Here is a 122,770-nt window from a genome sequence, read left to right as displayed (position 1 = left end):
GTCACTGTAGAGAGCGTCTACACTGAAGTGCTACAGCAGTGCAGCCGTAGCCCTGCCGCCGGAGTGTTTTAAGTGTAGCCATAGCCTCAGAGACTGAAAGAGAACCTGGATGGCCAGGAGCGATCTCAGCCCGGATTCACCAAAGCCCTATGCCTTGGGATGGATTTAAACACTGTGCTTAAGTGAGTAACGAGCAGTGGCTGCCAGGTGTCAGGCTGAATTTAATCCCTTTCTAGCAATGTTAAAGTTTAATTCTTGGGAGACTGAGGCTCTGTATTTACCTACACTTGTAAAGCACTTTTTGCCTTAGTATCTAAGTGTTGCGTCTGACTTTAAGACACACTGTGGTATGCAGTGTCGTGGTAGCCATGTTGGTCCCAGGATATTAGAGAGACCAGGCGGGTGAGGTCAAATCTTTTATCAGACCAACTTCTGTTGGGAAGAGAGATGAGTTTTCCAGCGTGAGCGCTGTGTAAGCTCGAAAGCTCATTTATCTCACCAATAAAAGATATTGCCTCCCCCGCCTCGTCTCTTTAAAACACATTGAGCATTCAGCATTGGTTTGTCTGGCAATTTGGAAGTTGCTAGTGCTCTGAAGGGTTAAACCCTTTCATTCCCCGTCCCCACTTTCACATACTGCTCTTAAGCTTTTGTGAGAGAAATGCATGACCTCCCCCTTTGTATAGGTCACGGGGGAAATGTCTCCTGCTCTAGGTTTCTTTGCCTTCCTCTCTCTGCTGCACACCGGGGCCATGCACATGGCACACACACAGCAGCGAGAACTCAGCTCTTCCTGCTCCCACAGGACAGGCCCCTATGTAAAAGGAGAACCTCCGGTAGCTGTTAGCAGAGCAGGGCCTATGACACACAGCTGAGCAGCGCTGATCCCAATCAAGACAAAGCTGTGCTTGGCTGCAGGCTCCCCATTGACAAGGGAAAGTCTCTCTGTTTGCCACCTGTAAAATCAAGAGAACAGCGCATCCCTCCCTCACCAGCACAGTGTAAGCTTAAATGCATCAGGTACTCTGGTAATGGAGCCGTTCGCCTCCATTTTTTATTAACATCTGTGGTGCTTCCCGCCTGAGGCTCTCAAAATACTTTGCAAACACAAATGAATTAAGTCTCCCAACATGGCTGTGAGATCGTTAACACCTCCACTTGACAGACGGGGAAACTGAGGCACAGAGGGATTAAGTGATTGACCCAGCATCACACAGCAAGTATCTGAACCACGATTAGATCCCAGGGGTAAAATCCTGGCCCCACTGGCAAAATTCCTATTGACTTCCCCGGGGCTGGGATTTCAACCCTGGTCTTCTAATGCCATTATGCTCTTTGTTAATATGGCCGTTATTATTGTATGTCGGTGTGTAGAGAGCATCGTAAGTGTTCCTAGTGTTTTACAGACGCATAAAATACGAAGAGATGTGCTGCCCACCCCAGAGTCTAGCTTTGGCAGATCTGACATGGGGTGAAGGTTCAAAGGCGGGCGCTTGCGAGCACGCCTGCTAGCAGCAGCTCCTCACTGGCAGGCTTCATGGAAAAATACCCTTTAAGAAGGGATTGGAAGGAAATACTGATCCCTGGTATACATAATAAATAATACTAATACCTAGGCCTTGTAGAGCACTTTATGTCTGTAGATCTCAATGCGCTTTGCAAAGGAGGTCAGTACCATTATCCTCCTTTTACAGTTGGGGAAACTGAGGCAAAAGCCAGGAAGGGATTTTCCCAAGATTACCTAGCAAAGCAGGAAATTGAACCCCACTTTTCAGAAGCCCAGCCACTGGGCCACACTGGCTCCCCTCCACCGGCTGCTCCAAGCATAGGGTAACATTCAACAAGGCACAAGGGCCAGAGTGGGAAAGGAAGACATCCCTTTCCAGCTGTACAGGGAGGGTTGTAATGAGCAAGCAGAGGTGTAGGCGGAGCAAAATGAGAGTGAGGTGGGGAGGTGGAGTCATGCAAAGCGAGGTCAGCTCTTTCTCTCCTGCATGGCTTTGTTTACACTAAAGTTTCTCTGAACCCAAGTGAATTGGATGCTGGTTAGTTCAATTTAGCTAACACCTTTCTAGTCATTAGCCTGGACTTTCACCAATTTCTGCCAGGTTTTTGGCTTCCCAGACACGTGACCTGGACTAAAGAATTGGGGAAGAGGCAGGCCCTGCTCACCAATGTGTTCGCTAAGTCAGTTGACAGTAAGTAACTTGAGCTAAAAACCATGCCCTGTAACTTAACACTATACTGTAGTAAAGGTGTGAGCTGGGAAGCTGTAGTGATCACAGCCTGTGGAACAGCATGGGGAGATTAGAGTTATATTGCTGGGGGGAGCGGGGCGTGAGAGTGGATAAAGGGCATGGGTACGAATTACAACCCCACCCCACCCCACCCCATATAGGCACAAGATTGGCTCATTATTGCCCCCTCCCATTCTCCGTGCCTCAGTTTCCCCCTCTGTGAAAGGAGGCTGACAATACTTTGCTTCACAAGGGCGCTGCGAGGATAAATTCAGTACTGTTTGTAAAGTGCTTTGACATCCTCTGATCAGGTGTAAAATATAATCATGCCGACACTTCCATGCGGGTGTTGCCCTTCGAGGCAACATTATAAAATAATCATTATAAAATTCACATTTAGACCTCAGTCCTGCACTGAGTTCCAGACAGGCGGGCCCAGGAGGAAGACCTGCAAGTTACATAAGAAAAGCACCAGACCCCTGCATGTTTGAATGGCATGCAGCCGATAAATGACTCATTTACTTGCACAATAAAATCAATACACACACAAACAAAGGCTGGAGAACTGCGTTATCACAATAATGGAGCTGGCACTGACCCCCTGTTCATATTCTATTCATATTTGTGTAACTGATTTCAACTCGGCACATTCAAAGTTGCCAGGAATACACAGCATGACCGAGAGCCTGTTCCAAAGCCCATTCAAAGTCACCAGTAGGACTGTCATTGACTTCAATGGGCTTGGGATCAGGCCCTCCATCAGTAACTAAATCGCTTTAGTACAAAAACGAACCACTGATGGCCCAGTCTTGATGCTTATTTATCCGTCAGTCATTGCTTTTGTGGAGCACTTGCCCTACAGAACGCATCTCCGAACAATGTACTGTGCGCCAAATTATGTCTAGTCCAGTGTGAATGTGCAAAAGGAGGAGTGGGCTGGGCATATGCAACATTGGCACTCCCCTCCTGGCATGTCGATACACATCTAGGCCAGGTCTATGCTAAAAAGTTAGGTTGATCCAGTGTCGCTCAGGGGTGTGAAAAATTCGCATGTGTAGTTAAGCCGACCTAACCCCTGTGTAGATGGCCCTAAGGCATAGGCGCCGACTCCGTGGGTGCTCTGGGGCTGGAGCACCCATGGGGAGAAATTAGTGTGTACTCTGCACCCACTGGCAGCCAAGCTCCCCTCAACCCCACGCCCCACCTCCTCCTCCCCTGAGCCACCACGTCCCTGCTCTTCCGCCTACTTCCCAGTGCTTCCTGCCTGGCTGCCACCAAACAGCTGTTTGGCAGCGTTAGCACGCTCCAGGAGGGAGGGGGAGGAGTGGGAATGTGGCACACTCAGGGGAAGAGGCGGGGCTTGGGTGGGGATTTGAGGAAGGAGTTGGAATGGGACAGGGAGGGGATGGAGTTGGGGCAGGGACTTTGGGGAAGGGGTGGAGTGGGGGCGGGGCCAGGGGTAGAGCATGGGTCGAGCACCCGGGGGAAAGTGGGGAAGTTGATGCCTATGCCCTAAGGCGATGGAAGAATTCTTCTGCCAACCTAGCTACCACCTCTAGGGAGAACCTCTCACCAACTTCTGAGAGAGGTTCGCAAGAAGCTACACAAAAGCTCTTCTCCAGGTCTGGGAGAGGTACTCAGAGTGTCACAGCTAAATACAAGGTGGAACAGATAGTTTATCATAAGCAGTTAGCACATATTCTAAGGGACCATTCAAGGTGAAGTGGTCCGTTAACACTCCTGCAGTCATAGGCCAGAAAGGGGGGGTTAGTGGGTTACTTTTTGTAGGATAACAATTAGGCCACCTGATGATCAAACTTGCTTCACCCACAGAGTTTCCTTCATCTGACTTGTTTGTTGGGGAGGGCAAGTCACTAAACTGCTCCATGCTTAGTTTCCCTATCTGTCACACGGAGATGACTGTACTTACCCAGCGCTTGGAAATCTTAGAATAAAAAGTACAGTTCAAGGACAAACTTTTATTAACGATCACAAATCTATTCTTACAGCTGATGCTTCAGAAGACGGTTTAGGTTTCCCATGATGCACCTCACTGTGCCGCAATAGACTTGGGCAATGCCACGCTATTGCTATCCCTGAGCATGTGCCGGTTCGTTTTCTGACAGAGGGGCCCTGACAGTTGTGTTAGGGGATCTGCAATGCGATAGCCTTATGAGCCATAGGCCCGGCCTCACTAATCCTGGAGGGGTCCCTCCTCAGCTCCCATTGTAGTCAGGAGGAGCTGAGAGTTACCCCGCCTGAATACAGTCACCCTCCAGGCAGCATGAGCAGTTAATGGCTCAATCCTGCTAAGGCACTGAGCACCTCTTGTAAATTGCAGGATGTACTCAGCGCCCAGACTGGATCGAGCCCTTATTTGCTAGTGCAGTCTGCTATTCAGGGGCTCACGCTAACTCACTAGCGGAGTGTCATGTTTCGCTAGCCTGCTAAATGACCTCATTACCAAATCATATCTCCAAATACCCTGGGGCATTCATTGACATTTTAAAGTAATAAGAGTGCAATATCCAGTCCATTCTCCGGCAGAATGAAGCCAGGAAGTGTTAGAAATGCCAGCTATATGGGGAAACCTTACCTGCTTATAGAATGATAAAATCACAGAAGTGTAGTAGGACTGGAAGGGACCTCGAGAGGTCATCTAGTCCAGTCCCCTGCACCCAAGGCAGGACTACGTAATAACTAGACTATTCCTGACAGGTGTTTGTCTAACCTGTTCTTAAAATCCTTCACAAGCTCCCTAGGCAATTTGTTCCAGTGCTTAACCCCCCTGACAGTTGGATCTACACGACACACTTACTTTGGTATAATTATGTCACTCACAGGTGTGAAAAATCCACACCCCTGAGCAGTGCAGTTATGCCGACTTTAACCTCCTGTGTAGACAGTGCTATGTCGGCAGGAGCAGGAGCGCCGGAACCTCGGTAGAAGTGTGGGGGGCATGAGGACCCACCCCTCTCTGTGGCCCTGCCCCCTGCTCCTCATCTTCCCCCCAATGCCCCATCCCCTCACCAGGCCTGAAGCTGGAGCCAGGTAATGGTAAGAGACGCCCAGAGAACCCAGTAAGGTGACCAGATGTCCCATTTTATAGGGACAGTCCCGATGTTCGAGTCTTTTACTTATATAGGCTCCTATTACCCCCTACCCCAGTCCCGATTTTTCACATTTGCTGACTGGTCACCTTAGAACCCGGTGAAATTCACTCCTATGCAAAGGACCTGCACAAGGCCTATGTGCCTCTTAAGTCCAAATTTCAGGGGTAAGAGGAAGTATGGGCCTGTGGCTTGAGCACTGGCCTGGGTTCAAGTCCCTGCTCTACTACAGATTCTCTTGAAGACGTCACCCCATCTTTCTGTGCCTTGGTTCCCCATTTGCAAGATGGAGATGAGAGCACTGTCCTACTACCTCACAAGGGTGTTGTGAGAATAAATCCATTAGAGATTGAGAGATGCTATGGTAATGGGATAAGAACATCTGTACAGGAGTGACTTTCATATGGAATAGCAATGGGTCTATTTCAGTGCGTTCATGTAACACTGGCTTCTAGATAAGGTTGAGTTTGAACTTCCGGGGTGCCACCACTGTTCCAGTTGTTCATAGCTCTTCCAATCAAATCCCTTTTGGAGTGAAATTCTCCGTGCTTTGTCTCAGCCCCAAGGTGAATTGCTCTGGGAAGTTTGAGCAAACTCAGTTCAGTTATTGTTGAGTTATTTCAGTGTGTGGGTGATGGAAAATCCTCTAGAGTATGTTCTGATTGGGGATTTTAACCCAAGAATGGCCGAACCTAACAAGTTTGGGTAAAATTGTGACTTGGACTGCACACCCATCCATAGGTGCTGACTTCCCTGCTTTCCTGTGGGTGCTCAACACCCCCCTCTGCCCCCGGCCCTGTTCCCACTCCACACCTTCCATGAGGCCCTGCCCCCTCCCTGCCCCCATTCCAACCCCTTTCCCAAAGTCCCTGCCACAACTCCACTCTCGCCCTACCCTTATTTCAACTCCTTCCCCAAATCTGCACTCCGGCCCCGTCTCTTCCCCGCCTCCTTCCCTGAGCGCGCCACATTCCACTCCTCCCCCTCCCTACTGGAGCCTGCTTACGCCACCAAACAGCTGTTTGGCGGCGGCCGGGCAGGACACTCTGGGAGGTAGGCAGAGAAGCAGGGACGCGGCGCGCTCAGGGGCGGAGGAGGAGGTGGGGCAGGAGGTATGGGGAGCTTGGCTGCCAGAAAAACACTAATTTTTCCCTGTGGGTGCTCCATGCACCCATCCAGGGGCATGAGAGGAAGTAAGACTCCCTCATACTGCTGAGTGAGCTCCCTGGATCTTGGATCTGGCAAGTGGCATGTGGGTGACTCATACCCTTGACTCCTCCCCCAGAGCAAGTGGACAGGCCGTAGGTGGAGCCAAGGCTCCCCTTCTCTGGTGTACCGCCTAGTGTGGCTTCTTAGCAGCACTGCGCACTCCGAGCAAGCAGAAAGCAGGGAAGGAGAGGTGCCTGTGTCACCTCAATCTTCCCAGGCATTGGTGTGCAACGGCCACATACAGGCCACTGTGGACCCCACAAGGAGTTGCAGGATCAAAGCGTGGGAAGTGCTTTGAGATCCTGGCATGTGAAGTGTGAAACAGTGTTGCAAGTCACCCAGAAAATATGGCAGAGCCCCAGTAGGGGAAGCAAATCTGTAGCTAATGCAGAGTAGCTGTCACACAGCTAGCGAAGGGAATTTATATATATATCATCTGCCTGTGTCACCTCCCAATAGCTGAGTGCCTGTCCGATACAGCCGAGGCGTCTGTGGAACTGGAATCACTGACAGAGGCCGTAAGGGCTCTGCCATCCCCGGAGAGGCTGGATGGTGGGAGGTTCTAGCAGGAGTCCTACAAAGCAAAGACACTCGCTGGTAACTATAATTCCCTGGGAACAAATCAGGTGAGGGAGATGTGCGATTTCATTCATTCTAAATACAGAGCATCCAGTGGAGAGCTGTAAAGGCATATGAAGCTGGTGTGTCACCTCTCAAATACTCGGAAACCTCAGGGGCTGCCCACGTCTCCACTGGAGTCTGGGGGACTTTTGCTGTTGGGAGCAGGATGAAGCCCTTAGAGAGCTTTGTGAGTTGGATTCAGGATTGCTACAAAGGCCCCCAGCAGAGCCAATTTAGAGATGAACCTAGAGAGATTCCCTCCCAATGCCAGCAGAGGCAGACTAGGCACAGTTCTCCACTGACCCCTGCACCAAACGAATGCAAAGTGAGTGGCTGGGTTGCTTTCCATATCCACTTGGCACTGCAGTGACTGCAGGAGGGGAAGGCAGCGGAGAACCAGGATTCACTGCGTGAGTCTCGGGAGCAATGTACTTAGTTCCCAGGGACAGGGTGGCCTATGTGGCAATAGTGAGTAGGAGGGGTGTGTGTGAACTGTTCTCATTTCTTTACCTTACAGGCTGGCTAGCTGCCTGGTGCTTGAAAAGGCTGAATCTGAGGATCTGTGAATGTTCTGGTTGGGAGTAAAAACTGGTGGTAGCCAAGTATTTCTTGGATGCAACCTTGTGTAGTTACAAAGAATGTACAAAGTCCTGTGTCTCTGACCACAGAAGGAACCAACTTACCAGCTCCATAAACCCATTTAGTCAACACCAGACTTGAAAGCTCTCTCTAGTTTTTTCCAGAGTCACGCCGGGTGTGTGTACACTGCACTAAAACTCCCCTGGCTGGTCTGTGTCAACTGACACAGGCTCCCAGGGATCAGACTGTGGGGCTATAAATCTGCAGTGTAGATGTCCGGGCTCCCTCGCGGGGTCCTAGAGCCTGGGCTCCAGCCTGAGCCCAGATGTACACACTGCAGTTGGATAGCCCTGCAGCCTCAGCCCCGGAAGCCCTCATCAGCTGACGTGGGCCAGCCACTGCAGCGTAGACACAGGGCAGGTCAACACTGCAAATGCTGCATCCTCACGGCTGCACCAATGCAACTGCACCGATATAGCGCTCTGATGAAGATGCTCTAAGCCGACGGGAGAGAACTCTCCCATTGGCTTAGGCAGTAACTATATCGGCAGGAGAAGCTCTCCCTCTTTCTCTACACAAGGAGTTAAGGTCGGTATTACTGCGTTGCTCAGGGGTGTGGATTTTTCCCACCTCTGAGCGACGTAGTTATACCAAGGTAAGTGTGTAGTGTAGACCCGGCCAAGCTCTTTATGGTAACAGGCTCCTGATTGGCTTTTTCTTACCTCTTTTCCACTGCCTCTCTCTGTTCTTGTCTGTCACCTCAGTATGTGGGTTTGCTCACGCTCCCGCACCCAAAACATGGCAGTGCTCAGCCCAGAACCTCCTGGGCCGGTTCACACACACACCTTTTGTTTTAGGTGGGGCTTATGTTTGCAGGAATGTTAACTGAAGGGCGAGTTCTCACCTCTGAATCTAATGGGGTTTTAACCCAGCCCATAAAACCACTCCCTCACCTCAGCTTCATTCATCATCCAGAGGAGGCCTGAAAATGGGGACACTCAGTAACCCATCCCCCATAGAAATAACTTTACAACAGCCCAGATGTCTTCACATCACCAACCCAAGATGGTGGCGCCCAGGTGGTGAGCAGCATCACTGTGGCCCCACTGTGGGGCGCATGATGCGGCCAGCAGGGGTCCGGGGAGGCCGTGGTGGGACCAGGCAGCTGCAGAAGCTGTGGCTGGTGGGGCAGGAGTTCGTGCAGGCGGCTTGGAGCCACCCTCCTCCTCCCCTGGGGGGCCGGGAGCCCAGCCCACAGGGGCCGGGGCAGGAAGAGTCACCGCCAGCTGAGGAAGGAAAAGTGCAGGCACAAGTGGAGCTGCCACTGCTGCCTGCACCGCTAGGAGCTGGGCAAGGCAGGGGCTAGCTGGAGTGAGTAGCCAGAGGGCCCGGATAGGGGCCCAGGGAGATGCCCCTCTCTGCTGCGGTTCTGGCCTCATCGCCCCCTGGACACCAGCACTGGCAGCTCCCCCAGGAGACAGCTAAGCGACTCCTCCAGCAGGGACCCGGCGTCTCTGCCGCGGCCTCTGTACAGAAACAGGCCTTGCTGGTGGCCAACGTGGAGAAGGGGATCTGGCAGCTGGAGCGGTATCTGGGGCTCAGCAAGCACAGGAAGAGGAGGGCATCTTCTCCGTGCTTCACTCAGAATGGGCTGGGCTACATGCTGGAAGCCCTGGGGCCTGAGACCACCCTCTCCAGCCTCTACGAGGAGAACAGCAAGGAGGATCTGGATCCAAAGAGGAAAGGATGCAGATGAGGGGCACCTAGAGCTGAATGAGGGGAAGAAGAGGATAAGGAGGATATTGATATGGAGTCACTAGATGAGGAGGAGGAGGGGGAGCTGAATGGGGAGGAGGAAGATGAGGAGGGGGACTTAGACAGGGATGAGGAGGTGAGGCTAGAAGACACTTTAGAAACCTCAGAGGAGGCAGATGTGGAAAGGAACTGGGAGCATGAGAGGAAAGGAAGCAGAAATCTTTCCATGGTCTCCAGAGGTTGGTGGCACATATAAACCCAACAAAGCCAAGACCTCCAAGAAGGAAACGAGCTTTTGCCATAGGGCTCCAGAGTATGTTCCCCCTCCAGTGAGAACAGCTGATGAGACAGTGGATGAAAAGAAGAAGGAAGAGCTGGGAAGACTGAAGAAAACAGTGAAAGGTCTAATTAGCAGGTTGAGTCAACCAAATTTGACCTCCATAAGTGGACCATTGGAATAGATATACATGACTAACAGTAGCAAGGACAGGAATAAATGCTAACAGATGTTCTTACGAAGGCTTGTGTTACTGCAGTCAAGATGCCTGCTAGCTAGATGGATGATGGCGCGTGTCATTTGGAACAGCATTCTTCATCATCCTGTGGGAACTGAAGCTGGTGCTCAATTTTGGAAGCGGTGGTAAGGAAATCTGATGAATTCTATCAAAGTGATACTGAAAGGAAAGAGCAGGATAACCCATTTGCCTTGATTGGCCGTCTGTATAAGTTTCACTTAGTGCGTTTGCTGTTGATCTCTAATATTCTGAAGACGCTCGTTAGCAGTTTTACAGAACAGGGCTTTGAACTGATTCTGCTCCTCCTGGAAAACGTGAGTTTTTCCTTGAGAAAAGATAATGCGTTGGCCCTGAAGGAGCTGGCCCAGAACAAAGCACATGCTGTGGGGAAGAAATTTCAGGACCAGTGTAGGGTTCACTTTATACTACTGTGCTGGCACTAAAAAACGATATGCAGAAAATCCCAGGTTACGACTCTGAGCCAGTTGAGAAGCTGGGCACGCTGCAGAGAACACGGGTCCACCATAGTGTCATTGGAATCTCCCCTCAATGCTGACTGGGTTGGCCGTTAGTGGATCGTAGGGTCATCCTAGGAGTACCGATGGCTGGTAGTACCAACAGCAAGACTCAGCACACACTGCTTGTAGGAAAGATGAGTTCAAAGATACTGGAGCTTGCTCGTAAGCAGAGAATGAACACGGACATCAGGAGAAATATTTTTTGTGCCTTCATGAGTAGTGAGGACTTCTTGGATGCATTTGAAAAACTTTTGAAGCTTGGACTTAAAGATCAGCCAGAGAGAGAGAGAGAGAGACGGTTCATGTTCTCATAGACTGCTGCCTACAGGAGAAGACATATAACCCCTTTTATGCATATTAGGCTAACGAGTCTTGTGAATATGATAGAAGATTTCAGACGACATTCCAGTTCAATATATGGGACAAAATCCAAGATTTGGGAAACCTGTTGGCTGCCAATTTCTTTAACCTGGTTTCTCTCTTGGCCCACTTGCTAAAGACAAAATCACTCTCCCAATCGGTCTTCAAGGTCCTGGGTGCTAATGCACCGAGCCCAATTGTAGTTGAATTCAGTGAACTAGATAAATCCAAAGTCCGCTTCTTGCAGCAAGTGTTGTATATGCTATTAATAAAAACAGACTTGGAAGAGCTTACTATCATTTTTGGAAGGTTAACTGGCAACCCAAAATTAGGAATGTAGTGTGAAGGTTTGAAGCTTTTCCTTTCCCACTTTTTCCTGAAGAATGTAAAGCATACAAAAGCACTGAACAAGCCAGCTTACTAAAAGAAGAATTGAACTAGTGAGCAGGACTTTGCAAGACAAAGAATACAGATTAAAACTAGAGTTTTAGTCTTCAAATAAACTTGCATGGAAAATAAGGACTTTACGAACGCACAAAAGCTGATCTTGACAATATTTTTCACAGACCAAAGACTTGAGATGCTGAGCAGGACTGTAATGCTGTAAAGGATCCCATGTTTTGAGATTATGTAGCATTGTATACACCCAAAACACAGTTACAAGTTTGGTAGAAAATAGAAACACAGAAAAATAGAACACGGAAGAAGGAAAAAAGTACAGATCTTTATACATTAGTGTTCATTGTTTTAAAAAGTATTGTCTTCCCCATCGACCTTCACTCTGTATACCTCATGTTGCCATTTATCATCAGGGGAGATAGTTGAGTTTTCTTTAAAGTTTAGTTAATTCTACTTATCAGTGAGCAAGCGGTAGATTTCAGCAACCCCAAGCTTCTAGCTGTCCTAATTCCCGCAAGCTCCTGGGTTAAGACTACAAAAAGAACAGGAGTACTTGTGGCACCTTAGAGACTAACAAATTTATTAGAGCATAAGCTTTCGTGGACTACAGCCCACTTCTTCGGATGCATAAGTGGGCTGTAGTCCACGAAAGCTTATGCTCTAATAAATTTGTTAGTCTCTAAGGTGCCACAAGTACTCTTGTTCTTTTTGCGGATACAGACTAACACGGCTTCTACTCTGAAACCTGGGTTAAGACTGAGGTTGATACTCAGAGCTGTTCACTTTTTTACAGGTATTATTTTAAACAAAACACAATTGTGTTTCTCTGCTGTACTCTGACCTATAATAGTCTATGATTTTAACTGGAAAGCTTTTTAATAGCATGAGCGTATTGTTAGCTGTAAAACAGGCCACTAGATGGTGCAGTCACTGATAAGGTTTGTAACTACTCCCCAGTTTTAAATAAAATTCAACTGATTGGCTTAGAAAAAAAGCCCAACCCAAAATCATTTTATTCCCTCCCAATTTTCTTTGAGGCTTGTCTCTGCCGTTTCCTTTTATCTGCAAGAGAAGGGCCCCTTTCAGACAGCCCCTGAGGAATGCCTATTGTTTCTGTGGCATTAGCTGGCTGAGCCAGACACTGCCCATTCTGTTCAAATGGGGATGGGGACGGGAGCGGGGGAAGAAGGGCTCATTGCTGTCACAACTTTCTCAGCCTCAGCTAGGGTGACCAGATGTCCCGATTTTGTAAGGACAGTCCCAATTTTGGGTCTTTTTCTTATATAGGCTTCTATTACCCCCCATCCCCATCCTGATTTTTCACATTTGCTGTCTGATCAACCTAGCCGCAACATCCACACTTACAGTCTCAGCTTTGGGGGGCAGCCAGGCTGCAATCCCATCCCCCTGATATTGTCTTAGAAGGTCTGTCAGATAACTCAGGGTTTACTCCTGTACACCACTTCGTTTAGTTGAGTCACTGCTGAGTAGCGTCCCTCCCAAGGTATATACAACTTAGGGCTCCTTCCCTCCTAGGACTATGGAACCAGACCAGGTCCCCTCTTTTAAACATTTCCTCTCCTGACTGTAGGTCATAGAGCAGGGGTGGCCAAACTGCAGCTCGTGAGCGGCAGGTAACTCTTTTACAGAGAAAGTGCGGCTTGCAGAGCTCCCCCACCTTGACCACTTACCAGACTTGTGGGGGGAGCTCGGGGTTTCTGCCCTGCCGCAGGAGGGTGGGACTGGGGGTATCTGCCAGAGACAACTGGTGCCTGCTGAGAGTGGGGGGGGCCCCACCATTTAAAGGTCCCTCCCCCCCAACAGCTTGAGTCCTGCCCCCTCAGGCACACCTCCTTTACCCTCAGCAGCCCCTTCCTGCATCTCTCAGGTGTTAATGTAACACTGACAGACAGTGGGTGGGATCGAACCTGGGACCTCTGGAGCTTAGTGCATGAGCCGTTAGCTAAGGCTGTAGAGCAGACTCATTTAACTCTCTCTAAGTGGTCTCAGTGCCACTAGCTGGGACAGAACACCACACCCAGGGCCGGCTCCAGGCACCAGCCCATCAAGCATGTGCTTGGAGCGGCGCCTGGAGGGGGGCGGTGCGGCGGGGCGCTCCGGCCCGAGAATGGGGCCGCGACTGGGCTCGCCGCCCTCCCCGCAGCACTCCTGCTGCCGGGGGCTCTCTGCCTTCCCCCCGGCGCTCTGGCCGCCGGGGAGAGCGGAGAGCCCCAGTCGGGCTCTCCGTTTTCCCCCCGGTGCTCTGGCCGCCGGGGAGAGCGGAGAGCCCCGGCCGGGCTCCCCGCCCTCCTCCCGGCGCTCTGGCCGCCGGGGAGAGCAGAGCCGCGGCGGGCTCGCCGCCCTCCCCCCAGCGCTCTGGCCGGTGGGGGATTGCTCGGCACCCTCCCCTGCCGCGCTGGCGGGGGGAGGGAGGGGCAGCAGGTGGCTTTTTTGCCTAGGGCGGCAAAAAAGCCAGAGCCGGCCCTGACCGCACCCAGGAGGTGTGTGGGTTACATTAGCTCTGCATAGAGATGCAGCCGCAAACAGCTGGGAGCTGCAGGGAGGGGCTGCTGCGTTAGCCCCTCCATTATTCGTGGTAATGGACAATAATCATTGAGGTGCCTTCATTTAATGTTCTATAGTTCCCACAGAACCTGAAGCTGCCGTCCCTTCTCTTGGCCAGAGCTCTGGGTGAGAATCAAGGGCTGGTTGAAGGCTGAGTTACGCCTTCCTGATACATTTCCTCAATGGCCGATAGTGCCTCTTCCCTGTTTGCTACTGGCAATTGGTGAGGCGGCTGTTAAATGGGTTGGCTTGCCCCAGGATCAGCCGACAGCTGGACCAGTGCAGTACAGCCTAGGACTCTGTTAGATCAGGAAAACAACCTCTGATTGCTAACCAGAAAGTGTCTCAGGCTGGTCTGCTGTTCCCCATTTAAGAGTACAGCATTGCACCAGAAGACCAATAGAAACTCTGGGAGCTCATCTTCCTCCCGCTCAATCTTTCCTCTTGTAGTTTTCTTCTAGACTGATATTTAACTGATCCGCTAATTCACATTTTGCAACAGCAGCCCTCCCCACACACACCCTGTTTTTTGTCAGAAAGGTTCTGCAAATGAACAGCGATCAGTTCTCCTTTCATATCCACAAGAGCGCTAGCAACTACGATTCCCCTGGGTGCCTGAGTCTCGGACTAGTTTCAACCACTCCCTAGCTGTCCCTTGCTGGAAAGCTACCACAGCATAATGGTTATAATGGTTTCTACCTGCAGGGGCAGGACAATTTCCTCACTGCAAACCAAGTGCCTACAAACCATTCATCTTGCTTGGGCCATGTCTTTAAAGGGAATTTCCACAGACTGATTTTGTCAGACATTTTTCCTGACATTGATTGCACAGTTATTGGCCCTCATGAAATCCAAGCCAATTATTAGTTCATCCACTGTTTCAGCCACCCAGATGTCTTGCTCACATTTCAGAGGTGCAATCTTGAAACTCAGTTGTCCCAGTCTTTGGACAGATGCCCTTCCCCTAGTCACTATTTTCATTTGAGTCAACGAGGTGGCTCAGTTTTGGATTCACTATTCCTTAGCCTTTTTAGCATGTCTGGTCTAATAACTGTCACGTTTGAGCCCATGTCACACAACACAGATCCTGATACACACTCAATAGCCAGACTCCTAGTACGGTTGTGTAATCACCCAGATCTAAACAAAACTGTGGGACTGACACTTGTACATCCAATTTTTTTCCTGCTCAGCTTGGGGTTCCCCCCCCCCCCCATTTTCTGAACTGGGAGAGAAGCTTTCGCTAGGTGCTTGCAACAGTATCTCTTGGCTGCCTTAAATTTATAACAATCATCCATTTTTTTCATAGTACCAGCAGAAAAGGAACTGGGGTTCTAGTGGATCACACATCAACAGTGTAACACTGTTGCAAAAAGACCCCAAACATCCTTTTAAGATGTATTAGCAGGAGTGTTGTAAGCAAAACACAAAACATAATTCTTCCACTCTACTCATCGCTGTTAAGGCCTCAACTTGAGTATGATGTCCAGTTCTGGGCACTACACTTCTGGAAAGATGTGGACAAATTGGAGACAGTCCAGAGAAGAGCGACGGACATGATTAAAGATCTAGAAAACATGACCTATGAGGGAGGATTGAAAAAATTGGGTTTGTTTAGTGTGGAGAACAGAAGGCTGAGGGGTAACTTGACAACAGTCTTCAAGTATGTAAAAGGTTGTTATAAAAAGGAGGGTGATAAATTGTTCTCCTTATTCACTGAGAACATTACAAGAAGCAATGGGCTTAAATTGCAATAAGGGAGATTTAGATTAGACATTAGGAAAAACTTGCTAACTGTAAAGGCCGTTAAGCACTGGAACAAATTCCGTAGGGAGGTTGTGGAATTTCCATCACTGGAGGTTTTAGGAATAGGTTAGACAAACACCTGTCAGGGATGGTCTAGATAATACTTAGTCCTGCCTCAGCGCAGGGGACTGGACTAGATGAGCTATCGAGGTCCCTTCCAGTCCTATATCGCTATGATTTAATTGAACTTTTTCCTTTAATTTTTGCGTTATTGCCAATTTCCCTTGCTGTACAAACCACATTTATCACTGGTGCCAATCGTTCAGTACAGTCACGGACCAGATTAGAATCCATTCTTTCATCACACATATTGGACATGGAGCTGTACTTACAGGACTCGTAGTGATCAGCTTCCACCTTTCTCACTCACAGCTGCTTCCTCTTCTGGTGCACTGCTGCAAGAAAGGATTCAAGTTCTACACCTACAGCAGTGGGAGGAGTTCTCCTGTCAGTGTAGGTAACCTGCCCCGTTGCTGTTGGCTGTGTCTTCACTTAAGTGCTACAGCAGGGCAGCTGTGCCACTGTAGTGTTTTAAGTGTAGACATACCCTTAGCTGGTTACAATTTTGAACTGAGACAAAGGGAGTTTTTCTCTCAATGCTTTTATATTATTTGAGTTGGGACAGCCCGACCTCTTCCCTCTGGGCCCCTAGAAAACTGTTGTAAGTGTCCCGTCTTACCCAAGTATCAGAGGGGTAGCCGTGTTAGTCTGAATCTGTAAAAAGCAACAGAGGGTCCTGTGGCACCTTTGAGACTAACAGAAGTATTGGGAGCATAAGCTTTCGTGGGTAAGAACCTCACTTCTTCAGATGCAAGTCGTCTTACCCAAGTCCTCTGGCTCTCTCTCAATTCCTTATCCAGATGGCTGCTTTCCACCGTGGGCAGTGACCCTTTGATTTCCTTCTGTAGCTGAGGTTTTAGCTCAGGGGTTGGCAACCTTTCAGAAGTGGTGTGCCGAGTCTTCATTTATTCACTCTGATTTAAGGTTTCACGTGCCAGTAATACATTTTAACGTTTTTAGAAGGTCTCTTTCTATAGGTCTATAATATACACCTCTACCTCGATATAATGCTACCCGATATAACACGAATTCGGATATAATGCGGTAAAGCAGTGCTCTGGGAGGGGGGGCTGCACACTCCGGTGGATCAAAGCAAGTTCAATATAACACGGTTTCACCTATAACGCGGTAAGATTTTTTGGCTCCCGAGGACAGCGTTATATCGGGGTAGAGGTGTATAACTAAACTATTGTTGTATGCAAAGTAAATAAGGTTTTTAAAATGTTTAAGAAGTTTCATTTAAAATTAAATTAAAATGCAGATCCCCCCGGACCAGTGGCCAGGACCCGGGCAGTGTGAGTGCCACTAAAAATCAGCACGCATGCCGAAGACATGCCATAGGTTGCCTACCCCTGTTTTAGCTTCATAAGTCCTTGCTGCATCTCGTTGCAGTTGGCAAGTTCCAGATTGGCTAAAATTTGTTTGAACTGCACTATTTGGCGGAAAAACCTCTGGTGTATGGCAGTCTGATTGCTGGTCACCTCATCAGTCCATTTTACCCTTCCAGTCTAGCTGTGCTGCAGTGGGGTTTCCCAGTCTTTCCAGGCACTTTGTAGTTGCTGCTCCAACAGGGATCACATCTCACCCTGGAAGTCCCTGAGGCCTTTCTGGGAAACCTCCAGCTCTTGTTCTAGGTTTGGCTTAAATCCTTTTGCAAAGTCGCCGGCTCCTGCTTTAAAGCCTGCTGGCTACTTTGGGTTTCTTTAGGCACCTCCACTGTTTGTTCCATCTTGGTCCAGCAGGAATCCCCACTCACATGCCCTCTCCTCGGAAACTAAATCCCACGGCAAACACCAATGATACCCCTATTTGACCTAAGTGGCTAGTCAGCATTTGGGGCTGTGTGGGTGTAGAAATTGGTCGGAGCCAGGTATTTCTTTCATATAGTCTTGTTTCCTTTGCAAAGTCCCGTGTCTCTGAATGCAGAAGGAACCAAGAACAAAAAGGAGCAGCCACTCAAATCCTTTTAGCCAACAACAGATCTAAAAGCTCTCTAGGTTTTTCTTCCAGGGTCAGTCACACTGTGGTTACAGGTCCCTGCTTGGCTTTGCTTGCCTTTTTTCGGGCAGGTCTACACTTAAAACCAGGGGCGCCGGAACACTTTTTATAGTGGGGGAGCTACAGCCCCCCTTATTCCTGTCCGCTTCCCTGTTGTCCCCTAGAGCTGGGGCAGGAGCAGGGCCGTGGGTCCGTGGTGGGAGGGGATGTGGATAGGGGTAAGGAGGCCGAGGCTGGAGCCACAGCTGGGGCAGAGCCCCGGGTGCAAGGCCAGAAGTGGAGCCCTGGGCGTGGGGCAGGCAGCCGGGACCCCGGGTGCGGGGCCAGGAGCAGGGCCCCATGTAAAACCTGGGGGTGCTGCAACCCCCCCACCCCCGCACCTCTGGCTCCCACGCCTATGCTTAAAACCCTGCACCGATGCAGCTGCGCTGCTGTAGCGCTCCAGTGAAGACGCTACTATGCCAGTGGGAGAGCTTCTCCCGTCGGTGTAGGTAATCCACCTCCACGAGAGGCAGTCGCTAAGTTGATGGGAGAAGCTGTCCCGTTGACCTAGTGCTGTCTACACTGGAGGTTAGATCAGTGTAACTGTGTGGCTCAGGAAGGAGGATTTTTCCCACCCCTGAATGACGTAGTTAGATCAATGTACGTTTATAGTGTAGACCTGGCCTTCCTCTTTCTCTCTCTCTGTTCTTTCAATGACCTTGGTATCTGTGTGTTCTCTCACAGTCCCACCCAAAACAATACTCAGCTTGAACCCAACCCATTACAGGTTTCATTCAGCTCATATCAATATTTAATAGCTTGTCTAGTTAATGACTCCAGCGAGGGGGCTTCCATCAGATCCCTTGTGAAAATGAGACGAAAGCGGTATGGGAAAATAATTTCAGCCCATCTATGTTATAGGATAGAGAGGGATGGTGGGCAGGGCGAGATGCTGTGATTTAGGCTTTGGAAATTTAAAAAAAAGAGTGGCCAGTCTGATTCCAGACCAAGAAGGATTGTAAGGGCGGGAGCAGTTCAAAGGTTAGAACACAGATCAGGGAGTTAGGAGTTCTGTGTCCCTTGACTGCCACTGACTAGCTGTGTGGCCTTGGGCAAGTCACTTATCCCCTCCATGCCACAGTTTCCCCATTGACAGAGGGATAATAAATTATCATCACAATCCAAAATACAAGGTTGCCGAATGTTCCACGACTGTACTATGCAGGGTCATGTCCCTGGTATAACATCACTGAGCTCAATGGGGTTAGTTACCAGCTGGATTTCATCCATTTAGTTTAGGGCAGGACCATAGTGTCTCTTGCTGAGTTCTTTTATCTCAATCCTCTTCAGCTTCCGTCTGATACTTTATCAGTGGTGTGCGGGTTGCTGAACAGCCTCTCAGACTGGATTGCCTTGTGCTTAAATGTCAATATGCTCCTCCTCTCACAAACCACGTCTAATACAGCAATAAATCTGGGGAGCTGGGGGCCCTCCACCAGGAATGGCCCTAGCCCCCAAAGAGCAGGGAGACCTTCTTGCTTTTAAAGGAACAGATCAAAGAAAACAGAACATCTCCACCACATTTTCATGGCTGCATTCCCCACAATAGCCAGGTTTCAGGGCATATATGGCTTTCTGAATTAACACCAATCCTCTGAATTACAATCAGCAGAGCAGTCTGGAGCACAAGCGTAGCAGGTTCACTCAGGGCTGCCTTGTCCTGGGTGGGAGGGGTCTCCATGGGGAGCCCTAACTGGAGGACAATACAATGATCCAGCATTGAGGTGACCAAAGGAGAGTGTAGTAAGGAGGTCATGTGACACGCACAAGTGCTTCTAAGAGACTGACCTTGGTGTCCTGGCCCCAGTCTCCAGATATGGGTCAGGGTTGTGCCCTGGTGACTTGGTAGATGTCAGCATTCCAGAGAGGCCACGTCTGTTAGTCTATAAGGTGCCACAGGACTCTGTCACTTCTCCCTTCTGTGTTTAGCCAGGAGAAGGCGTGTTCTTAGCCAGCGTTGCTACGTGGGTTTGCAGGGGCAGAAAGAGGCCCAAACCATGCTCCTAGACAGCAAACTCCTTTGACGAAAGGTTGGCACATGCTCCTCTGGAGGGAGCTGAAAGAATTCGTCATGGCCTCCACCGGCATCATCTCTGTCTCGGCTGATGAAGCTCCAGCCAGCTTGCCTTCATCCATGCCCCATTTAAAAGCCATTAAAGTCAGTGGAAAGATTCCCTGGCTTTGCTGGGTTTTGCCTCATGCCCCGGACGAGAGGGGGGAAAGGTACCGTCTAGATCCGATGAAAACTGGGGTCAGCTGTAGAGCTGAGTGAAATTTTTCAACTGCAAATTTTTCCTGTTAGAAATTCAGATTTGGGACGATTGAACTGTTTCACAGATTCATGTCTCTTCTGGCCAAGTGTTTAGGTCCGTAAAAACCAAAACCAAATTCAATGTTTGAAACGATTTCAATGTTTCGTTTTGACATTTTCTAAATAAAACATTTCAAGTTTTCCATTCAAAATGACTCTTGAGTTCGATACTGATTTTATTTAAAAAAACTTGGATAACTTAAGTGACTCAAAATCAGATGTTTCGTTTGACCAGAAATGAATCCCCCTTTCTCCTCCTCCCCCCCACCCCCAATTTTTCAGCATTGCCAGTGAACTGAAAAAATCAATTCTTTGCCCAGCTCTTGTCAATAGAGGTGGGTTTCTGGGTTTGAAACCTCAATGAAGCTGGTTGGGTTGAAGTGTCCAGAAAAATACGCAACTACACAGCCCTAGATATACAATAGTCTCGGCATTCAGCCCCATTCATAGCAATAACACCCACAGAAGTACCACAAACTAAGGGCCCCAGTGCTGCTATGATCTCTGTGTGGACACACTCTTGTACCAGCACAACACTGTTGACTTCCATAGAGCTCCAGGAGGGGACACAGACTCTGCCCATACAAAGCTGATTGCAATATCAGGGCCTAATTGTACAATTAGGAAAGCTCCCGTGACGAATGCAAATCCTCACATGCCCCATCGATAGGGAGAGACCGGGCAGCAGGAATTACCACCTTCTGCACCTTCCATCCCCAACTGCTTTCCTGTCTCTCAGTCTAATCCTTCCCTCATCTCTGATGCAGCCAGCTCTGGCACGGAACATAACTGTTATTTAAGCACGCACGTCAGCTGCACCACAGTCTCAAACAGAAAGTGAACTGGACAACAGTGCAATAACCGAGATGAATACACAGGGGGAATTTTAGTTAGGCAGGATGTATAATCATTTGCACTGGAATCTGGCCAGAGGTAAATCCTCTCTCATGTTCAGTTTACCCAGTACATAGCTCATTCCCCCTCTGGCTGGCCAGAGGGCACTTCCTTGTGAGCCATTATGTAGAATCCTGAAGGCACCAAGCCGAAAAATGTCAAGGCTTGATTCTTCTCTCATTGATACACCTATCTGACACCCTTGAGCGGAGTTACGTTCAAATTGCATCAGTGTGCATTAGAGGGGGAGCACGCACTATCTGCACCCGGGCACTGCTTTTCATATAGCCTGGTGAGTCTTTGCACGAGGGGGGGTGGGGAAGAGCACTAATGAGCTGGTCACTGTTCTAACATTAGCTCGGGGCGTGCGGTGCAGTGGTGCTACCAGCCCCTGATTACTATAAGTGTAACAAACCAGCTAGATTTGTCATTCAGCTGCTCTCGGCAGGAAACCACTAACAGCAGTCAACTGACAGAGCCAAGAAGAATTGGGGTTTCTCTCGGTGTGTGTTTTAAGAATTAAACCTTCTCAAGACGGGCTTATGTTCCTCAACGCACACCCTGCAAAGGACTTTTTCACGCTGGAGGATGACTAGAAGTTAAAGAGCGATGCTGTAGTCCAGTCAAGAGACACACCAAGGTAAGTGCCTGCTTTTCCATTAACCCACTTTTCCATTAGCCCCACTCATTGAATGAGTGCTGTTTATCATGAGGATGATTCTTTCATTGGTTGCATAGTACCCCGACTACCTGCCTTATTGAAAAAATATTATATGGATTAAACAACCTCTTGAGACCTCTTCCAGCTCCACGTTTCTGTGATTCTGTGCTTTGGGGGGGGGGGGGGGGCGGGGGGGTCAGATCCTCCACCTATGTAAACTGGCATATCTCCATTGACTTCAATGGAAGGATGCTAATTCACACCACTTGAGGATCTGGCCCGTTAATATTCATTGCCGAGGGGCCAGGTGGTTAAGGTATTTAGGTGCCTGAAGATGCAGATAGGCCCCTAGTGACACTTTCCAAAGTGCCCAAGGGAATTAGACACTGAACTCCCATTGATTTGAGCAAGGTTGCTCCTTAATTAATGTTGAGTTGGAAATTTGCTGGGTAGCTAACGGCAATCCGATTTATTTATTGTGGTACTATTGCAATTAACTGTCAAAATCCGCTCTGGCAACTTCCTTCTTGGGCATTGGTCACCTTCTTTTTCTTGAAAGAATTACATACATTGAAACATAAATGTACCATTAGCTGCTTCTCCAGGTGTTTTTTGTGAAAGCAGGGCCCAATCCTGAAGTTAATGGGAGTTGCAGGACCGGGTGCTTAATAGATAAATGATGCTTGTTGTATTGACCTCCTGAAGGGACTGTGTGTGGTTTAAATCAAAGCCTTAAACCTCCATCATGGCATGATAGGCAGAGAAGACACTGTAAGAAGAGGGCACCTTCCTCTGCTTTGCCCCACAGTGGGTTATGTGATTCAGTGACGTTTCTCTCCTCTTGGGAAATATTTTCCACTCTCTTTTTTTTTTTAATTTTCCACTTTTTTTCCCCCACTTTCTCTTTTTTTTTTAATGTAAACCCTGACCTTTGTAGCTCGTTATTTAACCTGGGTAAGGCAAACAAAGGGTTCCATTTAATTGTGGTTGGAGCTTCTGGGATGCTGGTGATCTCAAACAGAGTGAGCTGGGGTGTAATGGCTTCACTCCCAGAAGACTTCATCACCCACACACCTGGAATCTTCTGCCTAAACCTCTCTAGCTTTCAGTTGTCTGTACCCCAAATCTTCAAATTCTCTAAAGAAGAGCTCTAACTTGCAGTCCCGTCACCTTACTGGTGTGTTTGATTTCAGTCGGTGTTCTGTGCATTGAGTGCATTGCGTGGTTGCAGTATTGAGCCCTTGTTTGTATCTCAACCATTCATGTCATGGGCGTTGGCCCAGATCCTCAAAGATATTGAGGTTCCTAACTCCCACTGAAATCAACATACCCCTGCCCAAAATACAGAGCAGCTCAGAGAGTTTGGCACCTCAATATCTTTGAGGAGCTGGCTGTGTGCCGTAACACTTACAAACAAAGGGCAAATTTTTCCTATCCAATCTGCACTGGGAGTCAGGACTCCTGGGTTCTTTTACATCCATCTCTGCCACTGACTCTCTGTGCCACCTTGAGCAAGCTGCTTAATCTCTGTGCCTCACCTGTGAAGTGGGACTGTTTATAGCTACCTCCCAGGGTTGCTGTGAGGGTTAATCAATTAAAAATCGTAAAGAGCTTTGAGTTCTTCAGCTCAGAGATGCCGTATACGTGAAAAGTGTTATCCTTATCTGTATGGATTCCTAGCGCATATTCAACACTCATTGTGTGCACTCACCTCTCATAGCCACTGTGTACGTTGGACAGGAGTACGTTGCAATAAATCAGCAAGAAAAATGGACAGTTGCACAGAAGTAAAGGCACCCTGGTTAATACTGGATCCACATTTGCAAATGCTGTGATACCAGCTGAAATAGTTGCATCAGAGTATTGAATGACTTTAACAGAAAGTTTTGCAGGGCTGCAGACCCCAGCTGGAGGGTTTGTGATTGTAGCAATCACATATTTTTAGCAGGATCCTGATGTGATTATTTCATTGCCATGACACAGTTTTCAAAATGGCTTGTTAATGGTGTCAGTTCTAGTTTTATTCTGCAAAAACAAGACTTTGCTGTGCATGGGTTAAGGAAGCTCAAAATCTGACCTCTGAATAGCCTCGAGACTCTAGGGGGCCAAAAAATTGAAAATATTTGGACCAAAAGTCTCAACTTGAGACATCCCTAGTCCTATTATTTTTATCTGCAGCTCCCATTGAGTTCTGCTGGTGTCGGGGGCTGCTCGCCATCTCTGAAAATCAAGCCCACGATGTCGCCAACTGAGCACCCAAAATCACCGGCAGCTTTTTGAAAACTTGAGACATACTGTCCATTTCAGACAGGGATCTGGGCTCCCTTTTTTATTACCGTGGAGCTCTTCCTTCACCCATGAGGTTTTTTTTAAGTCCCCCACGGTGCCCACAAAAATCTTCCTGTTCGTAGGTCCACGGAATTCCTGGGTTTGTGTTTAATAAAGGCTAGTGTAAGAAAGGAGGTTGCCTCCTCCAGCCCGGTACCTCATGACGGCTTTTGAAAGGTGTAGAACTACTGTTAAAAATCACCATGGAGTTAAAAGAAGCCCAAATAGTATAGTGATGAGCAAAGTAGGAATGCATGGACCCTATACTGCCGCACCATTCTTTGCAACTTGTTTAACAAAACTTCCTCGTCTTTTTCTCGTTCCATCTCTCTCTCAAAATTAAAGGACGCTTCAGAAGAACACTTTCCCTTTCCTTTTTTACATCTCATGAGACAGAAGAAAGGCACATTTATTGCTCAAGGATCACTTAGGTCATGATCCTGCAGTTTACTCGGGAGTGAATCCTATTCCCCACTGACACCAATAAGGCTCCGGGCAGCTATCGGTGTCTACTTGCTGGTATAAATGTGCCAGATCCGGGTCCTAGAGCTAAATCCTGCTCCAGTTGATGTCAGTGTCTAAACTCCCATTCATTGACATCAGTGCTGGGTGATCAGCTCTTTATTGAATGCTCCCAGCATTTCTCGTCAATGTCTCAAATCTGTGTAGGAGCAGTAAAAAATAGAGCTAGTTAGAGTGAGATGAAATTAGCATCTAAAGCAGTGGTGGGCAATCTGCGGGCCACATGCAACCCTTCAGAGTAATCCGCTGGCGGGCCGCGAGACAGTTTGTTTGCATTGACTGTCCTCCGGCACAGCCGCCCGCAGCTCCCAGGGGCCAAGGTTCACCATTCCCGGCCAATGGAAGCTGTGGGAAGTGGCATGGGCCTCAGGTTGCCCACCACTAATCTAAAGAGATATATATGTAACTCCCGCTGCCCTTGACAAAAGATTACAGTCTCTGATTATCATTATTAAGTGTGGTGGAGATAGCGACCATCCCTCGACGTGCAGCTCTGAGCCATGGATTAATGAATGTCCCTAAATAGGGTTTGATGGGATATTAGTGGGCCACACAATCATTATTTTTTTTTTTTAAATGAGCAGTAACATCTAACCCCCATAAACAGGAATACCAACCCAATCCTGTACACTTCATTCTCTGCACACAGAGGTGCTGTGCTGGAAACATAGCGCTCAACCTTCCAGCTGGCCCACTGCATTGAATGTAAGATGCAGGAGAGCTGACCAAAGAACAAAAAGCAATGGTTTGGGAATGATTTCTGTGCCGACTGATGTGGGGGGAAAAGAACAGTGAATAATAGATTTGTCCAACATGACCACATCATCTATATGGCTGGTCGACGAATTAAAAGCTTCATTCATGAATAATGTATTTGCTAATTGATTAGGAAGGTTCATGGACTAATCTGTTCGTATCCTTCATCCCGCTGCACTATTCCAGTTAATAGTCCCTGCGGCTCTCCCACTACCGTGTTATTGCAGCTTTCTGAGCATGTGGTTACGGGCCACTCAGCACACAAAAGGTAGTCCTGCAACTTGAGAAAATACCTCTCCGACTGTTGAGACCCAAACTGGGGTAATGGGCAAAATGGGGGACAACAAAATTGTTCTTGCAGGAAAGTTCAAATGCAGTGGGATTCCTTCCAGCAGCACATACAGCGCTCTCTCCAACAATGATTATGGGTGTCTGGTGCAAATAATTTTCAACACTAAAAGTAAGGGACACCTGATTTGTGTGGAAATTTGGAGGTAATCTTGGGAATGATATCCCTCAAAATGGGGTACTCAGGAGGGGGAATGCTTAAGAAATGGGCCATAGTAAAAGCTAGATGAGATGTATGGGAAAATCAAAGACATATGAGATATGTATGAATGGAAGGATTGAGAATAAAGCCATGCTAGATTAACAAAGACACTCGAGTAAAAGATACATCTTGGTTTCTGTCTCGTCTCTTCTCTTTTTTCTATCATATATTTCACTCTCAGTGAATGAGAAGTATTGAAAGAGAAATGTCCGTCTTCCAGTGGGACAACATAATGCAAATCAAACTCATTGGGAAATTGTTTTTTCTTGTCAAACATTTTGAAAAAAAAAACAACACTATTTTTGACAAACACTGTTTTCCATTTTTGAGGATATTTTTAGTTTACATTTTTTGGAGTTATCATTGAAAAATAATTTCAGTTTTTGGTAAACACTGAAAAAAAAATTTTTTTTTTTAAATTGAAAACCAGGGGGAAAAAATCGGTGGAAATGGACATTTTTCACAAAAAGTTTACTTGTAAAAAAAATTTTTTTTATAGATTTTTTTTTTAGTAGCTCTAAATAGTAGATGAGAACTGTACTAGCCAGAGTGTCTTGCATTTACACGATGGGTTTAAGTGAGGCAGAGCTAGAGGCTGGTAATTCTGGGCCTGATCTGAACTGTGCATTACTCCAGTTTTATGCCCATGTAAATCCATTGATACTGCACCACTGAAGTTAATGGAAGGTTTAACATTGACCTCAAAGGGAGAAGGATCCAGACCTAAGAGATGTTTCCATGGTAAATAAGATAAATTTACACTATCATAAAACTGGAATAGCCCCGTGGTGAATTAGGCTTATAGTCTGCATTACTATGCTGTAAATAAGTGAATTTCTATAACACACAACCTTGGCCCTGGTCTCATCCCTTGTACACCCAGACTCCACACTGATTTCAGTAGGGTGTTGCTGGTGTCAAGATTGCAGGGTCTGCCCTTAATTTGGTTCAGTGTCTTTCATGTAAACGGGATCCTGACGAGAGAAATAATGAAATGACATGTAGATGAGGAATAATAGCAGAGGGAGAGAGAAACAAAGAGCTGTGGGCAAGGGAGATACATATGTAGTGGGGAGGGATAGCTCAGTGGTTTGAGCATTGGCCTGTCAAACTCAGGCTTGTGAGATCAATTCTTGAGAGGGCCACTTAGGTGTCTGGGCAAAAATCAGTACTTGGTCCTGCTAGTGAAGGCAGGGGGCTGGACTCAGGGTCCCTTCCAGTTTTATGAGATATGGGTATATCTCCTTATATTTATTTTATGTTCAGGTGAGAATTAGAAAGGTAGTGACTTGCGGGAGCAGACAGAGAAAAGCATTCCAAGGACCTTAGAAATTCCCTTACTCAGATCCTTCCAACTCACTGATCCTAGTTGGGAGGGAAATGTTAATATAATCGAGACTGTGATATAGTTCTTGACCCCATTAAAACCGTTCAGGAAGCAATTTATTTTTTGGAAGTGGGATCCGATTCCATTTAAATGATCATCTCTTGTGTGGGACTAACAGTGAAATGTAGACTTGAAGAGGAAAAACAAATTCTTGATTGGTCTTTTCATACGTGCATAATTGCCTGACTCAGTCAGCCCTGTCTCAGCTGTCTTTCCCTCAGGTATAGCAAAAATACTACCGCTGTAAGGCCACATCCTTGGCTGGCCTAAATCAGCATAGCTCCATTAGCTTCAGTGGAACTGAGTTGATCTATACCAGCTCAGCATCTGGCCTCCTCTATATTCACGCTTACCTTCAGCTGATGGGAACTACAGATGAGCCCAGCCCCAAACCCCGGAACTGAACACAACAAAACTTTGGGGAAGTTTGGATTCAGTTCTGAGTTTCACAAGTCAGGCTCTTCCCTAGATACAGCCCAGCATGACCTGATAAACTTGCATGGTCCTCCTAGAGCGGTGGGAGGGAAAACCGCAATGCTTGTGAGGGAAAAATCATTAGTCAACTCCTCAGCTGGGTCTAAATGGCCCAGCTCACGTAAGGTGGCATCGTTTGGCTGATTACGCCAATTTACATCAGCTGAAAATCCAGCTGCAGTTTTTGTGCAGCCAGAAAAAAGGTGATTTGGGAGGTGGGGGTAAAAAACCCCTCTCACGTCATTTTCACAGAAAAAAATGAAATGTCATTGTCTCCACAGAAAGCATCCCCTCTCCCCTCCCCCGCCCCGTATTTGAGCAAAATTTCCATATACGGTTTCCAAAATGCGCTATACCTCCCATATACCCAAAACTCCCTCCCAGTTCCCATTGGCCAGCCACTGTCCTCTCTTCAGTCAACCCCCTCCTCAGAGCTCCTTTCTTCTGCGACGTCCATGAGAAGGGAGTCGATAATAAGTCATCATCATAAGTCATTAAAAAAAATACTTTGCTGGGCCCTCTAGACGTGTGCCTGCCCGAACGGAACAACTCTGTAACCGTGTTTCTATAGACCTGCAGATGATGACGTGAAGAGGTGGATGGGTAAATAATGACGAGAACAGGACACTCAGTATTGCAATATGGATAGTTTGGTAATCACAGAATCATAGAATGTCAGGGTTGGAAGGGACCTCAGGAGGTCATCTAGTCCAACCCCCTGCTCAAAGCAGGACCAATCCCCAATTAAAGCATCCCAGCCAGGGCTTTGTCAAGCCTGACCTTAAAAACCTCTAAGGAAGGAGATTCCACCACCTCCCTAGATAACCATTCCAGTGCTTCACCACCCTCCTAGTGAAATAGTTTTTCCTAATATCCAACCTAAACCTCCCCCGCTGCAACTTGAGACCATTACTCCTTGTTCTGTCATCTGCTACCACTGAGAACAGTCTAGATCCATCCTCTTTGGAACCCCCTTCAGGTAGTTGAAGGCTGCTATCAACCCCCCCCTCACTCTTCTCTTCTGCAGACTAAGTTGGCAAGCTGGGTCCATTCAAACAAAATGAGTTTTAGTACACTCAGTTAGACATGTAGGAACAAAGAACACTGGGCTAAGCCTCCAGAATGGAGGACAGTATCCTGGAAAGCGCTGACTGTGAAAAGGAGTTAGGGGTCATAGTGGGCAAACAGTTGAGCATGAGCTGTCAGTGCAATGCCGTGACAAAGAGGGATCCTGGGATGTATAAGCAGAGGAGTAGCGAGTAGAGCTGATTTTTTTGGTTTGCTGGCAATGCCAGGAAGAAAAAAAAAATTTGGTTTGGCACACCGTGAAACTGAAATTTTTCTGAATTTTCAGCACATCAGAAAAGTCAACAAACATTTCCTTTTGGATCAACAGAAACGTGGCAGCGCCTTGAAATGAAACGTTTCATTGAATTTCTGTGCAGCTTTTTTTAAAATAAAAGCGAAGGAAATGGCGGGCTAGATTCAAGCAGCTGGAAGGGGAGGTGGTGCCATGGTTGTCCCCTTTTTCAGGCAAGGGCCCTGTGGTTAGGGCAGTCATCTGGCATGAACCCAGGGTTCCCTCTCGAGGGCTGTGGAGTGCCCTCACAACAGGCTATAGCCAGATTTGGCAGAATTCCATTTTTATTCTTTCCTAATTTCGATGGATGTTGATGTTTATTTCTAAGCATTTTTTCTGCTTTGATCTATTTAAATGTTCACAGTCGTAAGAAACTATGGAAGGTCAGACAATGGTGGGGTGTCAGACCGTCATTATTCACCGATAACAGATACTGAGGTTCAAAAAGTTGCAGCTTTATAGCCATGAAAACACAAATTGTCAACATCACACGTCAACATCTACAAAATCAACGTCCTTTGAGCGATCTCTAATAAAAGTCCTCAAGCAGCGTTTTCCTTATTTTGCCTATCTGCACATTTTGGTGATCGACTGGAAATACTTCTGCATCCGTTGGGGTGTGTGTGATGAGATCAACATTTACCGACATCGACTGATAAAAATCTCATCCTTCCAAGCCTCGCTATCGGGTATCGGGTGTGGGACTCTTTCAATTTCTCCTATTGACGCTGTTTCACTTTGTATAAAATACACGAATAGTCACCGGGCCAGAGATGTGAGAGTCCCAAGTCCATGGTCCAACAGTTATTTAATTATTTATGGGACCAGGTAACTAGGTGAAACTTAATGGCTTGTGATACGCAAGAGGTCACATTGGATGATCTAATTGGCTCTTCTGACCTTAAATTCTGCTCATCATCTTCCTACACCCCTACCCACTCCCTCCACATTGCATGGAGTCTGCAGTTGAATTGTCGACCCATCACAGCAGGCCAGGAGATTGCGACCTTTTCTTTCCAACACAGACTTCATTGCTATGATTCATGCCTGTTTCACTACCAAAGATGATTGCTACGTGCTCTGCTTCGGGCTACGTCCCTACATCCATTCGGAAGCTGAAGTTGGGGTGGAATGAGACAGCCTGCTTGTAAATGGGATCTCTTGCCATGAGCTGGGTGCTTCATGACTGTGCTGCCTGCCTGCAGGACTCCAAGTGGCGTTTAAGGGGTTGGTACCAAGTACCAATCCTTAAACCCCTAAATAACGTGGGCCATAACAAGAGAGACTGCCTCTCTCTTTTAGAGTTCTCCCCATACATGAGACCAGTGGAGGCACCCAAGCTGGAGTTCTCCTGGTTATAAGAGAGGGAGCTGCAGGCGGTCATTCTCTGTGAGGGCCCTGGAACTCCCTCCTGCCTGTCCTGAAATAGCCTCAGTCTAGCTTGCTGGGTTTCTTGGGAGGAGGTGTTCCCTGAGGAGCAAGATTTATTATTAATATGACAGCAGCCCCAGAGGCCACAACCGAGATCAGGGCCCCATTATGCTCTGCCATGTACAGACATCAGAAGCGGCACTCCCTACTCTAAACAGACCAAGCGTGGGAGGCAAGACAGAGGCATTGAAACTATGTGACTTGTCCATGATCACCCGGGGACAGTTAGGCAGAGGACCCAGCTCTTCTGAGTCTGACATGAGTGGTCTTGCCACTAGACCATGCTGCATTCCTGCCTGCTGTTCTCTAGCACCCCATGTTCTCACAGCCTTCTAGCAGTGGGAGCGCTTAAAATATTTCTGCTCGCTTGAGAGGTTTTTGCCGCTTCCACTGGGCTTTCTCATTTTAAGTATAGAGAGCTTGTCTCAAAACGGAAGAAAGCTTTTGAGTGGACTCTTGACTCATTTCCCAGACCTACTGAGAGGACTTGGGTTGATACTAGACTATTTATACCTCTCATCTGTATCTAGTCACAGCGACTCCGTCCTACCTAAGCAGTGGAGAATAAGTTCTGAACAAGCAACTTCCCTTTTCATAGGAGTAGGAAGTGAAGCTGTGGTGAGAGCAAAGAACTCAGGTGCTTTCTCTGGCTGTGGAGGAGACCCCCCCCACCCCGGGTGAATCTTGTCTGTGTTCAAGTGAGGCACCTTTTGTTGGTTTATCCTGAAACTGCATCCCCGGCTTCAGCTAAGTGGAACCGATAAAATGAAAGTTCAGGAGGGAGAAGTTCAGCAAATGCCTACCCGCAGGGCTTCCTCATTTAGCTGTTTCCTGGGCATGCAAACATAATGGTGTAAATGTTTAACCGTGAGGGTAATTAACCACTGGGACAATTTACCAAGGGTCGTGGTGGCAGGGCCGGCTCTAGCATTTTTGCCACCCCAAGCAGCAAAGCAACAAAAAAAAAAAGCCGCGATTGCCGGCAGCTCTACCGCCGCTTCATTCTACGGCGGCATTTCGGCGGCAGGTCCTTCCCTCCGAGAGGGAGTCACGGCCCTGCTGTCGAATTGCCGCCAAACGGATGGACGTGCCGCCCCCCTCTTCATTGGCTGCCCCAGGCACCTGCTTGCTATGCTGGTGCCTGGAGCCGGCCCTGCGTGGTGGTCTCCTCTGTTGGAATCCTGTGGCCTGTGCTATACAGGAGGTCAGACTAGATTACTACAATGGTCCCTTCTGGCCATGGGATCTATGACACACAGGGCTTGAGACTGCAAGTGGCTTTGCTTAGGGAGACCTGCCCTACGCTGGGGTCAATGAGGCCCCGCGCAGCCCCCAGGCATCTGCCCACACGTGGTCAGTTGCAGAAACAGGGCCATACCTTCCCTGAGTGTTAGTAAAAGTAGCACATGCGTGGGGGGATTAGCCCACCTAAGCCCCATCCTGCAACTGCATCTGGAGAGCAGACCTTTGTGCCCATGCAGAGCCACATTGACTTCAGCGGGTTTCCCCACAGGAAGGGGTTCACCCACGCAGGGCTCGTTGCAGAATCAGTGCCTCAGTGACTTGCATAGATTGAATCTTCATGAAGGGCCTGATGAAAACTGACACCTCCTTCATTTTATACTGTTTCATAATCCTGGGACCAGGGTCGCTCAGTTAAAAGGAAACAGTTCTTTATGCAGCCTATAGGCAAAGCCCCAGCAGGTTTTATTGAATAATCCTCACAGTTACCTCTTCCAGAGTGCTTTTCATCACTGCACCTCAAAGTGGTAAATTTCATTGTCAAATTTAACAGAAGGGTAAACCGAGGCACAGAGAGGGGGAAATGACTTAGCCGAGGTCACCCAGCTGGCCAATGGCAGAGCCAGGAATAGAACAGAAGTCTTTATCAGCACCACCCCCGTGTGTTATCCCCTAGGATATACTGCCTCCCTGAATACTGTAGCTGAATTAATGTATGGCCAATTAGAGCTGGTTGACATTTTTGGAACCAATTTTCATTGAAAATGGCCTTGTGGCAGGGCTGGGGTATAAACCCCTTAGATGCCCTGGTAGCTTCTCCCCGGCTTCCCGGTAGAACAGCCAAGTGCAGGGGCCCGGACACTCAGCAAAGGGCACAGCTGCAGGCTCTAAGGATGGCAGGCTCAGAGGAATCACCTGAGTTGAGTGGAGCCAGCTGTGCTAGGGGTTGGGAGGAGATATAAATCCAGGCTCACTGGGGGGGAAAGGCGAGCTTGGGGGAAGACAGAGGGACTGCAGCTCTGTCTCTACCAGCTGCAGAAAGCCTCAGGGGCCGGTAGACCCAGAGAAGGGTCAGAGTGGGGATTGGTGTTGTGTGAATCGGGACTCTGTATTAAGCACTGTAAATAAAAAGACACTGGTGAATCACCTGAAGGAGAGGCTGGGACCCTTTCTTTGACCAGCCCGTGCGCAGGGACGAGAGGGCAGTGACCTGTGCAGACCCTGTGACAGGCCTTTTTATTAAAAAGTGAGAATTATTGCAAAACAATGGGGTAAAAATCTGTCTGCGGATTGGTCCTGCTTTGAGCAGGGGGTTGGACTAGATGACTTCCTGAGGTCCCTTCCAACCCTGATATTCTATGATCTAATTTTTTGTTCCCCAAATGGTTTGTTTTTCAATTTTTTTCTATGGAAAGTTTTGACGAAAAGTATTAGCCCGTTTATTTTACTTCCAAATATATTTTCATTGAGTTGTTTGTGGGTTTTCATGTAATGGAAACGCAGTCACTCAACTCTCCACGACAAAGAGGAAGAGTATCTAAAATAGGTATGGTAAGCATCTGATGCACTAAAAAAAGGTGCAACAACCAATCTGAAGTCTCCGTTGACTTCACTGAATCTTTGAGCTTAGTAAGGCCTTCAAGGGTTGGATCAATGGGTGGAGCAGCAGGAGAGGAGCCAGGGTTGTCTGCTCTGCAAATCCACCCTCCATGGCTGCCCTCGGGGGACAAGGTGGGAGGATAGAGGTCGGAGCACAGCAGTCTTTAACCCCCATCGATTCACCCCTTCCCCCAACCTGCAAAAATCCCTCTGCACCAAGCCCGGCCACTAGGGCTTGGTGCATGATTTTGCCAAGGTCTTTAATCCCTGGATAACTGGGCACTTGGTTTTTATTAACCCAGCAGACAGCAGAATCTGAGAAGGGGCAACAGTTTGCGAAGCTGCCTCTCAAACCCTCTTCTCTCCCCTCCTGCTGGATGTACACAGAAGAGGGGGCTGCAGGAAGGGCGTTCTTGGCATTCACGTCCTTCCCCAGGTTTGAGATAACTCAGGCCTTCAGGGCAGGCATCAGGCCCAGCTATTTGATTTGTCTGAGGGAACATGGAGAATATATAGCACCTGTCAGGGAATGGTGGGTGGGTGGGTCTGGTTGTGTTGTCAGAGTCGCTGTTTGGGACTGACGCTGTTGCACAGGATTTGTCAACGCGCTTAGGGCCCAGGATGGGGGATTTCTGCTCACACGACAGGACCAGAAACTTCACTGATGTAAACTGGTGTAGCTCCATGGATGGTGATTTACGCCAGCTGAGAGTCTGGCCCCAAGTGGCCTGGCAGGACATGGCTCTTTGCCAGCTTTGAACTTCTAGGTTCTTTCAAGCCAGTCCTTTTATTGCCACTCTGGGGAGGTGGCGAACGGCATCTGCAGTCCCTTGTCTCCTTATGCTCGGTAGGCACTTTCCACTCCTAAAGAGAACTCCTCCTTGGGACTGGGGAGGTGGGTGTCACACACTCTGGGGTAAATTGTGGCTGTCCCCTGAGTGGACGTGCCAGGGTGGACGGGTACTCTTCCCCATCCCAACACCGCCGTAAAAGAGGCAGCCAGAGACTCACTGCACCCCTGAGCCAGCCGCTACACCTGGGAGTCATCCTCGTCCAAAAGGGGTGTGGCCAGACAATAGGGGGCGTGGCCAAGGCACGTGACCACATAGCCCACCTGCTGGCTTGCAAAGACAGGCATGGACAAGAGCACACACTGTTGATTACCTTAAGCAATGCAAATACTGCCCCCTGGGGCATTCTGCTTGTATGTCCCTCTTTGCTGGGGCACTTCACCCCCCCCACCACCTCCCAGCCGCGTAGAGCAGGGCAAAGGCGCAATCTAGCCCTTTGTTTGGAACGCACAGAGTAAATTCCCAGTGCGGAATGAATTGATGATGTTAATTAGTAATAAATAGATGATAAAAAATAAACCCTACATCCCTGGAGGCACAATCTAGAGTAAATAACGCTCCAAGGACCAGCTGAGCGTGCCTGTGAAAAGCCTTTTACTGCTCAGCAAAGCAGGATTCAGCCGGTTGCCGTTCTCGGTGAAATCCGCATTTTTTTCTGCAAACAGGGATTTTGATCAGCAAACCACCATGCCGACATCATATGGAGATTTTCTACTTCTGGAGAGAGAGAGAGTTTATTTTTTCCCTCCCTTCTCATAAAGCTTTTGTATCTGCTCAGACTGGAGCCCTTAACCCCCCCCCCCCCCCAAACACCATGCGGTCTATCATCCCAGCCGGCTTCCTGCTAGAAGGCACCATCTTTTGGAATAGGCTTGAATGAACCAGTGAATCTGTTTTTTTCCGGCTGGATTCACCTGCTGGAGCAAGAAAGCTGGAAGACTCTGAGAGACAGGTGATTCCGAACCAGCCGTTGTTTGGATGGAAGTAACGAGCCGGCCTGATGTGATTCGAGAGATCCCAAATTAACCCATATCATAGTTACTCCATTCATGCACTTGGAGCACAGGTTAAGGTGGCTTTGAAGCATTATTTTTCTCCCTGGGTTATGGATCCATGCAGGAGCCTGTCCAGCCCCACGTGTAAATCAGAGAAGCCTCTGGGCTGCTCTGACTGACCCACTGCTTCTAGCCCTAGTGTGGTACATTCAGCCACACCTCTGATCTGCCCCCGAGTTGGGAACAAGGGGACCATAGAGCTCTCCTTATGCCAGCTCTACCCTCTGCTCAGTAGGGATTCTCAGGGGGGGGTCAGTTCTACCCTCTGGGGGTATATCTACAGAGTCAAGCCAAAGGTCCCCCCATTCAATGGCTCACTGGGCTGACGCAGTTAAGGCACATCAGTTTTATACGGTGCACAAGGGAGCAATGGTGCACAACGGTGCACAAGGGAGTGATGTGGTCAGCATCACATCTGCCCGTCCTTGACTGCCTGAACCCAGTACCCATTCTGCAGCTGGGGGAACCAGAGCCAGCCTTTCAGTGTGAGATCGTGCCAGACTCAAACCCACGCCCTTTAGGATTGTGATCAAGCACCTCAATGACTCAGCCACCAAGAGGCAGTATAGCTACACTGTAATGTAAACCCAGGTGTGGGAGACCTGGGCTTGTGGACTCGGTGTTTCCAAGCCTACACACTGCACTGCAAAGCTGGGTTTACAACTGCTGGTTCTGCATCTCACAGCCGTGCTAGCGCGTCTGTACCGCACCACACAGACCTTCTGACTCAGGTCTGCAGTTCGACCTGCAGGATCCACACTGCAAAATGACAAGGCTTGGATCAGAGTCACAGCAGGAGTCAGGGTCTGACCCACCCACCTCACCGTCATAGGATCCGGATCCTCATAGACTCATAGACTTTAAGGTCAGAAGGGACCATTATGATCATCTAGTCTGACCTCCCGCATGATGCAGGCCACAAAGTCGTCCCAACCCTTTCCCTTGACTCTGCTGTTGAAGTCCCCAAATCCTGTGGTTTAGAGACTTCAAGTAGCAGAGAATCCTCCAGCTAGCGACCCCCGCCCCATGCTGAGGAGGAAGGCGAAAAACCTCCAGGGCCTCTGCCAATCTACCCTGGAGGAAAATTCCTTCCCGACCCCAAATATGGCGATCAGTAGAACCCCGAGCATGTAGGCAAGATTCCCCAGCCAGACCCTCATCAGCCATTGATACTATTGACCAGCGATGGCACGCTGTTTATTTGACTAAAATCATGTTATCCCATTAAACCATTCCCTCCATAAACTTATCTAGCTTAATCTTAAAACCAGACAGGTCCTTTGCCCCCACCGTTTCCCTCGGAAGGCTGTTCCAATATTTCACCCCTCTGACGGTTAGAAACCTTCGTCTAATTTCAAGCCTAAACTTACCCACGGCCAGTTTATATCCATTTGTTCTCGTGTCCGCATTAGTACTGAGCTGAAATAATTCCTCTCCTTCCCTGGTATTTATTCCTCTGATATATTTAAAGAGAGCAATCATATCCCCCCTCAGCCTTCGTTTGGTTAGACTAAACAACCCGAACTCCTCGAGTCTCCTTTCATACGACAGATTTTCCATTCCTCGGATCATCCTAGTGGCCCTTCTCTGTACCCGTTCCAGTTCCTGAGAGCTCGCTGACCCGCGTCAGACTGATTTGTGTGTGGATGAAAAGGAGGCTTGGTCCCAAAGCTGGTCAGAGCCCGGGCTTAATATGAAATGTAGCCACACACTTTACGAGCCCTTGCACTGCCAGAATGACATAAAGGGGCCTACATGAAACTGCAAATCAGGCCCAATATCTTTGTGTGGCAAAGGGGAGACTGGCTAAGATCAGAGCATCGCTAATAGGATAAGGGCCAGTTCCCAAGCTGGCTAACATGTATGCTCGCATCTGCAGCATATGCTAACTGGGGTCCCACCCTGCTCCTTTGCAAAGGACCGGGCAGTCCTGCTTGTAGGAGGCAGGTGTCTGCTCTGGGCTATCCTGCACCAGCAGGACAGCGCCGCTCCATTTGCCCCACACCCAGACTGGCTCCTACCAGTCGGGGCAGCGATTGGCTTGAGGAGCCGCCATTAACGGTGAAGAACCGGCGGCTTTTTTGGAGACAACCAATAGAGCCGGAGCCCTGTTTAGAACTAATTCCCCATTCCCAAACACCCTAAGGGCTCTTGTAAAACCAGGGATGGATTTCCCCAGGCTACCCCCCCCCCCCGAGCATTTTGCTGGCCAATATCGCAGCATTAGGAAAGCAAATGCCAGATGCCAATGCCTGTGAGGTGGGAAAGTTTAAATTAGGCCCTGACCACATCAGCCACTGCATCCTGCTACAGGAAGATAGTCACACACTCCACCTTCTGTGCCTGAGCTAGACCTTGTATCTGATGGGGACTGTTTATAGTACAGTACGGTTGTGTTATCTTACATCTCTTTCTTGCCTTAACCTAGGTAACTATTCATTTAGCGACCCAAAAAACCAGCAAGGGGATGGAAGCCAGTTACGTTGTATGCGAATATCTGTAAATAAGTAGGGTTTTCTTTTTCAGAGGCAGAAGATTAAAAAATATAGGGCAGGATTCTCCGGTATGCTGCAGCTACTTTGCAGTGCTCTAGTGATGCAATGCATCCCTGGCTTAATGGGCTGTTTTTTCAGCCAGGTTTTTCAGCTGCTTTGTGTTGTCCTACTCGTGCAAAAGAACTGGAGAGGACCAGTGCATCTGGCCCATAAAATGCAACCACACCGACAACTCTGCAAACAACCAAAGAGACTCTGGAGTGTTTAATGCGGCGGGGGTCTGATTTGCCACAGCACAATTTCACGAGAGTGAGGTAGACAGGTGAGCTGAGACGTCTGCTTTTTGGCTAAATCCCAGGCAACCTCCCTTTGTCTCTTTCATCCACATGTTTTGTCCTGGCTGGCACCTGGACTGTAAGCTCCGAGGGGCGAGGATTGTCTCCTTTGTCATTGGCCTGTACAGTGTCTAGTGCAAGGGGGCCCGATTCTTGACCGGGGTTCCAAAGCACAATGGGGACGGGAATAATATAATTGAATCCTAGGGTCAGATTCACCACTACGCTCTGGTTGCACAATGCACTGGTGAGTGTGTGTTACAGGTCCCCTCTGGGCCAACCCACGAGGATATACGTTGGTGCAGCCCCCCAGATACAGAGTTTGGCTCTTTAGCTCAAACCGCTTATGCTTTTAGCCCCCTTTCGGTCCCCAGGGTGTCGGTCCAGAGGGAGGCTGTCCCAGTTGCTTTGTGCTGCTCTGGAAGCTCCAAGCAGCTGGAGTGGATTCGTGAATCTAGCACACAGAAATCAGAGATGGAGAAGACCTATTTGGTTATCCTTCCTGTCCACCTTCATGGTTCTGTTGGAGGCTGAACTTGCTCACATTGAAGTCAATGTCAAAAACTTCAGTGCCCTTCACGGGGAGCAGTAGAGTGTTTGTTCCTCTACAGCAGCTGTTTTCAACCTTTTTTCATTTGTAGCCCCTAAAAAATTGTGAACGGAGGTGCACATCCCTTGGGAAATCTTAGACAATCTGCAGACCTCCACGGGTCCACAGACCACAGGTTGAAAACCACTGTTCTATGGTAATGACAACCTAACACGGACCTCAGACACATAGTATGTGTCTCCAGTCTCCATAGAATCATAGAAGATTAGGGTTGGAAAAGACCTTAGGAGGTCATCTAGTCCAATCTCCTGCTCAAAGCAGGACCAACCCCAACTAAATCATCCCAGCCAGGGTTTTGTCAAGCCGGGCCTTAAAAACCTCTAAGTAGGGAGATTTTACCACCTCCCTCGGTGACCCATTCCAGTGCTTCACCACCCTCCTAGTGAAATAGTGTTTCCTAATATCCAGCCTAGACCTCCCCCACTGCAACTTGAGACCATTGCTTCTTGTTCTGTCATCTGCCACCACTGAGAACAGCTGAGCTCCATCCTCTTTGGAACCCCCCTTCAGGTAGTTGAAGGCTGCTATCAAATCCCCCTTCACTCTTCTCTTCTGCAGACTAAATAACCCCAGTTCCCTCAGCCTCTCCTCATAAGTCATGTGCCTCAGCCCCCTAATCATTTTTGTTGCCCTCGGCTGGACTCTCTCCAATTTGTCCACATCCTTTCTGTAGTGGGGGGACCAAAACTGGACGTAATACTCCAGGTGTGGCCTCACCAGTGCCGAATAGAAGGGAATAATCACTTCCCTCAATCTGCTGGCTATGCTCCTACTAATACAGCCCAATATGCCATTGGCTTTCTTGGCAACAAGGGCACACTGCTGACTCAGTTTCCAGTCTCATTTTAAAGGCATCATATGATTCACGTGATTTAGCCACTTCCTTTCAACTTTCCACTTGAAGATCTTGTACCAAAACACCAGCCTTACCGAAAATCACGTACTGACAAACAAGAAGGTGCAAAAGTCAATGCAGACAGTCCCACGAGCAACGGTCACTGGGGTGAATGGGGGTTACAGGAACATGCCACAGAGGGCAGGCAGATCAGCATGTTCCTGGTTGAGTGGTGGAACAGCCCAAGACTGACCCATTATAAATATTTCTGGTTTTTGCACAAAACTTTTTTGAGGCAAAAAATGCAGCTTTGTCGACACCAAAACATATTGTGAATTCGTGTCAGTTTTGCCAAATCGTTTCAGTCAAAAAAAAAAAAACTAACAAAATTTTCAGAAAAAGTCAAAACATTTTGATTTTTCTGTTTGAAACAAGATTTATTTAAAAAAAAAATCCTTTCATTTTATTTGTAAAAGGTCAAAAATGTTTTAAATGCTCAAAACTGATAAAAAATTTGAACTGTTTTGTTTGACCCAATTTTTTTTTTATTATTATTTTCGATTTACCAAAAATTTTGTTTTTATTTTTTGAAATTGCCAGTGAGCTCGCCTTGTAAGAAGGAGATTAGGTTTCTTTAGTGTGGAAGTCATTGCCTGGCTTTGAAGTCCAAGGCCAGCTCCATTTAACAATGATGGACATCCAGAAACGCAACGGGATGAACCCCACAGTCCTGATTCAGTTGAATCAATGGGAGCTTTGCCTGAATAAAAACTGAGTAAGGACAAGAGTGGGGTATCAAAAGGGTCTAGCAGAGTTAGGTTTCAGTTCTCATTGACGGCTAGTGAAAGTTGGGTACCTAAGTCCCTTGCACTTTGGAAACTCTCACCCTTACGGATATGGTCCCCAAATGGTTTGGGGGCTTTAACTAGTTATAAAAGTGCTTTGTTCAAGCTTGCTGTGCGATACATGGGTCTACAATGAGGGTTGGATCTTCAGCTGGTATAAATCGGTGCGGCTTCATTGACCTTTAAAAAGCAACAGAGGGTCTTGTGGCACCTTTAAGACTAACAGAAGTATTGGGAGCATAAGCTTTTGTGGGTAAGAACCTCACTTCTTCAGATGCAAAGGTTCATTGACCTTTATTTACCCTGTTCCCCACCCCCACCCCCCGATGTTTTTTCTAAAAGAACGGCTCTAGGAATTATTTTAGGGAAGTTCTGCAGCGTGTCTTATACTGGAAGCCAGACCAGCTGATCAGAGTGGTCCCTTTTAGCCATGGAATGTAGAATCGATGTGATCTGGCCCTGAGTATTTAGCCCACACATTAGCCATATCAGTGTAGACACCATTTTACATCAGCGCAGCATGATCAGTGCATGCAGCTCACCCCAGGGTAAGGTAAACTGGTATCAATCATGTCTACACCTATAGGGCTTTGCGCTGGTACCTGAATGTCCAGCAGCGATGAGGCTTAAATGTCTGTCGGCTGGAAGAGGTATTTGAGGGCTAACTTAAATAGTCTTTTGTGTCTCTAAAAGTAAACACAGGCTTCCTTGCTGTGCGCAGAATTACACTGCGTTGAGCTTCACAAGATGTGCCTCTCCTTCTAACCTCACTCTACCGACATGTGCTGTAAAATGGGCCTCAAAAGCTGCGGAGCAGATGATACTTTTTGCAGCAAGAATGGCGCAGATATTTCACTTCATTTGAGCTGGGAATGAGGTGGGATTCAAGGGCGAAAATCTGCACTGGTCAATGCACCAAGAGGTATATGTTCTTGCAGTGGACCTCATCCTTTTGGGTGCGGCTACACTGCGATTAAAAAACCCGCGGAAGCAAGTCTCAGAGCTCGGCTTGCGGGGTGCAGGGTGCAGAGCTATAAAATAACAGTGTAGATGTTAGGGCTAGGGCTGGAGCCTGGGCTCTGAGCCCCATGAACCTGAGTCAGCTACCCCAGCCAGCTGCCATGGGTCTTTCATGGTAGTGTAGACATACCCTTTGTCACTCTGTGAAGCACATGGTATGTTTTGGGGGTGCTGTACAAATAATCAGTGTGTCTGTAGCCTTTGTGTTTTTTCTGACATACAGTATGAGCCTGATCCTTGGGGTGTATTAAAATCTGTGTTAAAATTGTAGACTGTCACTTTAAATTTCAGTGATTTTTGGCTGGGGGCGGCGGGCTAAAGGGAAGTGTGTTATCTGGGTCCCACCTAGTAGCACCAGTCAGTCAGCAGAGAGCCAGCCTAGTGTGAGGCCGGGTGAGTTGCGCCTCTCTGTTTTGCGGAGTAGCCTGCTTTTTCTCTCTCTGTTTTGGGGGTTTTGTGTGTTCTGAATTCTAAAAAAATAAAGTCACACTACATTGCAATCTTCCAGGAAGAGTATTTATGTTTCTATCTAACAGCAATGTGTGTATGCCATGAACATAACAATCCCATGCAGTGCTGATTGCCCTCAACTCCCATGGACCCAAGTGGGTAGAGCGGGTCGAAAAATCTGTTATTTTCCCTGTGAGCAATTTCAAACAAAATGTTTTGGCTCAAAACTGTCTGATGCCAAATTTTGATTCTTTTGTAAAAAGCTTCCAAACTAAATTAAACTTTTCATTTCGGATTGCAATTTGTGTTTCATTTTTGGTTCCAAACACTGAAAGCAGTTCGATTTCCAAAAATTGTTTTTTACTGTTTTTTCACTTATTTACTTTCTGGAATGGGGTGGGGTATGGGGGAAATAAGCCAAAAAGAGAAAGAAAGTAGGGAAAGACATTTATTTGATATTATAGAGGTGGCAGAGTAACATGTGCAGTTAATTAATTAACTAATAACTCAAGCGGTTAACGCAAAACAAATTAGCTAGATTAAAAAAATTGTTGCAATTAATTAGTTTGACTATCAAGCAATTAATTAACAGTTTAATTAATTACTTGTTTAATTAATCATGACTATTTTTAATCTAGTTAATTTGTTTTACGTTAACCGCTTGAGTTATCAGTTAATTAATTAACTGCACTGTTAAATAATAATGGAATACCAATTTAAATTTATTATAAATATTTGTGGATGTTTTTCTACATTTTCAAATATATTGATTTCAATTACAACCCAGAATACAAAGTGCACAGTGCTCACTTTACATTACAACAGTGCCATGTGAACACCTGTTCTCACTTTCAGGTGACATTGTAAATAAGAAGAGGGCAACATTATCTCCTGCAAATGTAAACAAACTTGTTTGTCTTAGCGATTGGCCAAAGAAGTAGGACTGAGTGGACTTGTGGGCTCCATGTTTTACATTCTTTTGTTTTTTGAGTGCAGTTATGTAAAAAATCTACATTTGAAAGTTGCACTTTCACGACAAGGAGATTGCACTACAGTACTTGTATGAGGTGAATTGAAAAATACTATTTCTTCTGTTTATCTTTTTTACAGTGTAAATATTTGTAATAAAAAATAATAATATAAAGTGAGCACTGTACACTTTGTATTCTGTGTTGTAATTGAAATCAATATATTTGAAAATGTAGAAAAACATCCACAAATATTTATAATAAATTTCAGTTGGTATTCTCTTATTAACAGTGTGATTAAAACTGCAATTAATCATATTTTTTTAATCTCATGATTAATTGTGATTATTTTTTAATCACTTGACAGCCCCAAATATTACTTTGGTCACACTTTTCCAGTGGAAGAGAAAAGTAAAAGTATGGGGAAGTGGGTCTCCCCTGCCATTTCTCTCATTTTTTAAAAAAAATTCCAACTTTTTCAAGTGGGAAAAGGTAAATAAGAGGGCTGTCAATTAATCACAGTTAATTCATGCCATTAACTCAAAACAAATTAATTTGATTCAAAATATTAATTGCAATTAATCACAGTTTTAATCGCACTGTTAATAATAGAATATCAATTTAAATGTATTATAAATATTTTGGCTGTTTTTCTACAGCCCTAATAAATAAATCAGAATATTCCCACCACACACACTTTATCTCATTTTTTACCTCCTTCCCCTCTTTTTCAGAGGAAAATAAAGGGGGAGTAAGGGGATAAAAAAATTGAGAGGGGAGCATTTTCCAGTTGTTTTGATACAAAACTTCTCAAACCTCTCGCCAAATTTTTTTTTCAAAATTAAAAAACTCAATTTTGTCAAAAACAATTTTTTGTGAAAACAAATTTCAACTCAACTCTATTGGTTAACCAAAACACTTATTTTTGTCGGAAAAAAAAAAAAAGCAAAGACATTTTGACCATCTTCGGAGGCTTAGCACCTCACAAGAGGCCTGTCAGACTCTCTCTTATCTATCTATCTGAGGCTTTTGCACAACAGTCATCTGCATGTAGGACTGGCATATCCGCAAATGAAGGGTATAAATAGAGTGTTTCCATAATGTATGAATCAGGTCAGAAAGGGGCTAAAGTATATTGTAAATGCCTGCAGTTCTGGACTTCTTACGTCTCTTAAAAAAGTAGGGCGGGATGATGAGCGGGGGATATTATTTGCAAATATTTCACAAATTCCAATTCCTATCTAGGTGGAGCCACATTTGTTCATTTTTTCTGTGTAGTTTCACGAGAACCATTTCTAAATGTGAAACCTTCCTACGCCATCAGACGAACCAGGCGCCGCCATCTCTGTTTATCCTGGGGCGCTCTTTGCAGGTCCTCCATGTTGTTAACACCCATAAACTTTCTGTCTCCGAGTACTGTAGTGTTCAGTGCAGCCATTTCTGTTTGGGGAGGAATTTATATTTGTGCAAATGCACCTGTTTGCCTGCAATTCCACTTACTCTTATCTGGATATCCTCCATGTTGAGTGGAAGGATGGTCTTGCGGTTAGGACACTAAGCAAGGACATGGCAGACCTGGGTTTAATTCTGTACTTTGCCACAGCCTTTGTGTGTGATGTTGGGAGAGTCACTTAGTCTTTCTGTGTCTCAATTCCCCGTCTGTAAAATGGGAATAATAACACTTGCCGTACCTCACAAAGGTGTGTTGAGGAGAAATACATTAAAAGATAGTGAGGTGCTCAGATGCCACGGGGGTGGAGACCATAGCTAGATATACACTTAGAATGAGGCTGACGGTAGCTAGACAATGCGGAAGGAAAGTGAATGGTTTTAAGTAGGGTGACCAGATAGCAACTGTGAAAAAACAGGACAGGGGGTGGAGAGTAATAGGCACCTATATAAGAAAAAATCCCCCGAAATGGGACTGTCTCTTTAAAAACAGGACATCTGGTCACCCTAGTTTTAAGCCAAGCAACTTGTCTATGATCCAATCAAGGATCAGCAGCAATGCCTCAATGGCTTACTGGACCAGTAACGTGACTTGAAGAGCAAATTGTGAATATCAAATACTCAAATGACCACACGTGGCAAGTAGGTCAACACACAGGCTGAAATATATCTGCACAAAGTATTCGACAACTTCAGATAATGAGCAAATTCATTACAGTCCTGATCTGTTCATGGACAATTCACAAGTGGAAAGAATGGGACAAGTTCAATAAATAGATCACATTTGCTCCTAATAATTATCTAGCTCTGCTACGCAGGGCCAGGCCCTGTCAATACTGGGATGAGAGACTGCCAAGGAAAGCCCAAGCTGCCGAAGGAAGTGGAGGAGGTGTCTGAGTAAGTGAGGCTTTCTCTTCTGAGTCAGTGGTGTTAGGGGGCTTTGTACTGTCATATAGATCATCCAAAAACTCAGGTCCTGAGTGCATTGAAAGATTCACTTTTTGCAAGAGCAGGGTATCTTGCCGAAGGGGGGAAGCTGGAAGCAAATTCTGTCTTTTACATTTGATGTGCCTGAAACTCCCCTTCTTGCTGGAAGTCTGTATGCTGAGGCTTCCCCTTCCTGCTCTCAGTTGCCACCAGATTCCACCCCAGAGACAGCTGCATATCAGTGGTGTAGTGATTTCTATATATACACAGCTAGACTGTGCCGCTCTCGCACAAGTTGGTGAGCCATTCCTCACAGCCGGCCCTGTGAAGTCAATGGGAATTCGGTGCCGCCAGCTCTCGCGAGTTCATTGCAAGTAACGCCAATGGTGCCATTCTCTGGGAGTGATGGGAGAAGCTCTCATCCTCTCGGGCATTTCACCTCTGATTGGCTGCCTTCGGCTTCCCCGCCTCCTGGGGGAAAGCAGCCAATCACGGATGCAGCAGGAGGTGGGCAGAACTCTCCCCACTCCCCGTGGGAGTCTAATGGGCTTTTAGGTGGGGGAGGGGGATTAGCCGGCACCATTCCCATGGGTCAGAGCTGGAGGGGAAGCCAAATGAGCCCAGCAGCAAAGCGTGGCTCTGCTCCCCCATTTCCTCCTATGATGAATGGGTCAGTCTGCTCTCTGCTCCTCTCCCCCCATCCCTTCAACACCAGACCTGAGAACGGGGGGAAGGGAGATTTGGTGCAGCAGCTCCCCCAGGCCTGGGAGACTGGGGTGAAGAACCCCTGAAGCAGGGATGTGCTGAGGAGCAAGGGGCAGCGGTGGGCAGTATTGATGTGGGGCTGGGGGTGCATAATTACTGCTGGGATGGGCAGATGTGGGGTTGGGTGGGCACAGAGGTCATTAGACTTTTGGAGGTGAGGGGAAGCTGGTAGCGCGGCAGTCAGCATGTTAGGTAAATCTGTGTGATTTGCTCTCAGCTGGGTCCTGCCACCAGAGCTCCTGAGCAGGGCCCAAATCATCATCCTCTCTGCATTTGAGGAGAGTGGACAGCATGGTATGTCCTGCAGATGCTGGGTGGTGAGGGGAGCTCAAAGAGAGACCAAAACCACAGGAGATGGCTTTTTGATACACATGATTGAGTCGGTCTAGTGATTTTTCAGGGTCTGGCACATGCCATTTGAACTTTGGAAGTTGGCAATACTGGGGCAATTCATGGATAATGTGCTACTCAGTTGGAGTCAGGGTATCAGAATCTGTCCTAAACTGGTGGAGCCCTTTGGGAACCATGTGTATAAAAAGGACTGCATAGGTCAGCTTCTGATATCCTTACTCAGGGAGAGCATAACTTACTCCTCAAGTGTCTCAGCATCTGACCCCAGAAGTACAAGTTAATGACTATCATGTAAATAGAAACACTGCACGCTATCTGTGCACCCTGGAGTACTGTGCCCAGTTTTGGACCCCATATTACAAGAAGGATGTGGAAAAATTGGAAAGAGTTCAGCGGAGGGCAACAAAAATGATTAGGGGGCTGGAGCACATGACTTATGAGGAGAGGCTGAGGGAACTGGAATTATTTAGTCTGCAGAAGACAAGAATGAGGGGATTTGATAGCTGCTTTCAACTACCTGAAAGGGGGTTCCAAAGAGGATGGATCTAGACTGTTCTCAGTGGTACCAGATGACAGAACAAGGAGTAATGGTCTCAAGTTGCAGTGGGGGAGGTTTAGGTTGGATATTTTTCACTAGGAGGGTGGTGAAGCACTGGAATGGGTTACCTAGGGAGGTGGTGGAATCTCCATCCTTAGAGGTTTTTAAGATCAGGCTTGACAAAGCCCTGGCTGGGATGATTTAGTTGGGGATTGGTCCTGCTTTGAGCAGGGGGTTGGACTAGATGACCTCCTGAGGTCCCTTCCAACCCTGAGATTCTATGATGCTGTGATTTCCATAGGTTATTGAGCTCCTTTTCCAATTTCACACAGAGAAGCTTTCATCTTTTTGTTAATCAGATGACTTGTCTTTTTTACCCTCTTCCTGTTGTTTCCATTGAAGAGCTGAATAACAGCTGCCAATGGGGAAATCAAAATCGGCTTATAATTTACAGACGTTTAACCTGCATAGTGTAACCCACTGGGGAGTGTGCGTTCCAGGTCCCCCTCTGTGCCAATCCACAGAGGCAATGAGTAATTATAGCTTCCAGCTAGGGAGCTTTATCTCAAGGGGCATCTCACGCTATTAGCTGGTCAGTCCCCGGTGTGTCAGCCAAGAGGTCGGTCATCACATCAGCGCCATACGTGGGTATAATGCTCCGCAATGGAAATAGAGATGGATTCCCTGAGCGAAAGCTCTTACAACCTAGGAGCCTGATGCTGTCACGCTGAGTAGTCCTGTTGAGCGTGTGGGACTTGACAAGCTGCCCTGAGTTACAGGCAGCAGTAGCTGCCCTACCACTGAAGCAGACTCTCAGAGTCAGAGTTCATTTCCTGGCTTGTCCCCCTGGATCCAGGGTAAGGATTCAGTCTGCTACTGATTTATACAAGGAGCAGAATACTTCCTCTTCCATGCAGGCTCAGCAAGAGGGGAACAAGCAAAGTCAGGCCAGCCCCCGTTTCCCACTCCTGCCCGCCCACCCCTATGGGAGGGGGAGCAGCAGTCCTATGAAAGCTATTCTCCCACCCCTGTCAGGGTGCATAGCCTATGCTGGGTTGTAAAGGCATCTACGCTCCCTTATTCTCCTGCCTAGGCATGTAGGGCGAGAGATGATTTTGCATTAAACTAAAAAATTAGAGCCAGTCGAAAAATGCCAATTTTTGCCGTCTTTCCCTCCCCCCCACCCAATATATATCTAGGGTAGGGGAAGTGTTTAAAAACCTGTCACTGACAAATCTTTGTGGTATCTGAAAAGTGAAACAATTTACTTCTCAGTAGAAACATTTGGGTTTCCTAAACCTGATTTCTTTTCCCCCGGCATCGACAAAGCAGAACATTTTGACCAAAGCAAAGAAGTAGGTTGTGGTCAGAAAGCCATATTTTGACAAAGGTGTTTTGACAAACATTTCAACCATCTCTATTCAAAACCTCTGTTACCTTCCAAACACTCAGACCCAGAGTGCCGGTACAGGCTTGGGACATTGGAAAGCCAGGATGTTCCAGGGGTTAGGGTGTTAGCCTCAGAGATGCACACCCAGTTCCCTGCTCTGCCACAGACTTCCTGTGTGACCTTAGACAAGTCACTCGTCTGTCAGATGCAGAGAACAGTGCTTCTGAATCCTGCAGCCCTGTTGTGAGGCACTCAGGTATTACAATAATGCGGGGCTTTTACGTACCTCTCACTCCTCTCTGTGTTCCCATCTCCTACCATTTGTCCTTACCTTAGTTTAGGACCTTACACCACCCTTACTTGTACTGAATAGCACCTGACTCCGTGCATCGCCCCATCACATATTCATTTGTGTTCTTTCTCACAGGATGGGACTGTATGGGAGCAAACGCCACCAGTCCACACCACAAAAGCAGTGTGAGGCTGCAAATAGGCAAAAACCTCAGATATTCTCCAGGAAGAAACCTCCTCCACCCCCGCCCCCGGTAAGTAAGCAGCTGGTGACTTCCTTCTGTGTCCTGTGGTAGCGTAGTCGCGGCGGCACAGGTAGTTATGAAATCAGTAGGGCAGCACTTGTGTATGCCAGCGGTAACTCAAGCCCTTTAGTTCCCTTCGGGCTGGTCTACACTACGGGGTGGGTGGGGGAATCGATCTAAGATATGCAACTTCAGCTACGCTATTTGCGTAGCTGAAGTCGAAGTATCTTAGTTCGACTTACCTGGCCGTCCTCACGGCGGCAAGTTGACCGCCGCGGCTTCCCCGTCGACTCCACTTACTCCTCCTGCCAAGGTGGAGTATGGGAGTCTAGACGAGAAGTGATAAATCGATCCCCGATAGATCGATTACTACCCACCGATCCGGCGGGTGGTGTCGACATGCCCTTCAACTCGGGCCACCTTTTCTGTAAAGGTGAAGGAGGATGGTCCAGTGGCTAGAGGGCTGCACTGGGCCTCCGGGGACTTTGGTGCTATTTCTGGCTGAGCCTCAGACTTCCTTAGGTTTGATAAGTCGCTGCCTCTACTCTGTGTCTCAGATCCCTATCTGTAAAATGGGGTTAATGCTCCCCTCCCTCACAGGGGTGGTGTGAGGATAAAACGTCTTCAGGACTCTGAGAGCTCAGAGGCCCTGGAAGCATCTATCTGGATAGATTCTGTAGACCAGTGGCCATTACTCGGTCAGTCGAGATTGACTGGCAGATCCTAGAGAATCTCCCAGTCGATCGCGATCTCCGGCGGTGCAGCGGGTCTGCCTCCGAAGCTCCCATTGGCTGGGAACAGGGATCTGTGGCCGATGGGAGCTGCGGGGGCGCTGCCTGCAGAGAGGAGCAGCATGCGGAGCCATGTGCCCCCTGCTCCTCCCTCAGGGGCTGCAGGGCCATGCTGCCCCCTTCCGGGAGCAGTGTGGGTTTGGGGCAGGCAGGGAGCCTGCCTTAGCCTCGCTGCGCTGCCCTGACCCCTCTCCCAGAGCCAGCACCCTGCACCCCCTCCTGCACCCCAACCCCCTGCCCCAGGCTCAGCCCGGAGCCCCCTTCCACACTGCGAACCCCTCGGCCCCAGCCCAGAGCCCTCACTCCCTCCTTCCGAACCCCACCCCCCTACCCCAGCCAGGTGAAAGTGAGTGAGAGTGTGGGAGAGCGAGCGACGGAGAGAGGAGGGGATGGAGTGAGCAGGGCGGGGCCTCGGGGATGGGGCGGGGTAGATCCTGGTTCCCCTTAAATTCAAAACGCGATCTGGGGCGTAAAAAGGTTGGAGATCACTGCTGTAGACAGGAGAGGGGTTGAGACCAGATGGATGTCTGGCACAGTCATTTGCTGACACTGTGCATGGTATCAAGGTGGAGAATGGACTGGATCTGGGAAGAATACAGCTAGCTAGGTGAATAACCACCCAGGCTTTGCTGTTTTCTGTTGTCTGGCTGAGAAAACCTAGAGAGATTCTAAATGACATAAATTTACCACATGGAAAATGGAGGTGCCAAAGGATTAAACCCCTAAATCTTGGGGATTAAATTTAGGCATCTAAAGTTAAATCTGTGTATTTAGCTGTAAATAATTAACCCTGATATTCATGAGCAAGGAACATTCTACGAGCCTCGAGACAATTATGGCAGTTTCCTGGTTTTCTGCCTGAAATAATACTGCTTTGTAAATTTGTTCAGGGGGTTCATTGATTGCATCATACATCATTTAACAGAGATCTTGCAACAAAGAACTGCCTTACATAGTATGGCAGCGTTTGAAATCTAGTTAACTCCACTATGATCATCCAAATCAATTGAGAGGAGACTAGTGAGTATTTAAGGACATGCGCAAGCAAGCTCTGAATGCATCATAGTAAAATATGCTAACACCATGAAAATACATAAAGAGCCCGTTCCTAAGCACATTTAAAGCAATAGGAAAAACTCCCATTGAATTCAATGAGTTTAGGATCAGGCCTCGAGTGACTTTTGTGCCACAAAGCAGGTCCTTCCCCTAATCCAGCAAAGTAACAAATGGACGTTTTTTGTTTCTCCCAAGTTCAGACAACATGTTAGTACCTCGCCTCTAAACCAATCATCAGAGCAAGGTAAGATTTTTACATTTAATCACTTTACTGTTTCCTTCTCCTCCTCTGGGGTTCCTGCAAGACAATGTGCTGTGACTGGGTGAACCAGTTCTAATATCATCAATTCATTTGTGTGGGGTTTTTTTTTACAGTTTTCATGCAGATGCACTGTTAGCTCCTTATTAGTACATCTAGGCCTAGCCTATATCTAAGACTTAGACTGGCTTAGCTGCGTGGCTCAGGGGTGTGAACGTAGACAAGTTGTTAGAAGGATTTGATGTAAATATTGGTAGTCATCAATTTCTTTCTCTGATCAACAACCATAAGGGAAAAAATGTTCTCTGTTAATTGGTCAAGTGGAGCAAGGTCTACACACAGGGGATTGAACCGGGAACCTCCAAAACTAAAATTAGGAGCTGGCACAACTTGAGCTAAAGCGCTAATCTGCATGAACGTTGGCTACAATAGACTCATATCCTCCGTGGACAGAGCAGTGAGTAGGAGATGTAACATACATTCAGTAGTGAGTTACACACACACACACTAATTTCACTAAATCGGCTGAGTTAAATTGATGCCGGCCCTTCTGAAATTGGTTGAAGGGTGCTGTATATTGAGTGCTTACATTTAATAAGGAACAAACTAAATCACCATTAGGCGTTCTGCAGCCAATGTTAGAGGGTCCACACAAAAGTGTTGCATTGATAGAATTAAACTGGCACATGTTTTGTGGGTGAGCAAAGCCTGAGACTCAGAAAGAGCTGTGTTCATTTCCTGGCTCTACTCCAGACTTTCTGGGTAACCCCAAGCAGCCATTTCGTGTCTCTGTGCCTCAGTTCCTCATCTGAAAAATGGGCTAATAATTGTTCTTTTATGCCATCCTTCGCCTGTCCTGTCTATGTAGATTGTAAACTCTTCATGCAGAGGACTGTGTCTTATTCTCATTATTTAATATTCATACTGTGGTAGCGCCTAGCAGCCCTGTACAAACATAGCAAGAAAAAGTTCCTGGCCTGGAAAGCTCACAACGTACAGTGCCTAGCACATTGGGGCCCCAATTTAGGTTGGGGAGGGTCTCATCAGTGTTAATAGTTTACTGTCCCAGGATGATTTTTGTCAATTTAAAGGGAAAATGTTACAATTAATATTAAGGATTATGGAGCTATTATATCAGAAACTGTTCTATGACAAGGTTGCCTGCAAAGGCAGAGGACTGGAGTGGATGGCCCAGGAGTTCTATGTCTTATGAGCTCTGGACCTACCACCATTACATATTGATTAAGTAACAATTATTCAGAAACTGGGGGTTATGTTATTTTTATTTCCCGTTTGTGCAAAAATTTTAGCCAATAAAAATAGTGTAAAAATGCAGGACTATCCATAGAAACCCCTAAAAATAAGCATCAAATTCTTCCTACCCTAATTACTATTAACAAAAGAACCTCAAGGTATGGAACTAAGGGTCTGCCCAGACAAGGAGCCAGTATTTAAATGCTTAAGCTAAAGTTTATTAAAATCTCTTAAGCTGGGCTGGTTGAAAATCGGAATTTCCATCCCCATGGGAAATTCCGATATTTTGCTATATGTTTTTGGATGAAAAGTCGAAATGTCAAAGCTTTTCCCAGACCAGAACATGGCTAAAAATATCCATTCAGAAATGTTGAAATGTTTTGTTTCAGGCTGGTTCATCTTTAATTGGTGTCCCCAAGAGCTCCTGGGGAGCCTCAGGGGAGCTGTAATTTGACTGCCTTGGGAGTCTGAGTGTTTTCCCGTGGAAAGATTTTGCAGAAATTGCATTTTCCAGAAGGGAAAAAGCACTATTTTGACAGAAAATTCCCAACCACCTTTATTCTCAAGACTGCAAAATCAGTCTGGAAATCTCAAATGCGGGCTTTTGAGGGGATTTGTCATCTCCTGTTTCCAGTCTAGCCAGAAACACGAGAACAGCTTCCCTCATAATTGGAGCTTTCACTTCTGCTTCCGGCCAGAAGGCAGAAGTACATAGGTGCTCAGTGAAAATGAAAAATACTTCAACGATATATTACAGGGACTTTTTCCATTCCATCTCAAAACACACACACATGCGCACACAGACACTCACACACACACACGACCAAGAAGGCTCGGTTTGGGGTTGGGATCAGTTCTAGTTTTGGGGGAAGGTTCAAAGAAACAGGGTGGTGAGGTTCTTATTTTTTCCAAACTGCGGAAGGATTTTCAAAAGTGCTCTTTTGCTACAACATAGTTTTATGAACAGTTTTGGAATAATTAATTTATTCTGTTAAGACAAGACGATTCATGTGAATTGACTGAGGAAACTCAAAATCTAGGCAGTTCAGCCATCAAAAAAGCCTAAGAAATAAAAGACCTGAGATGTGTTTTCTTCAGTATTGCCAACCCCACACATTCAAAACCCATGATTGAAGGCACAAAAAAATCATGAGAATTGCTTTAAAAATCACACGGTGGTTTTGTTGTTGTTGAAAGAGTAAATGTTGGGTTCTTTTTCTTCACCTTCTGGCTTGTGAAACTTTAGGGTGAACTTGTTTCACACTTTCAATCTCTTCTCTGCAACTATGGTTGCTATAAACTGACTTTTTTTTTTAATGAAAGCTGAGATTCTTAGGTAGTCACTTGACTCCAGAGGCTGGAGCTTTAAGAAAAATACCAGAAGTCAATAGGATCCAGATAAAATCACAAGAATTGGCAGCACTGTATGGTGTCTATTTCAATTAGGCCTATAGGCCCTATAGTTAGGGGTTTTAAAAATACAAACCTGTCTTCTTGGTGGGTCTTTGCTCATTTCATACCACACGGGTTAAGTCCCCAGTGGTTACCATGAGGATTTGAAAGTTGGCATTCCCGAAAAGGCCTACATCTTCTCTGAGCTCTTAAGGGTGGGGATTGTCTTTTTGTTCTGTTTGTACAGAACCTGGCACAATGGAGTCCTGGTCCTGCATTTAGTAGGGAGAAGATATGGTGGTTTTGTAAAGGTGTTTGGTAAAGGGAATTCCCTCTTCCTCTCTCTTGCTATCCACATCACAGCCTGGATTTTCAGAGAACACCAGTGGTTTTTGAGTGCCTCCATTTTGGGGTCGCCAACCTGGGGCCTGGTTTTTCACAGAGCAGGTGCTGAGTGCTTTCTGAAAATCAGGGACCCCCACATCATTAGTCACTGTTCAAAATATTTGTCCTAATGCTTGTCCCACCAGACACATGGACTAAAGCATGGAGTGGAGAGGAGTTATGTCCACTGGAAATTTTGGAAATATTGAAAAAGTGAAAAGTGAAAATTTTTGACCAATGTCTGAAAAACTTTCATCCTAAAACTAAAACGTTGGTGACCAAAAATGTTCAGTCTTCTGGGGGGAAAAACCCTGCAATACAAACAAAAAAGGCACCCACAAATTTTGACACTTCCCATGAAAATTTCCACCCAAATTTCCACAGAAAAAAATTTTTGATGGAAAATGTTTGTGCAGCCTGAGCCTGAGAGCCCCCCGGCATTACATTACACCCAGTGGTAGCAGCAATGGATGCTGTTGCATAAACAGGCCTCTGGGGTTTTTATGAAAGTGTTGTCTAGCCCTGCTCTGAGCCGCTTCAGGCCATGTCTTAAGGCCATCAGCTCTAGAGAACTGGGCCATTACTAGCAGACCTGGGAGCACAGTACCGGGTCCGGAGAAAGAACAGACGGTTTGGTGTGCCCACAGTAGCACGGCCAACTCACGTTCTGAGCTGTGCTCTTTTTGCCCTACCTCCGCCTAGCACTGTCGTAAACCATTTTGGCCACAACGCCCTCTGAGGAACTATCTCACAGGACCCAGCCCAACTCTCTGAAGCAATGGGTTCTGGGACATCTGTAACCTCCACCAGTGCATGATGGGACAGCAGTGGGAGAACTGTTTGAATTAGTAGGCCCTAAACCTGTGCAGATTAAGCTGGCGTTGATCCCTTCTGAAAGCGAGGCTGACCCAAGCAGTCATTGGGCTGTAATTAAAGTATGCAGGTTGTTGTTTTTATACTACAGCACCACCTAGTGGTCCCTTCCGAGATCAGGGCTTCACTGTGCTAGGTGCTGTACAGAAGAGCTCATAAAGTGGTATTATCCATATTTTACAGTGGGGAAATCCACTAGTTAGTAAGCAAAGTCTGTTCTGTTGCCTGGTCCGAAACAGCCAGTGTGGGGTAAGTCCCACTGTCATCAGTACTCTTGTGACTAAAGCCAGGACTGGGAGTAGGGAGGTGTGGGTTCTGTTTGTACCATAGGGTACTTATGTGGCCTTGGGGTAAGTCACTTAGGGTGCACCTGTGGTGCTGAGTCAGGGTTCAGGCTGTGGAACAGAGCTCAGGCTGTGGGGTGAAAATAGCAGTGCAGATATTCTGGGCTCTGAAACCTGGCAAAGGGGGAGGGTCTCAGAGCCCGTCTCCAGCCCGAGCTGGGACGTCTACACTGCTGTTTTTAGCATCACAGCCCAAACCCCATGAGCCCGAGTCAATTGACCAAGCTCTGAGGCGCGGCGCCATGGATCTTTTATTGCAGTGAAGATTTACCCATAGGGCCTAATCCAAAGGCCATTGCGGTCAGTGGAGAAACTGCCATTGACCAGGGTGGATAAAAATCGATGACTTAAAAAAAAAAATCCAAATGTTCGGATTTTTTTTAATTTAAATTGGATTTTATTGATTTTGTTATTTAAATTACAAGAAGTTTTTCTTCTTAAATGTTTCTTTTCTGTTTATAATGAAATCTAAATTTAATACAAAATATGTTAAGGCCTAAACTTATAATCTCTTAAAACTGAAGGCGGGTGAGGTAATATCTTTTATTGAACGAACTTCTGTAGTGAAAGAGATAAGATTTTGAGTTTATATAGAAGAAGAGTTCTGTGTAAGCTCAAAAGCTTGTCTTTCTCACCAACAGAAAATCATAGAATCATAGAATCATAGAATATCAGAGTTGGAAAGTAGGACAATGGTCCTATAAAAGATATTACTTCACCCACCTTGTCTCTCTAATATCCTGGGACTGACACAACTACAACAACACTGCAAACATAATCTCTTAAAACATTTAAATAAAAAATAATATGCTGGTTTGTGTGTTGAATTAAATTCTACCATCCTAATTCAGCTTGACATAAATCATGAGCAAAAAGTTAATTATCTAGTAAATAAGCAATATGTCATAAATCATTTTCTGACATAAAAATGTACAATTAATATGAGTCTGAAAATATAATATATAATATAATATGAATTGCTTAAATAAATATATATTGTTATAGTGTACTCTCCTAGATAGCAAAAAGATGTAGCAAATCTAGAGTAAAGGCACTATTTAGTTGTAAATCAACATGTTTTAATGATGATATCAGTCAATGAGAATTCACCTTTCTTTAGAAAATATTGGGCATTTGACCTCTCTTCTCCCCCCAATCTCCTTATCACTAAAACAGGGATAAATATTAACTGCCTCAACGGGATGATGTGGGGGGTTAGCACATTAACCTGTGTGACGTGCTCTGAGATCCTCAGATGGAAAGCGCCACAGTAATGAAAAACATTATTATGTTTCCAAGTTTTCTCTCTCACTGGAGCTGCTCCTACCTCATCTCAGGAAGCCTCAGACTGACACACTTGAATCTGCCCAGTTGACCTTCAAGTTCCTCCCTACAAGCTGGAGGAGGCTTTGGTTTCCAGAGCCTCATGATTTCCCCCTTTGATCATGCGACATTGCCAATAAATCCCAAACCAACAGCCAGGCCCGGCACACACAAAACTCGTGTTGTTCTGGAGACGTATTATCTTTCAGTGAAAAGAGGTAGTCTGGGCTGCTTGCTGGTGGCATTATTTGAAAAGGTCAAAGAGAGAATGTGACTTGACTGTCTGTCTTGAGACGTTCTATATATAGAATGTTTATCACCCCTGCTGCATTAATTCGGCTGCGCGCGCACACAAAATCTTTCCACATCACTTGGGGTTTTTACTTAAGCTCCTAGAAGGGTTTGATTTGCCCCAGAATGTCAGGAGAGCAGAGGTCTTTTCTGCTTCAGTGGCTGTAACCACACAGAGCACGTGAATAGTTACATACTTGTTCAGAGAGATGCAGCCCTGCTGTAGGCACGAGGCATGGAAGTGTAGCAATGAAACAACATCACCAAGTAGTTCAGTGACAAAGGGTCCACACTGGAGTGGATTATTATGTTAGTCATACTCTGATAGTGTCCACAATGTGCTGGGTGTGGCCAGCATTTTAGAGTAAGGTGCAGGGCCCGAGGCTACGTTTCATGGCACCTCTTTTACACTGATGCAATGCCGCTGGTGTAAAGGTGGTGTGTGGGGACAGAGAATCGGGCCCGGAGCCTCGGCCCTGAAGTTTTTACAATCTAAGGACCTGGTCCAAAGCCGATGGAAATCGAGAGGAGCCAAGAAGAGGACTGCAGCAGCACCAGTACTTTGAATGGTCTTGAGTGGGGAAAGGCCGGCAAGGAGGAAGCAGTAGTTGAGATATGAAAGGATGGGGGCCTGAAGGAGAAATTTAGCTGAGTGGACTGAGAGGACAGGCTGGGTCTTAGGCTATGTCTACACGTCACAGTGATATGTAGAGTACATACACTGAATGCCCCTCTAGCATGGGTATAAATGGCAGTGTAGACAGTGAGCAGGGCTGGCTTCCGGCACCAGCAAATCAAGCAGGTGCTTGGGGTGGCACATTTCTAGGGGCGGCATTCTGGCGCCGGCTATCCTAGGCGCCGACTCCAGGGCATGGGGAAAAAGTGCCCCCGCCGCCCCAGCTCTCCTCCGCCTGCTCCCCTGAGCACGCAGCCGCCGCTCCGCTTCTTTCCCCTCCCTCCCAGGCTTGCCGTGCGGGAAACAGCTGTTTTGCGCAGCAAGGCTGGGAGGGAGGAGAAGCCGAGCGGCAGGCGCTCAGGGGAGGCGGCGGTGGTGGAGCGGAGGTGAGCTGGAGCGGGGAGCGGTTCCTCTACCCCCCGTTACTTCCTGCGCCCCCCACCCTAGTTCACCTCCACTCCGCTTGCTCCCCTGAACGCACTGCCGCTCCACTTCCCCAACCCCCCAGGCTTGCCGCACACGAAACAGCTGTTTCACGCACCAAGGCTGGGAAGGAGGGAGGGAGGAGAAGCCGAGCGGGGGAGGGGGGCGCTCGGGGGAGGCAGCGGGGGTGGAGCAGAGGTGAGCGGTTCCTCTACCCCCCTTACTTCCTGCGCCCCCCACCCTAGCTCACCTCCGCTCCACCTGCTCCCCTGAATGCGCCGCTGCTCCACTTCTCCCCCCTCCTTCAACCGAGAGGGAGGGGGGAGAAGCGGATCAGCGGCGCGGCCGGGGGAGCAGGTGGAGTGGAGGTGAGCTAGAGCGGGAGGTCATGGGGGGCTTGCAGGAAGCAATGGGGGGGGGGAAATGCGGCATGCCCGGGGGAGGAGGCAGGGCCGGGGATTTGGGGAAGGGGTTCGGAAGGGGTGGAGTTGGGGTGGGGCAGGGGGCAGGGGGGCAGGAAAAAAAAGGGGGGACAGCCCAAAATTTTTTTGCTTGGGGTGGCAAAAATCCTAGAGCCGGCTCTGACAGTGAGGCACTGCTTAGGTGAGTAAAGACACACTAGAACCTTAGGGTATTTACCCTACATAGCTCTCTACGTGCCCAAACAATGCCTCCCCCATCTCCTATTTTTAAGGGTAGTGTCCCGTGTCCTCCCTGTGCAGGAGCCTTTCCCCGACGCAGGGAAAGACTCAGTAGCGGGGAAAGGCTCTGGCAGCGGGAAGCTGCAGGAACCTTTCCTTTCTGCTTCCCCGCTGCCGGAGCCTTTCACTGCTGCATGTAGCGACACGCCACACTGTGGACGCAGTCTGCTTTTCACGGTGGCTACTCGTACCCTACACACTGCTGCCAATGTAGACAAGGCCTCAGAGATGTTGTGTAGAAAGTAGCGACAAGATTTAAATGTGGCCTAGATATGCGGGTCTAGAGAGATATTGAATTAAAAGGGAAGGCCCAGAATACGCACTAGAGAGGATGGTGATGTCGTCCACTATGACCAAGGGAAGAGGGAGGAGGTGGGGTTTGGAGTTCACTAAAATCCATGCACCACATATTTAATTCCCCAATCAATGGCAGACCAGCTAAACCCAATGGTGTCACTTTCTCTTGGTGCAGAAGAGGACTTTGTGATTGTACTGTATGATTTCGCCTCCACGAGTGACCGCGACTTGGAGCTGACCAAGGGAGAGAAGCTTCAAATCCTGTCTAGGTAAGTGATCCGCCTCCACAGCACTTGCCAGCCCCTGCTGGAGAAGTCTTTACAAAATACCGTGGGGCTCTGGAGATCTGGGTTCAGTGCTTGGCTCTTCCAGGCCTACTCTGTGGTCTTGGGAAGTCACTTGGTTCCCTATCTGTAGAACAGGGATGATAACACATCTTTGGTCAATTGAGTTTGTATGGACAGCACCCAGCAATGTGGCTTTGCTGTGAGTTGATGCTCATAGGTGCTGAAGTAGTATAAATAATGACGTGTCAGCACGTAGGCTGATCCTTGCCTTAAAAAGGATGTGGGTTTAGTTTGTTTTAAAAACTTTTGTGTGACCATAGTCCTGGTGAAAGAGAGCCAGCCCTGAAACAGACACCAGGTGTTAATCCAGATGAGAATAACATTGCAGGCTTGCCTCACATCCATAGACTATCAGGGTTGGAAGGGACCTCAGGAGGTCATCTAGTCCAACCCCTTGCTCAAAGCAGGACTGATCCTCAGACAGATTTTTGCTTCAGATCCTTAAATGGCTCCCTTGAGGATTGAACTCACAACCCTGGGTTTAGCAGGCCAATGCTCAAACCACTGAGCTATCCCTCCCCCTACTGTATGATTTTCCACTCTCCCAGCTAGGGATTTGCAGTGAGAGAGCTGTTCATTAAGTGTTAGTCCCTAACCTCTCTGTGAGACTCTCACAAATGGGGTTAGTGATGCTGGTGGATATTTCTGATTCAGACACCTGCCCCCTGGGCTGAGACCACTCAGCTGGTTACATGTTGGCTCCTGAACATCCAGGGGATGAGAACAGCTTTCAGTTACTACCCCAGTAGTGCTGTGGTTTCTGAAGGCACTCGGAGTGACCAAAGCAGAGAGCTGCCTCATGTGATAAAGGAAGCAGCAGTGAGGAGCAGATGGGGAATTGAAGACAGTGCTCGGGTCTCTGTCTGGGAGCTTGGGGCTGAAGGTGGGAAGTGAAAAACACCCACTTGTTCAGGGTTGAATAAACCAGTGTCTTTAAAGGTTGCCTTTCTAGACTGCCTTCAAACTGGGGGTGGCCTATAGGAATGGGCGTCTGTGGGTCTGTCTACACTGCATCTGGGAGGTGTAATTCCCAGCTCGGGTAGACATACCTGCGCCAGTTCTGATCAAGCTAGTGTGCTAAAAAGATCAGGGTGGCCCCACGGCAGCATGTACCTATGATCTCAGACCGGGTTGTACTTGGGCAGCTAGCCCAAGTCACCGCCAGTGCGGCTGCAGGCACACTGCTATATTTAGCATGCTAGCTTGATCACCTCCCAGCTGCAGTGTAGACACACCCTGTGGTGCTACCTGTAGAGTACAGGGCTACCTGCATGAGAGAGGGCTTCAAAACGTGCTTCCTACTTTGCAAGGTTCATGAAGCCTCCAAATCCATGAGTCGTCTTAGGCGGGATCCATGTCGAAGCTCCTTTTGGTGTTCATGCTTCTTGTCCTGTTTGGTTTGTAGAGATGGGGACTGGTGGCTGGCAAAGTCTCTCACCACCGGAAAGAAGGGTTACGTCCCCAGTAACTTCGTCGCACAAATGGATACCTTGGAAGTGGAAAAGTAGGTGCACAAGCTTATATGAAACATTAATGCTAATATCAATGCTTTGTATTTATAATAGCCCCTCCGAGGGTTATTATAAATATAGGAGCAGGAAGAGCTGACAATAGGAATTGTTTCAACCGTCACCGAAATGCAGCCACAGCTGTGCTGGAAGGTGACAGCTGTTTCACAGCCCACAGTAACACTACACACCAATTTAGGAGAGGATGTGGAGTTTAAAATGCAGAGTGTTTTAGGGGATTGGAACTGCCAAGAGGAATTTGGCCAGAAGACTAATAAAAACACTGATACTGTTCCCTATCTTTCTAATGGGAAGATTGAATTCCTAATATCTTCATATCCTTTAAATACCAGTGAATTAAAGGGCTCAGAGAAGGTGCAAATGGAGTTTCTAGTGTGGGAGAAAGGTAAAAGGCAGCATTCAATTTCAATTTGGGAGGAATTCAGTCCCTTAACATATCTGCAAACAGTAACAGCTTAAAAGGGATACACTCTGTAATATAATGCCATATGATTATATAGCAGCTTTGGTCCCAAAGAATTCCAAAGGAGACTATAGTGGGTGCAGTTTAAAAAAAGGTCATTCCAGTTTAGGGTGACTGGATAGCAAGTGTGAAAAATCGGGATGGAGGTGTGGGGGGTAATAGGCACCTCTACACCTCTACCCCGATATAACGCGACCCGATATAACACAAATCCGGATATAACGCGGTAAAGCAGTGCTCTGGGGGGGGGGGGGCTGCGCACTCTGGCGGATCAAAGCAAGTTTGATATAATGCAGTTTCACCTATAACGTGGTAAGATTTTTTTGGCTCCCAAGGACAGCATTATATCGGGGTAGAGGTATATAAGACAGAGCCCCAAATATCGAGATTGTACGTATGAAATCGGGACATCTGGTCACCCTACTTCAGTTTCAGAGATATTCCTGATTCCAGTGATATGCTGTCTATTTGCATATACTTGCATATACAGCCATCACTCTGCTCACCACTGAAAAACCTTTTCCTGGGGCAGAACATGACAGCTCTTTAACAGCCCAGCGCCATGTGACTTACTAAGCTAGAGAAGTGAAGATGTATCCAACTGAACCTGCAAAAGAATATATACAGGCTTATCCCTGGTATATACATTCACACTGATATTTGGACACAAAGTGAACAGAAGTCTGATCCTAATCTCTTGAAAATGTTATATTAGGAGACTCTTCCCAACCTAAAACCATCCTGAAATGTAGTCAGTCTTGGAACAGCCAACCTAGGACTGAAAGCGACTGTTTGGGTTGAGTCCAGTCCCCTGCTATCACAGACAACCACCTCAACTAATCCTGTTCATCAACCTATCAGCTCCCTCTTAAAACTAATGAGGTTGTTTGCCCTCACTACTCCTATAGGAAGGCTATTCCCGAACCTCACTCCTCTGATGGTCAGAGAGCTTCTTCTAATTTCCAGCCTGAATTTAATCATGGCCAGTTTATCCCCATTGTCCTTTCACTTAAATAGCTCTTCTCACTCCCCTAATGTATTTCTAAAGAGCAATCATGTCCCCTCATAGCTTTCATTTTGCTAGGCTAAACACAACACTCAGCATTTTAATGGCACAAAAGTGAACAGCTGGGTAGAATTTGCCTCTTCTTGGAGCTCCTTATAACTATTTCATGACTTTTCTCCCTCAGATGGTTTTTTAAAGCTCTCAGTAGAAAAGATGCCGAACGGTTGTTGATGGCTCCTGGCAACAAAGTCGGGTCTTTCCTTGTAAGAGAGAGTGAAACAAATAAAGGTAAGATTCGGGAGGTGGGTGGCCTCTGATTATTGCCGTTGCTGGACAAACCTCCAAAGATTTCAAATTAGAACCCCCGCAAATGTGGCTGCTTCTCTTATGGTTCTACACTCTTGAAACCTACTGGAGCTGTACCAACCTAGACAGATTAGATTAGATACAAAACGTCTGCAAAACTGGGCCCTAATTTCATGAGATCAGATTTTCTCACAAGATTTCTTGCATTTCCAGTTCCAGTGCCTGGGTGTGGGTGTGGAAATGATGGCTACCCGCAGAACAGCCCCTAGCATATTTTGTGCCAAAGCTGTGGGTAGTGCAAGAGGGAGTGGTGGTCACATTTTTTTCCATAGAATCATTGTTTTTCTCTGATGGAAATGGCTTTTTTGGCAAAATGGACACTTTTGTCAACATTTTTCATAGAGCGTTTGGGTTTTCAACCAAAACTCAACACATTTTGAAGAACATTTTGATGAAAAGAATTTCATTTTTGTGGAAATTTTTCACAGGAGGAAAAAATCTTTTCCCCACTACCTTTAATGGGGGGAATTGATCCAAATGTTTCAGAGCCTCTGAAAGGCTTGATTCTGTGCATGGACATACATTTGGGCCGGGGGAGAAAGGGTAATTCACAAGCTTTCTGAACTGATTCACCCATCCCTAGTTATTAATTTTCACATACGCACCAACGCGCACAGGTGTTGAGGACTCAATCAGATGTAGATGGAAGGGAGGAATCGCTGAAATAAACAATTGAAACCCACACACCTCCTGGATGTGGTGTTCCATCCCCTCTAGTAGCACCGAGACCACTTAGAGATTAATTTCAGGTTTCAGAGTAGCAGCCGTGTTAGTCTGTATCCACAAAAAGAACAGGAGTACTTGTGGCACCTTAGAGACTAACAAATTTATTTGAGCATAAGCTTTCTTGGGCTACAGCCCACTTCTTCGGATGCATAGAATGGAACATATATTGAGGATATATATATATACATACAGAGACCATGAAAAGGTGGGAGTTGTCTTACCAACTCTGAGAGGCCAATTAAGTAAGAGGAAAAAAACTTATACTCAAACAAAATTTGTTAGTCTCTAAGGTGCCACAAGTACTCCTGTTCTTTTTTTAGAGATTAATGAGTGTGCTACAGCCTTAGCTAAGGGTCACATACCTTTTAGCTCACGCAGTAGAGGCTCATGCATTTAGCTCCAGAGGTCCCAGGTTCGATCCCGACCGTGGTCTGTCAGTGTTACATAATCTTTTGCGTGTTTGTAACTGTTAAGATCTTGTTTCTTTGTGCTGCACTGTTAGAGGTTATGTCTCAAGGTTGCCCCTTTGGGATGAAGGCAGACGTTTATACAACATTCCCCGGGTGACAGCATTCCTGTGGGCCAATCCTGGGGTACGGCCCTCCAGCTGTACCTCTTAGCAAGTCCACCCCCTTCCAGGAGAATATAAAACAGTCCAAATAAAAAGGCAACTCGTCCCAAGGCCCACAAGGAGCCAGGCCCCTCCCTCACACAAAGGAGGGGAAGCTCTCTCTCTGGCTCCACAGGAAATCCCAGCTCCCGTTCTCCTCCATGGCTACAGGCCAAGAGATAGTCTTGGGGATGTCAGTAAAAGAAACAAACCAGCCTGCCTTCTTTTCTCAGAGGGCGCAGGCAGGCGGTGCTGCCAAGCTGTTCCTCAGCAAAGAACTCCACGCCCTAACCCTTGTCTACACTACAGAGTAATTCAGTATAATTCTGGACAAATTGGAGAAATGGTCTGAGTTAAACAGGATGAAGTTTAACAAAGACAAATGCAAAGTGCTCCACTTAGGAAGGAAAAATCAATTTCACACATACAGAATGGGAAAAGACTGTCTAGGAAGGAGTACGGCAGAAAGGGATCTAGGGGTTATAGTGGACCACAAGCTAAATATGAGTCAACAGTGTGATGCTGTTGCAAAAAAAGCAAACATGATTCTGGGGTGCATTAACAGGTGTGTTGTGAGCAAGACACGAGAAGTCATTCTTCCGCTCTACTCTGCTCTGGTTAGGCCTCAGCTGGAGTATTGTGTCCAGTTCTGGGCGCCGCATTTTAAAAAAGATGTGGAGAAATTGGAAAGGGTCCAAAGAAGAGCGACAAGAATGATTAAAGGTCTTGAGAACATGACCTATGAAGGAAGGCTGAAAGAACTGGGTTTGTTTAGTTTGGAAAAGAGAAGACTGAGAGGGGACATGATAGCAGTTTTCAGGTATCTAAAAGGGTGTCATAAGAAGGAGGGAGAGAACTTGTTCACCTTAGCCTCTAAGGATAGAACAAGAAGCAATGGGTTTAAACTGCAGCAAGGGAGGTCTAGATTGGACATTAGGAAAAAGTTCCTAACTGTCAGGGTGGTTAAACACTGGAACAAATTGCCTAGGGAGGTTGTGGAATCTCCGTCTCTGGAGATATTTAAGAGTAGGTTAGATAAATGTCTATCAGGGATGGTCTAGACAGTATTTGGTCCTGCCATGCGGGCAGGGGACTGGACTCGATGACCTCTCGAGGTCCCTTCCAGTCCTAGAATCTATGAATCTATGAATCTATGAATCTATAATTTACGTCACTCAGGGATGTGAATAAGCCACACCCTAAGCGGCATAAATTACACTGACCGAAGCGCTAGGTTGGCAGGTGAGCTTCTGCCGCCGACATAGCGACCAACTCTTGCAGAGGCAGGAATTATTAAGCTGATGGGAGAGCTCTCTCCCGTCGACTTACGAGCATCTTCATCACAAGCGCTACAGAAGCACAGCTGCATTGGTGCAGCTGCGCCGTTGGAAAAGATGTAGTGTAGACGTAGCCCTAGTCTGGGAGCTCTAGCTCTGCTTGTTTCAGAGTGTAATCGCAACTGGGCTGTGCACCTCCCCTTTAAGGGCCCACCCCTGGGCCTGACAAGCCATGCAGCTGCGGCAGGTTGGGCTGATTGTGACCACAGAGTTCCTGAAGCCCTTCTTGACTGGTGTGTGTGGGTGGGTGGGGAGAGGTTCTCTGCCCCATCACATACGCCTTTACAAATTTAGGAAGTGTGCTGTCTGCAAAGTCCAGCAGCCATTTTGTGTTCACTTCAGGACAGAGGATTACCAGGAAGTCACAGACTGGGTTCTCCAAAGGGGACTTTGTTTTTGTTCTTTCTTGTTTTATGGTTCTTGCCTCCATCAGCATAGAAGATGGAAGTCTACTTGGTCATAGAGGAAAGGTGGTTCAGTGGTTTAGGCTCTAGCCTAGGACTTGGGAGAGGTGGTTCATGTCTAGGGTGACCAGACAGCAAGTGTGAAAAATCGGAACGGGGGTGGGGGGTAATAGGTATCTATATAAGAAAAAGCCCCAAATATCGGGACTGTCCCTATAAAATCGGGACATCTGGTCACCCTATTCATGTCCTTGATCCACACAGACTGCCGGTGTTACTTTAAACACATCATTTAGTTTCTCTGTGCTCCTCGGTTCCCCATCTGTAAAATGGGGACAGTAGCATTTCCTTACCTCCCAGTATCTTAGATAGACAGATAGAGATTTGGAGTGTCCCCTGCAGTGATATGAAAAACTACTAACCTCTCCTCATTGAAATCCCTCTTGAATGCCCACTTCTACAATGTATTATCCATAAGAAAGGCCACACTGGCTCAGACCAATGGTCCATCAAGCTCGGTATCCTGTCTCTGACAGTGGCCAATGCCAGAGGCTTCAAAGGGAATGAGCAGCACAAGGTAATTATTGGGTGATCCATCCCCTGTTGTCCAGGCCCAGCTTCTGACAGTCAGAGGCTTAGGGGCACCTGGAGTATGGGTTTCCATCCCTGACCATCTTGGCTCAGAGCAGTTGATGGACCTATGCTCTACGAACTTATCTAATTATTTTTTTGAGACAGCTAATAAAAGCTTGGGGGAGGGACAGCTGGCCTAGATGCTTAATTTTTTTTAAAGTGCTTGGATGTGATCGCAGCTTTCACCAACTTTCATGTGTTTCTCTTGTACCTTTAGCAAGGAAGCTCTTCAAACAGGGACTGTCCCTTTCTCTGTGTGGCCAGTCCCTAGACATATTGTGGGCCCCACCATTACATAACAATAGTTTGAGTGACAAGCTCTCTTTCCAGCTCACAAAACACTGAGAGGAGTCGATTAGATGTGCCATTCTCAGGCAAAGATCTTACCTTGCTAAGCAGGGAGAGCAAGTGACTTGAGAAAAGAAGACTGGGTGGGGACTTAATAACAGTTTTCAAATACGTTAAGGGCTGTTATAAAGAGGAATGTGATTAATTGTTCTCCATGTCCACTGAATGTTGGTCAAGAAATAGGCTTAATTTGCAGCAAGAGAGATTTAGGTTAGATATTAAAAAAAAAACTTCCTAACCACAAGGGCAGTTAAGCTCTGGAACAGGCTTCCAAGGGAGGGCTGTGGAATCCCCATCAATGGAGGTTTTTAAGAACAGGTTGGACAAACACCTTTCAGGGGTGGTCTAGGTCAGTGGTTTTCAACCTTTTTTCATATGCGGACCCTTAAAAAAATTTGAATGGAAGTGCGGACCCCTTTGGAAATCTTAGACATAGTCTGTGGACCCCTAGGGGTCTGCGGACCACAGGTTGAACACCACTGCCTTTGTGCGGGGGAGTGGACTAGATGACCTTTTGAGGTCCCTTCCATTTGTATGATTCTATGTATCTATGCCAAAGCCCCTGTGTTTGAAGCAGAGTGACAAACTTTTTTTCTAAACATAAAACGACGCCTTTCCCCACCCAGTGGGGACTTACTAAGTTGGCTCTAGCTAGGTGGTTTCTTTGTACATAGATCGGTGACATCCAGAACTTCAGGCTTATCTAGGGCAAGTTCTGAGACAGGAAAATCTGAAAAAAAGTGCTTAAGAGTTTCACCTCAGAGAGCCACTCGGTAACATTACTATTGATTCTGCGGCTAGCAGGATGTGGTACCTTTAAGCAGGCCAGGAATAGACTAGCGATGTAGCCACATGCCTTGATCACTGTTACTTCCGTCCTCTCTTGCCCACTCTTTCCTTTTGTTTTTTATACACATTATTATAGAATCATAGGACTGGAAGGGACCTTGAAAGGTCACCTAGTCTAGTCCCCTGCCCCCATGGCAGGACTAAGGATTATCTAGACCATCCCTGACAGCTGTTTGTCTAACCTGCTCTTAAAAATCCCCAATGATGGAGATTCCACACAGGGCCGTCCCTAGCTATTCTGGGGCCCTACGCAGCCCCCCGACGTGGGGTAGGGGGCAGGCCTTCATGGGGGGGGCTGGCTTGGGGGATGGGGGAACCACCCCCCAGCACTCACTGGCGGTGCAGCTGGGGCCAGGTTGCTGCACTTCCCGGTGAGTGCAGGCCTGGCCCTGCTACAGGCCTCAGGGGTGGGGCGGGGTGGGGTGGGGGCAGAGCAGGGTGGGGACTTTCAGGAAGGGGTGGAGTAGGGGCATGGCTGGGGCGGAGCAGTGGCAGGAAGGGGTGGGACTGGAGCGGAGCAGGGGCAGGGTCTATGGCGAAGAGGCAGAGCAGGGGCTGGAGCAGCACGCAGCTGCACAGGGGCACCAGGAAATGTGGTGCCCCAAATTTCCTGGTGTCCTACGCACCTGCATACTTTAGTATGGGTAAGGACGGCCCTGATTCCACAATCTCTGTAGGCAATTTATGCCAGTGCTTAATCACCCTGACAGTTAGGAAGTTTTTCCTAATGTCCAACCTAAACCTCCCTTGCTGTAATTTAAGCCCATTGCTTCTTGTCCTATCCACAGAGGTTAAGGAGAACAATTTTTCTTCCTCCTTCTTGTAGCAACCTTTTATGTACTTGAAAACTGTTATCATGTTCCCTCTATCTACTCTTCTCTGAATTAAACAAACCAATTTTTTCAGTCTTCCCTCATAGGTCATGTTTTCTAGAACTTAAAACGTTTTTGTTGCTCTTCTCTGGACTTTCTCCAATTTGTCCACATCTTTCCTGAAATGTGGTGCCCAGAACTGGACACAATACTCCAGTTGAGGCCTAATCAGTGCAGAGTAGAGTGGAAGAATTACTTCTCATGTGTTGCTTACAACTCCTGTTAATACATCCCAGAATGATGTTTGGTTTTTTTGCAGCAGTGTTACACTGTTGACACATTTTTAGCTTGTGACCCACAATGACCCCCAGATCCCTTTCCACAGTACTCCTTCCTAGGCAGTCATTTCCCATTTTGTAGGTGTGCAACTGATTGTTCCTTCCTAAGTGGAGTACTTTGCATTTGTCCTTAGAGAATTTCATCCAATTTACCTCAGACCATTTCTCCGGTTTGTCCAGATCATTTTGAATTTTAATCCTATCTTCCAAAACACTTGCAACCCTTCATGGGTTGGTATCATCCGCAAACTTTAGAAGTGTACGCTCTGTGCCATTATCTAAATCATTAAACAGAACCAGATCCAGAACTGATCCCTGCGGGACCCCACTTGTTATGCCCTTCCAGCTTGACTGTGAACCACTGATAACTACTCTCTGGGAACAGTTGTCCAACCTTATGCCTTGATTTAAGCTGGGCCTTGCCTGGGTAACTGACTTCAGTGGGGCTCTGGAGTGGCTGGGACAGTCACATTCAGTGGGACTCCATGCAGGCCCAGCAGTCCACCCTATGCTGTCAAATGAAGGGCTGGAAAGGGAGTGAGGTAGGGTTGCCAACCCTCCAGGATTGTCCTGGAGTCTCCAGGAATTAAAAATTAATCTTTAATTAAAGATTATGTCATGTGATGAAAGCTCCAGGAATTCATGCAACCAAACTCAGTGAGGCAACTCAGTAATGCAACTCAGTGAGGCCCTTTGCCCACACATATTCCTAGTCTCTATGGTATCTATGGCCTAGATTGTAAATACTTGGTGGCAGGGACTATTTCTGTCCATACACATGTACCGTCTCTGGAACAGTGAGGGTCTGATCCTGATTGGGACCTGTGGCAAATAAATAATAATCATGAATAAACTCTATATTTGTCAGTGCTGTGGAGAATGGGTGAATCTACCCCACATAGTATGTTCTATCCCTGATTAGACTGATACAAGGGGTGGAAGTAGGATCTTGTGAATAAAATATATGACTTGGACTCAGGAGACATATGAATATAAGCATGGCAAGGCTGGATCAGAGCCATCATGTTCAGTATTGTGGTCAGAAGAAGTTGCAGAGGAGCAGAGAAAAGTGTGAGACATCTTGAAGGAGGTAGATGTAGTAGCATAATCTGTGAGGTTAAAAGTTCGGCTGTGTGTGTGTGTGTGTGTGTGTGTGTGTTCTCCCTGTGTGCTGGCCCAGTTCTGCTCAGACAGCCGGCACAGCAGACCTTGAGTGAACCGCCCAATGATCACAAGAACCGTTATGGTACGAAGGCACCAGGACAGGTTTATTGTCGACAAAGCACAGTAATAGCCCCTGGCAGACCCTACGAGGATACTAAGACATGTATGTCCGTGACAATGGTCTGTGTATGGCGGCACTTTCCATTCTCCCCTCGGCTGGACCAAAACACTCTCTCAGAAATACCCCTTTATACCCTGATACGAACAAGTTTCGTACTGCCCCTCTGACATAGTTACTACCCCCAGATGTGGCTAGTTATCACCCATCACCTTGTACATGGTGGTTCAATCCAAACATCTCTATTCATCACACTGTCATCCTGACCTTATCTTTTAGGAGGGGTCAGTGTGTTCCTGTTATCCTTGGGGAATGTTTTTGTACCATCCTTGATATCGGGATGTTCGGGTACCACTCTTCGGGAATGTGTTTGCATGAGTGCTCTGTGCCTAGCACTTCTTAGGAATGTGTGTTTCTGCAATATCAGCCCTGTTCTTGCCAGATTCGGTGAACTTGCAAGCAGACAGAGCCTGATGTTTGCTCACAGCCTGACTTTTGCTAACTTTGCTTTATATCAGCAAACCTTGCCCACTATTTTAGCTCAAGCCTCGTACCAGACCTCTAATACAACGGCTTATATCTCAGGCTCTCTTCCTACTACAATCTACTCCATGACAAATTCCTCCTAACTCGTAGTAGTCAGTGATTATCTTATGCCTGAAAGTGTGAGCTTTTATTTTCAATCTGACACACTCTGTTATTTTGGTATTTGTTATTCTACCTCTGGCTGTTTTTATCCAGATAAGAGGTCAATTGCTCTTTTAATCTTACTAAGTTCTTGACTTCTGTTTGACTGCTGTCTCTGCCACCGGCTTCCCGAATCACCTTGGTCAAGCCACTTAATCTCTCTCAACCTTGGTTTCCCTGTCTGTAAAAGGAGAAAAGCTGTCCTTCAAAGGGTATTGTGAGGCTGAATTCACCAATGTACAGCACCTTGGGATCCACAGACAGAAGTGCGAAATATTATTGTTAAAGCTATAAATTAATACACACTGTGCAGTGTGGTTGAATTCATGTTGCTCTTTGAACCTTAAAGGTTTTTTGTTCTTTAGTTACATATTTATTTACATCCACCTTCCATTGCGTGGTTCATCAGCAAAGTTTATACTCCCGACCTTCAGCACTGGCCTCTACCTTTTGAGCTAAAGGAGTAACTCCATTAACTGGTACCAATAGTAGGCTGTTATCCGCGACTGTTGCAGCCACTAAATGGGGATACAGCACACTTTGCTAGTGTATTGCATGTTCAGAATTCATTCTTACCATTGTAGTGATTCAGGTATTTACAGTTCCAGTAATCTAATCTTGTCTACGATTAATTTTCTAAAGTATTGTAATGCTCGCAGTTTCCCTTTAAATTTAATAGAGCAGTGTTTCCTAAACTTGGGATGCCACTTGTGTAGGGAAAGCCCCTGGCGGGCCGGGCCGGTTTGTTTACCCGCCACGTCCGCAGGTCTGGCCAATTGCAGCCCCCACTGGCCGCGGTTTGCTGCTCCAGGCCAATGGGAGCTGCGGGAAGTGGTGGCCAGTACGTCCCTGGGCCCGCGCCGCTTCCAGCAGCTCCCATTGGCCTGGAGCAGCAAACCGCGGCCAGTGGGGGCTGTGATTGGCTGGACCTGTGGACGTGGCAGGAACACAAACTGGCCCGGCCTGCCAGGGGCTTTCCCTACACAAGCGCCATCCCAAGTTTGAGAAACACTGTTATAGAGGACACTAGGGGTACATTCAAGAGCACGTTAAGATGGGGCATGTGTCAAGACAACCTGATAAGCAGGTCACCAATAAAACAGATACCAGAGAGCAAATCCGCCTAAGCTGGAGGAAATAAACAAACCTTCCAAAAAATAATAATTGTTCTGAAACTTGTGGAAACAGCTGTGCCTCACTAACCTCAGACTAACAGAAAATGAACAGCTCTGGGGTGTGGGGGGAAGGAAGAGTTTACCCACAATATCTAGCTTTTTTCTCAAGATCACTGAAGTTTGAATGTTGGAAGGGCTAAGAAAATATTACCCGTGTGGTTACTGATCCCACTGAAGCTGATTGGGTCTTTCTGAAGGCACCACTTGTAACTTTTGCTAAGGATGAGCAGGCCAGTGCTGTGGGGCTACATTACTGTGATGAGGGCTGTTTTCTTGGCACATTCCAGGCACAATGGAGTAAAAATCCCATAAGGGAATCAGAAGTTTCTAGTCTAATGTTGCAGACTCAGTGGGCCAATTCTGATCTCAGTTACCCTGGTGTAACTCCACAGAGAGGAAGGCTAGACTTGTGGGAGAGGCAGTGGGGTAGGACTTGTGAAATCTGGGTTCAGTTCCTAGGTTCTGCCACAGACTCACTGTGTGCTCTTGGGCATGTCATTTAATCTCCCTCTGCTTGGTTCCCCATCTGTAAAATGGGGATGATGCCTCATAGGGGTGTGTGAGAATAAATTCAATACAGTGTGTGAGGTTCTCAGATACTACAGGAATGGGGGAGTATGAGGGTGGAGAGCCTGAGGCTAAGACAGCCCTGATTACAGAATGAGCCAAAACTAGGCTGAATCAGGTGAACCCGGTATAAAAAAGAGTAGGAAAGTGCAGAGAATGGGGGGAAAGCCCAGGCGATTACAGTAACGTCTGTAGGTACTGCAAGGAGCAAGGAAGTTCCTGCAGGGCCCTGAGTCAACAGGGTAAAAGTTGAAGAAGCAGGAGAGAGGGGGAGCAGGGCTGGATTTCAGGGCAGATGACCCAGAGGCCTGCCTGGGGTGCCAGGCTTGGGGCGATGCCAGGCTTCAGTTCAGTTCATGGTAAGGGGGAAAAAAACGACCTTTTGAACTAAAGAACTTGAGTTAACATTCTAAGGCTGCCACCTACTGATACACGATTTAATACTGGTCCACCCAATGTTGGTGCACAGTTCAATTGCTTGATGTTAGTACATTTTAGTTATTCTTAAAATTTAAAAGCTTCTGTAAGCTTAGCAGAAACTCATTTTTTTTAATTTGCTTGTATATGGCATGAATAAATATGGATTTACAGATCCCAGCGTGCAAATGTACCATCTTATATAACAGGGATAAATCATGCATGCAAATTGTGCATCATAGTCGTGAAATGGCTACAAATGCAATGAAAAATAAAGTATTCAAACATTTAACAAATGGCAGGGGGGGCGGGGTGGAGCTGAAGATGCTCCTTGCCTGGTGTGCCATTTGGTCTAGGGCCAGCAATGAGTGGTAGAAAGCGTCTGTAGGCAGAGAGGCCGGGGAGAGACCCTGTCTAAGCAGGGGAGAGACTGTAAAGGCCAGTTGGGATGAAGTCTGTGTGAGTTTGTGTTCTGTTTTGTGTTATTTTGGATTAATCAGGGGAGGGGCACTGAACTGGGCTTGAGGGTCATTGTGTCCTCGGGGACGCAGTAAAATGGACCCCAAGAAGGGATTTATTTTAACTACCTTTTGAACTGAGTGAGTTCTTAAAGGGCCCTGAACAGGGGGTGAGCAGAGCGGGGCGCTCTAGGGGCAGGAGCCTGATATTACATAGAAGTACCTAGATCAGGGGTGGGCAAACTATGGCCCCTCGGGCCGCGTCCAGTCCATCAGACCTTTTATTCCAGCTCTCGAGCTCCCGCCAGGGAGCGGGGTCGAGGGCTTGTCCCGCTCCGGCGCTCCAGACAGGAAGCAGGGTCGGGAGCTTGCCCCGCTCCAGCACTCCAGCTGGGGAGCGGGGTCGGGGGCTTGCCCCACTCCGGTGCTCCAGCCGGGGAGCGGGGTCGGGAGCTTGCTCTGCTCTGGCACTCGAGCCGGGGAGCGGGGTCAGGGGCTTGCCCTGCTGTGGCACTCAAGCCAGGAAGCGGGGTCGGGGTCTTGCCCCGCTCCAGCGCTCCAGCCGGGGAGCGGGGTCAGGGGCTTGTCCTGCTCCGGGCATGCCGTGGCTCCACGCATAGGGGAAACCTGGAAGCTCCACACGCTGCTCCCGCCCCAAGCGCTGGCTTCGCAGCTCCCATTGGCTGGGAATTGCGGCCAATGGGAGCTGCAGGGACAGTGCCTGCGGACAGGGCAGAGCCTCCTGGCCGCGCCTCTGCTTAGGAGCCAGAGGAGAGACATGCCCACTATGCCACTGCTTCTGGGAGCTACAGAGGTGGTGCCTGTGGACAGGACAGTGAGCAGAGCCTCCTGGCCACGCCTCAACATAGGAGCTGGAGGGGGGACATGCCGTGGCTTCTGGAAACTGCTTGAGGTAAACGCCGCACCCCGGAGCCTCTCCCCACGCCCCAACCCCCTGCCCCAGCCCTCATTCCCCTCCCACACCCCAACCCCCAATTTCATGAGCAATCATGGCCTGCCATACAATTTCCATACCCAGATGTGGCCTCAGGCCAAAAAGTTTGCCCACCCCGACCTAGATAGACGGTTAATACACCGACTTCAGTAGTGTTCGGCTGGATTGGGGTCTGTGTGCATGAGATCTGAATTTTGTACAATACATCTGAATAGTTCAGAGAAGCATCTGCTTATCCTGACAGAATTGCCAGTCCACTCAGACAGGTCCATTGTTTCAAGGTAGTCTTCATGATTTCGTGCCATTTTCTTGCTCATGTTTGCTTGCTCATTATGGTGATGTGTATTTGTCTTCGGGTAGCGCTCAGGGGACTTGAATCAGGGCCTCACCGTGCTGCATGCTGTACATCCACATAACATAAAGACGGTCCCGGAGTTCAAAGTCTTCTCTTATGATGAATGGCAAGAAGTGGATACAACAAACCAATGGCAGGAGGAGTGAGGGAAACAAATAACAGTGAGATGATCATGGCTCAGAGGAGGGATAGCTCAGTGGTTTAAGCATTGGTCTGCTAAACCCAGGGTTATGAGTTCAATTCTTGAGGGGGCCACTTAGGAGTCTGGAGCAAAATCAGTTCTTGGTCCTGCTAGTGAAGGCAGGTGGTTAAACTCAATGACCTTTCAAGGTCCCTTCCTGTTCTATGAAATAGGTACATCTCCATATATTATTACTTCCAACACAGAAATAATAATTAGCCCTTGGAAGAGTAAAATTCACCCCTTCCTTTTGGCCACAGATCTCATGCACATAGTGACTGGAGGGTTGGTCCCCCACTTCCCCCAGATTCTTACTGCAGGGATGCATCTGCATGCTGGGATGTGTACACTGAATTATTATTGTAGGGCCGATTGAGCTGGCTGGCTTATTGTTACAGTGTTCCTTATTAGTACTAAGCTCTGCATGCAGCTTTATTATTGAGGAGGTGACTGGGAGTCACTGAGGCTACTAGTGTTGGGGATTTGGTTTCAATCTTTCGTTATTATTGTTGTTAAGAGAAGAGAGAATTGAAGCCTTCCAGCCTTGACACTTTCCCTTTCCACTAGTAGCAGGCATCCGGCTCTGTTCTGTAATCAACCCTAAATGGGTAAATGACTTTGAAAGGAACCAGACCCTGGCGGTCTTGCATTTCAGATGAACAGCGATGGAAACCACCATGAAAAATCTTTTCTTCCGCTCCCCTGAAATAAACTGGAGCTGCTTAGGAAAAAAGAAGTGTCATGACGAAGTCCAAGAAACAGACTAAACTCCCATGCCAGTTGAAATGCATTCTACACTGCCCAGAACGATACAGCCATTCATTAACATACATGGCAGGGTAAATATTAAGGCTAGCTTTAGACAGCTGATTGATTTGCCTGTAGAACCGCTGGATTCTAATCATCAGGCAGAGCTCTTATTAGAGTGGGTCACTTCATTGAGAAAAGCAAGTTAATCTCAAGCAGACAGAAGTGCTGGAGAAGAGGATACTTGGATAATCAGGATCTGGATTTCCACCAAGTGTCTCCTAGTTTTGCCTGCCTCCATTTTTGGTTGGCCAACTTGAGGCCCCTTGGGGCTGATTTGCAGAGGTGCCGAGCACCATCGCTCCTATTCACATCACTGAGTCATTGATGTTAAGGCTACAAGGGCCCATCAGATCACCTAGTCTGATCTCCTGCATCACAAACATCTCTTCTAGAAAGGCATCCAGTCTTGATCTGAAGATCGCAAGAGATGGAGAATCCACCACTGCCCTTCAGCGTTTGGTCCAGTCGCTAAGGCTCCAGAGGTTTTCAGTTAAAAGACGGATTGCTCGGCACACTCTGAAAATCAGACCCAAACAGTCTCAGGCTGGTACCCAAAAACAGAGGCATCCCAAAATTACTGGCCACTTTTGAAAGCATTGGCCCAAAGACCTCCCGAATCCTGATTCCCCAGAAGCTGAATCTGCGTCAGGGTGAATATATCCAGAAGAATTTTATGTAAAAGACAAGCACAATTGGGCCTGATTGCCAGTCACCGGTTGGGAGAGACTCAGGGCTGCAGCAGGAATGAGTATTGCTGCAGGATGGGAACAAGGTGAGTTGGCAGAACGGTCAGGACTGAACTAGCAGGGAATGCTGTCGGTCAGGCCTCAGGGTTGCATTGCAATACAAGACTAAACTAGTAGGGGGTATTGCAGGCCAGGACTGAAGTGTATTGACAGAGTTATGGGGGCTCAAGACTGGAATAGCAAGGAATATTGCATGGCCACGGGGTGGGGGGGAGGAGGGAGGAAGGGGTGGACCAGGAATACTTATACAGACAAGACAACTAGCATTTAACCATATTCATAATGACCCTCCACATTTTTTACTGACACAATACGAAATACAAAAAAGGCCAGTAGGTCGGTATTACACATTTTTAAAAGTCCTTCCATGTCTGGAATAGTACGATTTCAAAGCAATTTTGGAGGCACATGACTTCTGTTTATGGTCCTATATGACAGATTTTCTTCTATAGAATCCAGTACTTCAAACATAAAAAAAATCACATAAATCCAGATTAATCTGGCGTAGTCCTAGTCCGGAAACATACTGCAGACAAAAGAAATACTGTCTCTACACTGTCTTGCGATTTTTACTGATGTACATTTTAAACGATCACTCCATAAATGTACTGGCTGCTGGCAACCCATATTGGACTGGACTAGCAGAGAGTTGAGAAGAGCAGAATAGAGGTGTATTTTCAGACCTGCATGAAACCCCAGGATTTAAATAATAAGGATGTTGCATTAGTTGGGGATTGGTCCTGCTCTGAGCAGGGGTTGGACTAGATGACCTCCTGAGGTCCCTTCCAACCCTGATATTCTATGATTCTATGATTCTATGTCAGGACTGAGGTGCCTTGCCAGATACTGAGATGGGCATCACCAGTGTGTCAAGTATCAGAGGAGTAGCCGTGTTAGTCTGGATCTGTAAAAAGCAACAAAGAGTCCTGTAGCACCTTATAGACTAACAAATGTATTGGAGCATAAGCTTTCATGGATGAATACCCACTTTGTCAGACGCATCTGTTGAAGTGGGTATTCACCCACGAAAGCTTATGCTCCAATACATTTGTTAGTCTATAAGGTGCCACAGGACTCTTTGTTGCTTATCACCACGGTGATAACACTTCCTTGGCAATGTTTAATCATGTGATATCTTGGCGGGATCATGTTGTATCCTCATTATTATATGTCAACTCTATCGTCCCAGCTCCAAAGGGTATGTCAACACTGCAGCTAGGGGTGTGACGGCAGCACGGGCTAGCCACGCGCATACATACTCAGGGTCCCAGGCAGGCTGCTGGAGTTTCATTGCTATTGTTATTCGAGCGAGCTAGACCAAAGCTAGGTTGAGTGTCTACCCATGTTGCAGTCACACCTCGGCTTGCAGTGAAGACATACTCAAGAAGCATACGGTCTACACAGACAGACAAGGGGTAGGCGAAAGGAAGCATAAGATATACCTGCCTCTGGAGATTTCCATTCCTTGCATCTGAAGAAGTGAGGTTCTTACCCATGAAAGCTTATGCTCCCAGTACTTCTGTTAGTCTCAAAGGTGCCACAGGACCCTCTGTTGCCTTTTACAGATGGGGAACTGAGGCATAGAGAGAGACTCAGTGACTTTTCCAAGATTGCGAAGGGTGCAGGTGGTAGAGCCGGGAGCTGAAACCCATTCTCCTGAGCATCACTCCAGTGCCTTCACGACAAAACAAATCTTCATGGTGGGATTTCAAAGAGAGCTGGGCCATTAGCATTCAGAGCAATGCAAGCCAAGGTTCCTAATGGCCATGAAATATCAGGTTCCTTAGTCTATGCTGATTGCTCGTCAGGGACGGAATAGAGTTCCGTGACATTCGTTGCACCCACAGACACACATGCTTGGAAGCGTCTAGTGTCCTTCATGGGGTTGCTGGACCTCATGGACCAAAAGCTAGATCCAAACTGGTAAATGCTATGTCCCTATGAAATGTGGTATGGCTAAAAGGACAGGTGCCCGGATCTCACCAAGATGGAAGATGGATGGGGGGCAGCAGTGTAGCGTGCCCTGCACCTGAATATTCCCAGCATAGACTCACCTGTCTGTGAGAGGGGCTGAATCCCATGGCAGACACGGGGCTACTGAAGGAAGACGAAAGCCATCAGGTCTGTCTCAGACAGTGCCAACCAGGCCAGTAAGTGTGGTTTCTTCTGCTTGTTCCCCAGATGCCTTTTCACTGTCCGTGAGAGACAGCACCTCTGCTCAAGGCGACATCATCAAACACTACAGGATCCGCTCCTTAGACGGCGGGGGATACTACATCTCCCCCAGGATCACCTTTTCCTCGCTGCACCACCTAGTCCAGCATTACAGCAGTAAGCCACCCATGTTCCCGTACAGGGCCGTCTGTCATAGCATTTGAGATTGCTGGCATGAGGAGTCCACGTGGTCTGGTGCCTCATGGCCAGACGGGGGTTATCCATCAGTCGCACGCCCATTGAGCAGCGACTGCATGTGGAGCAATACCTGTAATAGGTGGCGGTATAGGGAATGGGGAAGTGGACGCAGGATGGGCATGAAACGCCTGTTCTAGGCTAGCACTGGGTTGGGGTGCAGCGGAAATGCAGATATTCGAAGTGAGTCGGGCAGCCCCTGCCGGTAACGCCCCCCACAGCCGTAAGCAAAGTGGCCATCCCAAATTGGACGTGTGCACGAGAAAAACCACCCCTGCTAGGGGCACAGCGAGCTCCACAAGGCACGGCAGGGACCATGGAGGCTCCGCGGGGGAAGGGGTGTGTGGAGAGACTGGATTCTGGAGAGAGGCGTTCGGGGGGAAGGTGCAACCACTGTGATGCACTGGGGCACGAGCCGGCTGGGAAAAGGGCGGCACTAGGGGATCTGCCATTGATGGGTCCTCCAGACCCTGCTCCTGGGGTGCTCAGAGCTCTGGGGCTGAAGCAGCCTGTGTGGAGTGGCCATTCCACATGCTGAGGAGGAGGAGAATTACCCTCTGCACGTCTCCAGCCCGGCAACTCAGGCTGGAGGCTGGGCGGAGGGTTTGGCCCTTTACCGACAAGCTGACAGGTTTTCTCTGAATACGCAGACAAAGGGGATGGTCTGTGCCAGAGGCTGACCACTCCGTGCACATCCCTGGTTCCCCAGAGGCCCTGGGCGCGGGACGAATGGGAAATCCCACGGGAGTCTCTGAAGCTTGTGAAGAAACTTGGTGCGGGACAGTTTGGAGAAGTATGGATGGGTAAGTACAGCGCTCTCCAGGCCCAGCAGGGTCAGCCCTGGTCACTACACATGGCCCATAGGAAAAGGGAAAACCTTGTTTTCTCAGAATTGTCACGAGTGCGGGACCTTGCTAGGACCCAGCCCGCTGCTCGTGGTGGGGGAGGGGTGGGAATTATGCAGCCCATTCAACTGTGCTTCTTTAGGGCTGTATTGGGGCTTTAAAGCACAGCTTTTACCATAGGTGTAAGACAACTGCACCTGTGTCTTCCCTTAGTGTTTCAGCAAGGGCACCCACTCCCAAGCTTCTGGCCCCCTAGCCATTGTCTTTCCCGGGGGGAGACATCTCTGTCCCTCCTAACTGGGAAATGTCCACCCTAAAGAGTTCCCTGCCTTCCCCGTGTTATTCCCAGCAAAAGACAGGCTGCCGAAACAGGCCTGCATGCTTTCTTTTCAGAGACTAATAACAGAGTGATTGTCAACAATTGTAAGTTGCCACCCACCACTTCCTATCCAAGCCTATTTTATTCTTAGGGTAAAACCATTACAGAGAAAACACATTAAAACAATAAAAGCACCTACGTGTATGCTAATAAGCTTACCAGAGATCCCTCTGCCCTGCCCCAGTGGTCTCCAACATGGGTTCTGGCAGGAGAAGCCTTCAAACCACCCAGAAAACGGGTTCCTAATAGCCTCAGCCTAGAACTAGCCCCCTCCTGAAAAGTGTAGTCTGCCCTTGATACAGTTCAGGGGTCTTTGATTGGGAATTTCCAGGAACAGGTCATTTTTCTCCCCCAGGTGTAGCTTCAAAAGGCCTCCCAAGTACCTCCTAGGAATCCCACTTAACACGTACTGTCCCAAACAGTTCTTTGAAGTTCCTAACATTTACATTACAGTCCTACAATAACACACAAACAATTGCATGTTTAATACAATGGACTCCAAAGGTAGGAAACCTAATTCAATAAGGTTAAACCTAATTCAGGAAAGTTCATTCCGGATATTGCAGGAAATTGCCATCTGTTACAGCCCGGCTTGGGGGGCGGGGGGTGAGTAGCGGGAGGCTGTGTGCCTTGAGGGACAGTATACCTACCTAAGACACAGGGACCATGCATCTCCCTTCAAAGGATGCAACTTGTGCTCCTACACATGGCTGGTCAGGGTGGAAAGGAGCTGGAACTTAACTCCTACTCCTCTTCCGCCCCTTTGTGGTTGATTGCTCCCTGGAGAGTGCAGGAATTGCAGTTGTGGCCAGCACAATGCAGAAGACTTGACCGCGTGTGCAAAGTCCCAGCTCCTTTCATTACGGATTCAGATACCACGGTGAGGGGCATAGCTAGATAGCTGAGAAATGGGATGACACGGCAAAGGACATGAAGCCGTATATGAGGAGAACATTTCCTAGCAGTGGGGGTCTGATAAGCTGGGGAGCCGTCTCAAGGGAAGTGGTGGAAGCCACATTGTTCAAGTGACTTAAAACCAGACCGCAGAAAGGTCCTGAGAATATGCCATAGGGCAGAGGTTCTCAACCTTTTTCTTTCTGAGGCCCATCCCAACAGACTATAAAAACTCCTGAGCCCACCTGTGCCACAACAACTGGTTTTCTGCATATAAAAGCCAGGGCTGGTGTTAGCAAGCAAGGCAATCGCCTGGGGCTCCACGCCACAGGAGCCCCCATGACACTACATTGCTCAGGCTTCGGCTTCTTCCCCAGGGGGCGGGGCTCGGGGCCCGAGGCTTCAGCCTCATGCAGTGGGCTTTAGCTTTCTACCCTGGGCCCTAGCGAGTCTAATGCCGGCCCGGCTTGGCAGCCTCCCTGAAACCTGACACCTGGTTGAGAACCGCTGCCACGGGAGTGATCCCGCATTGCCGGGGAAAGGGGAGTAGACTGGAGGCTCTGGTCTGTCTCCTTCCCATGGAACATTCATGATTCCTCTCACCAGGAACTCAATAACCTCACGCCACCCAGTGCTTTACGGCTCAGCTCCTCCAGAGCAGAACCCTCAAGGGCTCCTTCCCTCCCCATCCCCAGCATGGAAAAGGGAGCCACAGAAATGCGGCCTGGATCCCCTGCCTCTTCCATTCTGAGGACACCACCCTCTGGAATAGCCTCCAAACCTCTTCCAAGATTACCTACTCCCCGGAGGCATGAATTCCCCAAGCTCTCTTACAGACTGTCTGAAAACAGTGCTAACATGGGCCATCCTCTCCACCACTCCAGCACCCCCCACCAGTGCGCTGCAGTCTGTTTCCCCAGTTTCTAGTGCGTACCCAGCTGCCTCCATTCTCCACCACACCTTCCTGGAACCTCTACACAGTAGGGTTGCCAATGCCTTCAGGATTGTCCTGGAGACAGTCTCCAGGAATTAAAGACTAATCCTGAATTAAAGATACTGACATGTGATGAAACCTCCAGGAATTCATCCAACCAAAGTTGGCAACCCTACTACACAGAGACCCTCTCAGAGGAGATGGGTCCTCTCCACTTCCTTCTGAGGCTTCCGCCATCTTGGAAGGAGCCCATCCACTGGTCCCATTGAGTTCAGTGTTCCCTCAGGCAGGGTTGTTCCCTGTGGTAGATACCCTAGTGCTTAGCACATGGATTGGTATGTTTAGTTATTTCACACGGTAACAGGAAGACCACACCATCACATCAAAGGGCTTCTTGCTGTTAGTTTTCTGTCTAAGGTAGATGACCCCCCCCCCCACCTTACTGAAGATGGGACACTAGATGGGGAGGGCTCCAAGTAACTAAAGAGAATTATTTCCCAGGTATCTGCCTGGTGGGTCTTGCCCACATGTTCAGGGTCTTACTGATCGGAAAGGAATTTTCTCCCAGGTCAGATTGGCTGAGACCCTGGGGTTTTTTGCCTTCCTCTGCAACATGTCAGCAGCATGGGTCATGGGTCACTTGCAAGTTTAAACTAGTGTAAATGGTGGATTCTCTGTAACTTGAAGTCTTTAAACCATGATTTGAGGACGTCAGTAACTGAGCCAGAGATTACAGGGTGTATTACAGGAGTGGGTGGGCGAGGTTCTGTAGCCTGCAATGTGCAGGAAGTCAGACCAGATGATCATGATGGTCTGTTCTGAACTTAAAGTCTATGAAGTAACTGAGCGTCTCGTAATCTTTAATGTATTTACTCTCATAACACTCCTGTGAGCTCGGGAAGGCCTATTATCCCATTGTACAGATGGGGAAACTGAGCCACGGAGCTTCAGAGGTAGTGAGGCTCCAAACTTCCATTGACTTGCTCCTCACCCAGGAAAGCTGTGGCAGAGAAAGGAATTGAACCTGTTTCTCCTAAATCCCAGGCTAGCACCTTAACTGTTGGACCCTCCTTTCTCTTTTGCTGCAGGCTATTATAAGAACAGTGTGAAGGTGGCTGTGAAGACCCTAAAGGAGGGCTCCATGCCTCCCGATGCCTTCCTGGCTGAGGCAAACTTGATGAAGATGCTCCAGCATGACAAGCTGGTCCGGCTGCATGCAGTCGTCACCAAACAGCCAATCTACATTGTGACAGAGTACATGTCCAACGGTAAAGAGCCTCCCTGGGCTTTATTCTTTAGACATTTTTGGCTGAGTTTCAAAGGTTAGGCCAGTGCTTAGGATTTGTGAAAATCCCATGCCTGCAGCAGGTAACGTAGGGGACGATGCCCCAGGTGCTGACTTTCATTTTTCTGGGTGGGTGCTCCAGCCCTCCTCCGCCCTGAGGCTCCGTCCCCTCCCCATGCCCTGCCCTCGCCCTACCTCTTCCTGCCCTGCTCCTCCCCTGAGCCTACCCCGCTCTCGCTCCACCCCCAGTGCTTCCTGCCTGCCACCAAACAGCTGATCAGTGGGTGGCGTAAAGAATCCTATGGGCTTTGCAAAGAGCTCTGTACAAAATATGGAGGGAAGCGGGTGTTTTCACTCTGACTCTGGTGCACTTGATAGAGGCAGTGAAGTTCCTGAGATCTTCCCAGAAGTAAAAAAGCTGTAGACAGGTTGGATAACAATAGCTAGAGAAGGACATGGACCTAATATGTAACTTTCACTCAAATCACATCATCCAGAGAACACTGTGCATCTCCTCTTTTACAGGGTGCTTGCTGGATTTCTTGAAGACGGATGATGGAAGCCAACTAAATCTCCCAAAACTCATTGACATGTCAGCCCAGGTCTGTAGTCAAAGACACCAGGATGAGTGTTGGGAAGATGGTGCAATGTTATCCAAGATGACATGTTTACAGACGCAAAGGGGATACATATTATTGGAGAGGGTTCAGAGAAGAGCCATGAACATGATTAAAAGATTGGAAAATATTCCTTATAGTGATGGACTCAAAGAGCTCAATCTATTTCGCTTATCCAAGAGAAGGTTGAAGGGCGACTTGATCACAGTCTATACATATTTATACTGGGAATTGAAATGTGATAATAGAGAGCTCTTCAGTCTATCAGATAAAGGTATAACAACAACCAATGGCTGGAAGTTGAGGTTAGACAAATTCAGACTAGAAATAAAGTTCATTTTTTAAAATTGAGGGTAATTGCCCACTGGAGCAACTTACCAAGGGCCGGGGTGGGTGGATTTTCCATGACTCGTCATTTTAAAATCAAGAATGAATATTTTCTAAAAGCCTTGTAACAGTTATTGGACTTGAAGCAGGAATTAATTCAGGAAAGTTCTGTGGTCTGGGCTATGCAGGACATCAGACTAGATGATCAAAATGGTCCCTTCTGGCCTTAGAATCTAGGACTCTGTGAACTTCCAGATGTGATAGCCAGGGGTTCCTCCCTTCACCTGCAGTACTGATGGGAATGCTAGCCCATCATCAGCATCATCACACCTCACATGGGGACCCTTTTCTTAGCACTCTGCGTAATACGGAAGGCAGAGTCTTTCCTGGCTTAGTGAGCAGAAAAGTCTTTTCTCTTTTCTCCAGACAGCCTTAGTAAGAGAAGATCCTGCTCTGGAGTGACAGTGATCTACCATGTGTAGGGACACAGGCAAGAAGAGAATCTGGTTTTCAGGGGTGCTGAGCACCTCCAGTTCTGGTGGACTTGATGGGAGTAATGGGTGCTTAGCCCCTCTGAAGATGAGGCAGCATAATTAGGGGGATTAACATTAGGCAGCGCTTATTGTTGTAATATGACCACTGTGTCCTCCATCTGAGGATCTCCAGGTGTTTTTTTGCAAACATTAACCAATGTAGCTTCACAACCTCTTTGGAGGTACATAAGCATATTAACCACCTTATACCGGTGGGGGAACTGAGCTGCAGGGTCTTGCCCACAGAGCTGGGGATTTTCAGAAGCACTTAACACCGGCCTAACACTGCTCCTGGTGGAATCAATATGATGTCAACAGGAGAAGAGCTAGGCTGGCATTGAGTATTTTAGAAAGCCTGACTGAGGAGCCATCCAAGCTCAGAGCTGAGATTAGAACCCAGTGCTCCTGGCACCCAATGCAAGTCCTTAGCCACATGGCCACCATTCCTCTCTTTAGTGGTGATGGGCTAACTTCACAGTCATTTTCAGTTACTCTTTTCCAAGGTACTAGGGAATCCAGCTACAATTCATATTTGTTTTTAAATGAATGAAATACCTGGAATTGTGCATTTCTGGGGAGGTGCTTTCTGACACGGCAGAAGCATCTGCTTTTCATTTTACCCAAAAGCAAAAATACTGAAATATCTTAAAGAAGCCGCCCTATTCGCTATTTTTATCCCTCCCGTGAATGGTGTAACAGTTCTTTTCCTCTTCACTAGTGATGAAATCTGGTCTGCTGCCTAACTTTGATATCCGTAATAGATTAAGGGGAGCAGCTGCAGACTCCGTGGTTAGAAGTTATTTCTATTTTTTATAACTTGAAGGAAATAATCAGTGGTTAGTTTTAAATTCCTGAAGAGAAACACAACCGACCAAATTTATCCCTCAGGTAACTCCACTCACTTCAGTTGGGGGTTACACCAGGGAATTTGACCCAATGAGTTTGTAGGGAAGAGAGAGAAAAATACCATATCAGGAGCAGAGCTGAGCAAGTAATTGATTTTTTTTTTCAGTTTAGCTACCGAATCAAAATATCGGGGCGGGAGGCGGGGGGGAATTGTTGCTGATAGACCCAAACCCAAAAGAATTTGGTTTTTCTTACTGAAACAAACAAACAAATGACAAAATTTTATTTCAAGTTGAACAAAATGTTTTGTTTGACCAGAAATTTTTTTTTCATTCTATTTTGTTAATTTTCCGATGTTTTTTACCCTTTCGTTTGTTTGTTTTCTTTGTTTTTTACAACTAAAGCTAGCTACATTTCTAAAGGAAATGTTGTTTCAAAACAAAAAGTTGAAATGTTTCATTTAGAAAATGTCTAAACATTCCAACTTTTTCAGAAAAAAAACCCCCACCAAAGCTATCCACCAAATTTAACCCGAATTTACAAATAGTTTTGGTCGACCCAAAACTGCATTTTTCTGCTAATAAACTATTAATCCAAAAAATTTCAGCCAGTTCTAATCTGGAGAGACCAAAGTGCAAACCCAGGTCAAATGTGGGCTAGAGAATTCCACGGTGAAGCCATCAACCACGGTTATCTTCAGTGTGGTGGTGTGGACTGCAGTGACCTCAGGTCCCAGCGTGCATTGTTCCATCCACGCTTGACCTCAGCAGAACACTTGCAAAGCACTGGGATTAAAGGGGCTGTCATGACCTCCAGATAGGCCTACCTTCTGCTAGAGCCCTCCCCAAGCAAGATCCTTCCCTTTTAAGACTCTTGCCAAACCTTGACTTGGAATTCGAAGAAGGAATCTTGAGTCCCTCCCCTTGCAAGCAGCAAGAGGTCCAGCCATCTAAAACTGCCCTCTAGTGAAAGGATTCTTAGTTTAACAAGAGACCATTGGGTCTTTCAGTAGCCCAGCCCAAAGGAATATGACAGTGGCTTGTTCTAGTCAGTCCCCTCCAAAGAAACAAACAAATTGCCTGCAAATCAGCATATTTATGCTGATCACCCTCCTACTCCTGGCCCAGCCACTTAGCATGGGAGTCAGGGGCCCTTTCCTGCAGGTAGAGCATCTGTCCAGCTGCCCTCAGAACTCCAGTGCTCTGGGCTCCAAACCAATTTGCAGCGGAGGTGGCATTCAACCCAGCTGGGCCTGCGTTAACCCTTTCCTTGCTGCCCAAAGGCATGACACTGATACATGCCATTACACAAGCGTGTGTCTCTAAAGCACTGAGGGATGCTTCTGAAGGAATGCTTTGGGATGCTTCTGTGAAAATCCCACCCAAGTGGGCAACTCTGTCTGTTTCTATTCACAGGCCCTGTTCTTTGTTAAGCAGAGGAATCTCAAACTACTGAATCTTTGGTTTAATCTTCAAATAGAGGGAAGTAGGGGGGCATGCGCTGTTAGCCTCATAAATCTACAGTCTGGTCCCTCCTATGGCCCATGTATAAAGCGGAGAATGTCCCTTGCCAGGCACAAGGGCTGACAAAATGAATTCCAATGGCTGGGCTTGCTGTGTGTGTTCCCAGCATAGCAGAGACTGGTAGATTTTAAACCTAGAAGGGACCATTATGATCATCTAGTCTGGCCTCCTGCATAGCACAGGGCAGAGGATTTCAGCACAGGCCACAGAATGCTGGGATCTTGTGGCCTGAAGACAGCGAATCTATCACGTGCCCCTAAAGGAGGCTCCAGCTAGCCAAGCCAGTGCAGGAGCTGCACAGGGATTTTTTGCATCCCTTCACGCGGCGCACGCCTGTGCCATTGCAGACCTGATGCAGATCCTGAGCTGCCCAAACCCCAAGTGCTGGGCTTCAGTTAATCACTAGCTATTTCTGGATGGGGCTGATGTAAAGCCACTCATGCTTTTTCACAACATGTTTACTCGTGGTGTTTTGAATATGTCACGTCCCAAGGTAACTTGACCCTTCAGACGCAATTTGCAGCCAATAGCATCAGCTGTAGTTAAAATTAGAAAGTTTTGGGTGCACCGAATTCATCCTGTGGTCAGTCTCACACACACACTCGGATGCACACACATGCTGAAAGGAAACCATCGAGTCTAGTGCTATCTCATTAACATCAGGACAGGAAGTGACATCAATTCTTCCATTTTCCACTGAGGCAAGCGGCACTCGAGCTTGAAGGGTGTTGATAGAGGGTGAAATACATATTTGGAAAGTACATGTTAGTATCCTGTTTAAAACCACATGTAAGCAAGAAGCTGATGAGAATCTTAGTGGGTGGAAAATTGTAATGCCCTAACCTCAGGGCGTGTGAAAACCCAAATTGGTGCTAGGCCTTCTTGCCATTCTTGCCTTCTCATCCATTCATTGTCCTGATTAGTGTCTGGGCTAAAGCTGAACCTATCACTTTTCAAATCCCCCTTCAAAGCTCCCTGCTTCTGCAAAGCCTAATTTTGGCAATTAATTGGTCTTTGACTATTAGCGGTAAATATACCCAATGGCCTGTGATGGGATGTTAGATGGGGTGAGATCTGAGTTACTACAGAGAATTCTTTTCTGGGTGTCTGGCTGGTGAGTCTTGCCCACATGCTCAGGGTTTAGCTGATCACCATATTTGGGGTCAGGAAGGAATTTTCCTCCAGGGCAGATAGGCAGACGCCCTGGGGGTTTTTCGCCTTCCTCTGCAGCGTGGGGCATGAGTCACTTGCTGGAGGATTCTCTACACCTTGAAATTTTAAACCACGATTTGAGGACTTCAGTAGCTCAGACATAGGTTAGGGAGTTGATACAGGAGTGGGTGGGTGAGATTCTGTGGCCTGCGTTGTGCAGGAGGTCAGACCAGACGATCATAATGGTCCCTTCTGACCTTAAAGTCCATGATTCTATGATTCTATGAAAGCCCCCAAACACAAAAACTTGCTATTATTCTTATTTACAGGAGAGCTTATCATGTGTTAGACGCTTCCCAAACACTGGTCCCTTGCTCTAAGGAGCTTGGTATCTACAGAGACCAGCTGTCAGAAGCTAGGTAACAAAAACAGTAATAAGTAAATTATATACAAGTTAGCTCAATTCAGGGAGTGTTTCTAAGACGGACTTGAGCAGGGTCGGGGGCTGGGCTCAGAATGCTAACACATTCCCAGCATATTAACGCTCTAGGATACAGCTTCCATTGGTCTCTCAGTGAGTTATGGGTTTTATGCTTACCTATACTGCTTGGCTGTCCATGCAGGAGCTTCATTGCCTCCTGAGGCAGATACAGTGTCAGGCACAAGCAAACAAAACACAAGTCCACACTGTACAGAAGAGGTGAATGGATGAGATTATTAATGATCATTTACTGTTGGTCGTCTTAGATTTAAACTACTCTGGCTGTGACTGAAAAACGGGACGAGTTTTTTTATTTAATCTGCAATATTTTCAACTAAAACTCCAAGATGTAGGGGATCAAAGATGGTCTTGTGGCTGAGCCTTGGAATCAGAAGATCTAGGCTTAGTCTCTGCTTCTCCCACAGATGTCCCGTGGCCAAGTCTCGTCATCTGTCTGTGCCTCGTTTCCCCATCTGTAAAATGGCAAGAACAACCCTTCCTTTCTGCCACACATTGTATGTCTTGTCTAAACTGTTTGAGGCAGGGATTGTCTCTTACTACGTACACTGAGCGCAGTCTGACCCTAATCTCAGCTGGAGCCGGTAGGTGCTACCATAATACATGGAATAACAGCACAATCTTATATCAGGGAGGCGACGGACAAGGGCTTTTCCATCTTTCATGTCTAGGGATCAGGAGGCTTATTTGAATATTCTTGTGGTAAACGCTGTGGCCGTTTCTGCTCTCCTAGGTTGCAGAAGGAATGGCATACATCGAGAGAATGAACTCTATCCACCGAGACCTGAGAGCAGCCAACATCCTTGTCTCAGAGACGCTCTGCTGTAAAATTGCGGATTTTGGCCTGGCCAGGATAATAGAAAATGAGTACCTGGCCCAAGAAGGTAGGTTCCACTCATGGTGCTGTACGGAAGAACCTAGCTGAAGAAGTCCAGTTACATTTGCAGCTTGCATTTCTCCTTCACACAATTCCACATCCACACAGCGTGAATTTAACGTTGGAGACTATAACAGGGTTCAAAAAAGAACTAGATAAATTCATGGAGGATAGGTCCATCAATGGCTATTAGCCAGGATGGGCAGGGATGGTGTCCCTAGCCTCTGTTTGCCAGAAGCTGGGAATGGGCGACGGGATGGATCACTTGATGATTACCTGTTCTATTCATTCCCTATGGAGCACCTGGCATTGGCCACTGTTGGAAAAAGGATACTGGGCTAGATGGACCTTTGGTCTGACCCAGTATGACCATTCTTATGGAGTAGAATATCATAGATATAGGGGCATCCTATGGATTCATGCTAAGATCTCTGGCCCTGCTACTGGATAAACTCAACCTCCCTGATGCTAGGGGAAATACTGACCCCTGAACTGAGGTCTTTGCAGGGAAATGAACACTTTGCCTATATCTGCATGCCGTAGTGATGCAATATACAATGAAACAGTAAGAAATGGACTTGAACTGCAAAATTTGGGTGTGGATCCAGATTTCAAACACAGCCTCCATTCTGATCCAGGGTTTTGGTGTGGCCAGGGACCACACCACAAGCCAAGGACAATTGACACAATTTGGATTTTTAACTCCCATCCCCCCAAGTTTGGAGATATATCTGGCTAGCGGCGCTGTGGTTCTGTTAGTGGTTCTTGTGAGTGGGGGAGCATCTCTATAAAAAGATACACAAAGAGCAACTTCTAGCTGGCTCAGCTCATATGAAGCTGCTTTTTGAATCAGCTGATAGAGCCAGTGCCCGGAACAAAGCTCCCAGTTTGGGGCGCTGCTATGGTAATATGTGGGACTAAGAGAATGTGGGCACCAAAGGGGCATAGAGCTTGTTGGTTCAATTCACTCATCTGTCTAGCCACACCTGACTGGCACACAGCAAAATACAGTTTACTCAGCTATAGTATTCTTCAGCTACCGAGATGTTGGTTACGAGAGAGATTCCTTCGGCTTGCTACGAGGCTTTATAAAGTATATGGGAAACAAAACAGACCTTTTTTTTAAGTTTCATTAGGTCTCCCGTAGAGCTGGCTGGAGGATGATGATTCTGTTTGGCAAAGGATTTTGAGATTTTGAGATGTCTTTTGATTCGCAACGAAACAGGAACATTTCAAAAGCCCCCCTCCGCAAAATGTTTCACTTCAACTGAAATGTTTTGTGTTGGGTTTGATGTTTGATACTGTGCCCGTTGTGTTTGGGTTGGTAGGATTTCAGGGAGGTGTTTAAATAAAAATGCTGTCTTCATCAAAATCATTATAATATTTAGTTTATATTAGGGTTGTTTGTCCTTAATAAAACCTGAATTGTGGGTTTATGCTGATCTGATGCTAGGGGAGACACAGAACCCTGAACTTAGGTTTTTCCAGGTAAATAAAGGTGGGACAGATTTTCAAATATATTTTTTAAATTTACATATATTTACATTTCTCCACACCCTCTGTAGCACACTGGCTAAATACTGTGTCCCTCTCTAGTGGCTGATCTGCATAAAAGATAAAATCCTACTACCGCTGGCCTCTAATGGAGTTACTCCTTTACCTTAGGTGGCAGAGGCTTGTGTTTTTGTGATAAAGGTCTTGGATTCTAGCATGGGTGGCGAGTGAAGCTTCCCCTTGGGGAGGCTAGCCCCCTGCCCCGCCTCTTCTGGGAGAGGCCATGCCCCCACTCACTGCTCTCAGCCCCCCCATGGCTTAGCCTCCCCTAGCCTCCATTATGGATTCTTGCTTCACTGACTACTCAGGATAGGAAGATCATTACAAAGATATTAATCACTGTCTGAATGCACCATGCCCTCCATTAATGGTTAGGCCATAGAGAAGGTAAAAACCTACAAATGTTGTCAGCTTATAACATTATTCCTTTAGCACAAGTGGTTGCAGCCTGTGCTTTGGTCCTGAAAATCCTGGATTCTATCTCTAAAATATTATTATAGGAAGTGATACTTATGGCAAGTATTTTGAAAGCCAATATCTATTAAATCCATGGATGATACAAAAAATGGTCTTCTAAGCCTTTTGATCCTTTTAACTTTTCACTTTATTAGTGTAATTACAAGCTGTTCTTTTCTTCTGTTGGCCATTACTCATTTTCTGTAATGTTCATATCATGTATGTGTGGTTTGCATGCTCCACGTGATTTATGATGTAGTTGATGACCTTTTTATCTTAATTTGCACCTGCTTTTTAAGGTTATACGTCATTCATTGTTTTCTAAAGTAGAACCAGAGAGAGCAAAATAAAACTACCCAGGCAAGGATGCCTTATAATGAAGGGAAAAGACTGGAACTGGTCCATCCTATGATGAATCATTTTGTACTTTAAACAAAGACTGTATCAGCCCCAGCATGCAATTGGCAGTACCCAGCATCCAGATAAGACCTTCTGAAGACCAACACACTTGAGCAGCCTGTGCATGGTATGAATCCAGGAAGACGCTCCACATTAATGTTCTTTCTTTAATTTATTTCTTCCTGACAGGTGCCAAATTCCCTATTAAATGGACGGCGCCAGAGGCAATTAACTTTGGGGTTTTCACAATCAAATCTGACGTCTGGTCATTTGGGATTCTTCTAACGGAAATTATAACCTACGGCAGGACCCCTTATCCAGGTACGGTCTCTTGAGAATACAGCCTTCGCTCCCATTTACTGTGGGGTGCATCATGATTCCTGCTGAAACTGCTGCTCCAAAAGTTAGGAGGACTATTGTTCAGGGGATCAGCCATGAGATATGGAGCCTTTTACCTCTCTAGTAGGTTACTCGCTTGACTCCTGCCGAGGCCCCGAGTCAGCAAAGCACTTCAGTAGGTGCTTAAATTTAAGTCCCCATGGATGGAACGACTCAGGTACTTGAGTGCTTTGCTGAATCAGAGCCACAAAGTCATCGCAAAGCGTAGGCTGTTTGGTGGCCTATGTGGAATGTGTTTGGTGGTTGCCATCCAGTTCCCACTGGGCAGCAGTCTATGGCACAAAACCAGCCAGCTTAGCCTAGGTGCGTCCTTGTTGGCAAACTCTGTAGGGAAGCTAAGGGCTGGGACTGGTCCAGGAGCACGGATGGCTGTCTGGCTCCAAGGGATGGTGCTGGAAGCTAAGTGCTGGGAATGGAGGGGGACAGCTGTCTGGCATTGCTCCAAGGGCAGGAACCTGGGTGGGGTTCTCTGTGACCATTCATTGCTCTGTTATGCCTCCAGGCAGAGTTCCTCTGGGTAGCTTCCTCTGCCTCCTTGGAGCAGTGGGCGCTGTCCAGGCTTCTCTGCTCTGCGTCCTCCTCTGGGGCCCTTGTTTTGACCCTTTAACCACCCTCCCCTTCCTGGTTTGATTATTTTGTTGATCCCGGGGTTCTTTTGACTCCGCCCCTCTGTTAAGGGGGAGGTCCTTATTGGTTTTATAGGCAGACCTCCCTCTGGGGCCTCGACCTGGCACACAGGGCTTAAACAGACTCGGGTAAGTCCAGGAGGAGGACGCTGGACAGAGATGCTCGACTCGAGCGAGAGTGAATCCAGCTAGCTCAGATACGGGAGCAGTGAAGTTCCAGCAGCATGGGCGGTACACGCCCGCCTGGAACCCTGGATAATTACTCCGGTGGCCAGCCCACCATTAAGCTCGTGGCATCACTGCTCCAAGACCCGAGCTAATGAGACTGAAGCTAGCTTGGGTGTGTCTAGAGGAGTGACAGTCACACCCGGTGATTGCAGTGTAGATGTACCCTGACGGTGAGTTTACTGGGGCAGCTCCTGTGCCTAATGCCATGTAGTCCTGATCTTGGCTGGGGCTTCTAGGAGCTACCACCATGTCAATAATAACAAGTAGCCGCTGAGCTCTAGCCTGGGGCGTGGGGCGTGGCCTCCGCAGCTGCCATGACGCTCTGCAGCTTTAAAGCTGTCCTCTCCTCTCCTGGCACATAGACGCCCATCCGTGGTGAACTCACGCTCAGGGTGGGGGGGTGTTTTGTTCTAGGCATGACCAACCCCGAGGTCATTCGGAACCTGGAGCGGGGCTATCGCATGCCGTGCCCAGACGGTTGCCCTGGAGAACTCTACACCATCATACTGAGGTGCTGGAGGGGCAAGCCAGAGGACAGGCCCACCTTTGAGTACCTGCAGTCCGTCCTCGAGGATTTTTACACGGCGACGGAAAAGCAGTACGAGCCAGAACCTCTGCCGTAGCCAGGAGCCTCGCCACCCCCCGTGGGACAGCGTTGCAGGAGACAGATGACGGCATGGAGTGCTGGCTGGGGGAGATCCTCCACTGAGCCCTCTTCCGTCACTTTGCTTGGGTATCCTGTGGACATCTAACACAGGACTTCCCCTCCCCCTTGTTTGGCGTATGCGGATCAGCTCTGGATTGTGCTAGGAAATTATGCATTTTGGAGGCTTCTGGGAGGGTGGGGGTGGGACTCTGCAAGCCTATGGAGATGCAAAGAGAAGCGTAATCAGAAGTTAGCAGAGCTCATTCACCCCTTGCATGGGAGTCCCAGCCCAGGGAGCCTGTATCCGCATCACAATCATTGGCGTCACAGTAGGGGCCAGTGGACTCCCTTGTGGGATAAGAGAAGCCAAGGGCTGACCAGCTCCTGGAGACTGACGTACTCCCTGCCCCTGGAGTTGGGTCCTTCCTGTCACGGGGTTGGCAGGGCATCAAGGGAGAAGCTGGCCCCGTCTCTGTCAGTGCTGCATTGGTTTTGCTGGGGTCTTTAATGTCCAGGACTGCCAGTCCATGCAGCACCTATTGCCGGCCAGCAAATAAAGAACTTTGTTATCCGAGCACTCTTCTGCCTTCATTATTAAACTCTCATTTGGCATCATGATAATCATGTGACACAAGAATGTAAGAACGGCCATATTGGCTCAGACCAGTGGTCCAGCTAGCCCAGTATCCTGTCGTCGACAGTGGCCAATGCCAGGTGCTGCAGAGGGAATGAACAGAACAGGGAATTATCATGTGATCCATCCCCTGTCATCCAGTCGCAGGTTCTGGCAGTCAGAAGTTCAGGGACACCCAGAGTATGGAGTTGCGTCCCTGATCATCTTGGCTAATAGCCACTGGTGGACCTATCCTCCAGGAACTTATCTAATTCTTTTTAAAAACCACTTACACTTTTGGCCTTCGCAACATCCCCTGGCAATGAGTTCTACAGGTTGACTGTGTGCTGTGTGAAGAAGTACTGCCTTCTGTTTGTTTTAAACCTGCTGCCTATTAATTTCATTGGGTGAGCCCTGGATTTTGTGTTATGTGAAGGGGTAAAAACACTTCCTTATTCACTTTCTCCACACCAGTCATGATTTTATAGACCTCTATCATATCTCCCCTTAGTTGTTTCTTTCCTAAACTGAACCGTCCCAGTCTTTTAAATCTCTCCTCATACGGAAGCTATTACATTTCCCTAATCATTTTTGTTTTCCTTCTCTGTACTTTTTCCAATTCTAATATATCTTTTTTTAAGACGGGGCAATCAGAACTGCACACAGTATTCAAGGTGTGGGCATACCATGGATTTATATAGAGGTATTATGATATTTTCTGTCCTATTTTCTATCCCTTCCCTAATGGTTCCCAACATTCTGTTCGCTTTTTTGCCTGCCGCTGCACATTGAGTGGATGTTTTCCGAGAACTATCCATGATGACTCCAAGATCTCTTTCTTGAGCGGTAACAACTAATTTAGATCCCATCCTTTTGTATATGTTGTTGGGATTATGTTTTCCGATGTGCATTACTTTGCACTTATCAGTGTTGAAGTTCATCTGCCATTTTGTTGTCTGGTCACCCAGTTTTGTGAGATCTCTTTGTAACTCTTCACAGTCAGCTTTGGACTTACCTATCTTGAGTAATATTTTCTCATCAAGAAATTTGCCACCTCACTGGTCATCCCCTTTTCCAGATCATTTATGAATATCCTGAATAGCACAGGTTCCAGCACAGATCCTTGGGGGACCCCAATATTTATCTCTCTCCATTGAGAAAACTGACTGTGTATTCCTACCCTTTGTTTCCCGTCTTTTAACCAGTTACTGATCCATGAGAGGACCTTCCCTCTTATCCCATGACTGCCTACTTTGCTTAAGAGTCTTTGGTGAGGGACCTTGTTAAAGGCTTTCTGAAAGTTCAAGAACACTATATTGACTGGATCTTCCTTGTTCACATGCTTGTTGACCCCCTCAAAGAATTGTAATAGATTGGTGAGGCATGATTTCCCTTTACAAAAGCCATGTTGACTCTTCCTCAACAAATCGTGTTCATCTCTGTGTCTGATTAATTTGTTCTTTAGTATAGTTTCAACCAGTTTGCTTGGTCCTGAAGTTAAGTTTGTCTGCCTGTAGTTGCTAGGATCACCTCTAGGACCTTTTAAAAAATATATAGGTGTTACATTAGCTACCCTCCAACCATCTGGTACAGAGGCTGATTTAAGCGATGGGTTACATACCACAGTTAGTAGTTCTGCAATTCCATATTTGACTATCACACTTATCCTTAGTTTCGCCACCTGTCAGAATAATGGGACTTACGTTCCTTCCACCCAGGAGTGCCGTGAGGAGTCTGTGCAGGACGGGTGCTGGGGACAAGGACTGTGCAAATCACTGATTTTTGGTTTCGAAGCCAAACCAAAAAAATCAAAGCTCATGTGTGTAAGTGTCCGCCAGCCCAGGTCCTACAATCACACCCCATTGTCGAACAGGTTGACATTTTTCAAAAAATTCAAAACTTTGACTTTTTCATGAAAAACTTTAAAAAGTTGTAAATTATTTGCAGCATTTTTTGACCAGCTCTGCCATCTTTGAAAGGAAAGGGCCCATTTTCATATGAGGTGCATGGGACTTCTGCTGGTGCCTAGGGCCAAATTTGACCCCTCAGGAAATGTGCCCTGCCCTGAAGAGCTCACAGTCTCAAAGGCAGGCCCAGGGAAGCCATGCCGTGGGTAGGAAGGAGGGTTTAGTGCATAAGGCATTAGACTGGGACTCAGCAGACATGGGGTCAGCTCCTGGCTCAGACACAGGCTTCCTGTGTGACCCTGGGCAGGTCACTTTATCTACACTGTGCCTCAGTTCCCCATCTACAAAATGGGGATGATACTAATTCATGAATGACTGTGATGTACTGAGATAATAGGAACTTAAGAATGGCCATACTGGGTCAAACCAAAGGCCCATCTAGCCCAGTATCCTATCTTCCAACAGTGGCCAGTGCCAGGTACTTCAAAAAGAATGAACAGAACAGGTAATCATCAAGTGATCCATTCCCTGTTGCCCAGTCTATGGTGATGAGGCTCATGTAAGATCATAGGTAGGGCCCTCAACAATACTGAGAAAGGAATAATAAAGCTAAGAATTAACGTTTTATTCTTTCTCTTCAAGAGTGGGCTGACCCTCTGTGATCCTTTGGGCTCTGTCTGCTTTGCATATTATCTGCTTGATGGTTTCCAGATCATAGACTTTAAGGCCAGAAAGGATCGCCAGATCACCTCGTATGACCACCTATGCTTAGCATGAACGTATTCACCCTGGATTCCCAATTAGGCAGATGATTCCACATGGCGAGGTGACTCTGCAAACAGAAAGGCACTGCAAATAAATAAATAAAGCGCCCCCAAGCACCACTGCTGGGAGTGCAGTGATGAGCTCATCTCATCAGGAATTCAGAATATGCTAAGGCGATTCCAACAGCTCTGCAAATAAAGACACAAACCTCCATCTAAGATCTGGAAGGCTGAGGGCAAATCACTGTTTTAATTCTCCTGGTTTGGGTTTATGCCCTTGTTCAATGCAAACTACTCCATCGCTGTCATTATTATTACTAGTTTTGGTTTGATGCGAAACCAAAAAGTTTTGAATTTTTTGGAGACCAAAAAAGTTGGGGAGAAATTGTTGGGGTGTCGAATGAAATATTTTGTTTAGTGTTCAAGTGTTTTTGCCTTTCAAAAAAATTGAAGTAAATTTTGAAACAAAAAGTCATTTCCAGTCGAACAGCCCAAATGTTTTGTTTTGAAAACGTCAAAACAAAACCTTTGTACTTGTTTGGAATTTTCTGTTTGTTTGGGAATTTGACACAAGTTCTCAAAATGTTTCGGTCGACATGAACCTGGAGGTTTGGAGAAACAAGTTTCATCCAAAGACACTCACCCAGGCCCACGCTAGGGGTGATGCAGTCACTTGCTGGAGGATTCTCTGCACCTTGATGTCTTTAAACCACGATTTGAGGACTTCAATAGCTCAGACATAGGTTAGGGGGTTGTTACAGGAGTGGGTGGGTGAGATTCTGTGGCCTGCGTTGTGCAGAAGGTCAGACTAGATGATTATAATGGTCCCTTCTGACCTTAAAGTCTATGATTCTATGATGTGTGCTGATAATCCAGTAGAGGGCGCCCTTCCCTTTGTCTGCTTCAAATGTCTAATAAACCAAGATCTTGACCACTTATTTTAACTGAATGTCCCATGATAGTTTGGCATTTTGTGCCCAGGCCAAATTTTCAGATGGGTCAGCATATTCTGCCTTCTTAAATATTCCCCTGAAGTTTCAATCTTCTTTACTTTGTCTCTACCACTTAATTCAAGTTAGCATCCCGATTCAGCAAAGCATATATGTGCATGCTTAACTTTAAGCAAATGCTTAAGTGCTTTTCTAAACTGTGGCCCTACATTGTTGAGTGGGAGTGTTGCATGCTGTTAAATGGCTGTCACGTTCCGCCCCAGAGGTAGCTGCATTGTAGCAGTAGCTGGTGAGCGGAGCAATTCTTGTGAGCAGACACCGTGGTTTGTAAAGAGCTGTGGCATGAAAGAAGCACACGGGCTGTGGAGATGATGTAAATGGTCGTTATTAAGTTGGCCAAGGAGTATTCTAAAGCAGACAGATATTCAAACACAGGCTGTGCCAAAGACGCTGTTCCTCCGTGTTCCCACCAGGTGTCTCTCCCTCCTCACAAATCCCAGGCTGAGTGGCCACCCCTGGAAACAAAGCCAGTCCTAGAGGCAGCGTGTGGAGTGCAGTGGTACCCTGGCAAAGGGCATTCCATCCTTACTTTCTCTGAACGGCTTGCAGCTCCAGTTTGCTGAGTTTACACCGCAAGAGATTCCCCAGCTGCGATTGCTGTGCCCCACCTGGCATCTGCAAATCAAGCCGTTTTCTTTCTGCCTTCAGTGTACACCATCGGCCCTGAGAACAGTCCTGCAGTGTTGTGGGGGATGCATAAGGTTGATCTCCCAAAGCTGCGGTAGCCCTGCAGCGCAGAGAGGGTTAAAAACAATACTTTTGCTGTTAACCTAAGCAGTGACTCACAGACACAGGGGAAGCACCGGGCAAGAAAACAGCCACCGTAAGGGGTTCACATTTAAGGAGACTCATAGTGTTAAAAAACATTGCAGATGTTCTATTCAGGGAGGCGCTGGCTTGGCAAGGCTGAACGCTTTGTGTGCCTGGTCCCCCCCAGCCCAGGCAGCAAAAAAAAGAAAAGAAAGAGGGAAAAAAAACCTCCCTGGGTTTCAAGGAGCCCAAAGGAAAAATGTGTCCTTAAAAAATCCTGATGTCTGTGCTTCTGGTTCAAAATGATCCCACCGCTCTGCCACCATGTCAAGGCCGATTCCCCACGCTGGCACTTCGAGTGCAGAAGCTGGGGGCCCGCAAGGATTCTAAAAATGAATACTGGCCACTCCAGGCTGGTATTAAACTCCCAAGGTTACAGCTGACCTTGGCTTGGTAAACGTTGCCACCACCCAAGTGAAAAACTGCCTCTTGCAAATCCTGGAAAAACTTGCTTGGGAAGTTTTCCCTGAGGCCCTTCGCCTTTTCCACCCCTCCCTCAGGGAAGCCGAGAATCAAAAGGGAAACCCAGCTGTTGCCACCAACTAATTGAAAAACCTGTGCACAGACCTTTAAAGACACAAAAAGGTAACTTTTATTAAAGAAAAGGAAACACATCTGGAAAATCAGGCTATTGCTAGATGTTACAAAGCAACTGAAAAGGGGTTAAACACCAGGAATGGCTCCCTGGAGCCCAGCTTAACGTTACAAAAGAAAATAAAAATGCCTGAGCTTAGCACAGAGGAAATCTACAAGCCAAAATAAAGAAATAAACCTGATCGCATCTATCTAAACATTCCCAATGAATCCTTCTAGGGATGGAAGATGATTTTTCATACCTGGTCCAAACTTTACACAGCATTCCTGCTGCCCCTGTCTTTTCAGCCAAGAGAGAACAACAGAGAGACAAAGGGAAAGCTTTTTTCCCATTTTAAAAAGTTCTAGCCTTCCCATTGGCTCTTTTGTCAGGTGCCCACTCCCTTTCCTTTACCTGGGGGGGACTTTTTTTTAACCCTTTACAAGTAAAGCAAGCAGAGAACAGACACCAACAGGGACTTTATCGCTAACTGGCTGGGTGGGTGTCCATAAAAGGGAGTTACTCTCCCCCCCCCTTCACTTATCACAGGGTTGTTTGAGGGAAGTTTGCATTGGTACTAGGGCTAGATAATACACTTGCGTTGGAGATAGAGAATACACTTCAGCCCCTGGAGCTGTCCACCCCGCAAGGAAAACCCACTTAATAATTACTTAGCTTGTCAGATCCACTTAATTCGACTATAAACTCTTTGTGGCAGCGACTGACTTTTTGTTCTGTGTTTGTACAGTGCCTAGCACAACAGGGTTCTGGTCCGTGACGGGGGCTCCTAAGGTATTTCAGCAATACACATAATAAATCATGAAAAAAAGCTAGCACGTGAAGCCTTGATTCAGAAGTTCAATGTGAGGACGGTCAGAAGACGTGAGATCCTGGAGCTGATTCTCTGTTTTAATTTGGACAAGGTAATCATTGTGCAAGGAAAACAGCTGCAAAGAATGACCAGTGTCCAACATAACGGGCCATCAGTACCTTCCCTGCTATTCGTTTAGTCCCCTAGGTGGCGCTGGTTTGCCTTCCATGAGCTACTGCCATGGCAGTGGTCCAAATGACCTATGCAATACAGGACGTCTCTGAGCTTGATCTACTGTTTCTGAAGCTACTGAACACGGACTAAAAATAAATTCTTGCCCCTCTAAGGGGTTAAGCCCTTCTCTCTCCCCCTCTCCCCCCCGCAGTTCTCACAGGCCAAACTGAGGCAGGGACGTGGTAAAAATAAAAGCCAGAATCTAATATTCAGAGTCGTCCTATTTTGTTTTATAGTCTCAGAGTTCAGACCCAAACAAAGGAAGCTGCAGTAGAAAGGAAGGATGATCCAGTGGTTAGGACACTAGCCTAGGACTTGGGGGCATGTGCTCTGGCTTTGCCACAGGCTTCCTGTGTGACCTTGGGCAAGTCATTTAGGACCAGATCCTCAAAGGCAGTTAGGTGCCTAACTCTCACTGGTTTCAGTGGGATCTGGGTCTTAGTCTCCCTGTGCCTCAGTCATTGTGAACACACGCTAAATAGGAGTCAACAGTGTAACGCTGTTGCGAAAAAAGCAAACATCATTCTGGGATGTATTAGCAGGAGTGTTGTAAACAAGACACGAGAAGTCATTCTTCCACTTTACTCCGCGCTGATTAGGCCTCAGCTGGAGTATTGTGTCCAGTTCTGGGTGCCACATTTCAGGAAAGAGGTGAACAAATTGGAGAAAGTCGAGAGAAGAGCAACAAAAACGATTAAAGATCTAGAAAACATGACCTATGAGGGAAGATTGAAAAAATTGGGTTTGTTTAGTCTGGAGAAGAGGAGACTGGGGGGAGGGGGACATGAGAACAGTTTTCAAGTACATAAAAGGTTCTTACAAGGAGGAGCAAGGAAAATTGTTCTTCTTACCCTCTGAGGACAGGACAAGATGCAATGGGCTTAAATTGCAGTAAGTGAGGTGTAGGTTGGACATTAGGAAAAACTTCCTAACTGTCAGGGTGGTTAAGCCCTGGAATAAATTGCCTGGGGAGGTTGTGGAATCTCCGTCATTGGAGATGTTTAAGAGCAGGTTAGACAAACACCTGTCAGGGACGGTCTAGATAATACTTAGTCCTGCCATGAGTGCAGGGGACTGGACTAGATGACCTCTCGAAGTCCCTTCCAGCCCTCTGATTCTATACAGCACACAGAGACATCTAGTGGCTGGATATTGTACTACACATAAATATACCTAGCAGAGCTGCTCATCATGACGCATTCATTGCACACATTTTGCGTATTATTGAACAGAAACATGTGACTCATTTGTGCTGAAACAAACAGGAGTCAAATGTTGTAGCTAGACATAGGAAGGTGCTGGATAATGTTATGATCAATAAGAACATTTCTAGAGCTGGATGAATGCAATAAAAAGGAGTTGTGAGTGTCCTTCGGACTATACTACACCATCAATTTCCTGCATTGGTATTTGCAGCCTTTTTATTTCCTTTACATAAACGCTTGTGTGAACTGATTGTTTGCTCCCTGAGGGGTTCGTGGAAAATGAGCATGTCACAAGCACGCATCTGACTGCATAGCACACCAGTTTCCACACTGGGAAACCCAAACTAGGTGAAGTCGGAAAAGCTCCCATTGGCTAATGGTGTGCGATTGGACTTTGGAAATGACAGTCGGATCAGCTTGAAATCTCTATGTGGGTTTGAGCGTTGGGGGTCACCCACTCAAGGAACATAAACAATGTCATGTGCCACAGGCCAGGCCTAGCCTAGAAGCGCTCTACCTATGTCGCTATACTGATATGCTGTACTCGCAACATACTGCTTGTATGGATGCAGCTACAACAGCAATTTGTCTATTGGTGTAAACACCAAGCACCTGGTCCTGCTCATACTAAGACTGGCGATAGCCAGGGCCGGCTCCAGGGTTTTGGCCGCCTCAAGCAGCCAAAAAAAAAAAAAGCCGCGATCGCGATTGCAATCTGCGGCGGCAATTCGGCGGGAGGTCCTTTGCTCCCAGCGGGAGTGAGGGACCGTCCGCCGAATTGCCGTCGAATACCTGGACGTGCCGCCCCTCTCCGGAGCGGCCGCCCCAAGCACCTGCTTGGTGCCTGGAGCCGGCCCTGGTGATAGCAGAGCATGCAGGCGATAGTCCAGTGTTTGGCTCTATTTCATACAATTCACACTCAAGTCCTTCCACCCCACCCCATCCCTGGTCCCAGTGCTTAAAGAAATTCCCTCTGCTCAATGCTGGGCCATCAACAGATTCGATGGAATTTCAGACTTTCACCTTGGGAAAAGGTGCCCACTAAATGCCCCCGGTGGCAGGGCTCGGGCTGTCAGCTTAAATATATCAATAAAACATTGATACCTATCTATACTGTGGCTAGGGAAACTATAGTTCAGCATTTCATTTTCATCGCAGAAAAATGGGATTGTTCTGGTTTTTTTATTGGAGAATTTTGGAGTTTTTATCACGGAAAATTAGGATCCCTGGTCATGACGCTCCCTGTTGGCCTGGAAACCCAGGAGTCTATGACTTCTAACCTGCAGCAAGAGTTTTCTCTGGCAGAGAGCCCGTTCCCCATCCTCCTGCAACTAGACTCACCCCTGCCTAGTGACCTTTGACTTGGAGGATCTCAGCGGCATTAATGCTTCCTGAGGCGCCCTGGTGAATCTGAAAGACGACCTGAAACTGCAGAAGGTTTTGTAACTGAATCTTTGGGGGCACATTAGACCAAATTCTGCCCTGGTTGACTTGGACACAAAGTCCCCTAAAGTCAACAGCATCTGTGCTTTCTTACACCAGAGCAGAATTTGGCCCACAAGGGTTCATAGGCTAGCATCAGAGGCTATCAAGCAGCACAGCTCCATGGATGGCCATGTACATATCGACAAAACTCTGTTGTAGTCTATGACACTATGTTGATTGACACCAGCACAGGGTCTATAGATATGTCCCTATGCCGGTCTATATCTTCTTCATCAAGTTGCATTCAATCATTGTGCCCTTCACGTTGCACGCTAGGTGGTCCTCAGCCCCACCGCATGGCCGCTTCCCTCTGATAACTCAGGGGTCTTAAAGGTCAGCTTCAGGTCAGCAGCTGAGCATGTATCAACCAGCCTAGACACGCTCCACTCCAGGAGTAGCTATGTTTAAGGGTAGTTACTCTCTGATCTTCAATAACCTGGCAGTGGCGTGTAAACACTGGGCTTGAAGTGATAGTGTCGTCAGTGCATAGTTCATGACCCCCCTTTAGCATGCCCACGATATTAGATCCTAAGAAGAACCCGCAAGGTGGAGCCGCGGACAAAGCTTTCCAGAGTTACCTATTGATCTGTGGCACTGATCTGTCGCCTTGGAGGTTAAAACCGGGTTGTCAGGACAGTCTGAAATAATTTAAAATACCCTGGGTGCGTTCATCCGTGCACCCGCACGTGCCTGGGACAAGAGATTCCAATTGCACATTTTATACACACAGATGAAAAATAACTCCCTTAAAAAGAACAGGACAACGGCAAAGCCGAGTGCTTCAAGACAGTCTTCAATTGCATGATCACACCTGATCCCAGATGTTCCCTCGGCTGACCCCTGTCCTGGTGGGTGCTCAGTGAATGAGGCAGTTGTTCAAAATTTGTTTTCCTGGTGGCTCAGGGAGTAGAACGCTGCTTCCTTCACTGCCCGGCGCCTCAGGGCCCTGGTCCCAAGCCCATTTGAATCAATGGGAAGCTGCCCAGGACTACATTGAGCTTTGGAATAAGCGCTGAAGAAGGCAGGGCTCTGTTCACCTTTGTCCTCCCGCCCTCTCTCTGTGGGCTGCCTGTCACTGGTCCCTCAGTCTGTCCTGTCAGCCCTTGATCTAAGACTGCAAGCTCCTCACAGAAAGATCTCCCACATTACGCTCACCTGCAGAGTGAGGTGCACACCAGCGGCACCACACCATCTAAGAAAATAACAAGCTGTCTCCTAGTCCCAATCCCGGTTCCCCGGACGTGAGTGAAGGAAACAAAAACCACGCTGGGTGCTATTTGAATGCTCAGGACACCGAACCATTATTGTGTGCTGCCCGCCGCACAGTCTCTCTTTGATGCAATAACTCCAGGCCTGATTCTCAGCACTGCTGACCATCCATTGGCGCAGTGAGGAGCAACAGGTGACAAATGCTACAGTCTTAGCTGCACCTGGTGGTGATTAGGCACGAGAGAGGCCATGTGGTTAGTGGATAAAGCGTTTGAGTGGGACTCAGGTAACCTGGGCTCTCTTCCAAACTCTGCTTTAGGCCCTAGGACAAGTCACTTTGCCTCCTGTTACACAGCAGGTACTATATCTGACCAGTGTCTAGCTCACTAGGGCGCTGATTTTGCTTAGGACATTTAAGTGCTACTGCAATACTGTCGAGAACACAAGGCTCCTGGGTGGAGGCTAATGGCCTGAGGATTCTCCTGTCCCGTCCGCTGGTGTGATCCCATCTCTGGAATCCCTCCTAGTTTACACAACGTGAGTGCAGAATCAGGCCCTAGACGGGGCGTTCGACTCTCCTGGTGCTTTGGTTCAAAAGCTGGTTAGCTTTCACCTGGGAAGAGACTGGAAAATGAATGTAGAAGAAATCCGAGGGATCTTCCCCTAGCCAATGTGCAAGGTGAAGGTCATGGGATGGAGCCATCTGTGCATGGCGTTACCGAAGTATTCTCCCATCCGATCCCTCCCTCCTCCCCCTCCTGCTCTTGGAACACTCCTGTGCGCCTCTGACACAAAACAAGCTGACTCCATCCAAAATATTTTTTTTAAAGTTCCCCAGAGCTCAAGGTAACAGCGGAGAGCAGCTGTGCTGGGTTCCCGTCTCCGCCCTCCCCTCCCCTCTGGCGAGAATGTTCTGTACCCGGCCAGCAGTAATGCCAGGAGGGATACAACCTGCGTCAGACAGCACCAGCTGAGGGGCCTTGACTTCTGCAGGGGAGTGAGAAGGACAGGCAGGGGCTGTGCGTTAAAATTAATATACGAGTCTCAAACAACAACACTTAGTCACAAAACGCTCTGACCTGATTCTCCACTTGCTAACTACAGCTATGTGCTGCTGTAACTCATAGGAACCTAGCAATTGCTGTTCTGGTTTGGGTCTGGCATGTTGTCTCCAGAAGTAACTTGCACCAGCTGCTTCAGAGAAAGGTTCCAGACTCCCTCTAATGGGAAGTTCTGGAATAAATGCTCCTGGGAATGTTTCTTCCTGACCACCATTAGTTAGAGGTTGGAGCATGCCTTGGAGTATGAGGGTTTATATCCCTTCCAAAGCTCTGGCCTATTATTTTTAATCCTTACTATTATCACTCTGGATATTCTTATTCATGGGTGCTGACTCTGTGGGTGCTCCAGGGCTGGAGCACCCATGGGGAAAAATTGGTAATTGGTGGGTGCTCTGCACCCACCAGCAGCTCCCCACCCCGTCCCCCTGTCCCAGCTCAGCTCCACTCTGCCTCTGCCTCTGCCTCCTCCCCTGAGTGCGCCACATCCCCGCTTTCCCCCCTACCTCCCAGCGCTTGCCGCTGCGAAACAGCTGTTTTGCGGTGGCAAGCACTGGGAGGGAGAGGGGAGGAGGGGGAACGTGGCGCGCTCCAGGAAGAGGCAGGGTCGGGGCGGGGATTTGGGGAAGGAGTTCAATAGGGGCAGGGAGGGGGCGGAGTTGGGGTGGGGACTTTGGGGAAAGGGTTAGAATGGGGGCGGGGCAGGGGCGGAGTTGGGGGCCCGGCCGGGGGCAAGCACCCACCGGCGCCAGGAAAAGTTGGTGCCTATGTTCTTATTATCCATATAAAGGTCCAGTCTTTTTTTTAAACCCTCTAAGATCCCGATTCCCATGATATCTTGCGGCAATGAGTTCCATTGGCTAATAGTGCAGGGTGTGAAAAAGTATTTCCTTTTACTTACTCCCACAGGAATTTCATTGACCTGAACTGGTTCTGATTTACAATGGAGTACAGGAGAGTAGGACCAGGCCTGTCCTTTCCATTGTCAGTCCATGAATGTAACACAGAGTTGTTCTCTCCTGCATTGTAAGATAATGAAAAGAAAACACAAATATTTCTGCCTGAAGGCCCATTCCTCTGAACTGCTGAGAGCTCTCTGACATGCAGAGCCCTCCACTGCTATTAAAGTCATCTGGGGCCTTGCCTTAAAGAGTCACAACCGCACAGAAATCCCAGGGAGGTACTCCTAAAATGGCTGCCATTCGAGGAGGCTGCCTGGACCATATGCTCCCCACTGCAGTCTCTGGGAGCTGTAGGTGCTCAACACTTCTGAAAACTCATGCCCAAGATGTCCCAGGTTGGGAACTCCAAAACAGGGGCCCCTTTCTGAAAATTTGGCTGCAGTGTGACTTGGCTTAGGTGACATGGGGAACTAGTGTTAGAAGCAGCCAAGGGTCTCAAAGGGTTGTTTCTCAAAGGAGCAGAACTCCACTTTAACTGGTGTACACCATCCACGGGATGGTCACCGTTCACGCCTTTCACTGTCCGCAGCCCAAATGCCTGGAGCGCGTCTATACTGGTACTTTCACCAGCAGAGCTGCACAGAACCATGCTGGGAGAACGTGTGTCTTTGGCTCCCTCTACTGGCTGGTCCCAGCAGATTAACTCTGCTGCAACGGCCAAGTAGGGGATTTAGGTCTTTGGCTCAAGTGCCGTAAAGATTCATGCTTTCACCGCAGAGAGTTCCAGGTTCAACCCCTATTGTTGGTCAAGTGGGGTAGGCGATATTAGCAGTGGTGGGAAATTCATCAGAAAAAAAGGCTAGTGTAGCGGCAGCCAAGTGGCTGTAATCTGAAGATGAGGAGCGGTGTCCACATCACAAATTAGATGCCATCGCCCTTTGGCACTGAATCCATCCATTCTCCTCTTCTTGACCACACATATTGGAGTGCATCTATTCCCATCACATCCTTGGGAGGCAAGGAAGTTCTTCCTACCCCATTGTAGGGATAGGAAACGGAGGCACAGAGAGATGAAGAGACTTGCCCAGGTCACAGAGAGAGTCTGTGGCAAAAGCAAAGGACCAAATCTATATTTCCAGACTCCCAAGCCAGGATAGCCACAATACCCATCTTTTCCTTCCACGGCACCATCCCCAGCAATCTGAGAGGTCAAGGACTGACCAGGCATGGAAATAGAACTACCTTCTCCCTGCTAGGGCTGGCCTCTCTGGCTCACTTTTCTGGTAGGTCCGTGTGTTGGACCTGTCCCATGTATAGAGGACTGAAGTCCCTAGACTGGCCAGTCTGCCACCTTTAACCAGCACTTGAAAAGAAAGGGCAGGGGCAGGAAGGGAACAATGTTTATCCCATGACTTCTAAGGGACTCCACCACATTCCCCCCTGAAGACAGAGTTTGCTGGGTAAAAAAGTGATCTGTAACATGTGCCAGATGGTAATCAATCACCTCTATCGAGGCCCATGCTCCATGCAGCCATCGACAGAGGAGCTTTCTCAGCCCTTGAACTCCAAGCAGGTGGTGGTGTCCGAAGAGCACTTTGCAGCCAGGGTTCCCTGCAGATCCTCAGCCCCAATGGCTCTGGTTTCTCCACCAAAACACCAGCTCGGCAGGGCCACCCACAAAGGACAGAGCAGATGAGGTGCCATGAGCTTCCCCCCACTTTGCACAGCTCCCACGGTCCTCACACTTCTTGTCCACGACACAGACTATCACGGCCAGACAGCTTGTGTCTGCCAGCATGTGACCGAACACTGGGTTTGGCCAGTTATCAGCTGCCCCACCTGCACGTGACTGTTACATGCCACCCGTTCCATCTTTTGTGGGTTCTCCCATTTGCATAGGGATGATCCCATGTCCTGAAAGCCATTAAAGGAGTCCCAAATAAATCTCCTGGATTGACAGGGCCTGGAGGCAGCCTCGTCTAGTGAACAGGGTTTAATTTGTTATTTATACTGATCTTGGGCAAGTCGCTTCATCACTTTGTGTCTCGTAGGGACAACAGTAATGTTGGCTCAGAGGGATATTGGAAGAAGTCAAGGGAAAGGCAAGGGGAGGACGTAACTACTGTTCTTTCAGTGAAAAATGAAGCAAGGCAAAGGAGCGGAGATGGAAATTTTGATTTGGGGGATTTCTTTTTCATTTGTTTTCCAACAGCAAAATGGAAAGAAAATACTTTGGTTTGTTGGATGGATCCCAGACATTTCATTTTGAGTCATCCAGCTGCATTGTCCTCTTGGAGTGCTTTGCCTCATGGAGCCATGGGAAGACAAAGTGACTTGCCCATTGCCACATAGCAAAGTCAGTAGCAAAGCAGAGACTTGAAACCAGGTCTTCCACATCTTCCAGGGCTAGTGCCCAAACCACTGGCCCATCCTTCTGCTCTTCCACTTTGTCTTCAAAGCAAAGGAAAAAATATGACTCCTGACTCCCTGGCCATCTCCCCACCCCATCTATTGGACCATGGTGTCCCACACTTAACTTATGTCTTTGAAAAATAAACGGAGCACGATATAACAAGAAAAGATGTTAACATATAGAGCAGCAATTCCTAGATTGTGCTTTACAGAGGAGCTTGGGACTTGTCTGTGGAGAGCTGGCTGGTCACATGATAGTGGCTCGTCCCTTTTCTTTCCAGCTGTAAAGCTAAAAATACATCCGTTCTTTCCCAAAGTTCCGGCTCCACATACATAAGGATGATCGCATTTTCAAAATAAAAACCTGGGACTTTTGTGGCAACATTTTTTAGGGATTCAAAATAGTCCGCAAATGGAAAAAGGACCCTTTTTCTTGTGCTTGCTGGTCTCAGTACTGCCAGCTCTTGATTTTACAGCCCTGCTGGCAGATTTCTCGGGGCAGAGGATTTCTTCCAGTACCATAACATCTGAATGAGTTTTCTCGTCGATCAAATGTCATTAACGTTCACTTTGAGCAAAAGAACAGCTTTGCTCGTGTCTGCTGTGATCTGTATCTGAACAGTTCCTAGCACAGCTGACTCCTGGCCCAGGAGTGGGACTTCTAGGGTCTATGCAAATACAAATAATACACTCACATGATTTTTTCTTTTCGCTCTGAATGCAGTTCTGCAGGACACATGCAACGTCTGCTTGATGAGGCAATATGTCCCGAACAGACAGATTGCTTTCGCTTTGTTTTGTTTTTTGATTGATGCAATGAAAAAAACAGGACGTTTCAGATGTCCTGAGAAGTTCCTGGGACATCACAGGAAAAAACAACACACTGTCCAGGTGAAGATAGGCCATATGATCACTTATATGTGCCACATAGCCAATCCCAAGCTTTCAAAAGGCTCCCTCCTCTCCCCCCCCCACCAAAAATTACGATTGTCTTTAAAAATTAGGATATTTTAAAAGGAAATATTTTGGGGTTCTGTTTATTTTCCTTCTGCAATTTGAGCATTGAGAATTCATGTCTCCTCCACAACCACGGAGGAGTGAAAACTTTTATTTCATGATGAAATCTGAGACTTTTGAGCAATCACATCAGTCCAGGAGTTGGGGCTTCAACAACAGCACCCCCAAACTGTGAGATGAAATCATGAGAGTCGGCAGCCGAGCACCTGCTCAGGTTGCCACTGGCATGTTAGTTAATTGTAAGTTGGAGAGGGTACCGTCCATTTGTGAATGCAAACAGAGGTGGGGTCACAAGACCATGTCTCCACGAAGATTCTGATTCATAGAATCATAGAAGATAAGGGTTGGAAGAGACCTCAGGAGGTCATCTAGTCCAATCCCCTGCTCAAAGCAGAACCAACACCAACTAAATCATCCCAGCCAGGGCTTTGTCAAGCCGGGCCTTAAAAACCTCTAAGGATGGAGATTCCACCACGTCCCTAGGTAATGCATTCCAGTGCTTCACCACCTCCTAGTGAAATAGTGTTTCCTAATATCCAACCTAGACCGTCCCCCCTGCAACTTGAGACCATTGCTCCTTGTTCTGTCATACCCCTGTTCATCTCAAAGAGCAGACTATTTGACCTCTTAAAGCCTCTTAAATTCCTATGATGAGTAGCACCTTACTCTACAAGTGGGCCCAATGGAACCATTTCCGTAGTAATGTACCATTTAACTCACCCGTTCCCTGTCCTTTCCCAACTGTACCTTGCAGTGACCAGTAGCTCTGGCCCTACTGACCTCGGGTGCCTCTGATGGGGACCCTGTTTGGACCTCGTTTTCAACTGAGTTTGGTTCCAGAGGGTTAAAGAAGTTCTTGGCTCCCATTATATCCTTGCAGACTAATTTACATTACAGTCCACAGTCAGTCACAGGAAGAGCACTGAACGCTGGAGTAACTGAACAAAATTATATTGGCAAAAATGCAGAGGGGCTGCCAAGGAACAGGCTGGGGGTATCTGAGTCAGAGAAGGGGAAGTCAGATGAAAGCAGGCTCTATGCTAAGGATGGGTTATCTAGTTTGGATACATTATCCTTACCCTTGCGTTCCCTGTGATCCTCTGTCCATTTTTAGATCTGGGACCTTTTATTAGATTCTCACATATTTAAGGTTGTTTTATATTTACCCCAAACACCACGAGGAAAACGATCGCAGGGAATGTACAGCCCTGCCAGAACCCGGAGGCGCATGAAATGATAACGACGACGTTTAGCCCTGACGTAGCACTTCAGATCAATGAGCCTCACGAAACCCCTGTGCAGTAGCTGAGTAGCTCTCCCACCATTTTACAGATGAATCCACCGGGACTTGCCAAAGGCCACAAAGAGCCGGGGCTACCGCTGGGCTTAACGGCCCGGCCCCTGGCTCCCAGTACTGTGCTTAGACCGCTAGGTATCATTGCCTCCTCGTCCAACTCGTTCCCCTGGCATTTCAAGCCTGGTTACTCAAGTGAGGATGCCATTGAAATCATCGCACCCAGCCGGTTTCTCAAAGGGGCTTAAAGATGCAGCTAGGGGCTTGGAAAAATGGCTGAGCGGGTTAGGCACCCAACTTCCAGTGAAATCAGTGGGATTTAGGTGCTTTTGAAAATCCTACTAGGCATTTCCCCCTGGAAATCTGGCACAGAGTAGGAAGGGGAGGAATACTGGCAGGGTTAGAATCATAGAATATCAGGGTTGGAAGGGACCTCAGGAGGTTCTAGTCCAACCCCCTGCTCAAAGCAGAACCAATCCCCAGACAGGTTTTTGTCCCGGATCCCTAAATGGCCCCTTTAAGGAATGAACTCACAACCCTGGGTTTAGCAGGCCAATGCTCAAACCACTGAGCTATCCCTCCCCCCTAGTCTGGTGGAGGTCATTAAAAAGTGCCCTTTTCCTTTGGTAAATCCTCACCTGCTGTGACCGTGGCACTAATAGATTATGGCTCATTGCCTACCTAATGGCTCTGCAGCTCATTTAGTGCAATATAATTACACTTGCTGGTGGCCTCCACTATCTGCAACCTAACGGGGGGATCTGTATTCCCAGCAGCACCATGAGGCTAGAAATACTGGTTATCGATGGCAAAGGGAGTAACAGTAGCCTAGAGTTAAGGTTGCCTGATGCTTCCCATTCTAAGACCTTGGCTTCAGTTGCTTTGCCAGCCGTGAACATTTTGGGCTCTTCCATGTCGGGTGCGTGCCTCAGGCTGAATTTTTCTGGGAAATTTTCCATTAAAATGGTTCAGCCATTTCCAGCCTGCGGGTGAAGGAAAAACACATTGTTCTTCACACGTTAAAAAAAAAAATAAAACCTGCCATTGTTTCATTGAGGAGCTCTAGTCCCGCCGTGTTTTGGAGCCAGGCCTTGAATTTTGGCTGTGGGGTCGCTTGGGTGCCAGGGATGTGCCTTTTGTTGTTCACCGATTGGGTGTTCCTCATTTTCTGGGTACCCAAGCTGAGCCCCTGAGGTCGGATTTGCAGAAGGACTGAGCGGTCTCAGCTGTAGCTGACGTCAATGGGAGTGTGATTAAGTGCAGTGGCTTGGCAGAATTTGATTTTTTTATATAATTTCAATGGCTAATCTGTGTTTATTTTTAAGCATTTTGTTTCTATTTTTATTTAAATGTTCACAGTTGCGGGACATTAGGGCCCAGACCATAATAATTTAATGCTAGTAAATGTTGAGATTCAAAACGTTAAAGTTTTATAAACCATTAAAAACCAAAATGTCGACAGCCCACGTCAAAACGTACAAATTAAATATCCTTCAATCAAACGCTAATAAGTTCTCAACCAGCATTTTTCTTACTTTATCTCTCTGCAATTTTCAATTATTGCCGACAGAAATATGTTTTTGTCGGTCTGTGTGTGAACTGTGAAATTGACATTCAGCAACATTTACCGATAAAAAACTAGACTTCCAAGTGTATGTATAATGCTAGGCAGTTTGAAAAATCAGCTCCTAGGCTGACCAGACGGGGCCCCAAACTTGGGAGACACTTGACAATTTTGGCTTTAAACTCGGTGCCTCAGTTCCCTGTCCGTAAAATGGAGATAATAAAACCAACTCACCTCACCTCACAGTGCTGTTGTGAAGATAAAGTCACTAATATCTGTAAAGAATTGAAATACTGCCATAAAAGCACCATCAAAAAGCTGATGAGGAAATGAATAATTAGTCAGCGCAGGGTTTGAATGGTGTGCAGTATATAATGTATGGGCCACATCTAGAATATCAGGGTTGAAAGGGACCTCAGGAGGTCATCTAGTCCAACCCCCTGCTTAAAGGGGGACCAATCTGCAGACAGATTTTTGCCCCAGATCCCTAAATAGTGCCCTCAAGGATTGAATTCACAACCCTGGGTTTAAGCAGGCCAATGCGCAAACCACTGAGCTATCCCTCCCCCAAATGCTGGTGATAAAGAGGAATATTGAACAGATACTCATTCATGGAATGAGACAAGGGACCTGTGAAAAAAATAGGATTTGCTCATGTAATTAAAGACTGTATCGTAATGCATACACACAAGGGGGTTGGATTAAGGTGGCATAGACCATCTTAATGCTGCTCTTTCTTAACTTTGGGGGGCTTGATTTTGCAACCTTCATTTTCTTTTAACATAATTCTTCTCACGAAATAATATTTATCCTGAGAGGCACCATGGCTCAATGATTGCTGAGGTCCCAGTCAGGAATCAGGCCCTCTGTGCTAGATAGTGACCAAACAAAGAACCGCAACGCAGTCCCTGCCCCTGAGAGCTCACAATCTATTTAGACACTATGATACCAGTGAATAAACAGACTAAGGGGGAGGAAAAGGCAGCAGCAGTCCTGCCAGCCCCAGAGTTTTCAACAGTCCTAAATGAGGCTCCAAAAAACCATGAGCCTTGTAAAAATCATGAGATTTATTTTTAAAATAATACATTTTGGGATCTTTATACTTGCCGTCTAGTGTTTGAGCCTTTAGGGTCCATATTTTCAGGGTCTTCTCTGCAAGATCTGGAAACTTATTTCTTCTTGAGGTTTTTGTGTGATGATCACATGACTCCAGAAGCCATGCAGAAAAACACCAAATAGTGCGAGAGTCAATAAAATGGTGAGAGTTGGCACTACTGTACCAGTGGCGATAGCAGGTGTGTTTACATATGTTCGTGATCAAAATGTGCTCAGTCGTCACCATTGTTCATGCACCCTGAGGCATTTCTACAGCTGGATGGAAACTGGATTTTTTTGGTCTGGTGGGAAATGCCGGAAGTTTTGGGGGGGGAAAAACAGACTTTCAGAACAGACCGATTGGACAAAAAAACCAGAAAACAAAAACCAACGCCAGCTTTCCCTCAAAATGAAATTAAACACAAACAAACCCCAAACCCAACACTTTTGTTTCCAGTCATTTGAAACATTTCATTGCAATAAAATGGGAATGTTTCATGCAGGTTTTGACTTTTACAAATGGTGTATTGTAAAAGGTAAAAGCTGTAACAGGGAGTTGTTTCAAAACGGAAAATCAAAATGATTTTTTCCATTTCCCTTCCCCCCCCTCCCCATGGACTTTCATCAAAATCAACATGTTTATGAAGTGTTTTTGTTTCAATGAGTTGGAATTTTCCATTGGAAAAACGTTCTGTGTGAAAATGTCTGTAATTTGTACATATACAGTAGTAATCTATCCCCTATTTATACTGCAGACTAGTATTTGTGCAATGAGTGATCTGATGTATCCATGCACCCACAGAAGTTAAATCACAATCATAACTCAAGAACTAGGAGTCAACAAATGAAATTAATAGGTTTAAAACACACACCGCACAGTCAACCTGTGGAACTCCTTGCCAGAGGATGTTGTGAAGGCCAAGACTATAACAGGGTTCAAAAAAGAACTAGATAAATTCATCGAGGATAGGTCCATCAATGGCTATTAGCCAGGATGGGCGGGAATGGTATCCCTAGCCTCTGTTTGCCAGAAGCTGAGAAAGGGCAACAGGGGACGGATCACTTGATGATTACCTGTTCTGTTCGTTCCCTCTGGGGCACCTGGCATTGGCCACTGTCAGAAGACAGGATACTGGGCTAGATGGACCTTTGGTCTGACCCTGTATGGCTGCTCTTATGTTCTATGTGTGTCTCACTTGTAGGAGAAACTTAACTTACTGAGTCCAATTTTTTGGGGATAAGGGAATTTAATTTCTGTGCGTGATTAAACCCCACTCCCATTGTCACAGACTGATATCACTGGGGTGCCATTGTCTGCCAAACCTGTTCATTTCTCAATCCTATCAAAGTCACTTTCCAGATGTCATAATAGCATGACAGCAAGTAAAACAAACTGTGAACTGATGTATGAACATCCTTCTAGTATCAGGAAGCAGTGGGGGTTTTTCTTTAATTTGATGCAGCTGCCATATGTCATACCACATGCCTAGTGCATATAAACATATGATATAGTTGCATCCATGGAGATCCTTTCTGGCATCAATTGTTTCATCCATTAGGTGTTCGCTAATTCCAGCATCCAGTCAAAGCAACTCTGTTCTAAGACAGAATTCAAACAGTGATTCTGAGCGCGAAAATCTTACGACACCATTATGTAAATGCTAATATTATAGTGGTATCTTTACTTGCAGTATATTATTCAGCCATTAGATGTCCCTGGATGTTGTACAGACAGTTCTAGATAGCATATATCCCATGGTAAACAGCAGAGACAATGCTGTAACTCAAGCTGTGTAGAAGCCTGTTGATTTGTGTCTGTATTATGTAGTTAGTTTCTTTAACAAAGACATCCCATTAAAGACTCTGATTCCATGTATGATGACAAGGTGTCAGAAGTAGAGCGGGGAAAAACATTTTCAGCAAATTAACTGTTAGCCGAAAAATGAAGTTTCAGCCAACTATTCACAAATTCATTTCATGTTCGCTGAACAGTTTCAATCAAACTGAAACTTTTTCACTTTTTCAGAGTTGCCAGCGAACTGAAAAATCTATTCTTTGCCCAGCTCTCATCAGAAGAGAACCTGAAAGAAACTGATTGGCCCTGACTGCACATGAAATGCCTCCAGGCTGCTCCCTAGTGTTTCAACTCGAACTGGTTAGAAAACATTTTACCCTGGTGGAAATTTTTGACAAAATGGTTTTCTCAAAATTTCCATGGAAACGTTTGACTTTTTGGAAACAGCAAAAACAAAACTAAAAACCCCACAAAATATTTCAGACGAGAACTGAAGTAGTTTGATTTGGAAATCCCACTGCAGTGCCTTATGCTCCCATTCTCCCCTATAGGCCTGACTACATGTCCCATGATGCACCATAGTCTCCTTATTGATGAGAGGAGGTGGTACATGACAGGAGTCATAGGCCATGGTGCATAATGGGAGATGCAGGCCCGCTGAGGAGCTCTGTCCATAGACACTAACGCTATTCCCATGAGGCATTATTTCAGAATCAAAGCATTGCCGTTTTTAGCCTAAATTTTGGGTTTTCAATCAAAAAAACTGAAAATTCTCCAGTCCTTCAGTTTTCAATGAAAAATCAGAATGTGTGATAGAATGCAGACCCTTCCAGTGAAAAAAATTGTTTAGTGGAAACCCCCATTTTCTGCCCAAAACAGTGTTGACAGAAAAAAATTCAGCCAGTCCTAATTTCAGCATTGACAGACATACGAAGTGGCCTGAGTGAAGCAGCCATCCAGGGAGAGTATAGACGAGCCCGCCAAACTCAGCTCATGCCGTGCCGCGACTTGGACTGAAACAGAAGGACAATCAGACCCCTGATCCCTTTCCTGCTCTCTGGCCCCCATCTCTGCCCCCCTCCCCCAACATGCCTTGAAATGTAATTCATTTGAAAGACTCTCATTATTTTTTTGGAGGGGGGGTGTTGGGGGTGGAGGATATCAGTATGCTCATAAATCTGGATGACGTGCATATCACTTTAATTGATGTCAAACTTTCAGCCTGACGTGCTTTATAAACCCCAGGGGGCTTTGATCTCCTTGTCTTTGCCTATAAATGCGAGGATTTACAAAAACATTCCAAAACCAGCACCAAAATGTGTCTTTCACTGAGGTCCTTTGCTGCCACAGATAAGGGTAATAAGTGTAGAAACCCCGGGTATTGAGAAAGTAGGCTTTGCAGTAACTTAGTCTGGGGTGAAGTGGCTGTAGGATATTAGATGCTAATGCTCCGCCTGTCAGTATTTCCCAATATTGTTTACATCCCAGAGATGTGGATAAAGGTAGCTGTCACTTCTGGCACCGCCGTACCCCCGTGGAGATTACAGCGAACTGTGGCTGACATTGGCCAAGTTTGCTTTGACTGACAGCCTGTCATGGCATGGTTACTGTCAGGGGCTCAGGAGAGGGGGAGGGCTGGGAGGTATTTTTAGCTGAGGTGTCCACACGGCCCTCTGGCCTTCACAAAAGGCAGCTCGCTCAGGACTTGATCCTACAAACACACGCACTTAAGCCATGGGCGAAGGATGTCTAGTAGTTAGAGCTCTGGCTATGGACTCAGGAGTCAGGGGATGTGTCATTCCTTGCGCTGTGTGACCTCAGGCAAGTCACTTAGGCCCGAATCCTCAAAGGTATGTCAAATCAGTGAAAGTTAGGAGCCAAAATACCTTTGAGGATCTCTCTGTGCCTCAATTTTCCGTCTGTACAATGGGAATAACAACACTTCCCGACCTTCCAGGGGTGTTATGAGGGTAAATACATCGAGGGCTGTGAGATGCTCGGCAGCTCTGGTAATGGGAGCTGTATAAGCACCTGAGACAGAGCTATCCTGCAGTACAGAATGAGCCCTATGCCCTCAATGGCACTGCTCATGCGAGTAAAGTGAAGCACATGAGTCGGAGTTTGCAGGCTCAGGGCCTCAGGCTTGTGCCCGTCGGGAAGCGGAAAGGCTACATTTCAAAAGAGCGCCAGCGAGGGGGAACCTGTGGAGCTGCCTAGGAGATTTGGACACCGCCGTCCCATTAATTTCTAGGGGGAACTGGGCATCCAAATCCCTATAGGGAACTTGGAAAATTTCAGCCGTAGGGAGTGCTTTGAAGCCATCTCTGGGTGGCTAGGATTCCGGCAGCTTTGGTAGCAAGCCTTGTACCTAGCAGCTTCCATCTGAGGATCAAACCCCTTTCTTACAAAACCCCCATGGGGCAGGTACATCACATTGCCCCTATTTTGCACAGGGGGAAACTGAGGCCTGGTGAGATTAAAGGACTTGCCCACGGTTTCTCAGGAACTCTAAGGCACAGCTAGGAATCGGACCCAGGCCTCCCAACCTCCAGGCTGGTGCTTAGCCATCAGACGTCACTTGTGCATCTTTACAAGAAAAATGTAAAACAGTCCAATTACACAGTCTGAGCAGGGGGACAGGGCCTCCTCCAAAGCCCGGTCAATGGGAGTCTCTTGGACGTTGGACTGGGCCCATAGCTGGGGAGCTGGGCTGTGACATCCCCGTCTTCACTGCGTTTGTCCGAGATCTTTTCCCTTTCTAGCTCTGTAGGTATCACTCGCAGTGTGCAGGCCTCAGGACTTCGGGAAAGGTCCCAAACTTCTAGGGCCCTCTGCACCAAGCCCCAAGCTGTTTGAGGCCAACCCTTTTCTGCAAGAGAAACAACAGCTAGATGCTGTGCTTGGGGAGAGCCAACAGAAAAATGGGATTAAAAAAAGGAATGGGACATTTATATGGCTAATGAGGCTGTCCAGAGTTACCATCATCAATGATAAACAATTTGGAAGGGCTCCTGAATTGCATGCTTCAGGGCATAAGCCAGTGTCTAACCATCAGAGATCAGGAGGAGACCTAACACGTGGGGGCGGATTATCCACATCTGCTAGCTGAGGGGTTCTTATACCTTCCTCTGACGTACCTGGTGCTGCCCACTGTCAGAGGTGGGCCATTGTCTAGAGGGCCCTTGGGACTGGCCCAGCTCGGCAATGCCTATGTCATAAGAACATAAGAATGGCCATTCTGGGTCAGACTAAAGGTCCATCTAGCCCAGTATCCTGTCTGTCGACAGTGGCCAATGCCAGGTGCCCCAGAGGGAGTGAACCTAATGATCAAGTGATCTCTCTCCTGCCATCCATCTCCACCCTCTGACAAACAGAGGCTAGGGACACCATTCCTTACCCATCCTGGCTAATAGCCATTAATTATCTTAACCTCCATGAATATATCCAGTTCTCTTTTAAACACTGTTATAGTCCCTAGCCTTCACAACCTCCTCAGGCAAGGAGTTCCACTGGTTGACTGTGCACTATGTGAAGAAGAACTTCCTTTTATTTGTTTTAAACCTGCAGCCCATTAATTTCATTTGGTGGCCCCTAGTTCTGATATTATGGGAACAAGTAAAGAACTTTTCCTTATTCACTTTCTCCACACCACTCATGATTTTATAGACCTCTATCATATCCCCCCTTAGTCTCCTCTTTTCCAGGCTGAAAAGTCCTAGCCTCTTTAATTTCTCCTCATATGTCCTAAGGTTGGCATTCCGGAACGCTGGAAGGTTTCACGATTTTCAGTTTTGCTTCGACTGGCAGAGTTCTGTACATCCCCAAACTGAGCATTGAATGAGCTCGAAGATCCCTACCCAGAAACTCAGCACAAGCACTCATGAGTGGTGCACTGGGGAAGGGACGGGCGAGCATATGGTCCTTTATGAGCCGTGATAATACTCTCACGATGGTGAGCTTCAAATCGTTTTGTAATTTGCTCGCGTAAACCAGGCGCCCATCAGAGGTGTGAGGCTGGTAACCCTGGAGAATGAAGGCTTCCGCTTATCTCCGACAGCCTGGACAGCGGCAGTGCAAGCTCCCAGCGCCACCCTGCCAGGGTTCGGGCTCCTTGCTTGACCTCTGCTGAGACTGCCATCAAAGATCCCAACTGGACAGGGAAGGGGTCGCGTTTGTGAGGTCGGCAGTTCTCCAGTAAGACCACTCAACTCATTCCATTGATTTTAAAGCAGAAGGGACCAGTATGGGCATCTAGTCTGATCTCCAATCGTTTCACATATGGTCCTTGCATAGTTCCTGGAACGCAGTGGCTCTAGTTTATCCCACTACCCAGCAAGACTATATCCCATTTTCTGTACACGCTGCCCCAGCTTCCTTGATTATTAATTTCATGGGAAGTTTTTTCTTCCCAGATCCTCCAGAAAGGAACACAGGGTTTTTTTCCCGAGTTGAAATAGCAGGTGAGACTAAATAATCGGATAGATATTTATGCTCCTTTACCCTTTGGGTTTTAGATTTTCCCTTGGCTGGCCAATAGATCCAAGGGTTGAGCACTCAGATAGTCACTGCCTCAAACAGCCTCACGGGTAGCGGCAAAGATGGAAGAAACCTCTGGATGTAACCATGGACAGATCCGCCAGTAATCGGCACAGTCCAGGATATTTATCTGCCCCCCCCCATTACCCTAGTATCTGAGCATCTCACAACCCCTCTTTGATGTAGGGAAGTGTTACTAACTCCAGTTTACAGATGGGGGACAGAGGCCCCGGACACTAAGTGACTTGCCAAAGACCCCATAGGAGGTTTGTAGCAGAGCAGGGAACTGAATCTAGGTCTCTGGAGTCCCAGGCTAGTGCCTTGCCACTGAATTGCCCTTTGCATCCAACATACATGCTCTGATTACAAGGACAGGTTACAGGAGCTAGTCACCCTGCTGTTATTAGTGTCAAAAGCGGGCTTGGTGCTTTTTAGACATGTCTGAAGAGAGGGTCCCTGCCTAAAGGAGCTTACAGTCTTCCAGCCAAGGCCCCGCCCACCTGTACAGGGGTGGAGTTCGAGACGTGCCCCCACGGCCATATCCTACCGTGCCTGCAGCAGAGATTCTGGGAAGCTGCCCAGGAGCGTACGATGGGGGTGGGGGTTGTCTTACTTCCCCTCCTCACCCTGTGTGGTTGCATAGGTCTGAGATCTGGCCCATTAAAACAACTGCCCGTGGAGTAGGATATTACCAACCAGGAGTAAGGCTGGCAGAAAGGGCCCTTGGCCACAGAGGGAAACTGAGGAATCAGTGAAATACCAGTGCACGGTTCAGTATTTAAGAAACTCAGCCAGCCCTGGGGCAGACGCTAAGCAAATGAAAGCATGGCCCTTGGTGACCTTTTCACCCAGCGGTGCCCTTAAGCCCAGCTTTAAAAAAAAGTCCCTCACTTCTGTTCCCACTTCCATCTTCCTTTCAAGAACTGGAGTGAATCTTAATAGGATATTCACAAGAGGTTTACTCTTCAGAAGCCTCCGTTGCTGCCCTGGATCTTGGCCACCTGCCAGAGCAGAGCCAAGGATAACAAACCAGCTTTCGTTCAAGTATTCTGAGCCAATTAAAAAAGACAAATTAGGGCGGCCTTATCTTTTCCTCCTTTCTCCCCCCTGCCTCCCACCCCACCCGAGAGACAGTTCTCGGAGGAATGTTTCTCCTCTTGGAAAGCTGTGCCTCGCTGAACTCTTCAAGGTCTGTGATGGATGGAGGCTCTCTCACGCCCGTTACGCTTCCGATGGCCCCAGAGAGTCGAAATCGAGGGGAGAGGGGAAGAAGACCTTTTATATAAAAAAATCAAGGCAATACGGTTTTACGACTAAACAACTCCCCCTACCCAGCCAGACCCAACCCTGAGATCTGTGTAGCCTCTGACACTACAGCGTGAAACAATCACAGCAAAAGTCACTCAAGTATTTTCCAGTCTGTGTTTTACATCTGTCATTCACTACGTTTCCTGTGTGTTATAAACAGGAGCTCCATCACTGCCCGGATTGGCTGAAAGGAGTTTGAACACATGGCAGGGCATAGAGAGAAAAAGGGTCTATGGTAACCAGTCTATTTTCGGTACGTTCTGGCTTATTAAAGATACCGCACCGTCCTGAGCTAAATAAGATGAAGCGTTCCCAGGCATTTCTCTAGGCACGAGGAACGGTGAGCATAATAGTGAGGAAATCAAGCAGCAAAATTTCGAGGCAGATTATGACCCTCAAAACACCAGAATATTTTGGGCTCTGGGGTTTTGGTTCAGGTTTTAATACCTGGAATTTATACGTCACCTTTCGACCACAGAGGAGTGAAGTGACTTGCCTACGTTTATAAAGCAAACAGTGCCAATGCTAGAAACACATCCCCAGTGCCTAGCTCTGGACACGAACAACACTGCCTCTGTGTAGACAGGTGCTGTTCTGCCAGGCCTCATTTTCCCTGAGATTCAAAAACTAACCCAGCCCCAGAGTCTTTAATATATATTCCCCTCTCCTGGGGTCTAACTTACTAAACACCATCAGCTCCCTAAGAGCCCCTTTTGCACATACCACCTTCAGTTCAGGATTTCACAACCCCCTGGCTTGCAAACTGTTCTCCCTTTAAATTCAATTCCTCCCTTGTGGGGCCTGTGCACTCCTAGGCTGGGGTGGCCAGTAGATTCAGCCCACCGCAGGTTCAGGGGTTTCACAGCCTTCTTTCTTGCGGCTGCATTTTCTGCTTCCAGTCCTGGCCTGCCCAGCCTGTAGCTCACCCCTCAACTTTACTATCTCACAGTCCTCCCTCCTGGGACTGGGGCTTCCTAGTGCACAACTCACCCCTCAAGTCTGGGGGTTGCACAGCTAGTACACTGGGGGGGGCTTCTTTTCCCAACAGGCCTTTTGAGTCATCCGCCCAGTCACCCTCGATCCTTCCCAGGTGGGTCTAATAACCCCAAACTCCTGTCTACACTGTCTGGGAAAGAGGGGGAGCCTGGGCCCACACACTCTGCAAGGCTCCTGGTCTCCGGCTCTTAGAGGAGCAATAACCTGGGTTTCCCCTCATATCATTGCTCTCCCTCACACTAACTACTCCCTGGAACCATCTTCCTCTCACCCAGTGATGGCTTTGCTTATTCTAGACCCTTGGAATGGGGTAACTGGCCTCTGACACTACCTCAGAGGGCCAGCAGCCCCGTACACACTCCTATATAAACAGAACAAGGAGCAATGGTCTCAAGTCGCAGCGGGGGAGGTCTAGGTTGGATATTAGGAAACACTATTTCACTAGGAGGGTGGTGAAGCACTGGAATGGGTTACCTAGGGAGGTGGTGGAAGCTCCATCCTTAGAGGTTGTTACAGTCAGGCTTGACAAAGTCCTGGCTGGGATGATTTAGTTGGGGATTGGTCCTGCT

General features: G+C 47.3%; 1 protein-coding gene and 1 pseudogene across 1 annotated transcript; both read left to right on the top strand.

The window, feature by feature from the left end:
* The first annotated feature begins 9,611 nt into the window (after positions 1 to 9,611).
* LOC128834299 (nucleolar MIF4G domain-containing protein 1-like) lies at positions 9,612 to 11,395 on the top strand (annotated as a pseudogene).
* A 10,047-nt stretch (positions 11,396 to 21,442) lies between these two features.
* Positions 21,443 to 94,176, top strand: BLK (BLK proto-oncogene, Src family tyrosine kinase). The gene is made up of 13 exons (XM_054023039.1): positions 21,443 to 21,619; positions 48,601 to 48,718; positions 50,752 to 50,800; positions 58,949 to 59,042; positions 60,526 to 60,624; positions 62,303 to 62,406; positions 78,356 to 78,505; positions 79,234 to 79,386; positions 82,724 to 82,903; positions 83,446 to 83,522; positions 89,151 to 89,301; positions 91,893 to 92,024; positions 93,371 to 94,176. The coding sequence occupies exons 2-13, from the start codon at positions 48,602 to 48,604 to the stop codon at positions 93,577 to 93,579; spliced, it is 1,515 nt and encodes a 504-aa protein (XP_053879014.1). The 5' UTR covers positions 21,443 to 21,619; position 48,601; the 3' UTR covers positions 93,580 to 94,176.
* Positions 94,177 to 122,770: the final 28,594 nt, after the last annotated feature.

This window comes from Malaclemys terrapin, chromosome 3 (assembly GCF_027887155.1).
Source record: "Malaclemys terrapin pileata isolate rMalTer1 chromosome 3, rMalTer1.hap1, whole genome shotgun sequence".
NCBI lineage: Eukaryota > Metazoa > Chordata > Testudines > Emydidae > Malaclemys > Malaclemys terrapin.
This window is presented reverse-complemented; position numbering and strand designations above follow the sequence as displayed.

Coding starts and splice junctions, on each gene's coding strand:
- BLK (XM_054023039.1), top strand. CDS start 48,602: ATGGGACTGTATGGGAGCAAACGCCACCAGTCCACACCACAAAAGCAG. Junction 59,043..60,525: donor AAGCTTCAAATCCTGTCTAG/GTAAGTGATCCG, acceptor TTTGGTTTGTAG/AGATGGGGACTGGTGGCTGG. Junction 92,025..93,370: donor CGGCAGGACCCCTTATCCAG/GTACGGTCTCTT, acceptor GTTTTGTTCTAG/GCATGACCAACCCCGAGGTC.